The sequence below is a fragment of the Schistocerca americana genome, chromosome 2 (genome assembly GCF_021461395.2).
Source record: "Schistocerca americana isolate TAMUIC-IGC-003095 chromosome 2, iqSchAmer2.1, whole genome shotgun sequence".
In the NCBI taxonomy this organism is placed as follows: Eukaryota; Metazoa; Arthropoda; class Insecta; order Orthoptera; family Acrididae; genus Schistocerca; species Schistocerca americana.
In genome coordinates this window covers 35748411-35892589 of record NC_060120.1, presented here as the reverse complement: position 1 = coordinate 35892589, position 144179 = coordinate 35748411, and the positions used below count along the sequence as shown (strand labels likewise).

General features: G+C 40.0%; 2 protein-coding genes across 3 annotated transcripts; one reads left to right on the top strand and one right to left on the bottom strand.

The window, feature by feature from the left end:
• Positions 1-36740: 36740 nt before the first annotated feature.
• On the bottom strand, positions 36741-131109 carry LOC124595507 (casein kinase I). 2 transcript variants are annotated; one of them, XM_047134271.1, is made up of 10 exons: positions 130953-131109; positions 130742-130819; positions 130538-130648; positions 130100-130248; positions 110994-111222; positions 74902-75072; positions 57312-57460; positions 56965-57172; positions 39089-39230; positions 36741-38998 (listed from the first exon to the last, which is right to left on the bottom strand). In XM_047134271.1, the coding sequence occupies exons 2-10, from the start codon at positions 130815-130817 to the stop codon at positions 38902-38904; spliced, it is 1332 nt and encodes a 443-aa protein (XP_046990227.1). In that variant the 5' UTR covers positions 130818-130819; positions 130953-131109; the 3' UTR covers positions 36741-38901. The 2 variants fall into 2 exon arrangements, with proteins under 2 accessions (XP_046990227.1, XP_046990226.1); XM_047134270.1 differs by having other exon boundaries at positions 36741-38994.
• Positions 131110-131112: 3 nt separating this feature from the next.
• Positions 131113-136145, top strand: LOC124595509. Its single transcript, XM_047134272.1, has 3 exons — positions 131113-131401; positions 131492-131659; positions 135693-136145. The coding sequence occupies exons 1-3, from the start codon at positions 131288-131290 to the stop codon at positions 135774-135776; spliced, it is 366 nt and encodes a 121-aa protein (XP_046990228.1). The 5' UTR covers positions 131113-131287; the 3' UTR covers positions 135777-136145.
• Positions 136146-144179: the final 8034 nt, after the last annotated feature.

Genomic DNA, 144179 nt, shown 5'->3' with positions numbered 1-144179 from the left:
GCTGCTGCTGAATGACAGAACCACAAAGATAAAAAATAACGAACCTGAATGAAGTGAAGAGGAGAAAAAACATCTTAGCACTCCAGCCACAGATGAAGAACTGAGGAAAACTACTGTTCATCGGATGAGATCGAGCTTGTAGTAAGTCAAAACTGGTAGTGATACCATTTGTGTCGCCTGAGGCTGAAATATATAATTTAAAAAAATCTATACTGGTGCTTTTGTCATTTGCAAATAGATAAATAGTACATACAAGATGTGTGAGAAAAGTAGTGAGACTGACAACATTGTGGGTGATCTGGCAACACTGAGTTATTCTATGTGTGTAGACAGGTGCATTCATCCCTTTCAGATGCTCAGTCGAAATTTGACCTCCATACAATCATCACTGATTGTTGAGAGCACTATTAGTAAAGTTATGTTTTCGTTGTGTGTTATGAAAATTGAATAACAGAATTTAGAGCAATTTTATGCCATCAAGTTTTGTATTATACTTGGGGAATCCACAAGTGTGATATCTGAAAAGTTGAAACACACCTATGTGGAACATTCCTTATCAAGGGCACAAGTTTCTAACACACACAATTCATTTTGGGAGGTCAAAATCACATTGAAGATGAACCTCGCACAGGGGGACTATCAAGTTCAAAAACTGATGAAAATGTTGAATGTGTGCAACCTCTTGTGAGAGCAGACTGATGTTTAACAACAAGCATGACTGGTGACCTATTGAACTTAACAGTTTAACTGTACATCAAATTTTGATTGAAAGTTTGTACCTGTGAAAGGTTTGTGCCAAGATGGTGCGAAAAACCTCACAACTGAGCAGAAGGACAGTTGAAGAAATGTTCCCATTGATCTTCTTAATACAACTGCCAATGACCACAAATAGTTCTGTTGGGCGATCACAAGTGATGAATCCTGGATTTTTGAGTATGATCCCAAGACAAAGTGTCAAAGTGAGGACTGACACACAGACATCTTCACCAAAAAAAGCTCAAATCAAAGCTCAAAACAATGCTGATTTGCTTTTTTACATTAGGGGTATTGTGAATAAAGAATCTGTTCCTCCATGTCAAATTATAAACCAAATATTTTAAAATATTTTATAAAGATAAAAAAATCTACTAACCAAGTGGCAGCAGAATACACACATAAAAGAAGGTTATAATCAGGCAAGCTTTTGGAGCCAGCGGCTTGTTCTTCAGGCAGAAGTGTTGAAGGCAAAGGAAGAGGGGTGAAGGAAAAGGACTGGAGAGGTTTAGGAAAAGGGATAGTTTTTGGAAAAGCCACCCAGAGCCACAGATCAGGGGAGACTTATATCAGATGGCATGAGAAGGAAAGACTGATTGTTGGGGACTGCACAGGATGAGATTTGATAACCTGAGAACTTAAAGGTGAGAGAAACGGTAATATGCAAGACAGAGATTACTGCTAAAACATCATGTATGAGTTAATAAGAGTTGAAAGCTGAGTGCACTGTATGTAATAGAGGTGGGAGGGGGACAGCGAAAATACACAGATAAGAAAATGAAAAATGTAGAAAACTAAAACAGAGTGAAGAAAGGAGTAGTTACTGTGAAGAAGTGCTGAGATGGAAGAAATTAACATAAATTAAGGCCAGGTGGGTGGCGAGAAGCAAGGACATGTTGTAGCACTAGTTCCCACGTGCAGAGTTCTGAGAAACTGGTGCCTGGAGGAAGAATCCAGAAGGCATGTTTGGTGAAACAGGCAATGAGGTCACAATTGTCATGTTGTAGAGCATGCTCTGAAACACGATATTGTGTGTTGGCAGTATACACCCTCTGCCTCTGCCCATTGATCCTAACAGATAATTTGGTGGTAGGCACGCCAATGTAGAAGGCTGAACAGCATTTACATAACAGCTGGTATATGGCATGTCGTTTCACGAGCGGGTCTCCCTTTGATGGTGTATGTTTTGTCACTTACAGAGCTGGCATAGGTGGTGGTAGACAGGTACATAGAGCAAGTCTTGCAGTGAGGACGGTCACAGCCATAGGGCAGGGAGATGGGTGCTATAGGGCAGGGTGATTGGTGCAGAAGGAGCATATGGTCTGACAAGAATATTGCAGAGATTGGTAGGGTGATGAAAAGCTATTCTAGGTGTGGCATGCAAAATCTCAGACAGAAAAGATCCCATGTCAAGCCACGATTTTAGGAAGTCATGGACTTGTCAAAGTAGCTGATTAATACAGCCCTGGCCAGGATAATACTGAGTGACCAGTGGTGTGCTCCGAAGTCATTTTTTGGAGGGATCACCATGAAAAGGATTGGATGTGATGTCCGAGGAGATTTGCTTTTGAACTAGACTGTTGGGGTAATTATGTCCAGTAAAGGCTGATGTGAGGATAGTGGTACATTGCTGTAAAGGTTCTGCATCCAAACAAATACGTTTGCCTCAAATGCTAAGGCTGTATGGGAGAGAATGTTTGACATGGAAAGGATGGCAACTGTGAACATGTAAGTTCTGTTGTTTGTTAGTATGTTTAATATGGACAGAAATGTGTAGCTGGTCTGCAGAGAGGATGAGATCAACATAAAGAAAAGTGGCATGGGATTCAGAATATGGCCATCTGAAATTTAATTGGGAGAAGGTATTCAGAGATTCCACGAATTTTAACAGGTCAGCCTCGCCATGAGTCCATATGGTAAAGATTTCATCAATGTATCTAAACCAAACCAGTGGCTGAAGGCTTATGGACCCCAGGCAAGTCCCTTCCAAGTGACCTATGAACAGGTTGGCATAGGAAGCAGCCATCCTGCTTCCCACACCCATACCCCTGATCTGTTTGTATGTCTACCCTTCAAAGGTGAAGTAGTTTTTGGTAAGTATAAAGTTGATTAAGGTGAGTAGGAAGGATGTCATACACTTAGAATCAGGTGGGCATTGGCTGAGGAAATGTTCAGCAGCAGACAGTCCATGTATGTGGGGGATGTTGGTATAGAGGGAGGTGGCATCAATAATGACAAGCAAGGTGTGTGGTGGGAGTGGGATGGGCATAGATTTTAGACGATCTAATAAATGGTTGGTATCTCTGATATAGCAAGGAAGTCTTTGTACTATGGGTTGCATGTGCTGATCAACTAAGGCAGATATACATTCAGTGGGTGCTTTGAAGTCAGCAACTATAGGACAGGAGTCCATCCTTGAAACCTCAGGACCCTCACAAGGACTAACACCTCAATCCACTAAACTTGTCACCCCACCCAAACCATGCACCCTCACTTTTTACCTTCTTACTAAGTCCACAAAACCAATCCTCATGGTTGTCCTATAGTTTCTGGCTTCAGAGTGCCCACTGATCATATATCTGCCTTAGTTGGTTAGCACCTGCAAAACATAGTACAAAGACTTCCCTCCTGTATCAAAGATACCAGCCATATCCTAGATCGTCAGAAATCTGTGCCTGTCCCATTCCTGTCACACACCTTACTAGTGACCATTGATGCCACCTCCCACTATATCAACATCCACCATTAAAATGTCTGTCAGCTGTAGAACATTTCCTCAGCCAATGCCTATCTGATTCTGAATCTATGATATTCTTCCTATCCACCTTCATCAACTTTATACTTACCAAAAACTACTTCATCTTTGAGGGGCAGACATACAAACAGATCAGGAGTATGGCCATGGGAACCAGGATGGCTCCTTCCTATGCCAACCTTTTCATGGGGCATTTGGAGGGGGCTTTCTGGGACCCATAAGTCTTCAGCCCCTGTTTTGGTTTAGATCCATTGATAACATCTTTACCGTAAGGACTCACGGTAAGGCTGGTGTGTTAAAATTTCTGGTATCTCTGAATACCTTCTCCCAATTAAATTTCACAGTCTTATTCCAAATCCCGTGCCATTATCCTTGATGTTGATCTCATCCTCACTGAAGGCCAGTTACACACTTCTGTCCACATTAAACCTACTAAAAAAAAAAACAGTATTTACATTTTGACAGTTGCCATCCTTTCCATGTCAGAAATCCCCTCCCATACAGCCTTGATGCTCGAGGCAAATGCATTAGTTCAGACGCAGACTCTTTACAGTGATACACCACCATTTTGACCTCAGCCTTCACTGGACACAATTACTCCACCGGTCTAGTTCAAAAGCAGATTTCCTGGATCATCACATCCAATCATGGTACTCCTGATCCCTCCAAAAACAACTCCAGAGCACACGACTGATCACTCAGTATTATACTGGTCTGGAATGTACTAATCAGCTACTTCGGCAAGGCCATGACTTCCTAAAGTCATGGCCTGAAATGAGATCCATTCTGTCTGAGATTTGGCCTACCATGCCTAGAATAGCTTTTCATCACCCTCCCAATCTCTGTAACATTCTTATCAGACCCTATGCTCCTTCTGCACTCATCTCCGTACCCTATGGCTCCTACCCCTGTGAACATCCCCACTGCAAGACTTGCCCTATGCACCCTCCTACCATCACCTATGCCAGCTCTGTAAGTGGCAAAACATACACCATCAAAGGGAGAGCCACCCGTGAAACGACATGCCATATACCAGCTGTTATGTAAATGCTGTTCAGCCTTTTACGTTGCCCACCACCAAATTATCAGTTAGGATCAATGGGCAGAGGCAGAGAGTGTATACTGCCAACACACAATATCGTGTTTCAGAGCATGTTCTACAACAGGCAATTGGGACCTCACTGCCTGTGTCACCAAACATGCCTTCTGGATTCTTCCTCCAGGCACCAGTTTCTCAAAACTCTGCAGGTGTGAACTAGTGCTACAACATGTCCTTGGTTCTCGCCGCCCACCTGGCCTTAATTTATTCCATCTCAGCACTTCTTCACAGTAACTACTCCTTTCTTCGCTCTGTTTTAGTTTTCTACATTTTTCATTTTCTTATCTGTGTATTTTCGCACATACAGTGCACTCAGCTTTCAACTCTTATTAACTCGTACATGATGTTTTAGCAGTAATCTCTGTCTTGCATATTACCCTGTCTTCCACCTTTAAGTTCTCAGGCTTTCAAATCTTGTCCCATTCAGTCCCCCAACAATCAATCTTCCCTTCCCATGCTATCCGGCAAGTCTCCCCTGACCCACAGTTCTTGGGTGACTTTCCCACAATCTACCCCTTTTCTCAGACCTCTCCAGTCCTTTTCCTTCACCCCTCTTCCCCCCCTTTGAAACCTTCTGGCTGAAGGAGGAGCCGATGGCTCTGAAAGCTTGCCTAATTATAATCTTCAGTCATGTGTGTGTTCTGCCCTCGCTTGGTGAGTAGATTTCTTATCTATGCAATTACATTTATTCTCAAAAACTGATTGTTTTCATTGTTAAACATTTTATGAAGGTGGCCGTGAAAGGCTCAGGAAAAGGGTGAATCGGGTGAGTCCAGACATTGCACACAAGTGTGCAATGGTCAATTCCATCATGGAATATCTGACCTCAAAAGGCATGCCTGTTGGTCACAGCCCTCTTATCACCTGACCTGAGTCTCTGTGACTTTTTTTCTTTTCCCGAAATTGAAAAATGTCTTAAAAGGATGTCATTCTTGGATTCTGGAGAACATTCAAAAGACACCTTAGTGACCGAAATGTCAAAGGCCCTACCAGTTGAAGCCTTTCATTGCTGGTACCAAGACTGGGACTGGTTCCGTCAGTGTATAGCTGCTGAAGGGAACTACTTTGAAATGGACAAATTGTAGTATGAAAAAAATAAAAACTTTGGTAAATAAAAAGTCGGTCTCAATACTTTTCTCATACACCTTGTATGTATGCTATTCTCACAACCCAGACAATGTTATTTTGAATGATTTATAAACTGATTTAAGTAAAACAACATTTAAGTAAATTATGTGCCTCAACATTTTAGAAAAGAGATGTCAGTAAGAAATGTTGTTTACAATTATTTAGATTTCATCTGCCATTTTCTTAATGATGATACTTAAAAATAACTAATTTTAATCTGCCTGTAAAATATACCCCTGCTTCTGATAAAAATGTTCTGAAAAGGATAGTTGCTACTCACCACACAGTGAAGATGCTCAGTTGCAGATAACCACAACAAAAAGTTTGTCTGTGCTACTGATAAATCACTTACATTGGTCATTAAATTATTAAAACTTTTCATAAGTTTTTTTCAAAATTCCATCAACACCATGTGAGCTTTTGTTTTTTACAACTTTTCTAATTATTTCAGTTTCAATGAAGGATGTCAGTGATACATAGAGCTGCTTACATTCAAGGAATCATGTATTTTTACACAGTCTCATTTTCTTTCTCATTCCATGCATCATATCCATGACAATATGCCATAATGTGGAATGGAAACTTGGGTAGTGGTGGATGCAGCACATTAATGCACTGAAAGGCTATATGTTAAACTTGGGACAAGAGACTCTTGAAGAGATGGATGGATTTTGCTGTCTTGGAAGCAAAATAGATTAAGGAGAAGGAAACAAGAAGGACATACAAATGCACAAGGTTAAAGTGCTTTCTATGAATAGCATCTAAAATTATAAACTTGAGACCAGGTAAAGATACAAGAAGAGCTTTGTTGGAACTCTGCTCTTTACGGATGCAAAACTGGACAACACGGAAAGCAGAAATGAACATTTATAAGTCTTTCATATGTGGTGTTACATGGTCTGTTGAGTATCAGATGGGTAATTAAGTAAGGAATGAAGACATGTTGCAATTTATTTAATCGTATGGTGATTTTATACAATATACAGTTGATACAAGGCAAGTGGTTTTATACAATATACATATGATATAAGACAAGATTAAACCTTAAAGTCCATGTTTTTCAACCAATTAATTAAGCTGGGTGTGAGAGTTAACAAGTCGTCGGGGATTCCAGGGTATGAATGAAGTGGACAGCGTTGGAATAAATAAATGTTCAATTGTCTGCTCTTCTTGATTACATTCACACATTGGTGAACTGATCCAGCCCCATTTGTACCTGAAATAGCTACAACAACCGTGTCCAGTCCTTAAGCTGTTGAGGTGACACCAGAGGTTCCTTGGTCCGTCAAAACCTTTTGGCTTCTTTGTGGGATCAAGGTGATGGGCTCTTGTTCCCAATGTTTTTGTTGATCATTCATGCTTCCAGCTTTCATTTCGATCAAAACCATGTTGCAATGACTCAAAAAAAAAAAAAAAAAAAAAAAAAAAAAAAAAAAAAAAAAAAAAAATGCCCAATGAAAAATTAAATGGACTGAAGGGTAGCATGTTTGGCCATATGAATCGAGCTGAAAACTATAGACAAGGGGATGGTGGGAGGAATAAATCTGAGCGTCCATCCTAGACTTGAATATCCAAGCAGTGTGTAAATGATGTGTAAGGTTCAGTCAAGTGAAAATAAAACAGACAAAAAGGTGAGAAAAGTGTTTATTATTTCAATAGTTATCACCATGACTGTAAATACACTTATCCCACTATAAGACAAGATGGTCAATGCCTTTATGGAGAAATGTTGTTCTTTATGGCATGGATGTCTTCAGCTGAAACAAGTCGACAGCTACAAATGTCTTTCTTCAGGGCTCCAATAATATGGAAATCATGTGGAGAGAGAGAGATCACAACTCTATCGAGGGCACATAAGGGGGTTTGCAATGAAACTTCTGCAGTGTAGTCGAAATGACCCGCCAACAAAATGCCCACCCCCATGTTGCCAAGCTCGTTTCGACTGCACTGCAGAAGTTTCACTGGAAGCCATTACATAATTTGCTTGGATGAAGAAGTCCACGCCTGGGCACAATCTTGGTTCCAGGGGCAAGCTCAGACATTATTCTGACTGTCTTGTTGAAATGTTTCTGACCCTCTTATTGTGTGTTTGAAGCTGTGTCAGAAAAATCACATTTAATCTATTACCCGAAGTATCATATGTTAATTTACCTTTAATGTCACTCACTATTAATTATCTTCTTTACATGGAGGTCCTGCACACCAGTATCTCCATAGAACCAAGTGTAGCCCTGGAAAGACTTCAATTCTTCTCCTTTGCAGCTGTTATTGGTGGAAGCAAAAAAAACAATATGTACGCTATGAAATTACGTCAACATTTCTTCATTGACTGTCTTGTATTTGCTTCAATGAGTGTTCAGATCATAATGATTAATGGAAAATCTCATATGAGATGTGAAACAAATACTAACAAAGAGATAGAGGGGCTGGCCAGTACTTATCTCAGCTCAGTACAGCCGATAGATACACATAAAACACATAAAACAGAACCGAAAATTTACGTTCATAGCTTTCGGAACAAATGTTCCTTCATCGGGGAGGAGAGAGGGGAAAGAAAGGGAAGAAGGGAAAGGAGATTCAGTTACTCACAACCCAGGTTATGAAGCAACAGGGAAAGGAAAATAGGGAGGGTAGCAAGGATGGAGGCATGGTTGTCAGAGGGAAGCCAAAGATATTCTACTGTAACTACTGTGCCAGCTTCAAAACAAAGAGGATGCATACAGAAGTAAAGAAGTATATAGTATAACGATAAACACAGCTATGTAGGATGAAAAGATGCGTGAATGGCTAAAGAGGAAAGGGAAAGAGGAGAAGACTGAAGAGTAAATGGGATTGAGGTTGTTTAACGTAGGTTCAGTCCGGGGGATGGCGGGATGAAAGGATGTGTTGGAGTGCAAATTCCCATCTCCGCAGTTCAGAGGGACTGGTGTTGGGTGGGAGAAGCCAAATGGCACATACGGTGTAGCAGGTTCCTAGGTCCCTAGAATTATGCTGGAGGGCATGCTCCACTACTGGGTATTGGGCATCTCCTAGGCGGACAGTTCGTCTGTGTCCATTCATGCGCTCAGCCAGTTTAGTTGTTGTCATGCCGATGTAAAAGGCTGTGCAGTGCAGGCATGTCAGTTGATAAATGACATGTGTAGTTTCACACGTGGCCCTGCCTTGAATTGTGTATGTTTTACCAGTAGCGGGGCTGGAGTAGGTGGTTGTGGGGGGATGCATGGGGCAGGTTTTGCGGCGGGGTCGGTTACAGGGGTAGGAACCGCTGGGTGGAGAAGGTAGTCTGGGAATATTGTAGGGTTTAACAAGGATGCTACGGAGGTTAGGGGGGCGACGAAAGGCAACTCTGGGTGGTGTGGGGAGAATTTTGTCAAGGGATGATCTCATTTCAGGGGTTGACTTGAGAAAGTCATATCCCTGGCGGAGTAACTTGTTGATGTTTTCGAGGCCAGGATAGTATTGGGTGACAAGGGGGATGCTTCTGTGTGGTCTGGGGATAGGAACATTGTTGTTGGATGGGGAGGAATGTATTGCTCGGGAAATCTGTTTGTGGACAAGGTCTGAGGGATAGTTGCAGGAGAGGAAAGCATTGGTCAGGTTATTGGTGTAATTGTTGAGGGATTCGTCACTGGAGCAGATACGTTTGCCATGAATACCTAGGCTGTAGGGAAGGGAGCGTTTGATGTGGAAAGGATGGCAGCTATCAAAGTGAAGGTACTGTTGTTTGTTTGTGGGTTTGATATGGACAGAGGTGTGGATGTGAGCTTCAACAAGATGAAGGTCAACATCCAGGAAGGTGGCTTGGGTTTTGGAGAAGGACCAGGTGAAATTCAGATTCGAAAAGGAGTTGAGGTTATGGAGGAAATTAAGGAGTATTTCTTCACCATGGGTCCAGACCACAAAGATGTCATCTATAAACCTATACCAGGCCAGGGGAAGCAGCTGTTGGGTCTTCAGGAAAGCCTCCTCCATGCGGCCCATAAAGAGGTTGGCATAGGACGGAGCCATCCTGGTTCCCATGGCCGTTCCCCTGATTTGTTTGTAGGTCTGGCCTTCAAAAGTGAAGTAATTATGGGTGAGGATGAAGTTGGTAAGTGTGATAAGGAACAAGGTTTTTGGAAGATCTTCGGGTGGGCGTTGGGAGAGGTAGTGCTCAAGGGCAGAGAGACCATGGGTATGTGGGATGTTTGTGTAAAGGGATGTAGCATCTATGGTGACGAGAAAGGTTTCAGGTGAGAGAGGAGTGGGAATGGATTTGAGGCGTTCTAGGAAGTGGTTTGTGTCTTTGATGTAGGATGGGAGTCTGCGGGTAATAGGTTGGAGGTGCTGGTCTACCAGAGCTGAGATACGTTTGGTTGGGGCTTCGAAGCCTGCTACAATGGGATGGCCAGGATGGTTCTCTTTGTGGATTTTGGGTAATAGGTAGAAGGTAGGGGTACGTGGCTCAGGTGGAGTGAGTAAGTTTATGGAAGACATTGTGAGGCCTTGTGAGGGACCTTGGATTTTTAGGATTTTTTGCAGCTCAGTCTGGATGGAGGGAATGGGATCCTGGGTAACAGCTTTGTAGGTTGAGCGTGTCGGAGAGTTGACGCAGTCCTTCTGCCACATACTCCACACGGTCAAGTACGACAGTTGTGGAGCCTTTATCCGCTGGGAGGATGACAATAGAGCGGTCTATTTTCAGCTCCTTAATGGCACGGGATTCAGCTGGGGTGATGTTGGGGGTTGTCGGGATGTTCTTCAAGAAGGACTGGGAGGCAACACTGGATGTGAGGAATTCCTGAAATGTCTGCAAGGGATGGTTTTGGGGGAGGGGAGGAGGATCCCTTTGAGAAGGCAGTCGGAACTGTTCTAGACAGGGTTCAACACTGGGTCTAGTATTTGGGGGCTGTGTTTGGGTAGTGAAGTGATATTTCCAGTTGAGGTTCCGGGTGAATGAGAGGAGATCTTTAACCAGGGCAGTGTGGTTGAATTTAGGCGTGGGGCTAAAGGTTAAGCCTTTTGATAGAACAGACGTCTCTGGAGGAGAGAGGGATCTGGATGAGAGGTTTAGGACTGAATTGGGACTGGTGATATGTGGCATTTGACTGTGGTTATAGTTGAGATTTGGTCTGTGTGGGGTATGTGCTGGGATGGGGAGATTGAGTAGGGTGGCTAGGCTAGGTTTGTTGGCTATGAGGGGGGTTTGTTGAAGGTTCTGTTGTGGTTGGTGTTTTTGAGGGATAGGGAGAGGGACCTCACTTCTTAGGTGTTGCACTAGCACTGTGGATAGTTTTTTCTGGTGGTGTGTGGCATGGAACTCAAGTTTGCAGCTGGCTTCTAGGATGATGTTCCTGAGTGTGTTCTCCAAGCAAGGGTTTGAGAGGTGGAGGACTTTGAAGAGAGATAGGAGCTGTTGGGAGTGGTGGTTACATGAAGTAGTGTAGAGATTCAGGACAAGTTGGGTAAGGGCTAAGGATTGAAGGTTCTGGAAGTCCAGGAGAGACTGGTGGAAGGAGGAATTGCACCCGGACGTTAAACAACCTCAATCCCATTTACTCTTCAGTCTTCTCCTCTTTCCCTTTCCTCTTTAGCCATTCACGCATCTTTTCATCCTACATAGCTGTGTTTATCTTTATACTATATACCTCTTTACTTCTGTATGCATCCTCTTTGGTTTGAAGCTGGCACAGTAGTTACAGTAGAATATCTTTGGCTTCCCTCTGACAACCATGCCTCCATCCTTGCTACCCTCCCTATTTTCCTTTCCCTGTTGCTTCATAACCTGGGTTGTGAGTAACTGAATTTCCTTTCCCTTCTTCCCTTTCTTTCCCCTCTCTCCTCCCCGATGAAGGAACATTTGTTCCGAAAGCTAGGAACGTAAATTTTCGGTTCTGTTTTATGTGTATCTATCGGCTGTACTGAACTGAGGTAAGTACTGGCCAGCCGCTCTATCTCTCTGTTAGTATTTGTTCAGATCATAATTATTTCATAACTTGGGGCAGATACAATATAAATTAAGTATAACATGCACCTTGAAGGCTTGACTGGAAGTAAGACAGTGACATTTCATTTTTGAGCTTCCTTTGTTTGTTGCTGTTTACTTCTCAGAGAGGGTGTCTGCTCCTTGACAGTCAAGACATCGCCATGCCGCAACATCAAATAAAAGGCCCTGCCCACACCAGGTAAAGGCGTTTACTCACCGTTGTGGCTTGCCAATTACTTGGATTGGTCACCTTACCCCTCTGTTCAATTCTGCATGAAGGTAAAACAAAATGACTGCACACTGTTTGTGTTTTACGACTTGTTGCTTACCTAATACTACTGTAATATTTTGTCACAATCATCTTTCCTCATCATAAATAGGGAGTGGGGAATGTCATTTGCATAAACGGCGTGTAACACTACAGATTTCTCCACTTAAAGGAAAGATATCAGACAATCCTTTAATCTACTAGTTACAAATGAATTCTTATAACATAAAACTATAAAACAAATAACTACTTAATGCTAACTGACCTTTTGTTAAGGTGAAAATACTCCATATTTAATAACAAGGTACAAGTCTTGTATCGTCCCATCCATTTACAGTCCTGAACACTAGTTTCAGTATTGTCCTTTCAGTTTTAAATTTTTTTTAGAAAATGATAAGTCTTTTATTTAGTTTCAGGCAGATTCTGCTGTGCATGTTATTTTATGAGTATCCGTCTTATATACTTCACATTTTGTTTATCTAATGCAGTAAACTGTCATGTAATGACTAGCCTTTCTGCAAAGACAAATATATCATTTTAATATGTATATAGATCTTCTTGACAAGTTTTAAATAAAGACAATTTGTTAAAATGCTCTTGCATTTTCTGTATTTATGCTATTAGCTACTGTATTGTCTTTAATCTCTTACACCATTTACATTTCTTTCCATTTATTTATAACTTGAGAATTGTATTCTTATTTTATGTTAAATAAGTATGTGTAAGTATATGCATATGTAACATTGAACATACATTCAAACAGTTTCTTACATTGCTGTTATCTTAGGAGTTGCCTGTTGCATATATGTCTATTATACGATCTCTAGAGTCAAATCTCGGTACATGTTCTTGTCAACTTGTGTGGAGTATCTCTGCTCCAAACCATCCTTTGTCTGGGCTATAAGGTGAATGTATTCAATATTATAACGGTTGGAGAAAACTTCCATATCGTGACCATCAGTCACAATGCAACTTAATACTACTGCAGTAACTGTACTTACACTTGTTCTAAGGACAGACACGGTTCTCCCTTCATATACACAAAGAAATGTGGTACAGGTTATACCCCAGAGAGAGAGAGAGAGAGAGAGAGAGAGAGAGAGAGAGAGAGAGAGGGAGAGGGAGAGAGAGAGAGAGAGAGAGAGGGAGAGGGAGAGAGAGAGAGAGAGAGAGAGAGAGAGGGAGGGAGAGGGAGAGGGAGAGAGAGAGAGAGAGTGTGTGTGTGGGGGGGGGGGGGGGGGGCAGCGTTTTGAAGTTTATGTACACTCAACAGTGATGTTATCAGTGCCCTTACACTCATTAAAACAAACAAATGTGGGGATAATCTCCAAAACTGTTGGTCACACTCATGCACTGGAAATGACCACACAATCACTCTATCTTGCATGCGGTAAAACAACTTAGAAAGAGTAAAAGAAGATATACATGAAGTAAAAACACAAATAAAATGACAAAGGCCCTAAAAGTAAAGCACAAGGAAATGTCACAGACTGACCACTTACAAAAAAACGTGGGTGAGCCAGTCACCCTTCTAACACAATAAAACCATCTCCCTAAAATCTTGGGAAAAATGTCGGACAATTCACCAAACTTTAAAACTCGAATCACATTCATTTGAACATTACTTACAAGAGAGGACTGATCTAGCACCTAATCCACTGCAGCCCGCTGTTCGGAAAATAAAGCACAGTCCAATAAAATGTGGTGTACAGTGATCTGTATGCCACAAGTACCACACATTGAAGGATCCTCCTGCCGAAGCAAGAAGTCATGCATGATAGGGCTGTGACCTATGCAAATACAAGTAAGGAAGACCTTCTCCTGCCGATGTGACTGGAAGGAGGTACTACACGGAGCTTATAGTCTGTCACTTCGAGCCACTCATCCTCCCACCAAAACAGGACTCTGGATCTCAACAGCAAAGCCACAGCATGCAGGGGGATGGCACACTGAAATAACAAAAAGCCTCTTTGGCTGCTGGATCCACCTTTTCATTCACTGTAATACCAAATGCCCTGGTACCCAGCAGAAAAATGCCTTCTTCCCCAATCATTGTAATTGTACGAGGTAATCCTGGATATTCTGGACTACTTTCTCTGCTGAGTTCAAACATTGTAGAGAGTAATGGGCACTTAGAGAATTGGAACAGACAAGAAATTTAGCACTGGAAAATCTCTCATCTGCTCCAGTGCCCACAAGATCTCATATAAATCTGTGTCAAAGACAGTACAGTTTTGAGGCAGTCAGACCTTGAGGACATGATCCGGGAAAACAACAGAGCAACTAATGGAGTCCCCCTGTTTAAACCCATTCGTAAAGACAACTACATAGTTGCTGTGTTCATATAAAATGGCAGAAAATACCGCATTAAAAATGGAAGCAGGAGTGTAATCTCTCCTGCACTGCACTAAATCAAAAATCCTGAGCTTCTGCAGAAATCATGGTGGCAGATGGTTAAGACCCTGGATTTGTGGATGTACATGCTCCACATCAAGTGATCCAGCACACTCCACATGCAGATCCCAAACGACACTGTTGCTCGTGGGTGATTAGAGAAAAGGCATTCCAGAGGTGGATCAGCAACAGTATGGTATGCAGGTGAATTTGGAACCACAAGAAACTTATATGCCTTATGCACCATGGAGAGCTGCCACCAGATGGTGAGTGGCAGTTCCCCAGCCTCAGTACAGAGACTGGGGATGGGGCTGGTCCTGTAAGCACCTGTGGCTAGTCTGTTCTCCTCATGGTGGATACTGTCAATGATCTTCAGGTAAGATGGCCTTGCTGACCTGTACACTTTGCAGCCATGGTCTAGCTGAGAATGCACAAAAATGCTTTATAACACACCCTGTCTGCTCCCAGAGACCTATAGGTAAGGCACTCAATAAGATTTAGTGCCTTCTTTCAGGTCTCGCAGGTGCGGTAACCTTGACTGTTTGGAGTCAAAAATGAAGCCCAGAAACCTCACTCAGTCTTTAAAATACGTAAGCCAAGTAAATTAAAAGCTTGACGAGAACCATTAAAATGAAAAACACATATACTTATCTGCAAAAAACTAAAAACACATCTTTGCACCCCACTCCTCTACTCTGAAATGTAAGTTGCAACTGATGAGTCACTGTTGTAGTACTGGAGGAGGAACAGAAAACAGCAAAACTGTGCACAAATAAGGAGCACTGTACAAGACTCCTTACCGTAGGTGTGATACTGTTGATAGCTATGGCAAAGAGGGTAATACTTAAAACACTGCCCTGAGGAACACCATTCTCCTGCTCAAAGCAATCCAATACCACACTACCAACTTGAGACCTAAAAAAAGCGCTTAGACAGGATGGACCATACAAAAATGAAGAGATGGCCATGAAAGCACCATTCATGGAGATGCACAAGAATATTGTCTTTCCAAGTATAGTTGTATGCCTTACTGATTGTTGTTGTTGTGGTCTTCAGTCCTGAGACTGGTTTGATGCAGCTCTCCATGCTACCGTATCCTGTGCAAGCTTCTTCGTCTCCCAGTACCTACTGCAGCCTACATCCCTCTGAATCTGCTTAGTGTATTCATCTCTTGGTCTCCCTCTACGATTTTTACCCTCCACGCTGCCCTCCAACACTAATTGGTGATCCCTTGATGCCTCAGAACATGTCCTACCAACCGGTCCCTTCTTGTAGTCAAGTTGTGCCACAAACTCCTCCCCAATTCTATTCAATACCTCCTCATTAGTTATGTGATCTACCCATCTAATCTTCAGCACTCTTCTGTAGCACCACATTTCAAAAGCTTCTATTCTCTTCTTGTCCAAACTATTAATCGTCCAGGTTTCACTTCTATACATGGCTACACTCCATACAAATACTTTCAGAAACGACTTCCTGACACTTAAATCTATACTCGATGTTAACAAATTTCTCTTCTTCAGAAACGCTTTTCTTGCCATTGCCAGTCTACATTTTATATCCTCTCTACTTCAACCGTCATCAGTTATTTTGCTCCCCAAATAGCAAAACTCCTTTACTACTTTAAGTGTCTCATTTCCTAATCTAATTCCCTCACCATCACCCGACTTAATTCGACTACATTCCATTATCCTCATTTTGCTTTTGTTGATGTTCATCTTATACCCTCCTTTCAAGACACTGTCCATTCCGTTCAACTGCTCTCCCAAGTCCTTTGCTGTCTCTGACAGAATTACAATGTCATCGGTGAACCTCAAGCTTTTTATTTCTTCTCTATGGATTTTTATACCTACTCCGAACTTTTCTTATGTTTTCTTTACTGCTTGCTCAATATACAGATTGAATAGCATTGGGGAGAGGCTACAACCCTGTCTCACTCCCTTCCCAACCATTGCTTCCTTTCCATGTCCCTCGACTCATATAACTGCCATCTGCTCTCTGTACAAATTGTAAATAGCCTTTCGCTCCCTGTATTTTACTCCTGTCACCTTCAGAATTTGAGAGAGAGTATTTCAGTCAACATTGTCAAAAGCTTTCTCTAAGTGTACAAATGCTGGAAACGTAGGTTTGCCTTTCCTTAATCTATTTTCTAAGATAAGTTGTAGGGTTAGTATTGTGTTCCAACATTTCTATGGAATCCAAACTGATCTTCCCCGAGGTAGGCTTCTACCAGTTTTTCCATTCATTTGTAAAGAATTTGTGTTAATATTTTGCAGCCGTGGCTTATTAAACTCATAGTTTGGTAATTTTCACATCTGTCAACACCTGCTTTCTTTGGGACTGGAATTATTATATTATTCTTGAAGTCTGAGGAAATTTCGCCATCTGAGCTCTTGATATTCATACAAGTGGTTCTCTTTTCTCCAAAGGTCTCTTTAATTTTCCTGTAGGCAGTATCTATCTTACCCCTCGTGAGATAAGCCTCTACATCCTTACATTTGTCCTCTAGCCATCTCTGCTTAGCCATTTTGTACTTCCTGTCGATCTCATTTTTGAGACGTTTGTATTCCTTTTTGCCTGCTTCACTTCATGCATTTTCTCCTTTCATCAATTAAATTCAGTATCTCTTCTGTTACCCAAGGATTTCTACTAGCCCTGGTCTTTTTACCTACTTGATCCTCTGCTGCCTTCACTATTTCATTCCTCAAAGCTACCCATTCTTCTTCTACTGTATTTCTTTCCCCCTCTCCTGTCAATTGTTCCCTTATGCTCTCCCTGCAACTCTGTACAACCTCTGGTTCTTTCAGTTTATCCACGTCCCATCTTCTTAAATTCCCACCTTTTTGCAGTTTCTTCAGTTTTAATCTACAGTTCATAACCAATAGACTGTGGTCAGAGTCCACATCTGCCCCTAGAAATGTCTTGCAATTTAAAACCTGGTTCCTAAATCTCTGTCTTACCATTATATAATCTATCTGAAACCTTCTAGTATATCCAGGGTTCTTCCATGTATACAACCTTCTTTCATGATTCTTGAACCAAGTGTTAGCTATGATTAAGTTATGCTCTGTGCAAAATTCTACCAGGCAGCTTCCTCTTTCATTTCTTAGCCCCAATCCATATTCACCTACTATGTTTCCTTGTCTTTCTTTTCCTACTGTCGAATTCCAGTCACCCATGACTATTAAATTTTCGTCTCCCTTCACTACTTGAATAAGTTCTTTTATCTCATCATACATTTCATCAATTTCTTCATCATCTGCAGAGCTAGTTGGCATATAAACCTGCACTACTGTAGTAGGCGTGGGCTTTGTGTCTATCTTGGCCACAATAATGCGTTCACTATACTGTTTGTAGTAGCTTACCCGCACTCCTATTTTGTTATTCATTATTAAACCTACTCCTGCATTACCCCTATTTGATTTTGTATTTATAACCTTGTATTCACCTGACCAAAAGTCTTGTTCCTCCTGCGACCGAACTTCACTAATTCCCACTATATCTAACTTTAACCTGTCCATTTCCCTTTTTAAATTTTCTAACCTACCTGCCCGATTAAGGGATCTGACATTCCACGCTCCGATCCGTAGAATGGCAGTTTCCTTTCTCCTGATAATGACGTCCTCCTGAGTAGTCCCTGCCCGGAGATCCGGATGGGAGACTATTTTACCTCGGGAATATTTTACCCAAGAGGACGCCATCATCATTTAATCATACAGTAAAGCTGCATGTCCTCGGGAAAAGTTACGGCTGTAGTTTCCCCTTGCTTTCAGCTTCAGCTGAAAGCCTTACTGATATCGAAGAATATACCGAAACAGTGCTGTTTAGGTAGGAAAGCCTGCTGAACAGCTGCCTCTAGTAGGGTCAGGTTGTTGACAGTGGGCCAAAATTTCCAGAATTCGCAAGAGAACAGCAAAGGAGTTGCCTGGTCTCTAACAACCACACAAAGTGAGGTTAACCACACACTCCAGGGTATTTCCTACACAGCTCGTTAAGATGACACTCCAATAATTACTGGGACATGTGCAGTCCTTTCCTGGTTTGAGGAGAGATATCAGAACTGCCTCCTTCCATGATTCGGAGTAGTTCCCTGTCTGCCATATAAGATTAAAACAATCAAGGAGAGTTTCCTTTGATGTCGCTGGTAAATGTCGAAGCATGCAGTACGTGATTTGGTCATGACTGGTTGAAGTGTCACCAGTACCAGATAGTGCTAATTCCATCTCCCACATGGAGAAAGTGCAATTGTAAGACTCAGAATTATGGGATCTCTAGTACAAGTTGCATCTCCTGACAGACATAAGGTAGTGGCAAAATGCTGGATCCTGATCGGAATTAGCAGCAGTCTTTGCAAAATGCTCCGCCATCATCTGGGCATTGTTTGGAGACACCGGTTTCAGCACTGCTGCTATTGGTAAACAGCTATGTTAACCGGAAATCCCCCAGATGGCTCTGTACTTTCGTAGAACAAGTGGAATGGTAGATGGAGTCCCAGAATGCTTGCCACATTTTCTTGCTCTCTATTTAATTACACATCGAGCCTCGACTCTTGCGACATGAAATGCTGTGAGGTTCTCTTCTGTCGGGCGGCACTTAAATCACTGAAGAGCCACACGCCTGGCCCAGATAGCTGAGTGGCACTCACAAGTCCACCAAATTACAGGCTGCCTCCTAAGACGACCTGAGGACTTTGGAATGGACAGGTTAGTGGCATGATGGATAACTTGTGTAATGTTGTCCTCCCGTTCCTGGACAATGTTGTGGTGTTCAAATACAGCCAGCTAGACGAACAGCATCCAGTTAGCCCTACTGACCATCCATTTTGGTGGCTTTTCTTTAGGTAATGTTCCATCCAGTAGGTGAATGCTGAGTGGGAAGTGGTCACTAGAATGAAGGTTATCAATGACTTCCCACTAAACAGAGTCTACGAGGGCTGGAGAGCAGAGAGAGATGTCAATGGCTGAGAATGACCCAGTCGCAGCACAGAAACCAGTGTTTACGATGAGACATCACAAGGCTCTCTAGAACCCCACCCAGACGTCAAGTGGAGGTTGATCATCACAAGACATGAACATTGAAGTCTCCCAGGAGGCAAAATGAGTGGGGAGTTGTTCCATAAGATCTGTAAGAGCCCCGGAGTCTACTGCATCAGATGGAGGTCAATACAGTGTGCAAACTGTGATCCTTTGACATGTGCGAATTTCAACAGCAACTGCTAGCAGGTCAGTAACCTGGTGGAGAGCAGAGGAGTGGTCTGCATCTTTTACAAACACAGCAACCTGTCCCTTGTCCCGCCATACTTGCAATAGTGTGTACAGCCCCGTAATACAGGCCCATCAGATGCTTTAAAATGTTTCCTGCAAACATATGCCTACTGGGCATTCCTATTCTGGGGCTTTCAGTTCCTCCACACGTATCCTGAACCCATTAACATTCCATTGGAAGATTGGAGCCATTTATCACAAGGGTTGCCCTCTCAACATCTTTCCACCTGGGAGGATAGCCTACCATATGAGGCGGCTTGGCTTTGGGGCAAGACAATTGCCGCTGTCAAACATCAAGGTCCATTAGCTCTGATATAGAATCAAGAGATATGTCAGAGAGGATAAGTTCGACACTGTCGGACAGCTGACTTCCTGGCTCTGTCAGTGGTCGACATTTTGTTTTGGATTTCTTGTTCTGAATGGGCTTTGGGGCCGCAACCATAGGCTGAACCTTTGGAGGGGCAGGGAGCTCTGCAACAGCGGCAACCACAGCCTTGTCTGAAGTCCTGGGTGGAGGTATGTGCTGCGAAATAACTACAGCAGAACAAATGTACTGGCAGACACAGGTACTAGTGCTGACACTGACAACCTCCATTTCCGTAGCAGCATCGGTTTTAGGGAATGGCTTTTTGAAGAACAGGTGCAAAGGAGGTAGTGAATGTCAAGGCCTCTGTGGCCTTATAGATCCTTTTGGCCTCTCCGTAAGAGATACATTCAGTGGTCTTTATTTCGTCTACCTTTCCTTCTTCGAGAAAGACACTGCAGTCCCTACTCTAGACAGAGTGATCCTCAGACCGGTTGACACACTTCACTGGAGATGAACAACTCCTTCATGGGTGGCATTCCCACATTTGTCACAAGTGGCTTTTTCCTTATATTCGACAGTAGTGTGCCCAAAGTGCTGGTTCTTAAACAGCACACTGGATTCAGGAAATAAGGCCACACACTGAGGCGAAGGAAATATACCTTGACATGCTTTGGAAGTTTTGTGCTCTTGAACTAAGTATTGAAGAGTCTGATTTCACTAGATTGCCATCCGCTCTTTTCATTATATTTTATACTCAACAATACCTTCTTGGGCCCACTCATTTTTCAATTCTTCTCTGAGAATGTCAATGAGATCCTTGGAAGCCACAACACATTTGCCATAGTTAAAGGTGTTGTGCAGGTCTGTCTGTATTGCATACTCCCCAATATATCTAGCTTTTTGTAGATTAACTCCTTACTGGGAATTAGAAGCTTCCTCTAGCAATGTTCCATTTTGTCAAGTTGGCTGATTTTAAAGAGCCACAGATTCCTTCTAAGCCCTTTTGGATACAGAAGGGTGATACCTTTCCAAAACGACACTCTTTCCGCATGACTATGAAAAACAAATTCTGGCCAGCAGCATGTCTTCTGTTGCTATAAATACCACCACTCTGAATATGTCCACAATCAGGTGGACTGGATAAATGAGCCCTCTCATTTGATTGGGTGTTGATACTGTACCAGTGGCCCACACATTCCACTGGGAGGTGGAAGAGAGAACTTCGAAGGATCCATCTCGGTTCCCCAAGCAGCTAGGGAATAAAAGTCCACCTAGACAGATCCCAACGTGCCTAGGCAAGTCTTACACTACTGAGGCACAGCAGGTTTCCCAGAAACTGTCCGCTAATGACTGTTTCACCTCAACAGCCATGCAACTTATCAGCTGGCAGCACATTTTGAGATTGACGGTTTTTTAATAGAAGTTTTTACCATCCTCGTGATCTGAGCAGTGAAGCCAAGATCCCCTTTCCCTGTCACGCAATGTTCCACAGCCACGCCATACTGAGTTTGCTGTAGCTTGCCCAAAGCTTATGGTGACGGGACTGGTGGCACTTACCAGTCCCCCAACTCAGGAACCCCAGGGTCACCAAGTCTGTACTCAGCAAAAGAATGCCAAGACCATGAGGGCATTCACCACAGGATTCACCTGAACAAGATAGACCATCCCTCCCATCGGTTTGCCTGCCACTACACCTCTCTTATCTACATAAATTGGTAAACGTTGTTCCTTCCATCAATTCACCTGACCAAGGCAGAAGCCAGTTCTGATAAGTATCCACCTTTCCTTTTTTTCTCCTACACCGATTTGCAATTTTTGGGTATGTCCCAACTTAATTTCATTAGTAAACACAGCTACTAGCCCTTTTCTACAATCGTTATTCACTTTAAATGAAAAGTTTCTCCAATATCACGTTACACTTACTTTACCCGATTACTCTCTACCTCTGAATGTTAACTCCTATTTTTTTAACTTATGTTTTTTTACTTGTTACTCTAGTTTATAACGTATATAACAATACCATGTACACACAGTTCTCATTACTATGTAATCTACTTCTGCTTATTGATAAATACTTACTTATCTTTCACTCTCTTACATCTACCTGATTTAGAAAACACCTGACTGCTTGAGTGTATACAATGTGCTTCTTTTTAACATACTAAGAGAATGTTAGCATCTCATCGACTGTTTTATAAAATCCTTCATTATGAACATACATTATGTTCTGTCCGTCCCCGGTAGCTGAGTGCTGAGTGGTCAGCGCAACAGAATGTCAATCCTAAGGGCCCAGGTTCGATTCCCGGTTGGGTCGGAGAATTTCTCGGCTCAGGTACTGGGTGTTGTGTTGTCCTAATCATCATCATTTCATCCCCATTGACGCGCAAGTCACCAAAGTGGCGTCAAATCTAAAGACTTGCACCCGGCGAACCGTCTACCCAACGGGAGGCCCTAGTCACACGACACACATTACATTCTAACTCCTATCCTGCATAACATACTTCTTGTTGAAGATAAGTTACCATACCAATTTGTTAGCTTGTTGACTCTTTAGCATACTATCTCTTTTCTGTAATGCATGTTGGCATGTCATCAACTTTCCTCATCTGTGATCTCCATGGAGTCTTAGGGGAAGTCTATCAGGGATAGTGAGGTATCATCCCTATAGAGTATTGACAGACGAATAGATTGACTAACGATTATAGTCACAAAAGGAGGAGACAAATAAATTTTTCCCTCATTACAGGGGACCATTCAAAGTGCACAACATACATTTGAAAGCAGTATCCTTGGTAGAACTTGACATAGGACAGATACCATCACACCTTGTCGATTACTCGAACCGTGCACCTCTCCATTCGACTCTGCGCAAAGATAAAACAAAATGACCGTGCACACTGTGTGTTACGCGACTATTTCCTACCTAACAGTACTTTACTATTTTGTCACGATTATCTTTCCTTGTCATAAATAGGGAGTTGGAAATGGCATTCACCTAAATGACGTGCAACACTACATTATCTCTCAGTGGGATAAATGTATTAACAGTTATGGTAACTGCTTTTGAAATAATAAACAGTTTACTTATTTTTTCCCATGTCTCGTTACAATTGATTGCTCCTTATATTCAGAAATACTGATGGCAAGAAATTTACAAAACTTAAATTGAACTTTAAATACAGAGACTATGTAAACAAAAGCACACTTTTGAAGATCATGTCAGCAAGTGGCTGACTTCTTACTTTCTACGATGGATAACTATCAGAAATAGCAGAACAACACATTCTGATCAGTATTTAATTCCAACAGAATTTGGATGTACTATTTCTTATTTGAAAGAGTTTAAGTTACAAATGTTCTAACAAAATTATATTTACTCACGTGACCAGCACAGTATAGAAATAATATATGGCTTTCTACTGTTAATGAAATTTATAGAGATAAATCTTCAACACAAATACTACAACCTGTACTAAATAAAGTACCTACAATGTAAAAATGCCTAAAATCAATCATGATATAATTGTTCTGTTTGTGCTATCATGTTGCGCAGTAGACTAACTGCCGAGTGTCTCATTTCATTTCACAATATTCCACACGGCTTTAATTTCCCTGTCAACTTCATCAAATTTCTGTCATAATGTGTGTAATTCTATACCTTGCAGAAACTTTCCTTAATAAACTCCCCAAAAAAGTTTTGTCCCACACACAAGGACTGTGTCCAATATTTGGAAGAAAATATAGGTTACACTTGTATATAAGAAAGGTAGCAGAAATGATCCACAAAACTACCATATAATCTCCTTGATTCCATCTGTTGTACAATCTTATGATATATTTGAAGTTCAAATGTAATGAGGTATTTTGAACAGAATAACATCCTCCATACTGACTAGCATGGTCTGCAAAAACATTGGTCATGTTAAACCCAACCTGTGTTTTTTGCACAAAGCATCCTGAAAGCCAAGGGTCCAGGGCATCAGGCAGATGCAGTATTTATCGACTTCTGAAAATCATTTGACTCTGCACTACACCAACATTTATCACTGAAAGTATGGTTGTAAGGAGAATCACATTAAATTTGTGATTGGGTTAGGGATTTCATGGTAGAGAGGATGCAGGATGTTATCCTGGATTGACAGCTGTCAATAAACACGTAAATAACTTTTGATGTGCTCCAGGTAAGAGTACTGGGCCACTCAATGTTAATGTTTTTTATTAATGACCAGGAAGAGGAGACTGATGGCAACTTCAGACTTCTTACAGATGGTGCAGTTACCTGTAATTAATTATTACTTGGAAAAACCAGCATAAATCATCAATCAGATATTGATAAGTTTTCAAATTGGTGCAATGACTGGCAACTTGGTGTAAATGTTTAGAAATGTAAAATTATTTAGTTAATTAAAAAATGTAGTGCCCTTTGACTACATTATCAATGACAGTTTGTAAGGATATGAAATTGAATTACATAGGCTCAGTCCTATGTAAGGGAGATGGGAGTTTTCAGTTCATTGGTGGGATATCACGAAAATGGAAACTGTCTACAAAGAAGATTGCTTGTGATACACTCTCATAATCCATTCAAGAATATTTCTCAAGCCTATGGGACCCATGCCAAACGGGACTCTCAGAAGTTACTGAATGCATACAAAGAAGGGCAGCACAAATGGTCACTGGTTTCTCTAACCCATGGGAGAGTGTCATGGAAATTCTGGAAAAAATGAACTGGCAGGCACATAAAGACTGGCACAAAGTCTGCAGTGAAAATCTAATCAGAAATCAGAAAGTTTGGAGATCCAGCTTCTGTGAGAAATACATGACCCTCTAAAAATCACTCCCATACACATCACTGAGGCAGTGTGCAGTGTGATTAGGGGTGCTTAAGAAATCATTCTTCCCACACTAAATATGTGAGTGGTATAGGAAGCTGCTTTACTAACTGGTGCAATGGGTAACACACTTTGCCATGATCTTCACAGTGGTATGTTGTTGTGTCAGAGGACAATTCAGGCTGCAGCCCCAGAGGTTCACCAGAGAGGTGGGTCAACCATGACTTAGGTTGGTAAAATGTACAGATGTGACACCTCTCATTGCTAACAAACATAAGTTGAGGGCTGTGCAGTATCGGTACTAGCTGCTCCAAACTACTGTTCAGCTTCTGCGATTTGGATGATGGTTCAATCTTTCAAGATGATAATGCACATTCAGACTGTGTCCACCTGGTGAACACATCCATATGAGAGGGAGAAACCAACCAAATTCGAATGGCCTGCAATAACTGCTGACAGGAACGTGATTGAGCATGCTGGGGACCAGCTGAAACTCGCAGAGCTTTGACACAGGAATCCTCCTCTCACACTGGATGATCTCAGGAGGGCGAATGTAACAGTCGGTCAGGCTTGAGCAGTAATTTATTTATTCCTGACATTGTCAGCCAGGGGGACGATCTACAATGTACGGTAATCGAAGAAAAGCCAAGGTCATTAAAAAAGCTGTTTATTGGAGCAGTTTCGACAGAGCTATGCTGTAATCATCAGATCTTATGTTTTTGAATTTTTACAACATATGCATCAGTTTTACAAGACACTTCATATTGCATATGTACACCCAACTACCAAGATCACTACATCTAACATGCTGATGTGTAGCGATCATCATGTTAATGGGGGCCACATATGCGGTGTGTAGTGATGTGTAACTGTGATGGATAAGATGTCGTAAAAATTCAAAAGCACAAGATCCGACTACGACAGCATAGCTCTGTCGAAACCTGTCATCCAATAAAATGATTTTTTACTGATCTTGGCTTTTGAACTTTTCTTCAGTCACCACTGAGCAGTAATGTTCTGATCAATTTGAGGACAGTTTGTCAAGCAGGGATCCCAGAATGTTACAATACACGGGTTGGAACAACACAATAATGAACGTTATGGAATAGCAGATTTTTATCTTCACAACTGCCTTTATTTAAGCTACTGTTTTGTTTCATTTCACAGTGTTATTATTATTAGTAGGTTGAAGTATAATTTTGTAGTGTTTTTGTATTGTATGTTGGTATGGGCCTATTTATCGATTGCAGTTTTTTTTATTTGTAGTTCACTGTGGCTATTTGAGTTTCCATATTGTCATCTGGAGAGAGAGAGAGAGAGAGAGAGAGAGAGAGAGAGAGAGAGAGAGAGAGGAGCTGTGGATGCTAGAAAATGGTGTGCAAAGTGGAGAAGTCAGAACCTTTCTGATGTATTCTTATGTTTCTGTTCAGTAGAGGGGTGATAGCAGTGGAGGCACACACAAACATTCCTGCCGTGTTTCAGGATAGTGCCACTGGACAGAACACAACAAGAAAATGGTTTTCTCATTTTAAGAAGAATCCTTTTGATATTTGTGACCGTCAACATACAGGAAGACCTTCAGGATTTGATGAAGATCATTTAAACACATTAATCCACAATGATGCACATCAGTGTACTTGAGAACTGGCAAATGTAATGAACAGCGATCATTTCAGCATTGTGCGACATTTGCATGCAATGGGGAAGGTTCAAAAATTGGGTAAACAGGTGCTGCATGCTCTAAACCAAAATCACAAAAATCACCAGGTGGCGATATGTGCATCTCTACTTGCTCTTCATCAGTTGGCTCATGAAGAACACTGACCATTCCAATCCCGTACCATTACTGGTGACAACATAAGAAAAAGAACGGAATGGTTGACCTCAAACAAAGTAGCAATTCCCCGGTCCAAAGACCTGTGTGAATCCAAAAATGATGATGTTATGCATCTGGTGGAACAGCAACGATGCGGTGTACTGTGAACTGCTGCCCCGATGTGTAACCATCACTGCTGACATTTATTGTCAACAACAAATTGCACATGCAATTCAAGAACCACCACTAGCAAGACTGCTCGAAGTTATGCTACTCCACAATAATGCCTGCCCACATTCCGCTAGACTGACAAAAAACACTATACAGGAGTTGGATTGAGAAGTCATTCCACATACCCCAGATTATCATCTTTTCTACTCTCTATCAAACAACCTTTAAGGAACTTCCTTTCCGCATGAAAGTCCACTGTCTCCTCAAAACCACAAGATTTCTACTGTCAGGAACTGAGAAGTTAACCCCCCCCCCCCCCCTCCCCCGTGTTTGCAGACTGTTGTAAATTGTGAAGGAAAATATATTATTGATGATTAAAGTCTCAGTTGTAAGTTTTATTAAACTTACAGAAAAACGCTAAGAACTTATGAACCTACCATTATTATTATATTATCATTATTTATTAGTTTCACAAGGCTAATTCTTTCATTTACTGCTCCCCTTGAACCTAAGACCACACCACATTCACAGATATACATATGATGCAAAACTTTGTTGAGCAAATTCCTCTGGAGTAACTTTTGTATAATATTCTTTACATTGTGCAATAGTTTCCTGACACTTTAGTTATCCGCACTTTACTTTTATTTAAACTGAATCTCTGTTCAGATTTTTGAAAACAGCTTAGAAATATTGCCACAAATTTGTTATGAAATACACTGAATTTTGTAACATGTCTTCATATGAATCTTATTCATTATCACCTCTTTTTTTCTTACACTTTCTTATACAGATAGTAAAAGACACAAAGTTGAATCTTTCGAGACAAGAAATCAGTAGCTCATAAGGTACATTTTTATTTATATGAAACAATTTATGCCTCCTAGAAACAACTCCCAGTTCTGTGCAATTGTTTAATGTGGGGACTACCAATTGCAGCATAATTACAGTGCAAAAAATTTTCCTGTTAACACATATACATCCCCGGTGTCCAATGCAAAATTGAGACTGGCAGTTACAGTACTAAGGCATAAGCTCCTTATAAATTTCAGTTGTAGTTTCACACGTCAGCTTCTACATGTAGTCCCAGGAAAACAAATCCAGAATACTAAGATTCTGTGATGCTTGTAGGAACAGGACCTCCCTTTCCAAATCTATTAATAGGATATTTGGGTATCAGACACAAAAGTGGGCTAGTGCACTATTACGTTGAAACGAAATGCTGTTGCAGACAACATAAAGACAGTGCCCAACGACTCAGGAAACAATAACTAAGTAAACTGGACCATTTAAATGAGATAAGGAGTCAAGGTAATGACAGGAGATCATCTACAATTCAGCCCATGTGCTATCAGAAAAGAGTGTGTGTGTGTACTCAGCATATGGCATGCTTCAAAGTGCATTTTAAGGGTAGCTGACAGGTCTTACTTAGCCAACATCAGCTGAAATTCTGCACTCTGGACATATTTGGGTAAAAAACTCGTCATACATCTGTGGTACAAATGGCTCAATGTCTGTTTAGTTCCTATCTACAGTGACAAATATTTTCTAATTCAGATGACACAACTGCAAGGAGTAGCACACCAAACTAATTTACATTATTGTTTCCAATATAGTTGTAGAAATCTACCAACACTACATCAGTGCTGTTGTTGTGATAGAAATTGTCATTTATAAAACTTGGTAATTTTTTATTTTTTACTTTTCATTTCTAATGCCGAAGGCTGTAATCGCTGTTTATCCTGCAATATGTAATGAAGTATTTGTAAACTGATATAAATCTTTACATAACAACATCCTTTTTGATCAATGAATGTTCAGTAAGAACTGAATTTTAATATTCTTCTTTATTGATGTTTTAATTTTATTTTTATATGCAATTTTAACTATGAATTTCCACCTTGAATTAATTAAATGTGGTTCCAGGATTCACAACTGAAGTAACAAGTTTATCACAGGTACCTGGACTTTTGGAAAATAAGCAAAATATACAAAACCAGTAAAATACTTATATCAAGAAAGAATACACAAATGAGTGAAGAGCAAAGCCATTTTCAATATAATGTGGCACAGAGAAACTTTGTTTGTTGGGGCACTCAAGCAGTTGATGGTAAAATGACTTCCTGCTATATTCTTGTAAATTCCTTGTTTATTTATCTATTTACACAGACAATTCGTACCATATTATATAGATTATGAATATATATAAAAATTATTCATTAATCAACAAATGGAAAAACAAATTACAAAATTTAAATATACACTCATTCATATGAGCTATTCATTTCCTTACTTACAATCATTCTAGCATCATTTCATGTTCAAAAATGTACAAAAGTTTTAACAGTCATTTTAGCACATCAAAATCACACACACACACACACACACACACACACACACACACACACTCACTCACACTCACAATGTATAACACAACCCTCCACGAGAAACCTAATATGGCAATGTGGAAGATTAATGACTAATATTCCATACAGATTTCAAATGAAGAAAAGCCAGAGGGCGTAAAGGCTCCTTTGTTCATTTAATTTTAATTTTAGTACCTATAGGCCATAAAAGAAAGAAGGTATTACTGGAGTTGAAGGTTTACATGATCTGCTAAAAGATTCTGCATGTTTTATTAATGAAAAACAGCTCCTGGGAGAATTTAAAGAATAAGTAATGCGAAAAAACAACACAGCCACATATTGAAATGCAAAAACTTTACAAGAAACTGGAGCATTCAGTTATGATTAAATAATAATTTGAACAGTTCACTATTACAACCTATTTTTACGCAGCATCAGTTGCACATCGATATCTTAGACATATTACACGCAAGGAAGTATACCTATTCTTCACCAAACTCTAAGAGATGAGGCAGCATCAGATACTACAGGACAGCTTAACATCTTCGATCTAATGTAATTTAACAGCGTGATATCTCATACAAATTGGAAAAAAAGAAAAAAAATTAAAACTCAGAGTTAAAGTATAGCTGAAAAGTTTATACATTTCCTTTTAGAATTATTTTAAAACAGTGTATAATTATAAGAGGCTTTCGAAAATCATGACCTTTTTTAACATTTATTTGAAAGGATAGTGTAATTTATTACAACCAAAATAACTTCCATTTTCTGGATACAACATACTGATACAATGGTTGTGTTATTTGTGGCAGACGACAGACACTGCAGCTATATGAATGAAACTGCTTGTAATGGAATACTGAAGACTGTATTCTACTGAAAGTGCCTCATGCCTGTCTTATAAAGATATTTTTGGTACATTTAAAATAAAAATGTAAACACTTCTGAATAACTGCACCTTCCTTTCACACAATACTCTGTACTGCCAGACGTATCTTTTTTCTACTGATACCGACAGTATGAAGAACTTAATACTATCATTTCCTTCTTTTACTTAAGGTAAAACAACTTTTAGCCAATCTATACATACCATTTAGCTGGTAACAACTGTCTACAACTCACTTTTGTACCAATGACACATTCTTTTTGGTAATGATTATGAAGAAAAGGAAAATATGCAGATGCATAGTTCACATAATTTCTAGGGTATCTCTTTTACTGGACAGAAAATTTGTAAATTTTGTTAGGTGAACATTTACTAATTTGAGATTGTTTGCCAGCAACATACAAAGACAAATGACAGCAAACCTGCACTAAAATACAATTAGCTCTAACACAAAATGTAGGAGAATAACTACTGTATACACAATGCAACAAAAGTCTTTCTTATTCATGAAAAATGAATTAGTCAGTCTTGTTTTGTGAACATTCATGAATAGTCTCATGACAAGTATGACTACCAATGACGAATCTTTCCATAAAACCTATTTCTGTTAACCTTGAAACCAGCCACATGAAGGAAAAGTGAGAGTTTCATCAGCTCATAAAGTTACTCAGTAACATACATTAAAAATGCAATTTCAGACTTCATCATTAGCAATCCAATTACAATCTTCAGTATACTGTGCATAAAATAATAGTTTTTGATCACAAGCCCAAATGGTGAAGCTGAGTGGAAATTTATCAGTCATCTGTATTGGATTCTAAGACCCTTAACAAAATATTAACACTTGAGGTCATTAATGTGCAGTAGTATGATATGATTAACCTAAAAGCAGCTAGCCAATTTGAATCCTACACAAGACAAGGTATTCACACAAGAATTTGGCTGGCTGGAGAATGATATCTGCTCAAGCAAAATTCCCGACTGTTAGATGGTGCACCACTATCTAATGAGGATGTTAAGGTTGGCAGAAACCACGCCAATATTCAGTAAAAACTACCTTGTTCCAGTTCTAACACTTATCCTTTTTCACTTCCTCTCTCTTAACAACATGCACAAGCACATACCAAAATCATCCACAGTACCCACTTACAATGGAAATACTTTGTTTACAGGAAAATACACTGAGATACCACCAGTGAGTCTAACAATGCCACAATTGATTCTTGCTTAACAACAAGGAGAGGATGACTAAACGAAATCTTTGTTTTTTTTTTTTTTTTTTTTTTCCCCCTCCTTCAATTTTGTGAAAAGGTTTACTGTAGGCTACCCATCAAGTTATATAGTAACGGGTCCATTGGTTTTTCAGAGGTACTGAGAACAATTTTCTGCATGTGATTGTTGAGAAATGGTGCATCCTGGATTCAAAAGTATTTTAGTGTAAATTTTAGATACCCAAATGAACAATACTACAAGATCTCAATTACCACTTAAATAATCTTAGCCGAAACTACTTAAAATATTTCTGCAAATGGGGCACAACAATTAAGATTATGTTGTCATGTTTTATCCAACTAGTGGGTGATTTTCCAGTTTGCAAATGCACTTCCATACTGTAAAAATGTCTCCCATTTATTATATGTATTTCTAAATCAATAAGATATAAATGAAAACATGGTCACACAATGAAAATCCGGGATGGAATAGTGGCAATATTATGAAAAGAATAGATTGCTACTTATCATATAGCAGAGACGTTGAGTCAGGAAAGACAGGCACAACAGAATAATGTCAAACAAGTAAGCTTTCTGATAAAAAGGTCTCCTTTGGAACACACACACACACATACACACACACACACACACACACACACACTCACTCTCTCTCTCTCTCTCTCTCTCTCTCTCTCTGGCTAGCCTTGCATGACTGTGGTCATGCGTGTGTGAGTTGTGTTTGTGCATGCACACGTGTACGTGCATGGGTAGGTCCAATTCTCATGAAGGTCTTTTTGGCCGCAAGTTTACTTGTTTGACGGTCTTGTATTGTGCCTATCTGCAACTCAGCGCCTTTGACATATGTGAGTAGCAATCCATACTTTTCATAATATTAAAACATGGTCATTATTTTACAGACCAATCAGTGAAAGACCCAGCAAATGCATACATGGAGCAACTTTATAACTGAATCTCTCCCTCTCACGCACGCTTATAGTCATCTGCCATTTAAATGTGATAACATTTCACTGAAATGCGAAAACATGAAAGAATAATCAGAACTGCCCTGAGAGGCACTGCATATGATTGTACTTGGATATCAAAGTTCTATCTTATATCTCAGTCTATGTTCATAGAGTTTTCCATTAAAATCCCAAACCATGATATAGAAACTAAATTAACTATTCAACAGATTTCCTGTCAAGATATCTAGCCCGTCTACACAATAATGAAACAGTTTTATTTCCCTATGTATCTGGAGAGGGCTTTTTGTGAGCCTTAAATCTTACAACTTTAGTTTTTAATATGCTCTCTCACATGCACAAATGAAGGTTTTCGACCCTTTCACTGTTGTGGATATGTTTACACGTCCTGCTACGTTGTTCATCGAGGTGCTGTGGACATGTAAACACGTGTCACTTGGTATCCCTACAGCGCTATGGACATCTGTATGCGTCCCGAGTCACCAATTTCTCAGTGCTCTGGACGAGCTACTTCCTCAGTGAATAAAAAAGTTGCATGTATTTAACATACAACATACATGTCTCATTGCCTGCCATCATTTGCAAAAAGCCTCATTTCAATATCTTGAATCATTTACGAGGTATGAGAATTATGACAACATGATTCATGGTGCGGAAGGATGTCAATGGGCGTGTGGCACATGACTGTCTGTCAGATACAAAACCTAATAAGTCTAGAACAAAGTGAGATCATTCTGCTCTCAATTTTAAACAGAATTTCAATATCTTGTCTACATTTCATTCAGTGCAACTGTATGAGTAAAATCAACCATACACAATGTGTTTTTACCTCTGCAAGCTCTTTAAAATGTCATTCAATGTTTTACTTAATTTGATGCATTGCAGTAAGCATGACGTATAACGAAGAGCAACACAGATCTTTATCAAGTGAAGATATCAGACTGAAAGATGTGCAAAAATCAATTTTTTTTCACCTGATAGTCCTTGCAAAATCTGATGAGTATTTCATACTGGTTGGAAGGCCATCTCTCACCACAGGCACAGCATTTGGCGAACAGTACAGTCATAACAAAATTTGCCCTCAGCATGGAATGCAGAGGTGATATCTGTAGCAGTAAAAGTTTTTAGCTGAGAATGATGTCCAGCTTAGAAGCTACTCTTACCTTGCCCAGTAACTGAAAAGGATAGTAACATCAGCAAATTTGGGGTAATATTTTTGTTAAGAAGATGCTTAAGAACATATGAATCAATTTTCTCAAAAGCTTTGTCTTTTGTCTGACAGTCAGTTGTCAGTGCAAAAGTTTGTCTTTTTTCAGCTGAAGAACAGTTAATTAAATACTTTACTTAAAAATTATAAAACTCCCACACATTTGCTTGACATTCTCACATTAAGCTACATATGTACCTGAAACTGACTATGTTAATCAGCAGTCACACAGATATTTTATTCATGTTGGGTCATTATATTCCAACCTAAGATTGTATTTACGTTTTCATCAAAATCATTTTGATAGGCAAGGGCAATTTCCTTTTATGTGTGAGGAAATTCAGTACTTTAACTCATTCCAAACCACATTAATCAGGTGCAACTATTAAATCTCTCTTCTTCTTTATGGGGCCGTGACACTCAAACATCTCAGCACTTCCAGTTAATGTTCAGCATCAGTTTGTAAGATGATTGAATAAACTGTGACCAGACTGATCACTGACAACACGTTTCTCGTAAGTGGCAAAAAAAGTAAAATGTTTAGCTGTGGTTTCAAAAGCCTCTAGTTGAAATCAGAATAAGACATCTGGTGATGTTCTTGATGCTACATGTCACTTTAAAATTCTATGAATCAGTGACTAATGCTCTGGGATATATATACTACTGATGCACCAATTTTTAGGCAGCTCATTATTGCAATGAAGGCATTTATATATGAAGGCCAGTGATTACATTGAAGAGTTGTCATCTTTAATTCACTAATCTGAATACCTTAGAACGTGCACTGAATTTATGGCTAACAGCCATAGCATGGGAGATTATTTTTTATTCTCATTAAAGATGACCTCAGTAGGACAAATTTCCACCTCCAAAAAATTAATCTTACATGTGAAGAATATGAAGTTTGTACCTAGTTTTGATTTCAAATTGAACTGTAAACTGTTACCTAACATTCATCTGCCTGTATTTATCAGGTGATATTACTACAAAACGTACCACTGATACAGCAGTGCTGAAATTCCCATGTATGCATTTTAATACAATGATTTTTGAAACCCTTTTTTTAACATGAAATTATCCAAATAAAACTACTGTTGACAACATTTGTTGCAAACCAGTCCAGAATTGGAGTTATTGTACAGTACTACTAACATGGACAGAGGAAAATAATAATAGATTACTTCCACTGTGACAGTCTTTGCACAGTAATGTCTAACTCAGTGGTAGTCAACCTAGTCTCTACCATCCACTAGTGGGCGTTACAGCTTTCATGATGGGTGGTATGATTTTTAAAAACATTTTCATTAGGTTTTCTTAAAATTTTGGGATAAAATATTTGGTAAGTAATTATTATTACATGCTCTGCTTTATAAATCTTACAAAATAAAGTTACTTGTCTATTACATAAATCAACATTACTGTCGAAGTGGTGGGCAGCTAGAAAATTTTACAATCAATAGAGATACAGAAGTTGGCAGTAGGTAAACAAAGTTGACTACCCCTGATCTAAATAATGAATGTCAATATGAGTTAACAGGAAAAACACTTTTGGGTATCCAGTCAAGCTGATGATACAACTTTATATAAATCTGACTAGACACCCAAAAAACACGCTACCAAACCCCAAAAAATCAGACAATTACAGACATCCACTTTAACATTATGTTTAATCATCAATTAGGTGTTTTGAATATTAATGACTTGAGCAAATGAATATTTGATAACTAAGTGGGAATTTTAGGTGGAGTCTGCAGAAAGATGAAAATTGTTTGCTCACAATTTATGAAAATCATAATTTTAAAGCAATAAGTTGGAGATATTTCTCACTGAAGTGAGTGCACTTTATACTGACTAGCAGACTTTAAAAAAATCTCAAAGCGAAGTCAAAAAGCCCTATGTTTAGCTGTGAGTGTGTTCACTATCATTTCTTGCTTAAAGACCTATAACTCTCTTAAAAATGGTACATGTGATGAAATGCCACATGTGGGCTGCATGATCCATTCACTGTTGTAAACAGTGGCAGGTACACAGAATTATCTAATTGGGCAAAAAGATATTTTTCTACAATTATGTGCTGAACAAATAATCTGTGTGTCCGATTGCAGTCAAACAGCTGTCTCAATAGACATCACTAGTATCAACTGGATTTCAGTATTTTTACCACCAACATAACAGAAATAAGCAGTTTACAACAACTTGCAAAAATTTCAGGAAAAAGATCAATAGCCAACATTTTATTTTTTGGCATAGGAGGAGGAGGTCACAAGTAATTAGAAATTACATATTCAATACGTAAAATTAAGTTAACATACCAGATATTTCATTATATTAATGTAATTATCAACAATTTCAAGAACACTGCATCGTAAAAGATATGCAGAAGAAAGTATTGCAGTGAAGATGACTGAAAGAATTTTATTTATTCTTAAACGGCAGCTGAAAACAGACCAATAAACACCATACTGATAAAATCTGAGAAATAATTTCGATGGTAAAGAAGTATAGACCAAGAAATTAGTCATGAGAGAGAGTAATGTGATTTTAATTATAACTGTTGCAAGATTCTGCTGCAGTTGTAACTCCGAATACATTTAAGAGATTTTGATGGTGATGACTGGGTAGGCAGAATACATTCTAAGAAAATGCTGCAGTTCTTAAAAAGCTGCAAAATGAAACATCAAATAAGACTGAGGGATCTTTCTTCAACAGTCTGTGTAGTTTATTGCCTGTCTCATAAGTTCTCATTTTTCTGCCAAATTTTCTCTTTCATAATAGATACTGTCCTATTGAAGGAAAATTTAAATTCCTTTTATAACTAACAGAAGTGCATGAGGCATTTCAATCTTATTTCTTTATGAAAATGTAATGAGATGCTGACGTGTAACAACTTTTGACACTGGAAAACTAACAAGCAATTGCACAGATTTAGCTACGCAAATACACAATTTTTGACTCATTGCTTGCTTCAGTGTAACTTAAATATAAACATCTCTCTTAATGTGTGATGAAATGTCCGTATCAGTCACTTACAGACATGGGTATTCACTGAAATTTTTACAAGCAGACTCTAAAAATCAGCATTTCTTTTATAAATGAGGTGGTCAGTTTTGAGATATCATGCCATAAGAATCAAATTTTATAGGTGATACACAAACCTTATTCTATCCCAGAGAATTGGGTATCCACTCAATATATGAGTAAAAACTCTGTATCCCAGATTCGAGGAGGGAAGGGGGGAGTGCAAGTGCCCCTGTCGCGAGCACCTTTGCATACAGGTGATAATACAGCACATTCCACTTCCAAGGGCTCGAGCTTCCACAAAAAAAAAACCAGAAGTGTTAAACAGCCAGAGTAGTTTGTTCCCATACACAGAATGAGTCAATACACTTTATGAAATATGAGGGACTAGTTACCATTTTTGACAGTGTTAAACATAATGAAATTTTTACAAAACCACAGGCTCCACACAATACACATGTATGTAAATGAAGAGTGCCGTATTTTAAATTCTCTGTTCTCTAAGGAATGAAGTCTTTGGTCAGAATCTTAAGGTTATTGTGTAAATGTAAAGTCAGAATCACCAGGCTCCAGTTTGGAACCAAATTAATTTTAGTGCATAGTTCTAGTACTCCTTTTCTATTTGGAGGAAAAAGAAATATCTGCAGGCCACACCGAAAATGTTTTATAACAGAGTGCGCACAAATGTGCGCGCACACCCACACACACACACACACTCACACACACACACACACACACACACACACACACACACACACACACACACAGGACATTTAAATCTGAAACTGTTCTCACAACAGTTTTTAAATGATTGGTTGCAGAATTTATTTTGTAAATAAGGGAATAACCTAAGAAGTTCTTTTTGCAGAATTATTTTTCAACATCCAACAACCACACTGTCTAAATGATATAACTAGCATTTTCTATGTTCTCGAAGGCAATACATATAACATGAACAATTTACAAAGCACACAATACATACAAATTTTAATTTATATACACACCTATTCAAACAATTTTCCATTATTAAAACCAAATTTCTACAACAACACCACTGTATCAGGAATCAGTCTTACAATGTAGTTAGTGCAAAATTGTTATTGTTCCTTATAATAAGCAATTCTGAAAATAGCTTGGATAAATACATTTCATCTGTTACAGGCAATTGAACTGTAATTTTTGTAGCAATGGCAATAATACCTAAGAGCAAGGGGAAGGTTCACATCATTCATTACACGGATAACTATTCTAGTATACAAAATTTTCTCTGTAACTTAAAACACAGAACTGGTGCTAGGAAATGTTATGAACATTGCTTCTGCAATGCAAAAATACAAAATAATTGTGTAGAACATTAATTAAAATATATCACATACAAAATTTTTTATAAACAATTAAACAAGACACAATCTCTAGAATATAAATAAAAATTAGGAATTATATTTCAATATCGCTATGTCCATGTGTCTGACTCTAGGTAACTGGAAAAAAGATGGTTTCTTTGTTTTCTGGTGCTTCTGAACAACAAGAACTAGTGGAAATCACATTACAAAAATTCTGTTATTTAGATGTCAGCCACAGAAAACCACAGACAGCTTGGCTCATTAAATTTCTCTCTGCTGCACAGAAGTCAAATAACATGAAGGGAGTGAATGACTAGTTTAATTAAAGAATAAAATATCTCTATATAAAAACATTAAACCATATTTCATTTCTGTATGAGATATCAGCTGCTTCATATGTGTATGAAACAAAACATAAGACAACTTTGGACACACACACACACACACACACACACACACACACACACACACACACACCACTCTTTACACACGCAGGCACACAATCACTCATGAGAGAGAGAGAGAGAGAGAGAGAGAGAGAGAGAGAGAGAGAGAGAGATGTCCTGACAGCAGACTCATTCTCCTTACACAACAGCTCCATTCTCTCGCAGAAATTGCAATACACAATTGATTTTGCCAAAATTCACATTTAAAATTACAAAGGCATGTTTCTTATAAAATGCAAGGTGGGTAATTTTTTTTAAAGTCTTTTTAAACATATTTCTTGTAGACAACCTTCACCCAAAGTGGGTATTTTTCCAGTAATCTTTTTACTAATAATTCTGTTGATTTAATCAGTTTTTTTACCAACACAGTGCACATATTGATGTAATATTCCTCCAGATGATAGTTATCAAACTTCACAGACATCACATAGGCAACACAACTGAGAGCTGCTTGTACTCACAGGCTCAACTTCCAACACATCCGCCTCCAGCATATGCTCCCAAACCCCACGAGAGGAATTCATACCTTTCAGTTCAGACTGTCATACTGAATAATCAAAGCATTTATTGAGGGAGCAGACAACTGTTTGACTCAATACAATGGCTTTTTGATCACAGTTTTCGTATCAATAACACCAATCTTTCATTTCTTGGTATGTCGCACGATGCTATCCTTGGACAAGCTCCCTCTATGAGCAGAGCCTCCTCCCCCCCCTGCGGCCCCTCCTCCCCCGGGGCTCAGCCCCGTTGGCACTGGTGGAGCCATCTGAGCCACGTTGGCGCTTCCAAAACAAACACACACAAGAGCCACATTAGCGTGAAACAAACGATTTGAAGCCATTAGTGGCTGTATGCAGCACCAATTATGGTACTCACTTGGTCTGCTTAGACACATCAGGATTGCGTGTATTTGTCAGGTCTGATGTGGAAACATTTGGTGCTCCACCGGTGGCACTTCTATGTAACCGCATACTAACTCTTCTTTCCTGTACCTCACCAGCACGCCCTCGGGGAGATGCTAGAAACATAAGTAAAAAAAAGCAGTTCTAATATCTACTAGGTTTATTATGTATCAAATATGAACAATGCATCATATACATTATGAATGTCATAGTGTGCCAACATTAAACACGGGTCCAATTTTATGCATGTGCATGCACACCAATGCAGTCTTTTTCATTGTACATACCTATTGAGGATACAGTGAAAACCTGCACCTAACAATGATGCCTGGGTGTGGGCATAACAACATCAGATCCCTTTGTCAACATTCTGATAATACTGTTACCTGGCAAGCCTGGCCATGGTGGCAGCATTGTCATCTAAGGCTAGAGAAACAGATAGAAGGACTAAAACTGTACTCTTCTTACAAGTTGAGCACTGTTACAGATTAGATGTCTGTATGTCAATGTACTGTGTAGAAATGTGGGCCGACACTTATTTGACAATTTTTCTTGCTCACTACGACTGTGCCATCATCTATTCACAGCATAGTATGTATAAAACTGAATTTTGTCTAAATAAATCATACTGGCCACTTTTTCCCTTTCTTTAAAATCTAATGTAGTTACGAAACTATGTTTCCTCACGCAAACATTGTAACTCATTTAATTTGGCACCCTATGAAAACAAATTTCATGTAACAGTTTTTCTCACAAGGGGAGGACAGAGGCTGGGGAAGGGGAATGAAGAACAGACTGAATGGTGGTTTAGTTTAAGGTCCCAGCTATCTCATTTTAAAGACATTCAGCTTGGGAGGTCTTTATACAGGGGATATCATCCTCCAAAAGCAGACAAGATGAATTTACTTACCATCCGTTAAAATGGCACTGGTTTTAGTTTCCCCCTTAACTTTATTGAAAATGAAAGACTTTTGTGGCAAGGTATCCTTCATACAATGCTTATGGAACAAGAATAATTTATGCTACTAGAGTTTCTACAACGGCCATCACTGTAAAAGTAATAAATCTCCATATAATATATAAATTTGCATGTGGCTGCTACATATTAAATATGAAATCAATTGCTTTTCCTCACTCTGATGTCTATTTTGTAACCAACATAATGGTGGTTTCGAGCTGTTACCAAAAGTAAAAGTAGACCAAGAATAAAAAAGTTCCATCACACAGGGATCATACCCACGTCATTCAGCATAATAGCTTGGCACTTTACATACTTTACTATCAAACTGTTTCAAATATTGTGCCCATTTTAATCAATGTAAGGCAATTTTAACTGATAGTAAGTAAATGTATCATTTCAGGTTTCCAAAAACAATATATCCTGAACGGAGGCCCACCAGGATGAAAAGCTTTACAGTGAGATAGATGGCACCCAAACAACACCAATGTTTAGTCTGATTGTCGATACCCATCTCTTATCCGCTGCCCTCCCCTATCAGAGTTTCTTTGCTAATCACAAAGTCAAGCTCTGTGTAACACAGGCTGTTAAGTTCTTGAAAAGTTGGTATTTCCTTTTACTGTTCACAATACCACAGAAAATATTGCCTAACAACACATTTACCAAAAGTGCCAACGCCATATTTATTGTGCACTCTTTGTTACTTTTTCTTTGGAGTAAATACTTCAGTTCCATTTGACTCCAATCATGTTCTTCCTGGTGTAATTTACTCAACTTTAAAATTGCTTGCCCATTTTGTTACCTTTTCTGTCTGCACTGTCACTGATTTCTCATTTTTTCAACAATAAATTTAATTCCACTAATAGGAACGGCATTTTTTGTGACCACTTTCCATGCTTACAACTTAGAGTAATAACATGCACTACTTTCAACTACAGCATAGCTGTACCAATTCAACTGAACATGTTAGCTACCGCTATTGCCAGATCTTTAGTTCACTTTTTAGAGTATTACACATGTCAACAGCTAAACTGTGTTCATTTCTTTAGTGTACGTATAAACATCAGAAAGGGGAGTAAAAGCTTTCCTTTGTTACAGGAAACAAACATTTTTTTTAAAAAATATTATCTTAACTAGATAACATTCTGGAGGTTATATATACATACATACATACATAAAAATTACATTGTAAATTAAGTTGTGTTTACCATGTCCTATATTCCAACATTAAAGTTCTAATATTATGAAAAGGAAAGTTGCTATTCACCATATAGGGGAGATGCTGAGTCACAGACAGGCACAACAAAAAGACTCTCACAATTAGAGCTTGCAGCCATAGGACATAGGGTCTTCCTCAACAATAGAACACACACACACACACACACACACACACACACACACACACACACACCTGCAGTCTCAGAAAACTGAAACCACACTGTGAGCAGCAGCACCAGTGCATGATGAGACTGGCGACTGGGTGGGGGTAAGGAGGAGGTTGGGGCGGGGAGGGGGAGGGATAGTATGGTGGGTGTGTCAGACAGTCCCCCTTCCCACCTCAGCCTTCTCCTTACCTCCACCCAGTCACCACTCCCATCATACACTGGTGCTGCTGCTCGCAGTGTGGTTTCAGTTGCCTGCGAATGCAGTAGTGTGTGTGAGTTGCGTTTGTGCTCGTGTGTGTGTGTGTGTGTGTGTGTGTGTGTGTGGTTGATGAAGGCCTTATGGCTGAAAGCTTTAATTGTGTGAGTCTTTTTGTTGTACCAATCTGTGACTCAGCATCTCCTCTATATGGTGAGTAGCAACTTTCCTTTTCATAATATTGTTACATTCCATCCTGGATTTTCCAATGTTTAACCTAAAAGTTCCCCCATAACTGCCTGAAATAAGCTGAGGGCGTATGATGATCAACATTACAGTGGCTAGTCAAGTAATATAACTGTCCAAACCAATCTCCAGGTTTATGACTGGTAGCTAATTTTCAGAGTATTTCTGAGATCTAATCAATTTTTATTGACAGGTAACAACATTACGAAGTGACTGAATCCATTTTGTTTGTACGTAAAATTTCAACACGGTGTGTAGAAGGGGTATGTTTGACAGCAGGATGTGACTAATCTTTAGGTGGTGTTAAGAGAGTAGGTGGTAACTGTCATTCAGGAGAGGAACAGTGACAATTATTTTCTTATTGTGTAAGTTGTGGAGAAATAATGAGGCTATTTAGCATCTGCTTTTGGACTGAGAAAATGGAAGGTTTGAAGGGTAATACTGAACACTGTTCTATTAGGAAGCTAAGCAAGGAAGATTATAGCTTAAAGCTCCGTCGTCAATGAGGCCATCAGACAAAGACTGTATGCTTGGATTGATGAGCTATGGGGAAGGAAATTAGCCCTGTCCTTTCAAAGGATCATGCCGGCCTTTATCTTAAGTGATTTACGGGAATCACGGAAAACAGGTATCTGGGTGGCCAGGTGAGAATTGGAACTGGTGTCTTTCCAAAATTGATTCCAGTGTGGTAATCACTTTGCCATTTCATTCTGTGTGGTCTATTGTGAAAAAGGTGGTGTTGAGACTATGCTAAGTATTAATGGTAGTATGAATATTATGGGATGCTGAGGTTTTCAGAAATTACCAGAACCGGTCACCTTTTCAAAAAGATGTATTTCAATAATCCTTAACCGGTTTCAAGCTGCCTAGCAGCTCATCATCAGAAGGTTTCCTTTGTTTTCAGGGTTTTTTGTTGCTGTAGCTTTGTGAGGCTTTTTGCGTATCTGTGGCAAGATAGAAAGAAAATGACAGCAAATAAGCACTAAATGAGGTACAGTTTCATGAAATACCTACCATATAAGTTCCACTTAACGGTGTTACTTACGGTCAATAGATTCTGCAGATATATGTATGTTATGTGTAGCACTTCGGAAAACGTTATTCACGTTTCTGAATTGCTTTCACACGCTACAATTAACAGACTTTGCCACACACACTGACTTCCACATTTTATAAATTGTAAAAAAAGCAAAGATTAATGGCCTGTTGCCTGAGACTGCAGTCATGTGTGTTTCAGTTGTGTTTGCATGAGTGCATGTGCATGTGAGTTGTCTATTTTTTTCCAAAGGCCTTCCTGGCCAAAAGCTTTATTTGTGACAGTCTATTTGTTGTTCCCATCTGTGACTCAGTATTTCCGCTATATGATGAATAGCAACTTTCTTTTTCATAAAACTGATAAAAAAACCAAGAGAGGGATTAAACTATAGGCTCAAAGATTTCGTGTTGAACCAAAAATGTTATATGTTAACACCTTTATTTCAGAGAGTATACCATATTTATTGGAATTTAGTGCACATTTCTTTTTATCATACGAAGTACTCAAAACTGGAGTGTGCATAAGATTCAATGGAGCATTAGATTCGAGTAAAACTTGAACCATTAACTGGTATTTCTTACCCTATATGATCTGAAGTAGCAAAACATTTATTAAACTCTAGCAAGGAAATACAGGTATAGTATCTGTGAATTAAAGATAGGTAGACGCAAATCAGACGCTATCGAGTTAAAAAGAGCTGGTATATATTTCCAGTTCTGAATTCTGTTCACTGGTGTCGGAACAAAATCCATTACTGCCACAAGAGGAAACTTTCTTTAGTCTTCGGTTCAAATAAAACTTGTCCTTTTTTTCTCGTTTCATTGAAATTTAGGTACTGTCCCTCACATTACAACACATTGTTGTACTTTTCAACCTCATTTCATTATTGTTGGCCTACTACAGTACTTCACATCGTGTTTGCATCAGGCAGTCACGAAATGGAAGGCAAGCAGAGAAGAATATTTGAAGCTACTTTCAAACATGAAGTAATTCTTTATCCTGAAAAATATGCTAACAGATTGGCTGGAAGATAGTTCAATGTAGCGGAGAGTAATGTTCGCTTATGGAAGAAACAGAAACTGGGATTATTTGCAGCTACCACTACTAGAAAGAAATTCACTGGACCTCGCAAAGGAAGACATCCTGATGTTGAAGTAAATCTTTTGGAATTTGCCCAAGTAAGGAGGAAGAATGGGCAACCTGAGACCAGTGACACCATAATAAAAAAAGCAAAAGAGGTGGCTGCAGCTATTAATATACTGAAGCAAGAGTTTAAGGCTAGCCAGATGGGTTGATCGCTTTATGAGATGAGTGAATTTATCTCTGTGACGCCGTACAACAGTATGCCAAAAGCTTCAGAAGAAACTTCAAGAATTTAAGCGGTATGTTATCACACTTCGGAAATAGAAGAATTTTTCGATGGGCCAAACAGGCAATGCTAATGAGACTCCAATTTAGTTTGATATGCCACGCAATTTCACGACTGATGAGAAGGAAACAAAAGAAGTTACCATCAAAACATTTGGATGTGGAAACAGCGTGTAACAGTAATGCTGGCAATCAGCAGTCGGGAACAAACTTCCCCCTTTTTTATCTTCAAGTGAAAAACAAGCCCCAAGACACCAAAAAATGAAAAGCTATTCCCTAATGAGGTCATTGTTCAGAATCAAGAGAAGGGATGGACGGCTGAAAATTTAATACCTGACTGGCTCAGAAACGTGGGAACTCCTTCCTGGTGAGCTTTCCAAGCAAACAACAATGATTTGTCCAGAATGAGATTTTCACTCTGCAGCAGAGTGTGCGCTGATATGAAACTTCCTGGCAGATTAAAACTGCGTGCCGGAGCGAGACTTGAACTCGGGACCTTTGCCTTTCGCGGGCAAGTGCTCTGCCAACTGAGGTACCCAAGCAGGACTCATGCCACGTCCTCACAGCTTTACTTCGGCCAGTACCTCGTCTCCTACCTTCCAAACTTTACAGAAGCTCTCCTGCGAACCTTGCAGAACTAGCACTCCTGAAAGAAAGGATATTGCGGAGACATGGCTTAGCCACAGCCTGGGTGATGTTTCCAGAATGAGATTTTCACTCTGCAGCAGAGTGTGCGCTGATATGCATTTCGTGGTCATCTCACTGACGACATACAAAAGAAGCTCCACAGACTACCCAGTGACCTTGTTGTTATTCCTGCTGGAGGAATGACTTTTGTATTACAACCCCCGGACGTTAGTATAACTAAGCCTTTCAAAGGTTACGTTCAGGAACAGTATGAAAAATGGTTTTGTAAACTAAGCCATGAACTGACTCGGACAGGAACAATTAAATGTGCTGCACCCTACATTATTGCGCACTGGGTTTCGGCTGCCTGGAAATGCGCTGAAGCACCAATGACCGTAAAATCATTCAAGAAATGCTGTATTTCAAATACTCTGGATGGCAGTGAAGATGACGTGCTCTTGAACGACACAGAGGGTGGCAGGGGAGGAGGAAATGAATCTATTTCTGATGTAGACTCTTCCGATGATTCCAGTAACGATGACATTAGTGAATAATGATGAGTAACGCCAGTAATTTACAGTATGTTTCTTTTAATGTCATGTAAGTAATCGAGTTAGGTGTTCTTTTTCAATAATAAAAATGTAACATATATATTGTGCGTATGTATGTGCGGATGGAGATGTGTGTGTGTGCGCACGCGAGTGTTTACCTGTCCTTTTTTCCCCCCTAAGGTAAGTCTTTCCACTCCCGGGATTGGAATGACTCCTTACCCTCTCCCTTAAAACCCACATCCTTTCGTCCTTCCCTCTTTCCTGATGAGGCAACAGTTTGTTGCGAAAGCTTGAATTTTGTGTGTATGTTTGAGTTTGTTTGTGTGTCTATCGACGTGCCAGCGCTTTCGTTTGGTAAGTCACATCATCTTTGTTTTTAGATATATTTTTCTCAAAACAAAGATGAGGTGACTTACCGAACGAAAGCGCTGGCAGTTCGATAGACACACAAACAAACACAAACATACACACACAATTCAAGCTTTCGCAACAAACTGTTGCCTCATCAGGAAAGAGGGAAGGAGAGGGAAAGACGAAAGGAAGTGGGTTTTAAGGGTGAGGGTAAGGAGTGATTCTAATTCCGGGAGCGGAAAGACTTACCTTAGGGGGAAAAAGGACGGGTATACACTCGCACACACACACATATCCATCCACACATATACAGACACAAGCAGACATCTACTTACACCCTTCTCAGTCTACTTACTATATTCGTCTCTTGTGCCCCGTCTACAATTTTTACCATGCCCCCTCTCACGCTACATTTACATTTACATCCTTACTCCGCAATCCACCATATGGTGCGTGGTGGAGGGTACCTCGTACCACAACTAGCATCTTCTATTCCTGTTCCACTCCCAAACAGAATGAGGGAAAAATGACTGCCTATATGCATCTGTACGAGCCCTAATCTCTCATCTTATCTTTGTGGTCTTTCCGCAAAATGTAAGTTTGCGGAAGTAAAATTGTACTGCAGTCAGCCTCAAATGCTGGTTCTCTAAATTTCCTCAGTAGCGATTCACGAAAAGAACGCCTCCTTTCCTCCAGAGACTCCCACCCGAGTTCCTGAAGCATTTCCGTAACACTCGCTTGATGATCAAACCTACCAGTAACAAATCTAGCAGCCCGCCTCTGAATTGCTTCTATGTCCTCCCTCAATCCAACCTGATAGGGATCCCAAATGCTCGAGTAGTACTCAAGAATAGGTCGTATTAGTGTTTTATAAGTGGTCTCCTTTACAGATGAACCACATCTTCCCAAAACTCTACCAATGAACCGAAGACGACTATCCGCCTTCCCCACAACTGCCATTACATGCTTGTCCCACTTCATTTCGCTCTCCAATGTTACGCCCAAATATTTAACCGACGGGACTGTGTCAAGCGCTACACTACTAGTGGAGTATTCAAACATTACGGGATTCTTTTTCCTATTCATCTGCATTAATTTACATTTATCTATATTTAGAGTTAGCTGCCATTCTTTACACCAACCACAAATCCTGTCCAAGTCATCTTGTATCCTCCTACAGTCAATCAACGACGACTCCTTCCCGTACACCACAGCATCATCAGCAAACAGCCGCACATTACTATCCACCCTATCCATAAGATCATATATGTAGATAGAAAACCACATCGGACCTACCACACTTCTTTGGGGCACTCCAGATGATACCCTCACCTCCGATGAACACTCACCATCAAGGACAACATACTGGGTTCTATTACTTAAGAAGTCTTCGAGCCACTCACATATTTGGGAACCAATCCCATATGCTTGTACCTTAGTTAGGAGTCTGCAGTGGGGCACCGAGTTAAATGCTTTCCGGAGGTAAAGGAATAGGGCATCCGTCTGATACCCTTCATCCATGGTTCGCAAGATATCATGTGAAAAAAGGGCAAGTTGAGTTACGCAGGAGTGATGCTTTCTAAAGCAGTGCTGATGCATGGACAGCAACTTCTCTGTCTCAAGGAAATTCATTATATTCGAACTGAGAATATGTTCGAGAATCCTGCAACAAACCAATGTTAAGGATATTGGTCTGTAATTTTGATGATCCGTCCTTCTACCCTTCTTATATACAGGTGTCACCTGCGCTTTTTTCCAGTCGCTCGGAACTTTACGTTGGGCAACAGATTCGTGATAAATGCAAGCTAAGTAAGGAGCCAATGCAGTAGAGTACTCTCTGTAAAACCAAATTGGAATCTCATCAGGACCTGGCGATTTATTTATTTTCAACCCATTCAGCTGCTTCACAACCCCAGGGATGTCTATCATTATGTCCTCCATATGGGAATCTGTACGAGACTCAAATGGCGGTATGTTTGTACGATCCTCCTGCGTGAAAGATTTCTCAAATGCTAAATTTAAAATTTCAGCTTTTGTTTTGCAGTCTTCCGTTGTCAGGCCACGCAGATTAGTGAGTGACTGGATGGAAGCCTTCGACCCGCTTACCGATCTTACGTAAGACCAGAATTTCCTTGGGTTTTTAGCAAGATCTTTTGCTAAGGTATGACTGTGGTAGTGGTTGTATGCTTCGCGCATCGCTCTTTTTACAGCAGCACAAATCTTTACTAACTTTTGCCTGTCCTCATTCTCCTGATCTTTCTTGTACCGCGAATGCAACTGTCTTTGCTTCCTGAGCACTCTCCGAAGTGTGCTGTTAAACTACAGTGGGTCTTTTCCATCCATAACCCACTTTTTGGGCACATACTTCTCCAATGCGTGATTTACAATGTGTTTAAAATTTGCCCATAATTCTTCCATGTCCATCGTACCGGAAGTAAAAGAAGTCAATTCATTTACTAAGTGGGATGCTAACAACTGCTTATCTGCTCTTTCTAGTAAGAATACTCTCCTAGCCTTCTTGACCAACTTTTTAACTTTCGTAACCATAGTCATAATGACAACATCATGACCACTAATCCCTGTCTCAACACTGACACTGTCGATGAGGTCTGGTCTGTTCGTGGCTACCAGATCTAAAATATTTCCATTACGCGTTGGCTGTCGATTTAGCTGCTCAAGACAGTTTTTGGATGTGTTCAAAAGTAATTCACATGATGGCTTGTCTGTATCACCCGTAATGAATCCATAGACATCCCAGTCTATACTATGTAGGTTGAAGTCGCCTCTGACTAATATAGCATGATCCGGGTACTTCTGCGATACAAAGTGTAGACTCCATTTGAATGATTCTAGGACTGTCACGGTGGAACCTGGTGAACAGTAATAACACCCAACAATTAACTTTATTTCTCCTAGCCCTGTAAAACGTGTCCAGATAACTTCACAATCACACTCTACTTCGACCGCAGTGGACACAATATTTTTTGTCAACTGCAATGAAGACACCACTTCCTACGGTGTCTAATCTGTCTTTCCGATACACGTTTCAATCCTCACTAAATATTTCAGAACTTCCTATCTCAGGGTTCAGTCAGGTCTCAGTCCCGAGAATAATTTGCGCGCCAAACGCTTCCTGGAGGGCAGTAAATTCAGGAACTTTATTCTGAACACTCTGAAAATTTACTGCTTATATCTTGATAGCTGAAGTGTCTTTACACTGAGCACGTCCTGATTTCCCTGCCTGCACGTCGAGTGGTGAGTGTTCATCAGGACACCTCACACTACTGCCTAGCCTAAAAAACCCCCATGTGCACACCACAAGTACTCTGCTACCCGAGTAGCCGCTTCCTTTGTGAAGTGCACCCCTGACCTATCTAGGGGCGTCCTACAATTCCCCACCCAACAGCGCAAGTCTAGAAATCTGCAGCCAAGACCATCACAGAGTCGACGACGCCTCTGGGTGAGACCCTCCACTTAGCTCCAAACCAAAGGACCTTGATCCACTCTGGGAATGATGCTGCAAATAGAGAGCTCTGCTTGCACCCCGCGTGCAAGGCCAGCGGTCTTCACCAAATCCGCCAGCCGCCTGTACGAACTGAGGATCGCCTCAGAACCCAAGCGACAGGCATCATTGGTGCCGACGTGAGCAACTACTTGCAGACGACTGCACCCCATACGATCGATAGCCGCAGGGAAGGCCGCCTCCATATCTTGAATGAGGCCCCCGGCAGACAAACCGAGTGCATGTTGGAATTCTTTCCAGCCCTGTATGCTATTTCCCTAAGGGGCTCCATCACCCGCCTAACGTTGGAGCTCCCAATAACCAGTAAGCCTTTGTCCCCGTGTGTCTGGTCGGGCCCCGCAGAAGGAGCGGCCACCTGCCGACTGACAGGATGAACGGGCGAGGGCAGCCAGCCAGCCTCCACATTGACCCTCTGCCTTGAGCGACGCGAACGCATTGCAGTCCGCCACTCACCCTGAGGTGAGGGCGGCCCCAACGCGCCAGGTACACTAGAAAGTGCCTTGGCGGCTGTGTCAGCGAATGCAGTAAGCAACACCTGAGGTGACTCAAGCGACGCACCAGACGCTCCGCTGTCGCTGCACCCCAAGGCAGCAGCCAGAAGGCAGCTGACCGTGGCCAACAGCACGCTCAGCTGCTCGCGAACTGCGGCCAGTTCCTCCTACGCCCGCACACACCCTATCCATCCTACTGCTAATATCTGGACGTATAGAGTTGTGACAAATAAAATAGCAATATTCGACTGCACAGTTGCGTCACCAGCGCCAGATTGAGCTACGATATATGAACAATTACTTACGAACCAAGCAATCAAATGACCACGACTACGCCACTATACAGATATTACAATGCGAACCTACCCCTGTCTTAGTACAAATGACAACCAACTACGCGATGTTACACTCTATTGTTATTAAAATTTGATACTACCCCCCTTCTAATTCGAAAATACGCAAAGATCCAAAAAATTTCACCACGCAAGCACACAAACACACAAAGTAATTTGAATTAAACCTACGTAACTAATACAAAAAACTGAATATTCAACTAGTTTCTGCTACTGCTGCTCGCACACTTCACTCTGCAAGCACAGATGAAACTGCACTGGGCTCTGTCTGCTGCTAACTGATTCTACGAAATAAACAGAAAGCACCGACTGTCCAAAACAAACAACTGACTAACGACTCCGCGAATTTATACTTTACAGTTATCAATAAGCAATATAACTCCTCTCAAATACGAGAATACACAAGGATTTTGTGTAATTAAATATGCAAGCACACAAACACTCGGAAAGAAATTAAGAATCAAACTACAAAACAAATATGAAAGCTATAAATGTGACTTGCTACTGCACTGCTGCTGCACTTATACTTCACCAGCGGCTGCTCAAGGCTCACTGCCAATACTAAATTGGTGATCCCTTGATGTCTCAATGTGTGCAATCAACCAATCCCTTCTTCTAGTCAGGTTATGCCATAAATTTCTTTTCTCCTCAGTTCTATTCAGTACCTCCTCATTTGTTACATCTAACCATCTAAACTTAAGCATTTTTATGTAGCACCACATCTCAAAAGCTAATATTCTTTTATTGTCTAAACTGTTTATTGTCCATGTTTTTTTCCCATACAAACGCTTAAATCCATATTCAATGTTAACAATGTTCTCTTATTCAGAAACATTTTTCTGCCAAGACTAGTTTACATTTTACTTGGCTATTGGTTATTTTACTGCCCAAATAAAGCTCATCCCCTACTTTAAGTTTCTCATTCCCTCAGCATCACCTAATTTTATTTGACTACATTCCACCATCCTTGATTGGTCTTTGCTAATGTTCATCATATATCCTCCTTTCAAGAAACTGTCCAGTCTGTTCAACCACACCTCCAAGTCCTTTGCTTTCTGACAGACTTAGAATGTCATCAGCAAATCTCTAAAGTTTTTATTCCTTTTCCCTGGACTTGAATCCCTATTCCAAAATTTTCTTTGGTTTCTTTGATTGCTTGCTTGATGTACAGACTGAATAACATCAGGGGTACGCTACGAGGCTGTCTCACTCCATTCTCAACCACTGCTTTCCTCTCCGCCCTTCAACTCTTTAACTGCTGTCTGGTTTCTGTACAAGTTGTAAATAATCTCTAGCTCCCTGAATTTTATCACTGATACATTCAGGATTTCAGAGGAATGGTTTTCCATCTGAGCTCTTGATATTCATACTGCTGCTTCTCTTCTCTCCAAAAACCTCTCACTTTCCCGTATGTGGTATCTATTTTTCCGCTAGTGAAATACGCTTCTAAATCTTTACATTTGTCCTCTAGCCATTTCTGCTTAGCCATTTTGCACTCCCTATTAATCTCATTTCTTAGACATCTGTATTCTCTTTTGCCTGCTTCATCTTCTGCATTTTTGTATTTTCTCCTTCCATCAATTACATTCAATATTCATTGTTGTCCAAGGTTTTCTACCAAGCCTTGTCTTTTTATCTATTTGATCCTTTGCTGTCTTCACTATTTTATCTCTCAAAGCTACCCATTTGTCTTCTACTGTAGTTCTTTACCTTGTTCTAGTTGATTGTTGCCTAATCCTGTCTCTAAAATTCTCAACCACCTCAGATGCTTGCAACTTATCAAGGTCCCATCTCCTTAGTCTCCTACATTATTGCAAGTTCTTAGGTTTTAATCTGCAGTTCATAACCAATTAGTTGTGGTCAGAATCCACATCTGCTCCTGGAAATGTCTTACACTTTAAAATCTGGTTCCAGAATATCTGTCTTGCCATCTGCAACCTTCCAATGTCCCCAGGTCGCTTCCACATACACAAGCTCCTTTCATGACACACAAACCAAGTGTTAGCTATGATTATGTTATGCTCTGTGCAAATGTCTACCAGGCAGCTTCCTCTTTCACTCCTTTCCCCCAGTTCACTTGCACCTATAAATTTTTCCTTTTCTTCCTTTTCCTACTATTGAATTCCAATCCCCCCCTACAAAAATTTTCGTCTCCCTTAACCATCTGAATAATTTCTTTTTTCTCACCATATATTTCTTCAATATCTTAACTGAATCTGTAACTAATATTGTGACAGTGGTGGTCCAGTTTTCTTATGATGTTGCTTACAATAATACATTGTGACACGTGAAAATAGTTGGATTAAACACATATTTCAGTATTGTAATTTGGTGGCTGCATAAAAATTATAGTCTGGTTACCTTGCCGTTTGACACATACCGCTTATGGTACTGCTGTAGTTATGAAATTTAAATATAATAGGGCATCCACGTTATTTGTTACTTCAGGACAACTTTCAAATTGGAAAGAGTCCACTCAAAAAAGAGAGAGAGAGAGAGAGAGAGAGAGAGAGAGAGAGAGAGAGAGAGAGAGAAGAGCTTTCGAATGTTTTACTTTTGATGGACAATACTTGTAAATAACTCAGACTAGTTGAAAATGCAGATTAAAAAATGCAGACAACCATATACTGCATTAACAAACATTGGGCATGTTACACAGGTATGGCAATAATCAGTCTGCCTGTTTGCCTGCTTACCCGCCCACCCTACAATAACAAGATAAACATTGGCATTTATGGACCCTCATTAAACTTAAATGATAAAACTAGTATGCAGAATCCCATCATTAGATGATACTATTAAGTCAAACAAAAAGATGCTCATAAATCGTGCAATTATTCAGAAGAATTCTAATATGTCGCATCCCTTGTATAATCGATCTTTATAAGAACATCAGGAAAAAGTGCCTCTTCTACCCAACTGGTTTGCTTCAGCTCCCCAAATTTACATGAATAAATTTATACTCTGCAATACTATTTCTTTTCCCACAATGGCAGTGCAGCCGAATTCAAACTCATCACATGCGAAATTAACCCTGTCGCAGCTGCTATCCAATTAAGTAACCTTTATAAAATCATTATAACATTGTGCCATTACAGTGGTTGCAGTTTATGATAACCTTGAAAGAGAACTCCAAAACCAATCCAACCTTTCTGTTATAGGTTTATTGTGGGCTGAGAAAAAATTAATTTAGAAAAATGATATGAACTTTTTCATTTGTGACAGGAAAATTCTGTAACTTGAGATTTGTACTACCAATATGTGAGCCTATAACCTATTAAAATCTTAACAACGTAGGAAATGTTATATTGCTACTTACTGTAAAGAAGACACATTAAGTTGCTGACAGGAACAAGTAAATGACACTTACACATCAAGCTTTTGGCCACAGCCTTCATCAGAAAAAGAGAAACACACACCATTCATACACACATGACTTCAATTTCCAGCATCTCGGGATTGGTGGTCACATGTGCACAAGGTATGCTTGCTTGTGTGTATGAATAGTGTTTGTTTCTCTTTTGCTGATGAAGCCTGTGGCCAAAAGATTTATGTACGTGTCTTAGTTGTGCCTGTCTGCAGCTTAACGTGTCTTTTAAAACTGTAAGTAGCAATCTATCTTTTCTTACACTGTTGATATTCCTACCTGGAATTTCCATTGTTCTATTAAAATTGTATTAACACTGGACAAATACATTTCAAGATATGTAGTTTTGAAGTGAACAGTTCCTAGTGAAGATGGTCAGATCTCTGATAGTTTCTGTTCCAGATGACAGTGAGTATTGCTGAGAAACTGCAAGTATTTCGCTGCATTGTTTGCATTTAGCAACACCTGATACGGAAGTTCTGTAGGATAATTCATGCCCTTTCACATTATTTATGTTTTCACCATGTTTACTTTGTAGACAGAAAATCAAACTACATTTGCTTGACAGTCTGTGTCATTTTCTGTTCAGTGTGGCTGCGACTGATGCTGAGAAACTTCACGGGGCTGCACTGTTAGCTTCTTGTGACATCTCATACTTCAGTTCATTGCGATAATTCATCCCCTTCAGATTATACAGGACGAGTCAGGAGGAAAAGTACATGCTTTGAGGAGTCATGCTAGTGGTGATTCTAAACAGAAAAACTCCTAATAAACATATGCCTTTTTCTGAACCATTTCTGGGTAAATCAATGAAAACAACTAGGAACAGGAAACATGTAGTGTCATCCTTACTAACTGTGTCAGTATGCACTTCACTTGCACATGGTGCAGTTGGTTACCTCAAGTCTCAGTCCAACAGTGCTTATTGTAGTGAAAATGCCACGGATCTTCTCACATGAAGAGTATGCAGACGCGGTGTTTGTCTATGGTATTTCCAATGGGAATTCCAGAGCTGCTGTGCAAGAATACCAACAACGATTTCTGAATCGCAGAGTGCCAGATAGCAAGGTGTTTCACGGATTGCGTAAGCATGGTATAATTCCCAGTGTAAATGTCTTTGAAAATCCTGTACAACAAACTCTTAATGAAGTTGAGAACATTCGTCAAGCAGTGGACTGTAACTCTACTACTAGCTCTAGAAGAATTGCTGCCCAACTTGGTATTCCAAAAACATGAGTGTACATCTGCAAGAAGGAGATGCTGCCACCCAGCAAGAATTCTGTCAATACATTACTGCCAATGAGCGATTAATTCCACGTACTCTTTTCACTGACGAATCAACATTTACCTGCAACGTAATCAACAACATGCACAACTCTCATGTATGGGCAAGTGAAAATGTGCACACTACTGTGGAAACGAATTTTCAACGACGTTTCTCAGTCAACGTATGGTGCGGTATTATTGAAGACCAACTCATCAGTCCAGTCGTTTTAGATAACCATCTTACTGGGACACTGTATCTTGAGTTTCTTCAAAATGTGTTACCAAAATACGTGGAGGATATCCCTTTGGCAACATGAGCTCATATGTACTTTCAGCATGACGGAGCTCCTACACATTCTGTACAGCCAGTGACACAGTATCTCAACACAACGTATCCTGGTTGTTGGTTCGGTCTCCGTGGAGTCTGCTTGGCCACCGAGGTCACCCGATTTTACCCCACTGGATTACTGTTTGTGGGGGTGTCTGAAGAACAACGTCTACCAGTGCAGAATGGACACAAGAGAGGAACTTCTCACTCATATGTTATATGCTTGGCCTAGGTAAAGGAATGCAAAACTGAGCTCTGATCGGCAACACAACACCTGTCTACAAGAGCGGCAACATGCATTGAAGATGACAGTGGACTGTTTGAACATCATCTGTGAGGAAGCGTACATAATTAAACAAACCATAACATAACAGTTTGTTTAATTATGTACGTTTCCTCACAGATGATGTTCAAATAGTCCACCGTCATAACATAACAGTCCTACCCCCATGAACCATGGACCTTGCCGTTGGTGGGTAGGCTTGCGTGCCTCAGCGATACAGATGCCCGTACCGTAGGTGCAACCACATCAGAGGGGTATCTGTTGAGAGGCCAGACAAACGTGTGGTTCCTGAAGGAGGCAGCAGCCTTTTCAGTAATTGCAGGGGCAACAGTCTGGATGATTGACTGATCTGGCCTTGCAACACTAACCAAAACGGCCTTGCTGTGCTGGTATTGCGAACGGCTGAAAGCAAGGGAAACTACAGCCGTAATTTTTCCCGAGGGCATGCAGCTTTACTGTATGGTTAAATGATGATAGCGTCCTCTTGGGTAAAATATTCCGGAGGTAAAATAGTCCCCCATTCGGATCTTCGGGCAGGGACTACTCAAGAGGATGTCGTTATCAGGAGAAAGAAAACTGGCGTTCTACGGATCGGAGCATGGAATGTCAGATCCCTTAATCAGGCAGGTAGGTTAGAAAATTTAAAAAGGGAAATGGATAGGTTGAAGTTAGTGGGAATTAGTGAAGTTCGGTGGCAGGAGGAACAAGACTTCTGGTCAGGTGAATACAGGGTTATAAATACAGAATCAAATACGGGTAATGCAGAAGTAGGTTTAATAATGAATAAAAAAATAGGAGTGTGGGTAAGCTATTACAAAGAGCATAGTGAACGCATTATTGTGGCCAAGATAGACACGAAGCCCATGCCCACTACAGTAGTACAAGTTTATATGCCAACTAGCTCTGCAGATGAAGAAATTGATGAATTGTATGATGAGATAAAAGAAATTATTCAGGTAGTGAAGGGAGACGAAAATTTAATAGTCATGGGGGACTGGAATTCGAGAGTAGGAAAAGGGAGAGAAGGAAACATAGTGGGTGAATATGGATTGGAGGAGAGAAATGAAAGAGGAAGCCGTCTGGTAGAATTTTGCACAGAGCATAACTTAATCATAGCTAACACTTGGTTCAAGAATCATAAAAGAAGGTTGTATACACGGAAGAATCCTGGAGATACTAGAAGGTATCAGATAGATTATATAATGGTACGACAGAGATTTTTGCTTGTGATTGTTGTAATAATGTACTATCTGTCACATATAAAATTCTTATGGAAATAAAGTAATGATAAAAGAAAGGTGTCACAAATCCTTGAATCTACAGAAATAAAGCCAAAAGTAACACTCAAAGGCTGATATATGTGGTATTTAGAATCGACATTCACTATCACAAAGGCACAGAAGAGCCTGAACAAAAAATGCCTTATCACTCAAAGTACTGAGAAACTTTCAGAATTGTAGTAAGAGAAAATATATTAGATTTTCACAAATGAATTACTTAGTGGCAGTAGATGACGCTCACCAGTTGTAGGATTTGCTGTGGTAACTGGAGGAGCATTGCCTGGGGGAGTATTGACTGTATCGAATGGTGTCTGAGTGCGACGGCTAGTAGCACCAACTCCTGCTGCAGCCCCTGTACATACAGCAGGACCTGTAGCACCTTGAGCTGTTCTCGATGTAAAACGTCGCTCACGTTGCTGTTCTTCTGGTCCTCCATGTCTAGATCCTCCCTACACAAAAGCAATATTTGACATGTATCAAAAGTACTTTCCTAACACAACTAAGTAGCATAACTTATTTTACTTTTAACTGAAGAAACTAATTAAGTTCTTTAAGAACCAACTCTCTAGGTTTCCTTTAGGTACTCACAAATTTCAGCATGTTCCAGTCAAATACATAGTCGTACGTGAAGCCCTGACGATGAAAGAGTGTCCGAAATAGCTGACGAAGGTAAGAATAGTCAGGCCGCTCTTCAAACCGTAATGAGCGACAGTAGTTTAGGTAGGCATGGAATTCGGCTAGGAACAAGTTATTTCAATTAAAAATTGAAACTTCCTTCTACAGTAATATCAACAAAATGCAAATTAAAATATTAACAAGTTACTTAATGAGCATGACCAATATTTGCAGCTTAATGAGCATGACCAATATTTGCAGCTTAATGAGCATGACCAATATTTGCACAGCTATAAATACACAAATTGAAAATGACACAAATACCTTTTAAAGTTAACAGATAAGTCATTTAACTAGTAAAATAACTAATTTTGTTCATATCTCTCTCTCTCTCTCTCTCTCTCTCTCTCTCTCTCACACACACACACACACACACACACACACACACACACACACACACACACACACACACAAAAACTGGATTATGTGTTACAGAAACATAGTGAGAATTGCCAGAACAGCATCTGTCTTTGAAAATCAAACTTGGTCCTTTGTCTCATGTGTGGTGATTTTGTTGAGAAATAATAGGTCAATAATATAAGTCTAGTCTGCAATTCTGCCTCCTTCCAATTATGTTACTAAACTGTAATTCTGACACTTCTCTTTTATGTTTGTGTGTGTGTGTGTGTGTGTGTGTGTGTGTGTGTGTGTGTGTGGCAAAATACTACATTAGTGCAGAGCTATATCAGGAATCATTATTCCACAATGCAGAAAACACCCTAACTCAATTTTGGTGTTAAAGCAAGTTGTACAGCTTAGCCAAACTAACTTGCGAAGAAAATACATTTCCTGTTATTCTTTAGGCCTTCCTGTCAATCTGTTGAAATCTTGAAGTGTTGGGTATTCTGCCATATATCAGCAAATTTTGTGCACAATATCTGGAAATGTGACTCACTATCTTCAGCAGGTGCTACCTCCGACAGACTGCTCATTGAGTGGAACGAGTCCAGTACTTGACCCATTTCACTCAACAAGCAGTCTCAGGTAGCACTTAATAAAGATGATGAAAGACATTGTAGAAATATTGTGCATGTATGATGCTGATATCTGGCAGAATACCCGATCTCAAGATGTTAATGTTTCCTCCTAATAAATGTTTCACATAATATGATACTAAAATTAATTTGAGTATTTGAAAAATCCTTCCTCTTGTGATGTTTTGGCAAGACAAACTGTCAATAATTTAGGCTGAACAGAATTACACCTATGTATGGCTGAATATAAATGTAAAGTTGCTGAAATTTGAAATCTCTACATATAAAAGGCAATGTCCTGACTGAATGACTCACTGACTCATCATCACCAAGCCCAAACTGCTAAGGATACAGGCTTGAAATTTGGAGAAGGTGTGGCTCTTACACTGTAGCCATCATATAAGAAGGGATTTTTTTAAGGGGGTGAAATAGGGGATGACTTTTTCGTTTCTTGAAATATGTCGCTATTAAAGCAATTTTGAAGCTAGACCCCCCCCCCCCACCCCCCACACACACAAGCAGACATATATGTCTGCTTGTGTGTGTACGAGAAAACAAAAACTCTGGACTTCAGCTACCACAGTCGCCTTTTGGTCAGAAGTATATTTAGGAAAGACCAAGATTATATGGCCTTAACTAGTGTGAAAACCTTAGAAGGTGTTGCAAATTGTGAACAACATACAAATTCGATTAAATAAAAACAAAAGAAATCTCTGCAGACCACACGGTCTACACGAGTGAAGCAACAGGCACTAAGCTAGTATTTTATAAAATTCACATACATGATGAGGTTGGCGATTATGGTATGGGAATGTTCTCATATTAGTGATGCTTGCCCTTTCATTTTGTGCCCCATTTCATCAATACTCAAAGAACTAGACAAAGTGAAAAATACCTGGTGGCAGAAAAAAAAATTATAGTGAAAATGTATACTCTGGTAAGTAATTGTGACACCATGAAGCTGTTATTTGAAGGGTCCTGTTTCAGCAAACATAATTCATTCTGTTCTTCACCACCGAAAATGATTGGTAGATTCACTGGAATCACTGTCTTTTCACATGTAACCACCTATTCACTATTATTGGGTGTGACAGATCCCCATTTACAGACTTGGTTTAATGAAGAGTACCAAAATTAACTGATGGTGATTCTACATTACATTGTTCCCATTTGTATTTACAACTTTCAACATCAAATTTAGGAGATAGCTAATCTTGTGGATGTTAATCAGAGGACAGTTTGTAACCCATACCGCACATCTTGTAGGCTGTGAAAATTATTTTCAATAACTTGATTATAATACCTATGTATTTCACTGATGACAATGGCTTTTAGTCACTAACACTTCCAGCAGTCTTGTCATCACACAGTATCTTTCCTGTTGGATCTTTTCAGCATTAACAGCCATCAAGCTGTTTGATTTTGAACACTGTCAATTATGGCTTTTCTTCTTTAACACCACCACCATATATGTAGAGGTATGTATAACAAAAACTATTGGCATCTGCATGACCCTTATCCACATCTAGAAGTTCCATACTTGCATCTGCAGATATCTGATAGTTCCCATGATCAACAAACTCATCGATCGTGTCAGCGAAGTCATTCTATCTTCTGAGGTTGCAAGTGAAACTGGACTTCTCGACAAGGTGCTGCTCCTTCTTGATGTGGAGGGCCAGTAAGATGCAGCGAGTGTCATGGATGATGATGATGATGATGATTGGTTTGTGGGGTGCTCAACTGCATGGTAATCAGCACCCGTACAAAGTACAATTTTTTGCACAGTACCATTTTTTGCACAGTTCACTTTTTACACAATCCAATTTAGTCACCATCACAAACGATGATGATGATGATGATGATGATGATGATGATGAGGAGGAGGAGGAGGAGGAGGAGGACAACACAAACACCCAGTCCCCAGGCAGAGAAAATCCCCAACCCGGCCAGGAATCTAACCCGGGACCCTGTGATCCAGAGGCAGCAATGCTAGCCACTAGACCACGAGCTGCGGATGAGTGTCATGGAGCAGGCGCTATCTGAAGTGCTTACTGCAGAAACTCTAAGACAGTGTGGTGTGGACACTACGAGAAGGTAGTCGGCAATCATGTAAGGCAAGACAGACAGTTCACAAGGCTTCTCTGTGGGGGCCCCATTTGATTCTTCACAGCAAACGACAGTGCTCCATGGTGTACCTGCTCATTTCACTGTTTGCAGTGTGTGACAAGTCTCCAAAATCTGGAACAGCCTGTTCCACAATGCTGGCCATCCAAAATGCAACAACAAGAAAGGCTGGAGATATCAGAGCCAAACTGATTTGGGAGATAACATGTTGCACAAAGATCGCATGACTGAAAATACAACCCCATGTAAAGTGAAGAAGTTGATGAAATCAGTACTGATTGTTGCCAACATTGCTGGCTATAGCTGCTGCTACAAGCCTTGTCATTGAATCGAAGCCAGATTGGATTGCCAAAGCTGATGTGGTGTAGCAGCAGGTGGTGTAGCAGCAGGTGGTGTATCTCGGGCCAGTTATCCCGCAATCATTGACGAGAAGTTTTTGATACATGAGAGATTGGGAGAACAGGAAAGCTGAAACAGCAATGCAATCCAACGGGCAACAAAGAAGTCTTGACTATTGCATGTCACATGTGTGCATGCATTATCCTTCTGCAATGTGGCTGTTGGCAAGCTCCATACGTTTAGGAGGACAAAAGGCTCTAACACTTCAGAGACGTAATGCTGACTGGTTAGTGCACCAGCAATGCCTACTAGTGGGATGCTGGAGTGCAAGCCAATACCACCCCAAACCATAATACCGGGTGCAGGACCAGTACGGTGATGTATAAGGCAACAGTTCAACAATCGCTCACCACACTGTCTTCAGACTCTAATCTGACCACTGTGCTGCTGCAGGCTAAATCAGGGTTCGTCTGTAACAACGATGTCATTCCATTTGGTGGTCCATGTCTGACTTTCATCGCATTGTTTCCAGCACAGATGCCTGTGGCATTGACTCAGTGGTAAATGAGGCAATGGATGCGTTGCCAACAGTCCACTCTGCTGCAAACTGTGTTGAATGGTATACGCTGACACTGGTTGTTGTTCACACTGAATTTGTTGTGATATGGTTCGCAATGTGGCATCATTGCCGTGCGCACAATATGTCACCACGTGTAGTGGTGCAATGAAGAGGTTGCAATCAGTCCCATCAGCCCGTCGCTGCCTCCTGCCTCCAGTGATTACACAGTTACTGGATTCCATTCGACACACAATCACAGATTTCTCTGAAGGACAATCCGCAATCCCTACAGGCAACTACTCTCCCTCAGTCGAACTCCGAAATGTACACTAAAGATGCTCACTATCATCTTCAAAGTATAGTGAAGTTGCTTATGCAAAACAACTGCATGAAAGAACAATTCCAGTGCATCCACATGGCTGTCTATTCCCTCTTCATAGAGTAATGAATTAAGGGTGGGTCCACCTTTTTGTAAGTACACAACCCATTGATTTATCACCTTAACATGTTTCACCACAGTTGTGGCATCCTCAGCGGGTTTTTATTATTTTCCTGAAATTCCTACACACATTATTTTTAGGCTAAGACACATGATAAATCAAATTTTATTGCCATTTAAACTGTATTTGCACTTTACTTTTTATTTTACATTGTGTCATCCTGTGGCTGCCAATCAAAATCAGCCAAAATTAGCACACCATCTCATCTGCAAATATGGAAAATCATCTGCATTGAATTTTTTGTTTATTATACCACCTTTAAAATGTTCGTTCTCATAAAATTTCAGGCAGATGTCCGTTTTTGGCCTTACCATAGTAGTAGCTGTGACAAGTTTGCTGTTATGTATCAAACATGTTTTTGTGTAGGTGAGCTGAACCTGTGGCCACTGATAAAAGCTTAGGTAGCACTACTGGTGCCCGTGATGGGCATCTGCATTGAATTGCTAATCATGTGCATCTCTCATTGCTGCAAATTTCACCAGATTTGGATGCTTCCTTCAGGATGTTACATTTTGGGTGGCCAGCAGTGTAACATAATAGACTATTACTGTTGTGCACGGTAAATGTTTAGCTAGGCACTTAACAGATCATCATTGTTTAGTTTCATAATATTTCACAAATCTTATTTTGTGTCTTAATTGTGGCTGTCTGCAACATGATGTGTCTTCTTTGCAGTAAGTAGCAATCTGTCTTTTGCCTATATTGTCGATATTCCTACCTGTTAATTTTGAAGTTAAATGTTCTTGTTGGGAATAGCAAAAATACCACAAATATCTTGGGGGGGGGGGGGGGGGGCATTTTTAAGTGGTGTCAAAAAGCTTACTGCATCGTAGAACATTTTTTTGTCAACAAAGTCAATTATACTGTCTTGATTTATCTTGGATAAAACTGCTTGAACTTCGAATGAGTGTGAGTTAATTGACTCAAACGTATCTAGTTTGCTGTCCCTGTGTGTGTGTGTGTGTGTGTGTGTGTGTGTGTGTGTGTGTGTGTGCGCGCGCGCAAGCCCCTACATCTCGTTACAACATAATCTCTTTTTAAAAAAATGGTTGTGACAGCCCGACAAGAAATTTGCTCTATGCTTCTCTTATCATCACTGGTATCTCCTAGAATTATGTGCTCCAGTACAATATTGAGGATGTGTGCCATGCACTAGAGCCTCTCATACTGAAAGTGCTGTTGGACTGTCTGGACCTCTGTCAGCAAGAAACGTGACATATTGCACAGTGTGAAATAGGTAAAACGACCATAATATCTTTATCAGTTCATGCTGTTCATGTTCTATATTTTCTCCCATTTTTTCCCTTATCATTAATGTAATGTGCAGTCCTCCCATGACTTTATTTTACTTTATTAATTACCCCACTTGTAGAGTGTTAGTACCCCTCCAATGCATAGTCGCTTTGGGGGGAAATAGCCTCTCTTGGAAGAGTGCTGCCACTGGCCTACAGGGGCACCCAAAATCAGTTACCCATTACCTGTCTAGTGGTGTAGATTGGTGTGCAGTGATATATGTCATTTCTGTTCTTGGGATCTCAGTTTCCAGTGTCAGTCAGTGAAGTTGTATACTCACTGATATACTTCGGTATCTGCAAGTGATGGATAATCGCCCTGCATTGCGAGAAAATGTGCGGAATACTAATAAGAGGAGGTATTCGTGGAGTAACAAGCATTCGATTGTCTCTGATGTTATTACAGTGTGTGTTAAGGAGGCAACACAAAAAGAACTGTTTGGTAATATTACCAGTCCCAATCAAAGGGCTGCAATTTAAGCAAACATCAGCCTCGCCACAATAGGACGCATAAGGAAAGAAAGCGAAAATAAGCCACATGGTTTACTGGAATCGCCACAAAGGAAAACTAATAATTTTGGATGGAAACCCATTGTTACAGACAGTTTCACAAAATCAATCATTTGACAAATGATGGAGGACTTTTACATAAACCAAAACATAGTGCCGACAGTATGGAAATTACTTACTGCCGTGAAACAGAAAATATATTTTGCTTGGCAGAAAGACGTTTTACACCAGATACTGCATGAAACGGCATTTACCCGCAAAAGATCTGTAAGTAAACGAAAGATTCTGGTAGAGAGAACAGATATAATTGACTGGCCATGTACGCACCTGATCCAAGTGAGGAAATTAACGGAGCTACGCAGAAAATTCTTTTACAATGCTGAAAGTTGGGCAGACAACATTACTTACAGAAAATATTGACAGGGCCCTGGCATACTGTATTTACTCGAATCTAAGCCGCACTTTTTTTCCGGTTTTTGTAATCAAAAAAACTGCCTGCTGCTTAGAATCGAGTGCAAAGTAAGCAGAAGTTCTGTAAAATGTTGGTAGGTGCCGCCACAAGTAACTTTTGCCGTCGAATATATGTAGCGCTACACAGGCATGCTTTGCAGGCACAAAGATAAATACTGGCGCCAAAACCTCTGCGCCAATAAATAACTTAAAAAAAGAAAAAAGGTGGAAGACGAGCTTTTTTCCACGCCCCGAGTTTCAACCACTGCATTTTCATACATTATCCAACAAAGTAAATACAAATTCCGTATTGTTCATCTTCGAATGTAGCAGCCTTTCAATGTACTACGAAAATCCGACTGGCAAGACTGTTTGGGATGTTTGTCAATATGGCTAACTCTACGTTCTGAATTTTTTCCTACCTGTGACAAGATATGGTTGCTAATAGGAACTTTTATGAGTTGTGAATCACATGCAGTATTCTCTTCATCATAAGAATAATACGAATATAAACATTTTGCCATGTATTCTTTTGTGTTTGGTGCTACTTCATTTAAATCCTGTCTGCCTAATAAACTACGAAACTAGAGTGAGACAACAGCAATCGCGGAAGAATGTACATATCATGCCATGTTTATATTAGTATTATTCTTACGCCGATTAGAGATACAGTCAGAAATGATGCACGACAATTGACTAGATTTTTAAATCTAAGATGACTCTAATTTCTGTGCAGAAGGTAATGTACTAAAGAGGCATCTGCAAAGATATTCAAACGGAGAAAAATTTTCGCTAAACTCTCCTTCACAACATCTTCTATCACACGCAGTCTATTATTTGGTTCTTGTTGATCATTATCAAAGAAAGCAGCAGTGTAAGTAACAACAAATTGCAGTCTCTTGCCATTGTTTCGCTTATGAGACAATTTTATTTATTTATTTATTTTTCAATTGGAAGCGGCAGTAGTGCGTACAAAAGCAAGCCATGCCGCAAGCGGCGACAGGTCGTAAACACTCATTATCAGAATGCGACAAACAATGCGTGACACAGTACAATAAAGCATTTTCAGCTTAGAGTGACGAAACACCTATAACAAAGTAACGGCACTTATCAGATCAAAGAAAAATAAGCAATCAATTCAACCCAGACGAAGCAAGTGAAAAAGGAAGGGTACCCGTATAAATACGGACAGAGCGCCTGACGCACAGCAATGGCTACTTGGTAAAGCTTAACTGCTAAGCTTACGCCTCGAACCAAACTACTGTAGTTGAATCGTCATTCATTCGACCTAAATTGTGGCTCATATTATAATGGACCAATTTTGTTTCGATTTGGACGTGCGGCCTAAAACTTTTCTCTCCCCTTGAATTTCGAATCTCAAATTTCAGGTGCGGCTTAGATTCGGGAAAATTTTTTTTCCTTGATTTCGAGTCTCATTTTTCAGGTGCGGCTTACATTCGAGTGTGGCTTAGATTCGAGTAAATACGGTAGATGTCATTATGGACAGTGTTAGCGGAAGCAATAGGATTATAGTGGTCAATATTGGATCAAAAGATGTGTTCAACACACAGCTGATTTATAAAGTGGGGTGTGCAACAGGAGACTACCATGGGCAAAGGAACTATGAAAATTTTTCAAATTGGATAGCGACTAAATTCCGAATCTGAACAGTGTTTTTGCTACGGACAACGCTTCATATCACAACAAGGAGCGTAACAAAGCTCCAACTAGGTGCTTGAATAATAGGGAAATGATTGAGTGTGTTGTGTACATAGTTCCGCGTAGTCAGCGCGTACACAACTTTCCTACTAGAGCGCGCCCCGCTAAGCACAACAGCGCAGGTGCAGCGCTCATCCGTCTCTGCACTACGAGATGGCACTGTCTTAGAGATGGACCAAATTCTGCTTCCGCCGATCCGCGTATTAATATGTCACACATCAAGTGAGATTGCTGCTAACGTAGAACCTTTTCTCCTCGCGGATCACACTCGCGCAGTGATACCTGAACGCTCGAGGTATTATAACGAGTGTACAGACCTCCAATTAGTTAGTCTGCCTTAGTCTGCATTAGTCTGTAGTCAAGTTTCAGTCTGCGGCTAATAAGATTATCATATTCCTGTACATAGCCATGAAGAGAAATGTATAGACACTTTGTCAAGTATCAGAGATATGTGAGAATAAGATTAACGTACCAAGACCAAAGGAACTTCAGATTTTCAATTGTAAACAGATCCAGAATCAAGTTACGTAATGTCTATGATTATCATCATTTTAATAAATGTGTGTGAAAATTAATCAAGTTCTGCTTAAAGTTGGTCACCGTCAATCTGCTACTCTAAGCGTGCAAGTGGCATTTCTATCGTCTGACCTAATGGCAGAAGATAAACACGATACGATAAGACCACGAGACATATTGCTGACACTCGCCTACTTCGTTAGAGCAACAAGTCAAATAATCTGATGGTGTGTGTACCACAGAGTGGTTATTAAAAAAGAAGGTGGAAGCTGATTTGTCAATGAGAAAGAAAAAATTATTTGATTTAATTAAACAATGAAAGCCGGAAGACAAAGTATTTGAAATTAATAAAATAATTGAATCTCATGGCCACACTGTGCTATGACTTCCACCATACAACTGTGACTTAAATCCAATTGAAATGGCTTGGGCAAACCTCGAAAATTTTGTCTACGGAAGAAATACTCTTCTAAACATTTGCATGATGAAGCTGCTGCATATATAAAGATAGTAACTGTTCTTGAAAGAACAGATACCATTGATGACTGTGCAGCTTCTCTAGAATAAATGATAATTAGTTGAAACCCTCAGCTGCCAACAGGTGGTTTTGATATACCTCGATGGGGACAGCTGAAAATGTGTGCCCCGACCGGGACTCGAACCCGGGATCTCCTGCTTACATAGCAGACGCTCTATCCATATGAGCCACAGAGGACACAGACGCATAGCACGGCTGCAGGGACTTATCCCTTGCACACTTCCCGTGAGACACACATTCCCAACTGTCCACAATCTACATACGTAATGTACCTAATACATATTTGCCCATCCACTCATTACTCGTGCACACTAAGGTGACGATTCCCATAAGAGATGGATAGAGCGTCTGCCATGTAAGCAGGAGATCCCGGGTTCGAGTCCCGGTCGGGGCACACATTTTCAGCTGTCCCCATCAAGGTATATCAACAACTGTCAGCAGCTGATGGTTTCATCTAATTATCATTTATGAAGTTGCTGCAGTTGGTGAAAGAAGGTATGTAGCCCTTTTCTGAGCTTCTATTGAAGACATACTAGATGCCATAGTTATTGATTTAGAAAGTGACAATGATGATAATGACAGTGACACTGTCGATGATTACCTCTAAAATACAATGTATGTAATCAGGAAATGAATAATTTCTTAAAAAATACACTGTGTGTCCTCTCAAGCCTGACTCTGCTCATACACTATAAAGTTTCTTTTGATAGAAATGTACTACATGGTATTAAAAGTGTTAAATAGTTTCCAAGATAAATGCAGTTAAATGTGGTCCAAAGCAATAAATACCTTTATCACTAGTTGTTCAAAATCAATAATAACTTAAGAACTTCATGGTAAAATTAATTAACTTTTCGCTAGTAGAAACTGATTCAATAACGTAAAACCTTTGATGCTTGTGGAACAGCAGCATTTGAATGTATCCTCTCTCTAAATCTCTATCTCTGTTACTATTCACCTGATTCGAAGACATATTGCTTAAAACATGTGCACAATAGCTATTCTAAACACTGTTGAAATTTCCTTCAAAACATTTACATTGTTTCTGGAGTAAAAAGATTGACATATGAGGTGCATTCACATATTAATTTTCATTTTTTGGTAAGAATTTTATTAGTTAATCTAAGCAATGTTATTCTCTTCAAAATATTCCCCCCATTACAGACTATACACTTACACCAGTGATTTTTTCCAATTCCCAAAACACTTTAGGAACTGTTTGCTCGGGATAGTTTATAGGTTTCTTAACGTGCGTTTTTAATCTCATCCATGCTTGTAAAACCACTGTCCTTCAAGGCCTGCTTTGAAATATTTATACCACTTGTATGCCCTTGGTTTACTCATAACAGATTCACCAAAAGCAATGTTTAACATTTCTAAAATTTTGATACACTTTAGTCCATTCTTATAACAAAATTTAATATAGATTCTCTAATCTAATTTTATACAAAACAAATAATAGTTGATGCTACCAAAACACATGAGTAAATACCCAACATGTATAACATTGTACAGACACTTTTCAGACACGTTTACGAAGACAGTGACAACAAAATAGTGCAAATATGACTAATACAACACACAAAATTATAAATTTCTGGTTACTTTTTAAACACTCTTCATGATGCAAGAATTGTTAAGTTTCAATGCAACCCTTCAAAGAAAACTTCTACCTTTTAGTAGAAACATAAAGTAAGAACAAGCCTTAAATTCTACAAATTGATTGCACTATATGGGGTTCGTTTTTATGAATAGCAATAGGGGCACATACATTCACATGAACAGGCATTCGGTTCAATGTTTGTAGTAGAATCCTGACTTCTGTTCTTATGTTGGTATCATTTACTCTATAATGTTTTGTTTACGAAAAAGCTATCATCTTTTGTATTCCTTACAGTCTCAATGCATTTGTCTGAAAATAAATGCAGCCAGAATGTGTCTGTCCACAGTGTTGCCACAGATTTAAAGTGCGCACCACAGTAGGGCTGGTACTATGTTGTCAAACAGCCTGTAGTAGCGCCTTGTGACGTAGGTGAATAGGCAGAGTGGGGACTCTACCGCTCTTCAGTTTACCGACAGACTATACTTGAAAACATTCCTCACCTCTCAAGAAAGAGCTTCGTTTAGATGACTGGTAGTTTCCTTTAAATTTCTTGAAATGATTGTTCGATGAGACAGCAGTTCTGTAGCACTCGATGTACTGTACTTGGACCCCACATCAATAAGGAACTGTGCTGTTTTGAGAAATCCATTTCCACATGAGACTTCAAAAGGCAAAATTTTTTGCTGACAAGGTTGATGAGTTGGTGTTACTTCAAAAAACTTTTACAACTCTCTCAGTAGTTAAAGTAATTTTACTACTCTTTCAGTCTCATATACATGTTTTAAGAAATTTGAAGTTCCAGTGTTGTGTTCAGTGTACGAATACACTTTTTTACGTGCATAAAAGCCATTATACCATTGATTTTCTCACTGCAATCAAATATATAAGTAAATTTATTGCAAAATCGATGATTTCAATTTGGCTACCTGCAATAATCATCTTGTTTTATCTTACATAGAATTTTGTCCAGACACTATTTTTATTTTACTTTGTTTTTTTTTTTTTGCATTCATTTTAGTGCAGAAAGTATTTGAAGCTGTCGAGTCATTATCACCACCGTCATGAACACGATATAACTCTTACATAAACCTGTCATTCAGTCTGGCAGTGGCCATTCATCCTGGTGGACAGCTGGTTGGTAGTCATACCAATAAAAAAAAGCTGTGCAGTGACTGCAGGAGAATTGGTAAATGAAATGGCTGCTTTCACAGGTGGCTCGGTCCCTGATGGGAGTAGGATAAACCAGTGACAGGACTGGAATAGGAAGTGCAAAACCTGCCCACTCCATCTGCCCACCCAGCATGTAGAGCACATTCTCCATTCCTGTAATTATCCTGGTCACAACCTATGGTAACATACTGTCCCCATACCCTCCACCCCACAGTTTCCACCCCCCCCCCCCCCTCCCCAGTCCTCCCCATCCCCATCTCGCACCCAGTTTATTTGCAGCCCTCTGCCAATGCATCCTCCGTCTTTCCTTGCTCCTATAATTTTTTGTTCCTTTTTCCCTACCTCTCTACCAACAGCCTCCTGACACTGCGCCTGTTTGAGTCTAGTCCCTGCACACTCCACCTGACAGAGTTTGTCTCTCCCCCCACCCGTACACTACTACCCCTCCAGATTCCTGCTTGTATCCCATGTGATGTTGTATTCCAGCCCGAGATCCTAGAGTTGGCAGCCGCGTGTGTGTGATGCGTGCTTGCTTCTGTGTGTGAATGTTTGGTTTGTATGTGTGTACGTGTGTGCGTGTGCGTACTGACGAAGACTGGCCGAAAGCTACATGTGAGTGTCTTAATCGTGCCTGTCTGCAAATTGACGTGTCTTCTTTATGGTAAGTACCAATCTATCTTTTTCTACATTATTGATAATCCTACCTGGAGTTTCCATTGTTTGATTTAATCCCCTAATTGTGAGAAAAGAAGAGATACAGAAATTTAACTACAACATGATAGCATTGACGATTCTGAGCCTTATCTATTCATTTAAGAAGGAAAAGTCTTCACATTAACTTTGTGACAAAGCAAGCTGGGATAATTCTAATTCCCCTCTTGTTTTGCCATCTGCTGTGAATATAATCTGCATTTTCATAATAGAGAAAGGTTGACCCTCAGTTTTAAAGATTATAAGAACAGATCTAATTTTGGGCTTAGCTTTATGTATGTAATTGATTTTCTAATTCATTTTGAGTATTCCTAGTTAATATTTTTTATTATAGGGTGAAACATGCAATTGTCTTGCAACGTAAATTCTACTGTTGACTTATAAACAAATATAAATTCTGTAATAACTGTAATTTTTTTAGAGGATGAAATGCTAGTATTCTTAAAATATCTATTTGGCTCCATTCGAAAATATGTTAGCACAACCAGCCCTGAATTAATTCCCAAGTAATTAACAGTTTTGTCAAAATGATTGTTTGCAAAACTATATATATTAATTTCATCATTTAAACAAATAATGCGGCTCAACTCTTGTAGTAGAAGAAACTGTTGAAAAAAGACGGAAGTTTTCGATGTATTCAGTTAATTTAATGAGTTAAGTTTTAATTGTAATTTCTGTAAATCGGTCTTCGAACACTGTGTAGTTTCAGCACCGATTATTGTGACGATATTGCAATAATCACAGGGAGAGATGTCCAGACTGTATGGAGGGGGGCAAGAACCTCCCATTTGAATTTCTGCAGGAGTGCTGCGACTGTGTCGGCCGTCTGAAGCTTTGCATTGTCGTGAAGTAGAATGAACCGCGACAGTTGAGATTGCCTGGTCATTTTAATTTGATCACTTGGTGAAGGGTGGTTAAAGTTTGTGAGTAACACTGGGCATTCATTGTTGTCCCGCGCTGCAGGAATTGAATCAGAAGGGGGCCATTTTGATCAAAGAAGAACGTCAGAATAACCTTTCCTACACTCAGGGGAATGGCCTTAGCTTTTTTTGGTGGTGGTGACCCTGGATGCTTCCACTCAAGACTTTGCATTTTGATTCTGGTTCAAAGTGATGACACCATGACTCATCTCCAGCCGCCACTCGTGCCAGGAACACATTTCCCTCTCGAGCATAGTGTTGCAGATGAGCAAGACAGTAGGCCATTCGACAAGCTTCCTGGTGGGATTGAAGACTGTGGGGCACTCACTCATTGGACACACACTTTGCACTTGTGCAGTCGTTCCTTCAACATGGTGTGAACACTTCCGATGCTCAATCTAACCACGGCGGCTATGGCATTCATTGTCACTCACCAGTCCTGGGTAATGAGTGCATCCACCAACTGGATGATGACATCGGTAACGCAGTGTGGTGCTCTGGACCACGTATCATCGGCTAACGACACCCGTCCTTCCCTGAAGCACTTGTGCCACACCTTGACCCTTGCAAGGGACATGCAGTGTTTGCCGTACACTTGTGACATTTGTTGATGAATGCCTGTTCCTCCTCCTCCTACCGCTGTCAGAAAACAAACAACACCTCTCTGCTCTCCTATTGACACTTCCATGTCACTGTATGCAATGCGACTAGCAGTGTTGGATGATTGATTCATGCTGCTGCTAGCTCTGTATAGTCACGTGATGTGCACGTGTTCTCTCTAGCGACGGGCTGTGAATTTCCATGCTCTGGTCAGACCACCACCTCGTTACACACACCACGATATTATCCTCCTGTCACTGGTTTGCGCATTCCAGACTCCAGCTTGTTTCTTTTTGAACGCCCCTTATATAAGCCTGTGACGTGACATGTCCAGATGAAATTCAACATGCAGTACTGTCTGTCTGGATCTGGTGTGTAGCGTTTATCAGCGCTCAATGTCAACAATTACGAGCGTCTGATATGACAGTCATAACAACAAATATGTGAACCACACCTGCATTATGAGTTTGCTTGCATCTTCTGTGTTAGAGCACACATTTGTGGGACCCCTTTTGCTGGAGGTGGAACAGTGATTCGGGGAGCTAATGTCTTGTTACTACTACTTGATTGAGTACCACACCTTGTGTGACTAAAGTCCTCTTGAAAGATTATTTCCAATGCCACAGGGAAAGGAACACAGAACTGGATAGTACTATTTAAAAAATAAAGATGGAACCATAATTCAGTATACCTATAATTTTTAAAAATTTAAAAATTACTTTCGCATGTCAAAAAAAATCAACACAATGTCCGTTACAGCTTAGTAAAAATCACCTAGTGATATATTGACTAGTTCTGGATATATTTTGGGTGGTCCATCTCAGCTGCCTCACTCTACATACACACTCTGCACACTTTGAAACAAAGTAAATGTTGGCAGTTGGTATAAATACAAAATAAAGGGAGACATCAGAAAAGGAATTCAAAAGTTTCAACAACTGTGGCACTACACTCCATTAAAAACTCAGTAGTGCAGTTTACCTTTGATCACTTTTACATGTGAGTACATGGACTCAACAAAAGATAACACAGCAGTGCACATGTATAAAATTTAAGTGGAAACAAGTACCCAAATTTCTTTGAATTAGATTCTGTAATTTAATGATTACCAACTTCAGCACAATTTACAGACTGAAGTAAGATGTTCAGAGCTTTTACTCTCATTTACCAGGGTTTTTCTTTCTTTCTTTCTTCTTTTTTTTATACAAATTATTCCTGAGGTATTCTTTTACTGACGATAGGAGTATGTAGCACAAACGCATCTCTTCATTTAGCAGTGAGTAACTTCTAGCCATGCATCTTTGAAGAATCACAAATAAAAACAATTCTCAACACTTAATCGACCAAGAGGATTGTAAGGAACCACCTTGAAGCACTTCCATTAACAATTTCATGTCTGTTGTATCCATGGCATTGATTTATATTTCACAGTAAACTGCTTTGGAGAGCACTGAATACTTAACTGTTGCTCCTGACTGATGATTAATGACCAACAGGAAGTAGAACAACTGTGGAGTTATTTTTTTGCAAAAAGTGGTACCTATAAGCTTGCTCACTACATGATTTCCTGTTATTCCCGCCCATCACAGTACAACAACCAATTGTATATACCTGCGCCAAGGCTCACCATAGCAACAGGGGCAAACGTTCGTGCATTTTGGTGTCTGTGGCCTTTTCTTTATTTTACAAATTATCTAATTACTTGCACTACGAGAAACCTGATCCCTACAACTACTATGGTAAACCTTTCTTTATAGTTTCACTCCTATAGTTTTTAGTGTTCTGGAATATTTTTCTGAATAAATGCATGGAAGATACACAAACACAAAAAAATCAAATGGCGAGGGCCTGAGAAACTTTGATCAATAAAATGAAATGAAATTGGCTCATCACACAGATTTCTATCTGCTCTGGTCCAGTTATTCTAGCTTCAGTAATTTACAAGTAGATGGTCCAGGTAAGAGTAGAATGAAGCAGTCAAAGTCACATAGACAACTCTCTACTCAAATACCGTCTTGAGCTGTGTAAAGCCTTTGAAAGTGTTTCAGTTTCCTTTAAACAGGATATGAATGTTTGGAAGTTGCTGAAGACTTTGGACCAAGGAATAAATTTCATCATGATTAAGACAATGGCAAAAGCATTGTTTCCTATCAAACATGGAAGCCCTGAAGTCATTTCATACACACGTTTTCCAGAAAGTAAATTTCAGTACATACACGACAATACACTAACTCGAGTAAAAAAACCACACATGATGAAGAGATTCTCAAAATCAAGCAATGTTACATAGCAGGCTTCTATAACAGTAAACTATGCATAACATTTTAATAACAGTTACAAACTGGAAATACTGTTATGAAATGTTGATAAATTTATCATCTATTCAATATTGTTCCAGAAATACCTATGCTTATTAAAGAAACATCATGCAGAATTCCCATTATAGTATTTATGAAAAGTTCATAATGCTGAGATATGACTATTTGGGAATTAAGAGCAATAAACAATAAGATCAACTTATTAGCTGTAAAACACAACATGCATCAAGAACAACTTAACTGATGTGACACACACACACACACACACACACACACACACACACACACACAGATATATCTAAAAACACAGATGATGTGACTTACCGAACGAAAGTGCTGGCAGGTCGATAGACACACAAACACAAACATACACATGAAATTCAAGCTTTCGCAACAAACTGTTGCCTCATCAGGAAAGAAGGAAGGAGAGGGAAAGACGAAAGGATGTGGGTTTTAAGGGAGAGGGTAAGGGGTCATTCCAATACCGGGAGCGGAAAGACTTACCTTAGGGGGAAATAAGGGGTATACACTCACGCGCGCGCGCACACACACACACACACACACACACACACACACACACACACACACACACACACATCCATCCGCACATACAAAGACACAAGCAGACCTTTGTAAAAGCCAATATATACATGCACACACCTGGATAACCTTTGCAGAGCTCATCAATGGAAGTTGACATTTTCTTTTCACTGATTCGCTCATATTTCTGTCGTTTATTAGCAGCTTTCAGCCCCTGCCAAGGCAGCGACCCCCTGTTGAAGTACATGAGAACATACCCCAGTGATTCTAAATCGTCTCTACGGCTTTGTTCTGAAATAGAAGAACATTTCTGTTACAAAAAAAGAGATTAGTTGCAAACACATTTTTAACAAAAAAATGGAATCAATGAGAAAGTCATTACTGAAAAGTTGTTTCCTACAATGATGTCATCCAATTGCACTTCAAAACAAAACTTATAAAACATTTAAATACTAACTATGTGTACTGTTTAAGAATTCCTCAAAGTAACACACTCTGCTGAGAAACTCTTTAGTAATATAGGATAGTTTTCCCATGCAATGTTTTCTGGTACCTTCAGGTGATGATGCTGACAGTAAATAGAAAACCCCAACGGTCAATATCATCCACTGAAAGTCACCAGCAAGTATTGCATTAAAATTTTGTGGACTTTCAGTAATACCACATGAAGTAGCACCCAAGATTTCCAGCAAGATGAATAACTGACTCATTTTTTATTTACCTCATTGATGTAGAATGACAAGTGTTGCCTAATGAAATAGGAACCACTGTGTGTCAATGGACACTGAACATCCAAATTACAGGCAATGTATAAAATTACTGTAAATGACCCATCAAGCAGTAAAATATTAAAGCTAAATAATGCACCTGCTCATGTTGTAAGCAAACAGAACCTCTAATGTCAACATCTGTACGTTTTCGTCTTCCTATTTCCCCATCAACACAGCTTCAGCCTGGAAAATGACGACTATGCTGCATGAAATTTGACATAGTGCTTTTCATAAGGACTTGTAAACTCCTTGTTCTTACAAAGGTCCGAAAGATAGTGTAGAATGATTGGATTTGCATTTGGAAAAAGTAATAATCAAGCACCCTCCCTCACAGAAATGTCAGGACAGTTTCAGAAATTTTCCTGACCAATTCTTGTCCAAATGTGTTTGTGCCCTATCTCCAATTATGTCTATGGGACATACCTACCTTCCCTCTGTCCTTGCCTTATAGTTTACATTCCCCCTCCCCTGTGGCTCCATTTTAAAGAGACGTGTCATTGTTAGCAACAACCATGGCTAAGAAGTCCACGACCAAAATACAGCTACAACAACAATTAGGGGCCATACAAATATGTGGATCAAACTGGATAACTTAAACAAACAATACATTCATAATATTTTGACTACCACAATTATAGTACGTCGAATTCCTATGAAAGGGAACTTCCTTTTAAATATACAGTTTGTAGAGGGGGAAAAAAAACACATCCTGGCAAATAGTTTTTAATGATCAGGTTCTCACTATCAGTTTGGTGTACTGTTGCCCACCAAGACCCAAGTGAAACCCAACAACAAAATTGGTTATACTGAAGGAAGATCAGAGTCCAACATTCTATCAAAAATGAGGTCACCAGAGATGAAGTACAAGCTCTGATTAGGAAAGGTTGGGGAAGGAAATTGGCTGTGTCCTTTGAAAGGAACCAACACACTAATTGACTTATGCAATCTAGGGGAACTGCAGAAAACCTAAATGTGAATGGTTAGATGGGGATTTGAACCCTTGTCCTCCTGAATGTGTCCAGTATACTAACCACTGTGCCACCTTGCTTGGTAGTTCTACTCAAATGTTATTTGTTTAGAAGCAAATCTTGTTTCTATGACATCATCAAGTTGCTGTGGTTTCTTCTTTGCACTAAGTATTCTAATCAAAGAGGTGTTTGATGTGTTTCTGCTCATGGAGTTTCTTATATGTCTGGCTGCTTAGTAAATTCTATAATTCTTTGGTATGGACTACATGGCAACACTAGTTAATCAATTTCCAAATGAAAGAATCCCACACATTGTGAATGTTAATGTATCAGTTAAAGTATGAAATGATACATATTGCGCTCTAAGAAAGTCTCCTGTAATTATTTTCATATTTGAAAATAGACCAAGAATAACTGTAATGAGGATGCAATATTTTCCTTGGGGCCTACATAAACACAGAAATTTTAATTCAGCATGTCTAATAATTGCAAAAACCTTAATTTTACACAATGTCAAGGCATGTAGCATCACTGCACATTCCATTTGTCCAATACAATACTCAAAATAAATCATAAACACAAAAAAGCAGCTACTTCATAAGTGGTAACCACTTTCACAAGTTAATCAAGCTTTTCCAACAATGTGACTTGTAATCATTTGGAACTGGAGTCAATGATTCCCCATGATTGAATCCCAGTATGCATTCTGAAGCATTACATTATTATCACAGATAATAACTGTACAATCACAGTTAATAATTTAAAATGCAGGTGTGTCACACAGAAACTGCTATTCTTGTACTCTAAGAAATCTTCTCGTGAGCTGGGTGATAGAAGTAAATGAACTGATAGAAATCTAACAATGCTGACTCGCACTTTCGGCTTTCTAGTCACGATCAACTTTAGCCAGCAGCCACCAATGCATTTAATGTGTCAAACATGTTAATACACAATAAAAATTGAATCCAATATACATAACATTACATTTCAGATACTGTAAACTTAGTATGCCATTTCCACTTTCACAGATGCAGATGCACTAAACACAGTGTTGTCAACTAGCTATAGTTGCAGAACTAGAAAGATATAGACACTGGTCATTACACTTCGTCAAATTCTACCATTTCCAAGAACCATCTCACTAAACTCTACAAGTTTGAACAACCATCTCACTTACTCTGAGACTTCTTCGAGTGCACATACAGTACGAACAGAGTTAGTTGTAAGTTACATGAGTCACTGCTATCAACACTCCTAGTATGACCTTCCATAAGAGCAAGCGGGCATGGCTAGAGGACAAATGTAAGGATGTAGAGGCTTATCTCACTAGGGGTAAGATAGATACTGCCTACAGGAAAATTAAAGAGACCTTTGGAGAAAAGAGAACCACTTGTATGAATATCAAGAGCTCAGATGGAAACCCAGCTCTAACCAAAGAAGGGAAAGCAGAAAGATGGAAGGAGTATATAGAGGGTCTATACAAGGGTGATGTACTTGAGGACAATATTATAAAAATGGAAGAGAATGTAGATGAAGATGAAATGGGAGTTACGATACTGTGTGAAGAGTTTGACAGAGCACTGAAAGACCTGAGCCGAAACAAGGCCCCGGGAGTAGACAACATTCCATTAGAACTACTGACAGCCTTGGGAGAGCCAGTCCTGACAAAACTCTACCATCTGGTAAACAAGATGTATGAGACTGGTGAAATTCCCTCAGACTTCAAGAAGAATATAATAATTCCAATTCCAAAGAAAGCAGGTGTTGACAGACGTGAAAATTACCGAACTACCAGTTTAATAAGTCACAGCTGCAAAATACTAACACGAATTCTTTACAGACAAATGGAAAAACTGGTACAAGCCAACATCGGGGAAGATCAGTTTGGATTCCGTAGAAATATTGGAATGCGTGAGGCAATACTGACCTTACGACTTAGAAGAAAGATTAAGGAAAGGCAAACCTACAATTCTAGCATTTGTCAACTTAGAGAAAGCTTTTGACAATGTTGACTGGAATACTCTCTTCCAAATTCTAAAAGTGGCAGGGGTAAAATACAGGGAGCGAAAGGCTATTTACAATTTGTACAGAAACCAGATGGCAGTTATAAGAGTCGAGGGACATGAAAGGGAAGCAGTGGTTGGGAAGGGAGTGAGACAGGGTTGTAGCCTCTCCCCAATGTTATTCAATCTGTATATTGAGCAAACAGTAAAGGAAACAAAAGAAAAATTCGGAGTAGGTATTAAAATCCATGGAGAAGAAATAAAAACTTTGAGGTTCACCGATGACATTGTAATTCTGTCAGAGACAGCAAAGGACTTGAAAGAGCAGTTGAACGGAATGGACATTGTCTTGAAAGGAGGATATAAGATGAACATCAACAAAAGCAAAACGAGGATAATGGAATGTAGTCGAATTAAGTCGGGTGATGCTGAGGAAATTAGATTAGGAAATGAGACACTTTAAGTAGTAAAGGAGTTTTGCTATTTGGGGAGCAAAATAACTCATGATGGTTTAAGTAGAGAAGATATAAAATGTAGACTGGCAATGGCAAGGAAAGCGTTTCTGAAGAAGAGAAATTTGTTAACATCGAGTACAGATTTAAGTGTCAGGAAGTCGTTTCTGAAAGTATTTGTATGGAGTGTAACCATGTATGGAAGTGAAACATGGACGATAAATAGTTTGGACAGGAAGAGAATAGAAGCTTTCGAAATGTGGTGCTACAGAAGAATGCTGAAGATTAGATGGGTAGATCACATAACTAATGAGGAGGTATTGAATAGAATTGGGGAGAAGAGGAGTTTGTGGCACAACTTGACGAGAAGGGGGGACCGGTTGGTAGGACATGTTCTGAGGCATCAAGAGATCACAAATTTAGCATTGGAGGGCAGCATGGAGGGTAAAAATCGTAGAGGGAGACCAAGAGATGAATACACTAAACAGATTCAGAAGGATGTAGGTTGCAGTAGGTACTGGGAGATGAAGAAACTTGCACAGGATAGGGTAGCATGGAGAGCTGCATCAAACCAGTCTCAGGACTGAAGACCACCACAACAACAACAACAACAACAACAAGAGCAACATACAACAAACTAGTTAGATTGTTCAACTCCCGCAACTACCCTCCCGACCTGGTACAGAAGCAAATAACCAGTCACTTCCTCATCCCCTCAAACCCAGAACCTCCCACAGAAGAACCCTAAAAGTGCCCCACTTGTGACAGGATACTTTCCGGGACTGGACCAGACTCTGAATGTGGCTCTCCAGCAGGGATACGACTTCCTCAAATCCTGCCCTGAAATGAGATCCATCCTTCATGAAGTCCTCCCCACTCCACTAAGAGTGTCTTTCCGCCATCCACCTAACCTACGTAACCTCTTAGTTCATCCCTATGAAATCCCCAAACCACCTTCCCTACCCTCTGGCTCCTACCCTTGTAATCGCCCCCGGTGTAAAACCTGTCCCACGCACCCTCCCACCACCACCTACTCCAGTCCTGTAACCCGGAAGGTGTACACGATCAAAGGCAGAGCCACATGTGAATGCACCCACGTGATTTACCAACTGACCTGTCTACACTGCGAAGCTTTCTATGTGGGAATGACCAGCAACAAACTGTCCATTCGCATGAATGGACACAGGCAGACAGTGTTTGTTGGTAATGAGGATCACCCTGTGGCTAAACATGCCTTGGTGCGCAGCCAGCACATTTTGGCACAGTGTTACACCATCCGGGTTATCTGGATACTTCCCACTAACACCAACCTGTCAGAACTCCGGAGATGGGAACTTGCCCTTCAGTATATCCTCTCTTCTCGTTATTCGCCAGGCCTCAACCTCCGCTAATTTCTAGTTGCCGCTGCTCATATCTCACCTGCCTTTCAACAACATCTTTGCCTCTGTACTTCCGCCTCAACTGACATCTCTGCCCAAACTCTTTGCCTTTACAAATGTCTGCTTGTGTCTGTGTATGTGCGGATGGATGTGTGTGTGTGTGTGTGTGTGTGTGTGTGTGTGTGTGTGTGTATACCTGCCCTTTTTTCCCCCTAAGGTAAGTCTTTCCGCTCCCGGGATTGGAATGACTCCTTACCCTCTCCCTTAAAACCCACATCCTTTCACCTTTCCCTCTTTCCTGATGAAGCAACCTTTGGTTGCGGAAGCTTGAATTTTGTGTGTATGTTTGTGTGTCTATCAACCTGCCAGCGCATTCGTTTGGTAAGTCACATCATCTTTGTTTTTAGATATATAAGAATATTAACAGATATATATATATATATATATGTATTCACTGCCCTTTACATTTTCCAGTCATGTCTCCTGCCATCCCATCAAGTAGCATGGGCGGGAAGGGGCAATCGGAGGGGGATGTCAGTGCAAGGGGGAGGGGGGGGGGAGGTGTTTTATATATGTCCCTGTTAATGGGGGGAGGGGGGTTGCTAGCCAACAAAGGAAGGCGAGTGACCATTCATGTTGTGCGTGTGTGGTTGGGAGGGGGTGGGAGAGTGTTCACGTCACTTACCAACCGGAGAGGGGTCACATTCATGTCACAAGTCAACAGATGACAGGAGGGGAGGGGTGGCGCGTGGCAGGCCGGGGGGGGGGGGGGGGGGGGGGGGGGTGGCCTTCACATCAAATGATTTGGATAGCTGTGGGCTAGGGACCATTTGTATACCCAAGAGTAGTATTATCTTTGTGTCACTATCTTACAGTACAAGGTCAAAATATGAATGTTACACATTTCATCCCACTTAGGCAAATGGAGAAAATTGGTTAGTTCATTTTGCATTTGATGTGATGTATGGTGGGCTTGATGGGACTTACAGAGGCACCATTAATTCATGGGTGGTTCCTCGGAAGCCCCAACCCAAAATCCAGCCTGATAATCCTAAACACAGGTTCTGGCTGAAATTTTTATGACGTATTCCTACGACCCCAATTTTTAATACCCTTTAAAATTTTCTTGATATCTTTATCCCCTTTCCAGATACAGTGGTTCAAAATTATCCCGCTGGTACACATGTATTATGAACATAAAAATTAAATAGAGTGATTTATGGTGGGTATATCTGTAGTAAGCCCATGATTAAATTGACATGTGTGTCTATGAATGCATGAATTAATGATTGAATAAATGTATGAAAAAATTGCATAAATTCATGGAGGTTTCCTGACTAAACAAAAAAGGCATATTTCACCATATTTTCACCATCAGTAGCAGACCAAACCCCAGTCGCAGATTGCAAAACCGTTATGCACAGCAAATGGCTGTAATTTTTACGATATATATTCCTTAAATTCTGATCTCTAACAACAATGAAAATTTTCTAGAATCTTTATCAGAGCCAAGATACAGAAGTTCCAAAGTTACCCTACTTGTGCACGTAAAATGCAGTGCGAGGCGAAAACATAGCTCATAAAGTAAAACGTCTCTGTTATCAACAGAAGGGTTCTGAGAACTCCAAACTGTAGTCCCGAAACAGAAGAAAAATTTTTGTGCACACGAGGTGTAAAATTAATTTTGGGTTATTTCAATTTCACATAAGTAAACTATAAAAATTTTACTGACCCATCAAGTTCTTTTTGTACGAGTTGACATGCCCTTCTGTGGCATAGAAAAGTAGGGAACCAGCAGAAAAATGCTCCTATTGAACATGAAAAAGGCGAATATGCTCCTCTTTGCTCAAAGACTGACTGAAATCGGGGTATCAGCTGCCTCATTATATCTTCCTCAGCACCTTGACATGCGACCATATTTGCACTTGTTTATGCTGAGGGAGAAGGATACAGTAGTAGTGGGAAAGGGATGGAGACGTAATAAATAATGGAAGATAGTAAACAGAGGTTGTGGTACAGAAAGAGCAAAGGAGACCACAGCAGTATGAGAGGAAGCTAGGAACATGGTGGCAGTGCAACGTAGTAGACAATAAGGGAACAGTGCTAGGAAAAGAGTGAAGAAGAATAAAGAGAAGGAGAAAGTGGAAATGGGTGAGAGCCAGCGATAATGACACACACAGTCTCTGACAATGACAATGAGGGAGGCAGGGGGAGAGGGGGGGGGGGGGGGAGGGAGGGGGAAAGAGAGAGAGAGAGAGAGAGAGAGAGAGAGAGAGAGAGCGCAATTGTAGGAAAGAATGACTGAGATATTGGCAGCAAGAAAGAACAAGAGGGAGAGAGTGACACTCAGAGGAGACAGTAGCAGGAGGACAGAATGAATGCAACTGCGGCTGTGAGACGGGGGACAATGACAGTTGGAGAGCCACAAAGGGATAATTACAATGACTTGGGCCGAATGAGAGTGAGAATGTGTAATTTGGAGTGGAGCGGAATGAGACTAATGGACATGAGTGAACTACAGTCAGGGTAGCTTGTGAGAGTGAGAAGTGAGCTGAAGTTTAAAAAGAGTGTGAATATGTTCTCGTGCCAATACTTCTACAAAAATTTTTGAAATTGCTGAGCAAGGTACAAGGAGGCAGCTGGTACCCCACTTATCAGTCAGAGTCTTAATACAGAGGAGTATATTCACATTTTTTGCTCTCCGATAGAAGGATTTTTCTGTTGGTTTCTTTATTTTAAAAGTGCAACCGGTTTCATAATATTAGTTACATCATCAGGTGAAGTCAATTACTAAATGATACTGGAGTTCAACTGATATTAAACTTATCCCCTGATCCCTAGATTTTCACTCTATTCTAAAAATTATGTCACAGCCCTTGGTAAACTAATGTAGAAGAGGTGGGTCAATAACCAGAACCATGTTCTAGTGGATACAATGGGTGGAGTACAGGGCAGCGCTGCACCTGACTGGCCACCTGATCTTAGTAAGTGTGGCTTTTGGCTGTGGGGTTATCTGTAAGACACTGCGTTCTGTACTCAATTACAAACATAGAATGGAAGGTATGCATTATGCGATGCATTCTGAAAGTAACCCCTCAGACACTCCAATCTGTTGCGGAACCCATTGTTTCTCGATTTCAACTTGTGGTGGAAAATGATCTGCATCATATTGAATATGTCTTGCACCAGTCTCATGACAACTTAAAAACTGATCTTATTGTTGCTTTTTATGTGGTTTTTGTCTCAGGACAGTTAAACTGATTTTTATCAACCTATGTGGTACAACCTTGCTGTGGTTGAAGGGTTTACTTAAGGGTATACGGAATGAGTTTTTCGATGAAAAAAAAAAAAAAAAAAAAAAAAAAAAAAATCGATTTTTGGGTAAACGCATTTTCAAAAAATTTAGACACTCTCGTTTAATACCATGTATAAAATATTTGGATGAAGTGAATAGAACTATTTTAAATAATTTTTCAAAATAATTTTGACACACGATGTTCCGCACCTTGTATATGAGAGGCGAAATATACCTGATATAGGCAGCCTTGCCAGAGATATAATTGAGCAGAAGAGAGTTAGCTTTTCTGTTGGCTACACTGCTAGACAGTTGACAATAGATTCTGCACCATTTGTATTGTTTCCTTTGTGAGTACATCCATGTCGTCGTCGTGAAAGTCGTATGTGGAGAAGTCATTGAGTTTTCTTTCCTTCAACATGCCAAGACCTAGTCTGAAGGTATTTAGAAAGCGTGTACATTGGCGCAAGAAAGTAAAGTGCACTAAAAATTCGTCTGATTCATCTTCATCAGTATCTGATGTCCCAGTGGCGACTAACCTCAACACTGGTAGTGATACATTGAGTGATGCTGCTGCCCCTACACCGGAAAGTGCTTCAAGAAGAAAACTAGCTGGAATTGAAGAAGAATACAAGAAACTAAATGCTGGGACTACAAAATATGAGGTAATTAATGTCTCTTTATTATCAGACGTTTTGGAGAACAATGTGTGCTGCAAACAATGTGGAAAATGTGGTGTTGCATTGAAAACAAACTTACATGTAGGACTTGCTTGTGAATTAGAGTTGATGTGCAGTTATTGCAAATACAGTGTTACTTTCTTCAATTCCTCACATGTTACTGCAGATACAGGTAAACTATATGATATAAACATTAGACTGGTTTATGGATTACGGTGTATAGGAAAGGGTAGGGCTGCAGCTGCTATGTTGTGTTGTGTGATGAACCTTCCTCCTCCACCTTCAAAATTTAACAAACACATAATTGCAATAGGCTCTGCTGTAGAAGATGTGGCACAGGAAAACATGAAAGATGCTGTTGAGGAAGCAGTTATTGAAACTAATAATAGCAGAGACTTGTCCATAGCTTTTGATGGAAGCTGGCAGAAGAGAGGCCACACATCTCTGAATGGTGTAGTAACAGCTACAAGTGTGGACACTGGTAAAGTAGTTGATGTGGCAATACTTTCCAAGCATTGCAGATGCAAGGAGAAAATGAAAACTAAACATGAAGAGGAGTGCATGGGAAATTACTATGGGTCAAGTGGTGGTATGGAAGTTTCTGGTGTAAGAAGTATTTATCAACGCTCAGTAAAATGGTACAACGTTAGGTACATAAATTATCTTGGAGATGGTGACTCAAAGGCTTTCAAAGAAATTGAGGAACTGAGACCCTATGGTAACGATGTGAAAATTTCCAAACTGGAGTGTGTTGGCCATGTTCAGCGAAGGATGAGATCAAGACTTCGACGGCTCAAGGCTAGCTTGAAAGACAAGAAATTGAGCGATGGAAAAACTTTAGATGGGAAAAATAGACTGACAGATGCTACAATAGATCATATTCAGAAGTGCTATGGTCTAGCGATAAGACAGAATACAGAAGAAGCAGAATTAATGAGAAGAGCAGTCTGAGCTCTGTTTTTTCATACAGCTTCAAACAATGAGAATCCCCAACATGGGCTATGTCCAAAAGGAGACGATAGTTGGTGCAAGTACAACAGAGGCAAGGTAACTAAGAAACAATACAATCACCCTCATCACCTGCCACCAGCCATAATGGATGAAATAAAACCAATATTCTGAGACCTCGCAGATATTAGTCTACTAGAGAAATGTCTTCATGGCCGGACTCAAAATCCAAATGAGTGTGTGAACCATGTGATGTGGAATAGATTACCTAAAACAGTGTTTGTGGGTATAAACACACTTCACTTTGGCGTATATGATGCTGTTTCATCATTCATTCAGGGCAATATAACAAAGTGCAAAGTTCTGCAGAAGTTGGGGCTCTGTGTAGGACTACGAACTGCCGCAGCTATGCTTTGTTTGGACAAGAAACGGCTCAGGTCTTCAGATAATGCCAAAAAAGTATATTCAAAGATGGCTAGACAGCATAGCAGAGCCATCAAGAGGAAGCTGTTGGACGATTCTGATGATACAAGCTATGGAGCAGGCTTGTACTGAAGTAAAAACTTTGAAGCTAATTTCCCGTAACTTTAGTTTTTTTGTGTATAAGGTACATTTTCTCAGGGCGTATTTATAGTAGAAAGATGAAATTTTCTGTAGTTGTTCCTTAAGGCCTTCTAATATATCTGAATTAAAAGATATGTGGAATTATTTTATATTAATGGATGTAAATTTTAAAATACTTGTTAAAATTTATAACTTTTTTTTAACATTTACAAAAAATAAAATATCGAAAACCTATACATTATTTTTTCCAAATTAATAATTCAGTACAAAAGCAGAACATATCTCTGCGTTCTGTGAAAAAATCAAGAGTATCATCCAAATAACAAATGAGAAAATGTTCCTAACTTTTAGCTCAATTTAACATTGTAAGCATAGGGCGTTCTGTATACCCTTAACCAACAGCACCACAACTGTTTAACGTCAAATTTGTGGCCATGCACATTGCCCAGTATGGTTTGCTTAATGTGCAACTCCAACTCCTACTACAGCTGTTACTTGTAGCTAAACACTTAAGTTATGAGGCTTAGTGCGCCATCTACTGGGAAAATTTTTGTTAATCTTTTTGTTTCGAAAACACTTAATCCTTCTTTGATAATATTCTGTTCAAATTTGGTGTCATTCTGAGCAATGCCTTTTTTTTTTACACAGTGTTTTGAAACAAACTTCAATTGTAATGACCTCATATTTACAAAACATTTCAGGTGTTAGCAGCAGCTCAGAATGTATTTTTGGACCATTAGAAACTGCTCATCTCTCTGTTATGCACCAATGAGTTAAGTTGCTTGTACACAAACTATCTGTCAAACTTTGCTGTTTGGTGGAAAGTATTTGACCGTGTGCAGCACTCTCTGATGTGTGCGCCAAACAAAGACTGTATTTCAGAGAAATTGTTTACGTTGATGTTTTACCATGCACATTTATTGAAAAAGACTGTATTGCACATTTCCACGATTATGGAAGCTATGATCTGGTATAAAAACAAAACAGCACTGGCAATTACTGTAATGGTACAGATTCTGTCTTTCCCAGCCATATATTACGCAAGACGAGGTTAATAAAATGAATATTCTATGTGCAACTTTAAAGTTGCAGCACAATAAAATAAAGAGCTAAGCTATCTAATTCTTCCGTGGATGAATCTTAATTTCAAACTCAAAAATAGATGTTTGCCCTGGAATCAGGACTAAGCATCACAAAAACATTTCAGCAATATCCTAAAATCAGCAACAAGTGCTACTAAGATATGTGACAGAAATCCCAAAGGTGTATTTATTCACGTTGGAACGAACTGTCTACAAAGCAGCAGTGAAGAAGAAATCAACAACAACACAAGAAACCTAATAAGAACTGCCAGATACGTCTACAACACCTCGAGAATTATAATCAGTAGCATTGTGTACAGAAGTGACAAGATACACACACAGAATAAATGACAATATTAAAGAGGAATGTAATAAACTAGGTGTAATATTCCTTGACCCAAACAAATTTCTTAATGACAAGTGTCTTGGTAAAGATGGATCGCATCTTAACAGACTAGGTTCTAGAATATTTAGTAAGATGTTCATAGATGCTTGTCAGATTATAATGAACAAGGGAAACTTACAGGCAGTAATAGGGTTGGAAATACACACATGCAAATATAATCCAGAGAAATGTTGAATTCCCATTGTAAAACATCTCCCTGAAAAGAAAATCCCAAAAATACTAGAAATGATGTATCAGATGAAATAAAGACCTCCGCCTCGCAGCCAGGACGGGGACACAAAATAAAAACTCACAGGTAAAACACAAAAATATGAACTTTGTTCTTTTTCACCAAAATGTGCAATCACTAACTAGTAAAACAAGTGAAATCCAAATTCTATCGGAAAAGAATGAAAAAGTACCTCATTATTGTGTCACAGAACATTGGCTTGATGAGGATAAGTTACATATTGTGTCCCTACCTAACTTTGTGCTAGGTGGTTATTTCTGTAGAAAAATTCTTAAACATGGTTGTAGGGAAGCAGCCTACTCACACCATATAGAATTCATATGCTTTCCATTGTGTGCCAGCGTAGTCCGCTGTAACTAGCTATGACGTCACGAATGTTGTGCAATACCTTAAAAATAAAGTAAATAATCTGAAAAGTTGATAGCATGTCAGGAGTGATGCTAAAATAATAATGTGTTAAGTTTCAGTTTGGTAACAGTTTTCGAAATTTGGACGTTTTACGTAAAAATCATTGGCGCAACAGGAAGGGGCTAGAAACTTCAAAATTTATATTCAGATTCCTTTTTCATTGTAATTTAATGGAAACAGCATACTGGATCTCACGAAGTAATATTTTGGTTGAAATTCATGATTTTCTGTTTTTGTGTCCTAAAAGTTTGGAAGCAAGATAGATTAAGTAAGTGTTCAGAGAAAGCTAGGATGTTTACATTTAGGTAGAATGGAGATACACAATAATAACAAAGATGTGAGAAGTTTCAAAAAGGTAGCTATAAAACTATAGCTGTAGCGTCTCTCCAAAGGGCAAGTTCAGAGCTCATCTATTGCGTGTAGTACAACTAAAATAATTCTCTCGCCAAAAGTATTTAACCTAGTCACATTAAAATTTTATTATAGATACTTACCTGTGTGCTGATTGGACAATTAACTCGAGAGCTTCATTGGCGAATGAAGCAATTAATTATTTAGTAACTTGAAGTGGTGTTCTCTAGCCCCAGCGGCTAGTCAGTAAGGCAAATGTTATCGGCTGCGCCTTCGGCGGTCTGCACCGCGGCTGTATAAATAAGAGCGTGCGAGCTAGAGTAAGGCCCCAGTTCTCTTCTAGATTCATATAAGAGCGCACTCCATGTCGCGTCGTGTTTGTGCAGTTGCAAGGAACAGCCTTGGATGCCGTACTAAGTAACTCGATATGCACTTCACAATGAGTTCGCATTGGGGTGAAGTGTTGATTACAGAACGACTCCAGTGATTTAGTCTCAGTTTGCGTATGTCGTATTTTCACGTGTCACTGCAGGACAAACTTTCTACCATTACTAGCGTGGCATTTGATGAGTAGTATTAACGTCAAATTTTGGTGAGCATTCACGTTGAACATATACATTGATAACAATTATTGAACAGTTTCGTTATCTAGGTATAATAGGATCCACGCAATAGACTCTGAACAGCTCTGATAGTACAATAACTGATATGGGTAATCATCTGTCTGGAATTTTATGTTTTATTGTTTTCAGAATATAGTGAAAATTGTTATAGTAAACTGCATTTTCTATGAATCCCAGGCATCATTCTAAATCCTCAGAGTAATGAACTTCAATAATCAATAACTTTTTCTTCATCAGAGTGGGCACAGTGAACTCTAATTACAGGCATCACGTTTCTGCTAATCACTTTCTGGTTGCCAGCATTGTAGTTAGAGAGCCTGAGAATGGCAACAAATAACAGAAATATAATAACTTTATTTTCCACCTGCCGCCCCACATGGTGGCAGTTGTATATTCATAAGAAATAATACAAACTTCGTCAATATAAAATTTCCTGTTGAAATAATGAAGGAAAAAGATGTAGAGCTATCGGGAGTTGAGATAGTACACAAAGTTTGGAATATTCACTTAACAGACTAACGCAGAGAAACAGAAGAGTTATTTTATGTGGTCATTTTAATACTGACTTTGCAAATGACACCAAAGAAAAGAATGAATTACTGAATCTCTTGCTAACTTTTAACATGAAATCCACCATAGAAACAGCAACTCATATCACAAAGACCTCACGTACCACGATTGACCAGTTTTTGTAAATGTAGTAATGAACAATACAATAGAAACACTAAACACAGGCTTTGGGGATCACACAGCTCAAAAACTCTCTCTGGGTATGGAAACCGAGCTACAGCTTAAACACTGCCTAACAACCACCAATAGAAACTACAGTAATGAAAATATAAATCATTTTCTCCATTACTTGAGCAAAGAAAGCTGGGAAGAGATTTATAACTGCATACACACAGATGGAAAGTATAATAACTTTATTAACAATTTTTTCCTACTATTTTGAACTGTGCTTCTCTCCAACCCACAGGAAAACATACACAAGGAAAACAAAAAAATATATGGATTACTCCTGGGATTCTAGTATCTTCAAACAAAAAAAGAGATTACTGCACAGATTGTACAAACAACTCACATCACCAGAATTTGACTCTTATTACAAAACCTATAAAAAGATATTCAAAAATGTTGTCAGACAAGCAAAAATAATGGCAAATGACACATAAACAAAAAATTCCACCAATAAGATGAAAGCCATATGAAATATTGCCAGGAAAGAAACTGCAGCAGAACAGATAGACTTCCATAACATTAACTGCCTACTGGAGAACTCAACTGCGATAACTGAACCTACAAATATTGCAAATAAATTTAATTCCTACTTTACAGAGATAGCTGAACATCTTATAAATCAAAATTTAAAGTGTACTCCTATAAATCAATACAGATGTACTATAAATAACAAATCTATTTTTCTATACCCCACCAATGAAAAGGAAATACTTAATATAATCAAAGAACTGATGCCCAAATTCTCTGGTGGTACTGACAATATCCCTGACTATATCTTGAAAAAATGTGCTCCCCTCATAGCCAGGCCACTTGTCAACATCTGTAACTGGTCTCTAGCAGAAGGGGTGATCCCAGAAAAACTGAAGATAGCGAAAGCAAAATCCCTGTTCAAGAAAGGGATAAAAACATAAGTATCAAACTACAGGCCAATCTCACTATTATCTTGTTTTTCCAAAATAATTGAAAAAATCTATTATAAAGGACTAATCAGTTCCACAGAAAAACATTATTATTTCTCAAATACTCAACATGGATCCTGAAAATCTAAATCTACTGAGACAGCTATCTTTGCATTCCTAAATGAAACCTTAAATGCAATAGAGAATAAAGAACATATCTCAGTCATATTTCTAGACCTCTCTAAAGCATTCAATGTCATCAATCACATCTTGCTTCAGAAACTTGAATCTGTAGGTATTAGGGGCCCAGCCTATGAATGGATAAAATCATATCTTCAAAACAGAGAGCAATTAGTTGAGCTTACTATCCAAGAAGGGAACAAGATAAGTCCTACTGCTCAGAAAAGCACAGCACGGATTATTGTGTACCACAAGGCTCCAGTTCTGTTTCCACTCTTTGTAAATGACTTGGAACCGACTAGCCCATGCCATAATTACATAAAATTTGCAGATGACACAAATATGATAATAAAAAGAAGGACCAAAGAAAAATTACTACATGGGATTAAAAACTGTACCACCCACATTACAGACTGGTTTTCTGGAAACAACTTAGTAATAAACACAGAAAAAAACAGTTAAAATACATATACACACAGTGCAAAATAAATGTCCACTAGCACCAGACAAAGTTGTTTTTCAGAACCCTCGAAAATGTAAGCTCTACAAAATTTCTTGGGATATGGATCCAAGGTCTAAGATGGGTCCAGCATACAAAATACATTACAAATAAATTAAATACCATTTGCTATACTATCAAAATTCTTTCTGATTGCACATCGAAAGAGACACTAAAAGACGTATACTTCACCCAGGCAGAATCCTTACTGCAATACGGCATAATCTTTTGGTGAAACGCATCTGCTAGCAAAAGTTGTTTTATATGCCAAAAGGGAATTGTAAGAGCCATAGAAAATGCTGCATCAAGAAGCTCATGCAAGCCCTTATTCAAGAAACAACATATCTTTCCACTACCACGTCTGTACATTTTACAAGTAATCATATTTGTACGGAAAATCTTAGAAAATAGCAACAATCTTGTGTCAACTAACCAGAGCATCCACTTGTGTAACACAAGGAGAAAGCAGGGCATAAATGTTCAACATGCACACTCAACACTAAAACAGGATGGACCACTGAAAACAGGAAACAGACTACACAATAAGCTACCTACAAACATTAAAAGACATTTCAAAATTTAAAACTGCTGTCCATAAATATGTATTGCAAAAATGTTTTTATAGTATAGATGAATATCTTGAAACATAAAATTTCTGGCAAATACTAAAAAAAATTTGAATTACTTGGGTTAAATATAATTTAAGGAATCTGAACCTTCAGCTGTGATAATATTAAGCCTAAATCAATGTAAATATTCTTGTATGGTTTAAAAACATGTATTGTAAATCACAATGACTTGTCCAATATCATATTGTGTACCTTGTACAACAAATGATCAAAAGGACCAATAAAAATGCAATGTAATATATTCCCACATTGTAGTATTTTAATGAACTGTGGTTTGAGGACCAAGAAGAAGAAAATAAGTTTTCACATACAAGTGTCTTCTTTTCCACTGTGATGGCAAAATCATATTGTTATTTAAAGTCAGGCTGTCCATTCAGAGAAAGTTGATGTAACCGTCACGTTCTGAGTGTAATACTGTATTTCATTTAACTGACTTTTCATGGGTATATTTCTCTCTCAATTTGTCTTGTTATCTTTTTTCTTTAGATACAATGACAAAGTCAATGCAAGAATGGTTTGTCTGCATTGGCAGCCATTCCCCCAAGTATCAAATCACTTTGCAACACAAACAGCATATGCTTAAAAAATGTGGTTAAATTCACAAATGATGTTGGCAGGTGTACGAGTTTGTCCAACAAACCTTTGGACAGAAAAGAGGAAATTTGATATCTAGCTTGAATGTGTGTGGAGACCTTTAGTCCCCTGAACGACGACAGGGTGAGAGGGCTGCACAAGGTAACGTTTACAGCTCCCAAGCAAACTTAAGTGAATTTAGTAAACAGGCCTAGCCGGGTTCTGATGTACATAACATTCCTTACCGAAAAACTTTCCCCCCCTGATGCTAAAGCCTTGTCGAGAATGTTTGATGTGCCAAGATCGTTGCCAGTGCACACTTTTTTGACACATGCTATGCCTATGGCAACCAAGGTCACTTGGCAAGTGTGACAAGGCAGGAAAACACTGTGGGCCAATGCACCAATTCGGTAATACACTGCGGGCAGCAAAACATGACCAAGTGTTAGTGTTAGTCCAGCCTCAGGAAAATCTAGCCAAGAGTCTAATAAACTCATGATTGAGTTGGATACCAATGATATTGTGATCCAGTTCTAGATGGATAAGGGGGAAGTAGTTTATCCAATTAACAAGGAAAACTATCACCTATCAATGTTTGGGCTCCCCCAGTATGCAGTTGCTGCAGTGGGCAGCATTTCATACAGCTGGCAAAAGATCTTTTTGGAGGCACAAATTACTGTACGAGCAAAATACAAGGGAGCACTGAACGGCAAATCACTTTGCCTGTCATAAGTTCTCCATTGGCTGTAAATATTTTTGGTTTAGGAGTGTTTGCCACTTTTCATTTCCAAGTATGGGATGATGTAAATCTGGTGTCCAGTTTTGTATCATTCCAGGACTTCTAATCATTATTACAGAGTTATTCAAATAACCTTCTGGTAGGGCCAATGAGTCTGAAGTGCACATTCACTACAGTAATCCGTTATTCCTAAATTTTGTTGTGCACGGCCATTCCATTTACAACGCAAGACGCAGTAAAGACTGAGTTGAGACAGGTTCGTACGAATTAAGAGTAGTTATGCAAATCTCAGCTAATCAGTGGGCAACTCCCATGGTCTTCGTAAAGAAAGCAAAAAGGTCCTCAGACTTTGTGATAATTTTGAGGCCACAATTAACATGTACAGTGAATCAACATTTACCGAATCCCTTGGTCAGAGTAACTTTTTTAACAAAGATGGAAGGGGAGCAGTGTTTTTCAAAGATTAATTTGAAGGATGTATACTTGCAGTTACCGCCAGACAGTGACACACTGAAAAGACTGGCAATAAATATGCCTTTTGAAAGGTTTCAATACAAAAGGTTGCCTTTTGGGGTCATTTCAGCACCAGGAATCTTCCAAAGATAGGCAGTGCAACTAACTCACTATATCTCAAAGTGCATAAACTATTTGGATGATGGGTGCTACTATGGGAGAGCACATTCAAAACTTACAAACACTGTTTCAGCAGCTTTGAAGCACAGGCTCCGTTGTAACCTGGACAAATGACAGTTTTATGCACCATCCGTGGTGTTATGTCACACATCAAGCAGCAAAACGATCGCGAGAATGGCAGTGCACATTGATGTAACTGACAAGCCACCAAACAGAATAAACGTAAAAGGAATTGCAGTCTTTTGTGGGGAAAAATCAACTACTATGTGAAGTTCATCCCCCGGCAGATACCACACGAATCCATTGAACCATCAGATGATGAAATGTATTCTGCTCGTTTGGTCTCCTGAGTGTTACAAAGCATTTTTGCAACTGAACCCCATGCTTAGCAACTTTCACAAGAGATAAGCCATGACCCTTGCAACCGACATGTCACACTACAGGACTGGAGTTGTCCTCTTGCATATGGATGCTGCTGGTATACAGCAAACAATAACTTTTGCACTGAAGACATTCATAGGCACAGCGAAATTATTCACAACTAGAGGAGACATTGGCCATTGTCTATGGTGTTAGAAAACTCCGTGATTTCCTTTATGGGAATAAATTACAGTTATTTCCTGAATACAAACTCTTAGTTCTTTTTGCTCCACATTCTCAACTTCCAGACAAAATAGCACAGTGTTTCAACATAGGGCTATGTTCTTGGACAATTATTATTGGCAATTACCACTATGATATTCATTTTCAGCTCACTACACAGCACGCAAACCCTAGTCTGTTAGCATGTCTCCTCAATGGCTCTAATTAGGGGTGGCGGTTATTGCTGGGACAACAGGTCTTTTTTTTGTTATATCTTTTTTTTCAATTCCAGTTTAAAAACCTGACTGTTAAAACCACTCAAAATAATTGGTTTCTGAAATAACTGGTTCTTTGTTTTTTATTCCTATTATTTCCCGTAATAGGCATAGAAACCAAACAAACACTTAAAAATTTTGACTCCTTCAGTTTCAATACACATAGTGTTGTAGATAGAGGAGGCCGAAATGCAAGCTATCTAATGCAGACGGGCGTGAATTCTGGAACAGGATAAGTAGTGAATGCTAATAAGAAAAGTATGCAGCTCCTCGAATACTTAACTTTATTCCATCCGTGTGGTACATCGCTCTTGATAATACAAATAAGACTATCTTCAGATACGGTTAATGGCGCCTTGCTAGGTCGTAGCCATGAACTTAGCTGAAGGCTATTCTAACTGTCTCTCGGCAATTGAGAGAAAGGCTTCGTCAGTGTAGTCGCTAGCAAAGTCGTCGTACAACTGGGGCGAGTGCTATATCGTATCTCGAGACCTGCCTTGTGGTGGCGCTCGGTCTGCGATCACACAGTGGCGACACACGGGTCCGACATGTACTAAATGGACCGCGGCCGATTTAAGCTACCACCTAACAAGTGTGGTGTCTGGCGGTGACACCACACATAGAATCAAAATAGCAAATTAAATAAGAAAATAAAACATGGTTGTCCACCATTCACTACTTTTTTGAAAAGTGATAAATGATTGAACACTAAAAAAAACACCAGTATTCTCCCCTCGATTCTAATGTTTTCTAACTTTGTTCAACACTCATGTTGTAATCGAGGATCATACAACTATTTGGGCATTACTAACAGTTAGTGCTAAAGAATGAAAACTGAGGTTGGAGTAGAATATTTTTTGTGTCAATTTGTCTGTTTTCAAGGGCAACAAGCAGATAAAGGTCTATTACAAAGACACGCGCAGTAGTTAAGCCACTTTCTGTTTTTATTTTGAACTATATGATGTCGCAAGTTCGTAGTGGCTCCTCCTGTTCTTAATCTTTTACTGCAAACGGAGGATTGTACTTCAGTCATACTGCAATTCATAAAATACTTCCCCACTAGGGATGGGACCATTCTGTAATATAGCTGATGTCCACCGACAACAGCACAAAGCTACTATACAGACAAGATAGAGCAAGTCTTGCACAATGCATCTGCGTAAGTACCACCTAATAGGCCATACCACATGGTAAGTGGTACATTGCTGTCTCAACGAAACTATACCATTTCTTACGTGATGCATTAGTTGCTCATGTCTGTCACCACTGTTACTAAAATAGCCCTGATATCTTCCCATTTTCTGTAATAACGCAACATTCAAATCAATGGAAATCTTAAAGAATAAAAAAATATTAGTTTTTTAAAACAAGTTTATTTAAACAGTAAAAATTTTGCCACTGCTGCTATGGCTAATTGATATTTCCATCTTAACTGGGTGGTTGTTGTGGTCTTCAGTCCTGAGACTGGTTTGATGCAGCTCTCCAGGCTACTCTATCCTGTGCAAGCTTCATCATCTCCCAGTACCTACTGCAACCTACATCCTTCTGAATCTGCTTGGTTTATTCATCTCTTGGTCTCCCTCTACGATTTTTACCCTCCACGCTGCCCTCCAATACTAAATTGGTGATTCCTTGATACCTCAGAACATGTCCTACCAATCAATCCCTTCTTCTAGTCAAGTTGTGCCACAAACTTCTCTTCTCCGCAATCCTATTCAACACCTCCTCATTAGTTATGTGATCTACCCATCTAATCTTCAGCATTCCTTTTTTTTTTACTTAACTGGGTATTAGTAAACAACAAAAAAATGTAAGTTTTTCCATACCTAGCCCCAAAGTGAAGTTTGACTGTATGGAAGCAGACTATGCACCACACCCTGGAACATTTTCTAATCATTGTTCACAAAATGGCACTGTAAACTGGGCAGAACCCTCCAGTGTAGAGTTGTATCAGTATGTAAAGTGGTTGGCCAGAGTGTCTCCTAAAAGGGTCAGAGCCAATGTTGCAAAATTATTTTGCTATGGAACATAGGCTTCAGGCTGTTTAGAGAGTAGTGTTGTCTACAGACCATGCTGAATGTCACGTAGTCCCACCACCACATCTGTTGCTACATATATACAACTGGGAGGTGGAGATGTCTAAGATGAAAGCCTTAGTTCAGCACCACATTTATTGTACAGGAATGGACAGCACAACGAGCATGCAGTGAGTATTGTCAGGTTGTGCTCACAATGAAGCCTCTACAGCAAAAAATTTTTCTCCATAATCACAGCCTGAGCACCCTTGGTTGGGTGTGCTTATCAACTTTGCTGGCCCTTTTACGAGGTGCATTCAAATTCTAAGGCCTCCGATTTTTTTTCGCCGGACTGGAAAGAGATAGAAACATGCGCATTGTTTTAAAATAAGGCCGCGTTCATTGTCAATACGTCCTAGAGATGGCAGCACCGTACAGCAGATCGAATTTTACCACCAGCGGCGAGAATGAGAACTGTTTTAAATACTTAAAATGGCGACGTTTTCCTTACTTCAACACCATGCAATCATTCGTTTTCTGAATTTGCGTGATGCGAAACCAATTGAAATTCATCGACAGTTGAAGGAGACATGTGGTGATGGAGTTATGGATGTGTCGAAAGTGTGTTCGTGGGTGCGACAGTTTAATGAAGGCAGAACATCGTGTGACAACAAAACGAAACAACCTCGGGCTCGCACAAGCCGGTCTGATGACATGATCGAGAAAGTGGAGAGAATTGTTTTGGGGGATCGCTGAATGACTGTTGAACAGATCGCCTCCAGAGTTGGCATTTCTGTGGGTTCTGTGCACACAATCCTGCATGACGACCTGAAAATGAGAAAAGTGTCATCCAGGTGGGTGCCACGAATGCTGACGGATGACCACATGGCTGCCCGTGTGGCATGTTGCCAAGCAATGTTGACGCGCAACGACAGCATGAATGGGACTTTCTTTTCGTCGGTTGTGACAATGGATGAGACGTGGATGCCATTTTTCAATCCAGAAACAAAGCGCCAGTCAGCTCAATGGAAGCACACAGATTCACCGCCACCAAAAAAATTTCGGGTAACCGCCAGTGCTGAAAAAATGATGGTGTCCATGTTCTGGGACAGTGAGGGCGTAATCCTTACCCACTGCGTTCGAAAGGGCACTACGGTAACAGGTGCATCCTACGAAAATGTTTTGAAGAACAAATTCCTTCCTGCACTGCAACAAAAACATCCGGGAAGGGCTGCGCGTGTGCTGTTTCACCAAGACAACGCACCCGCACATCGAGCTGACGTTACGCAACAGTTTCTTCGTGATAACAACTTTGAAGTGGTTCCTCATGCTCCCTACTCACCTGGCCTGGCTCCTAGTGGCTTTTGGCTTTTTCCAACAATGAAAGACACTCTCCGTGGCCGCACATTCACCAGCCGTGCTGCTATTGCCTCAGCGATTTTCCAGTGGTCAAAACAGACTCTTAAAGAAGCCTTCGCCGCTGCCATGGAATCATGGTGTCAGCGTTGTGAAAAATGTGTACGTCTGCAGGGCGATTACGTCGAGAAGTAATGTCAGTTTCATCGATTTCGGGTGAGTACCGTATTTACTCGAATCTAAGCCGCACTCGAATCTAAGCCGCACCTGAAAAATGAGACTCGAAATCAAGGAAAAAAAATTTTCCCGAATCTAAGCCGCACCTGAAATTTGAGATTCGAAATTCAAGGGGAGAGAAAAGTTTTATGCCGCACGTCCAAATCGAAACAAAATTGGTCCATTATAATATGAGCCACAATTTAGGTCGAATGAATGACGATTCAGCTACAGTAGTTTGGTTCGAGCCCTAAGCTTAGCAGTTAAGCATTACCAGGTAGCCATTGCTATGCGTCAGGCGCTCCGTCCATATTTATACGGGTACCCTTCCTTTTTCACGTGCTTCGTGTGGGTTGAATTGATTGCTTATTTTTCTTTGATCTGATAAGTGCCGTTACTTTGTTATAGGTGTTTCGTCACTAAGTTGAAAATGCATTATTGTACTGTGTCACGCATTGTTTGTCCCATTCTGAAAATGAGTGTTTATGACCTGTCGCCGCTCGCGGCATGGCTTGCTTTTATACGCTCTACCGCCGCTTCCAATTGGAAATAAATAAATAAAATCGTCTCATTAGCGAAACAATGGCAAGAGACTGCAATTTGTTGTTACTTACACTGCTGCTTTCTTTGATAATGATCAACAAGAACCAAATAATGGACTGCGTGTGATAGAAGATGTTGTGAAGGAGAGTTTAGCGAAAATTTTTCTCCGTTTGAATATCTTTGCAGATGCCTCTTTAGTACATTACCTTCTGCACAGAAATTAGAGTCATCTTAGATTTAAAAATCTAGTCAATTGTCGTGCATCATTTCTGACTGTATCTCTAATCGGCGTAAGAATAATACTAATATAAACATGGCATGATATGTACACTCTTCCGCGACTGCTGTTGTCTCACTCTAGTTTCGTAGTTTATTAGGCAGGCAGGATTTAAATGAAGTAGCAGCAAACACAAAAGAATACATGGCAAAATGTTTATATTCGTATTATTCTTATGATGAAGAGAATACTGCATGTGATTCACAACTCATAAAAGTTCCTATTAGCAACCATGTCTTGTCACAGGTAGGAAAAAATTCAGAACGTAGAGTTAGCCATATTGACAAACATCCCAAACAGTCTTGCCAGTCGGATTTTCGTAGTACATTGAAAGGCTGCTACATTCGAAGATGAACAATACGGAATTTGTATTTACTTCGTTGGATAATGTATGAAAATGCAGTGGTCGAAACTCGGGGCGTGGAAAAAAGCTCGTCTTCCACCTTTTTTCTTTTTTTAATTTATTTACTGACGCAGAGGTTTTAGCGCCAGTATTTATCTTTGTGCCTGCAAAGCATGCCTGTGTAGCACTACATATATTCGACGGCAAAAGTTACTTGTGGCGGCACCTACCAACATTTTACAGAACTTCCGCTTACTTTGCACTCGATTCTAAGCCGCAGGCGGTTTTTTGGATTACAAAAACCGGAAAAAAAGCGTGGCTTAGATTCGAGTAAATACGGTAGTTAATTAGAAAAAAAATCGGAGGCCTTAGAACTTGAATGCACCTCGTAATGGTGCAATGTGGTTGCTGCTGATGGATGCATTCCCTAACTTTCATTATGTGGTGTCAGTTTTCTACAGCTGCACACACTACAGTTTTTGCCATAAAGTTAGCGACCCCCCGCATACAAAACTTAGTACCCAACAAGAGATCTCAGTTTGTTTTAGTAAAATTTGATGCCATCTGTTAACACCATGGAATACAGCATCTGACCATCGCTGCTTTCCACTTGGTGTTGAAATCTGGAGCAGAGTGGATGGCCAGTATTTTTAAAGCAGAAATGAGCAAGACACTGACATTGATGCTCACTGATGAAGCCTTAACAGCATTTCTTGCCACCTGCTGGTCCACCCCATCAATGAGCGAAACCTGGTTGATATGCTGCATAGCACACTCTCTGTAGCATATCAGGCGTAACAGTTTGGATAGCTGCTGTTATTTCTCGTTTCAAATCATCAATGGTGGCTGGGAGAGGTGGCCGAAACACCATATCCTTAACATACCCCCACAAGAAAAAAATCACAGGGGGTAAGATCAGGGCTTCTTGGAGGTCAGTGATGAAGTGCTCTGTCACGGGCTGCCTGGCGGCCGATCCATCGCCTCGGGTAGTCTCTCCATACAGTCGACTCTCCATACAGTTGATTGTGGAATTTGCAGCTCTCTGCTAGCTCTGCGAGTCGATTTTCCTGGGCTGCGAACAAATGCTTGCTGGATGCGTGCTACATTTTCATTAGTCGTTCTCGGCCGTCCAGAACTTTTCCCTTTGCACAAACACCCATTCTCTGTAAACTGTTTATACCAACGTTTAATACACCATCTATCAGGAGGTTTAACACCATACTTCGTTCGAAATGGACACTGAACAACTGCCGTCGATTCACTTCTGCCGTACTCAATAACACAAAAAGCTTTCTGTTGAGCGGTCGCCATCTTAGCATCAACTGACACTGACGCCTAGTCAACAGCGCCTCAAGCGAACAAATGTATAACTAAATGAAACTTTATAGCTCCCTTAATTCGCCGACAGATAGTGCTTAGCTCTGCCTTTTGTCGTTGCAGAGTTTTAAATTCCTAAAGTTGTGGTATTCTTTTTGAATCACCCTGTATAATAATTCCAATCCCAAAGAAAGTAGGTGTTGACAGATGTGAAAATTACCGAACTATCAGTTTAATAAGTCACGGATGCAAAATACTAACGCGTATTCTCTACAGACGAATGGAAAAACTGGTAGAAGCTGACCTCGGGGGAAGATCAGTTTGGATTCCGTAGAAATGTTGGAACACGTGAGGCAATACTGACCCTACGACTTATCTTAGAAGCTAGATTAAGGAAAGGCAAACCTACGTTTCAAGCATTTGTAGACTTAGAGAAAGCTTATGACAATGTTGACTGGAATACTCTCTTTCAAATTCTGAACGTGGCAGGGGTAAAGTACAGGGAGCGAAAGGCTATTTACAATTTGTACAGAAACCAGATGGCAGTTATAAGAGTCGAGGGACATGAAAGGGAAGCAGTGGTTGGGAAGGGAGTGAAACAGGGTTGTAGCCTCTCCCAGATGTTATTCAATCTGTATATTGAGCAAGCAGTAAAGGAAACAAAAGAAAAATTAGACTGGCAATGGCAAGGAAAGCGTTTCTGAAAAAGAGAAATTTGTTAACATCGAGTATTGATTTAAGTGTCAGGAAGCCGTTTCTGAAAGTATTTGTATGGAGCGTAGCCATGCATGGAAGTGAAACATGGACGATAACTAGCTTGGACAAGAAGAGAATAGAAGCTTTCGAAATGTGGTGCTACAGGAGAATGCTGAAGATTAGATGGGTAGATCATATAACTAATGAGGAGGTACTGAATAGGATTGGGGAGAAGAAAAATTTGTGGCACAACTTAACTAGAAGAAGGGATCGGTTGGTAGGATATGTTCTGAGGCATCAAGGGATCACCAATTTAGTATTGGAGGGCAGCATGGAGGGTAAAAATCGTAGAGGGAGACCAAGAGATGAATACACTAAACAGATTCAGAAGGATGTAGGTTGCAGTAGGTACTGGGAGATGAAGAAGCTTGCACAGGATAGAGTAGCATGGAGAGCTGCATCAAACCAGTCTCAGGACTGAAGACCACAACAACAACAACAACAACAACAACAAAAAGACAGATACACATTTAGCTTCTGGCCAAAGCATTCTACAGAAAAGGAAACACACATTCATTCATTCATTCACACAAGCAAGCACACACCATGCACATGACTGCCATCCTGGCATCTTGTATCGTAGTGCAACTCTCACGTTGAACAAAAGCAGCAATCTGGAGAGGGGCTAGGAAGGGATAGAGGAGTATGTGTGGGGGAGAGATGGGTGCTGTTTGGTGGAGTGGATAGAGACTAGACTGCCAACAGTGTCAGGAGGCTATGGGCAGGGGGGTGAGGGTGAATGGGAAGTGAAAAATGAGAGGAGCAGGGAACGGGAAAGGTGGATGGGTGCATTGGCAGAGGGCAGCAAATAAAGACGGTGAGGGGACGATAAGAGGGAGGTGGTGGTAGGACAGCAGGTTATCATAGACTGAAGCCAGGATAATTTCAGGAACAGAGAACGTGTTGTAAGAATAACTCCCATCTGTGCAGTTTGGAAAATCTGGTGGTGGAGGGGAGGATACAGATGGCCTGAGTTGTGAAGCACCCATTGAATTCGAGTATGTTATGTTCAGCTGCAAGTTGTACCACTGGGTGGTCTACTTTGCTCTTGGCAACAGTGGTCGTTCATCCTGGTGGACAGCTGGTTGGTAGTTGTACCAATGTAAAAAGCTGTGCAATGGGTACAGCAGAGCTGGTAAATGACATGGCTGCTTTCACAGGTAGCCTGGGCCTGGATAGTGTAGCATAAACCTGTGACATGACTGGAATAGGAAGTGCTGGATGGGTGCACTGCACAGGTCTTGCACCCGAGTCTTTCACATGAACATCACTTTAGGATGGTCGGGAAGGATACTGTGTCCCTCATTTCAGAGTATGACGATAGGTAATCTAAGCCCCGACAAAGGATGTGGTTCTATTGTTCCAGTCCAGGGTGGTATTGGGCAACAAAGGTGGCAGTTCTTCGTAACTGGTTCTTGGGGTGGTGGGAGGATTGGGGCTGTGTGGGGGAAATGGCAAGGGAGATCTGTTTGTGGAAGAGGTCTGGGGGATAACACCTATCCGTGAAGGCCTTGGTGAGACCCTCAGCATACTGGGTAAGGAAGTTTTTGTTGCAGCAGACATGCCATCCCCCAGAGGCCAAGCTGTATGGGAGGGATTTTTTGGTGTGGAAGGGATGACGGCTGTTGAAATGCAGTTACTGTGGTGGTTGGTGGGTTTAATGTGGACTGAGGTGTGAATGGAGCCACCTGAGAGGAAGATGGTGTGATTGGTTGAGGAGAACCAGGTGAAGCAGATGGGAAAGAATGTATAAAAGTTTTGAAGGAATGAGGACAGGGTGTCTCAGTCCCAAGTCCAGATCACAATGTTTATAGATTGTTTTTATGTGACAAAATCCATGTGAGCTAGTGATGAAGAAAATATTGCAGTGAATGACCGAACATTGTGGCATGAAAGATTGGGGCATGGCAATACACAGACACTTCACAAATGTGAGCCAAGGGGATCGTTTAAGAGCTTAATGTAATAACAGAAGATTTTTTTTCTTTTTGTAAACCCTGTTGGAGTCATCAGGAGCATCAACTTAAGTTCAACGATGAAGAGATAATTTATTCCATAAACTCAGGGGAATTGATTCATTTAGATGTCTACAGTCTGATGTTGGCTGACTGAATCTGTCAACACAAAATAACATTTAAAGATGATGCAACTGGTTACAGGACTGCTTACTTTCTCAGGCACAAATAGGTATCGTTGACTGATTTCATGAACACTTTCTTGTTGAACCAGTTTTGTCAAAGAATCATCATTTTGCAGCAGCACAATGGTACTGAGTGTATTAAACAAGACATAAAACAGCTTCTCAGAAACCTTCGAGTCCAGTTGGAAACAACTACTGCATACACACCATAGAAGAATCGCTCATTTAAGGGGGGAAACAAACTGTTCAACCACACACATGATGTTGACAGCAGACTGCCAAAGTTTTTATGGGCAGAAGCAGTTAACATTGATATGGGATTCAATGCCGCATGAGTTGCACAATGGATGAAAACCCTATGTTGCATAGTTTCATATCTTTGGATCTGATGCTTTTGGTCAAATGCCAAACCAATTTCAAGGCAAACTTGATGCCAAAACTGTGAATCAGAACGATTTTGTATCCCGAGATGTGACATTCAAGCAGACTCCTTAATGCCTGAGCAAGAAGTTTTTAGATTTTCTTTTGTAGTTTAATTTTCAAGCAAATGATGCAGATCCATATTTATTCCGTGTCACAATCATTCTACATCTACATCTATTCTCCACAAGCCACCTTAAAGGGCACATATGCAGACAAGGAAAAAAAAATCCTGCACTTCCCAGTTAAAAAAAAGGACATGATTTGGGAAGATTTTTCTGTGCAGCAACATGTACACGAAGTCCATCGAACACAGCACGTTAGTTTCCAAAGCACTCAAATTGAGACAGCAATGCATTCTTATCAGCCAACACAGGTCACATCACGTGATCTCGTCAGCCAATGGCAGCTGATATTCAGAGCATAGGACATTTGATGTAGTCAGCCCACAACAACATCACTTAAGCATTGCGAAAACATGAATAGGAAAAATTAACAGTTTAAAGATATATACAGAATATAGCTAGAAGAAAAGCTAAGCTTTCACATATAATATTGGCCTTTTTTTGCTCATGTTATCCTCTAAGATATATCAAACACAAGTGTGCCAGTTACTTTTAAATAATGACATAAATGTCTGGTTTTATGGGTGCAAAAATTCTGGTAAGTGGCTGCTCCTCAAAGTGTTAAGTTTGGAATGAGAGTCACACGCTCTGTGATTTAAGAAATTCATCGTACATTCTCATATGTCTCACAATTCATCTTAATTAGAAGGAAATTTACTTTGAATGTAACACTTCTCAAACCATCATTCGCAATATTTTCTCGCGACCTGTTAGAAATGTAAACAGCTGTGACATCACACTCATCGAATGCAGTTTTTTCTTTGTTATGGAGTATTGCATAGTCTTCGTCCTAAAGCCGTGGACACATTTTGTTGTCAGCAGACATTTGTTTGTGCACTGTGTTTTGTTGTTGTGAATGGAACACTGGAGAATTTTCTTTGCAACTGAAGATCTGCTTTGGTGTTTTTCTCTCATTTATGTTTTATTGTTGCATATTATTCTGCAGTAGTCAACTAAAGTAAATTTTTTTGGTAGATTATCAGTCCTCACCAGACCAAATTACAAAAATTCAACTGTATCACTGGTGCAGAATGCTACCTGAGCTTGGCCAGAAGAGGACCTGTGAAGCTGTGCTCAGACTGTGGCGTGACACAAAGTGAATTGTCATGCGTCAGTCACTATGACGCAGCAAAACTGTCATGTTCTCGCACCACAGAATGGGCAGAAATGGACAGAAGGGAGAGACACTGAGAAGCAGCTTTTGACACCACTGCCCATTAGGAATGTGGAACAGAAGTGTGATGAACATCACCTGTCCACCTCTGTACATCAAGTGCAGTAGAGGTCACGGACAGATGTATGATGATAAAGCCAACCGCTGCAGGGAAGAAGTTGACGCACAGTGCCTTGACTCAAGAAGCCATTTTCCAGGTGCAGGCAGCAAGCACGGCCGACCAGTGCGCACCGAAGAGCGCTGGAGCTGTCCAAATTCATTGATCAACCTACTGCAGAGAAGATGACCGCGCTGAAACAGTGTGAGAAATTATCCAAGGCTCTGATCAGGGGGCTGCCTTGGATCTACAATGAGAATACAGTCCAAGAGGGGCTTTTACGTGACTGATTCTGGGGTGCAAATGCTAAGATGCACAATCGGACGAATAAGAAGAGACTGCCGCTGTAAATAGTTTCAGTGGAAATTGTGACGTATGGCAGCGAAATATTCAGGATAAAGAAGCTCTTAGACTTTCCTGTGACCACCAAAGCTCTCCCCCTATGGACCCTGTGGCTAAATACTACCACAACTCACCGCAGTGCGGCAGTGCGCATGGCACAGACGAGACAAGGCACCAACTTGTGCTTGCTGTGGTGAGCCACATGTGGCAAACTGGCATGGTAGCCCAGCCTTTGCCAGTGATGGCTGTGCTGGAAACAAGGCGCAAACCAAGAAGAAATGACGACGGCGCCATAAGCACTGCTGAACAAAGACGCAACCGAGCGGTGAGAAGACAGCTCCCAATACTACAGGTGGCCAGAATACCACAGCAGTGAGAGTGGAGCTGGGGACCGACTGCCAGCAGCAGTACAGCAGGTGCCGCAAGTGCAACAGATACGCACCATGTTGTCGGCCGCAGCGGAGGAGGCGATTGCGACCTTCAAGGCCACCATGGACGCAGATAGGACAGCTTTTAAGGCCACCCTGTCTGCAGAGACAGAGGAGGCATGCAACCGACTGTGACAATTGTGCACACAGCTGACGCACAACATCTGTGCGGATGCCACGGGTGAAGGGACAATACCCGCCACCGCTCCCCTTACAGAGTAGCCGGCGGAAAAGTACACACTGAAGAACAACACGGGTGCTGCTGCAAGAACACCGAAGCCCTTCGGCTCTAAGCAGCTCTGCTCCAATGAGTGGGCTACCACGGCAGTCACGACACTCAAGGGTATTGGCTATGCCGTCCACTACACAGGGGAGACTCGACCGCAGCCCTCACTGAGCCTGTCTAGCGCAGTCAACGAAGGACGAGTGGTGCCACTACGCTATCGTACACCTCAGAGAGTTTGGCTATGATGCTCAGCTACCAGACACTGATGGGCGACCTGGGCCTTCCCCCGCACCCAGTCACCAGTGATGCAGCCCGGCAGGGAGCTCTCACATGGCCTGTAACAGTCAGCAAGAGTCCGCTACTGCTCTTACTAGCCAACCTAACTATCATAGAAGTTTTTTTCCTTGTGCTCGCCTTGGCACTTTTTTTCCTCTACCCTTCAAACCACTACCCTTCATTCAATTTTCGAACCAATCTATCTACAGATGAGTGCGTATTAATGGTTAACCAGATGTGCACAAACATCGCAGTACCCACATCCTGCGAGACCTCACTTTAGTGAAAACTAACCCTTACACAGAGATGGCAGTAGACTTTTGTTTGGCAATCATGCCGGTGTAGGCGTGGAGGGGCTCCATAAGGATCCCATTTTGATGAGCAATATTCAAATATTGACCGAATGAATTTCTTTGTTGATGGACTACATTTCCTGAGCATTCTTCCAATGAAGCTAAGTCTGAGAAGTTGTCTTTCCTCCGATTAGTTTTGTGTGGTCATTCCACTTTAAACTGCCCCATGTGTGTACCCCTAGATATTTTAAGAAAGCAACTGCTTCCAGTGATTGTTCTCGAATCATGTAGTCATTTATTAAAAGATCTTTCTGTCAGTGTACTTGCAATGTGTTAAATTTGTTTATGTTCAGGATCAACTGCCACTCCCTGTACGAAGCATCATTCCTCTGCAGGTTGTCTTGAATTTTGCTACAATTTTCTAGCGAAGCAACTTCTCTGCATACAACAGCACCATCTACAGAAAAGCTATTAGAACTTCTGACATAATCTATTATGCCATTTATGCATACAGTGGAACTTTGATTTTAAGTTCTCCGATTTTACGTTTTTCGTGGTTCTAAGCGATAAATTCATAGTCCCTTTGAGAAACCCATAAGATCAATGCTAAAAATTCCCTGATTTTACATTTCTTCCCAGTAAAGTTTATTTCAGTTCTAAGTTCTTACTCAACGTCTTGCTTGACTTCGTCCCGTTTTCTTTCTGTTGACATTTGATGTGACTGAATGAGTTATAAGTGGTACAAAAGACAGATGGTTCACATCATGGGTGGTGACAGAATTGAGGGAATATTTTAGGCCATTTTGGAGAGGGAAGATGTGAGAAAGGAACTGCTGATGTAATCAACAATCAGTATTGCCATCACAACTTGAACATTTAGTTTCAACATGCATTTATGATACAACTACTGGTAGGTTGCAGCAGTAATGGAAAAACAAGACAGTCAACTCAAGGTGTTCTGGACCAACCCAATACATGACAAAGGGGCCTAGCTACCATCTTTTCTAGTGCCACTTGTAACTCAGTCTCACCTTTTGGATGTAATTCTGATGTAATGTATTCATTGACAGTATCAATCATCAACCTTTTAAATTCAAACACTGATTCTTGAGGAACACACTTGGTCATAATCGAAGAAATGCTGCCCATTTTCGGCTAGTGAACTCTTATGGATTGGTAAATTTTTAAATCACCCAATAGTCAGCACAGCAACCACACCGCACTAACACACGTAAAATGAGCTCACCTACTGGATGTGTGGAGAGGGATAGTGGCCCTTCAACAATGGGAGTACAGGCAGGGGTGAAAGCTTTTTGTAAAGTGCTGAAAATATACTTTTTGTGCAGATGATGCGCTATGACATACTTTGCACGACACACACCACGCACTATAGATCATTAAGATTGGCAACAGTAAGAGAGCATGAAGCGAAACTATAGCATCTGAACTTGCTTTCAAATTTACATTTTACATAGTGTACTGAAATTCACAGAGGTGACTTCTAATAAGCTTGTAACATCAACTAGGAAAGTAAACTCATTTATTCATATGTCTGCTTCTCTCATCAAGCCTAAAATAACACTTTAACAGTGGTGAGCATATGAAGTGCAGCCCCACTAATAAGTCATTAGGTCCCGACACCTTGGTGGATTTATACTTCTTAACAGCAGCTTTTAATTCTTCCAAAGTAAACTTAGCAGACAGCACATTTTTTTCTGGATGTTGCCGGATTATTCCTAATTTTTCTGTTCTCGTTCAGTTTTCCCATTCAGCATCACCTGGTGGGCATCTTCATTTGCGGTAATGTTGGGTCTTACTTTGGGTAGAGTTGAATCATTAATGGATCATTTGAGCAGTTGCTGAGCTTTCCTGCTACCCTTAGATATGTCGATGATACTGTTTCAAACCATCAATTTTGTTTGGCTTTCGCCAATTCCTGGGATAGCATCGGTTCTGATTTTACTGCATCCGTGTTGAACGTGGATCTTCATAAAACAGTCTGTGGTATTCTTGCAGTTTTTGTAGATTGGTAGATGGAGAACTTACTGCAGCAAAGTTGAGCAAAATGAACCCTGAAGTTGTCACATCACAAGAAAAATCTTTTCATATTAGAACTGGAGACAGTCATTGTTTTGTGAGAGTAAAAATTGAATGAGATCTTGCAAGGAATAAATGTTAACACATCAGCATGCCTTCAAGAGACTAACAAACTTCTGGAATGGGTGACGAAAAATTATCTCAAGTTGAGAAAATACAATACTGTGAAGTGGTCAGATCGCTTATGTTCTTGTCTGTTACCCAGTGTCCACGTTCATTTTTTTCATTTTTGCAATGAGCAGGTATTTGATCAGTCATATAATAATGCGCATACACAAGCTGTTAATAGAATTTTCCAATACTTGATGTAAACGGAAAGTTGGGGTATAGAGTACTCTCAAGTGTAACTAATACATTGTTCTGATGTACTCTGAAATATAACTAATAGATTGTTCTGATGCCAATTACAAAGGTAATATTATATCTTGAAAATTTATTTGCATTCAAAACTTAACGCTGTAGAATGACAAATGCAATCGATAAAACAAGAGAAGAGCTGAGAAAGATTTGTGCCCTTCATGTAGTTTCAACTCTCTCATGAGAAAGTTCATAGTTTTCAGAGTTGTAAATGCATTTACCCCTTGTTGTTCATCATTATGTGCAACCTTAGTCTTAAATCAACCATGGTAAAAGAAGCTACTTCAGTCAAATAAATGACATTTAGTTGACAGAAAAACTTTATTCCTCTCTACAAATCTTTAAATATCTCATCAGGTTTAATATGGTTGCTGGAACAATATTAAAACTATGCTCAATGAAATTCAGTTGGGGACACAAGAAAGCTACTGTGAATCGTGTAAAAGGACTACATTTTGAATCCTGGCAACATGTATTCAGATAAGAACACCACATACTCTCTAACACAGCAGCAAATGATGACAAAATCTGCAACTGTACAATTTATGTAGATCTCTCTGGAAGGAGTTAGTAACTATCTTCAATAGAAAGGAAGAATGTTTCTGGAAAGAAGTTTAATGTACAACTGTATTGACTTCATACATATTATTCACTTTCTATAACATCTAATATGGTGATTGCAAATGAACAGTTTAGAAAGGGGTGGGAGATTAGGATTTAACATCCCACTGACAACATTTATTAGAAACTGAGCGCATGCTCAGATTGGGGTAGGGTAAAGAATGAAATCAGCCTATTCAAAGGAAACAACCCAGAATTTGAAGTGATATTAGGAAATTTAAATCTGACAGGCTAGATGAGGATATGCACCCTGCTCCTACCAAAAGTGAGTCCAGATTCCCAAGCACTGTGCTGCCCTGTTTGGTATAAAACATAATTAGTCTACCAAGATTATTTTGCTCTACAATTTTAACAGAAGTCCTAAAACTAAATGATGTTATAGCCAAATTCTCTGTGTTTTAAATTACAGAAATTATTATGAACAAAAATGTAGGCTACACAATCAAGGTTCAACAAGTTTGAAAATGGAACAGCACAAATCCTGAGAGGTGGAGACTGCATGTAATAATCTTCTGCTTGCCACAGCTTAGTTCACTGTAAAGATCTGATTATCTGAATTGATGTCAAAAGTATTCTTCTTTTTTAAGATGACTATACTATAATTACACTGAAGCTGTGGATAATTTCACACAAATTACTTGCTCTTTTCAGCATACATTGTACAGCTCAATTGTTTTCTAGATACCATGCACTGAAGCGAATATTTTTTTTAAATATAAAGACAACATTTCTATTATCTTTGTGATGCAATCTGCAGCTCAATAGCAATGAAAAAATCTTTAAGGTACAGCTCATTACCATGCTTTCAAGGAAACAACAATATTAACTGAAGTTGCAAAAAATGTGTTCTCCTGCAGTAAGGAGACTCAATGAAATGAAAACACAAACCTATGCCAAGATGAGTGTTGATGCTGGCATATCGTGCAGTACCAGTCAAATTCTTGTTCTCTCGATACGGGATATGTTGATGAGAGCGTCCATCACGATATTTCTTGGCTAAACCAAAGTCAATTATATAAACTAGATTTCCTTTCTTGCCCAACCCCATGAGGAAATTGTCAGGTTTTATGTCTCGATGTATGAAGTTCCGACTGTGAATGTAGTCTATTCGAGAAACCTGTGAAAACAATATGTTAACAAACTAATTATCACAAGAACAACATACATTGTCAAATTATGTAGTAGCCATCAGCAAACAAAGAAATGTAATGTTTCAACCTACATTAGAACTGCTCTCATTCCAATATCAAGTTGAAACTGATCTCATTCTTTAAGAGAAAGAATTTTTCACTCTTAGTAAACATATTTTCTTGCAGGATTATTGAGAGGTCACCAAATGTAATGTATACCAGAAGTAGTCACTTTCAGTTTCAATTTAGTGACCAGAAGTCTAAGTATGACTATTTTTTAACTGGTCAGGGTAATTTACGCATCCAACTAGTTTATTATTATTGTTATTATTAGCAGTAGTAGTAGTAGTAGTAGTAGTAGTAGTAGTAGTGGTGGTGGTGGTGCAATCTAACAGCTTAGAGAAGTGCGTACAGTCAACTTATCCCACTCTGAAAATATCCAAGATGTAATTAACACGGATATCAAGGCAATGTTACTCATATCTGCATAGTGCCTTTGTAAGAAAAGTCCTGCTAGAATCCAGGGAACCTGCAGTGCAACAGACAACACGAACAATCATACAAACTTTTAGTTTTCATATATACAATATAGAGTAGCCTGCATAAGTTAAGTGCCTCAAAACTTTTACGTGGAAATAAGGATAAAGGTCCACATTATTTCTATTTTTAATCTAATACTTGGCTATTGAAGTGCAAGCCACAATGAATAGACTGTGGAAGATGGTTAATTGCAACTATTATTGCAAGTAAGTATTATTTGAACTGAGAAAATGAGGAAACCTAAAGCAATCTTTTGTTGTACAGTATTATGCAATGTAAAAACTAAACTGGGGAAAAGGAACTGCATGTCGTATGACAACAAATATGAGGTGCATCTTCAAAATCAGTACACACTTATGGTCCATACGAGGTTCCAATCAAAACCCACTCAAACTATTTTGCTGTCAAATACTTGTGTCGTAAATGGCTTGTCTCTTTTGAGTTTGTTCACAGTACAGTAAAATATCTTCAAAATTAATATAATTTCCCAAATTTAATGAAGACAATTCCAATCAAAACTGTCCTGATACGAAGAGTCAAAATTAGCAAGCATTAGTAGGTTATAGTTGAAAGAATTTACACCAAATAAATATTTTAGATCTTAAGTACAAATGATTTTATATAAATATTTACTCAGATCAAATAGTCAAAAGGTAGAATAATAACAAAATTTTAGCTAACCCACCTCAGTATAAAAATTTAAATGAACACTTTCATTGCTTTAGATCAACTCTATTATCAGAGTACTCTAGCAGTTTTCAGTAGAGCCACTCCATGTGAATTAATGAGAACATAAAACAAAGTCTCACCATAAAACAAGATCTCACGTACTGTCAAAGATTTTAAATTCTGGGATTATTTATTCTCTCTACACAGGTTAGTAACCACATCAAACTTTCCTCTCCCACTTTATGTCATACACACATTTACAAATTTTTACAGTTTTGAAATTATAAAGATACAAAATGACACTCACTAAAATTTGGAATACAATTTGTATTTTTTAAATAATTTTATCTACGTGAAATTGGTTGGTTATATACCCTAAAGCAAAAGGATTGTTAAGAAAAAAAATGTAACTCAAATTACAAAGACAGCATTTTGGCATTAAATTATGTAGGAAACATGCTTCAGTATTACACTGAATATCACTTAAATGGAAAGTAACCATCACCAAATATTATTTTCAAAATAATCATCAAAGCGTGGGATGTGATACAATGAATTAATTATTGGTTTTTGTTTCTTGATCATTTAATTTCTGCATCATTTAAAATAATTTTTTTGCTCAGTTGTTTCACAAAAATTCACTACTGCTGAAATTTTTGTAAAAACAATTTACAGATTTTTGATTTTTTTCAGTGTTACTCTTTATTTACATTGAAGAGAGAGGGGAAGAAAGAAAAGGAAAGGGAAGGAACTAATGATATCAGCTACATCAGGACTTTGTGTGGAATCAGTGGTGACAATGCAGTTGACATCATTAGTTCCTTCCCTTCCCTTCCTCCCTCACCCTCTACCATTAATTTTGCATATTTATCACAGCTGTGGATCCCATGTGGTGTCTGTTATATAATCTAAAGCAAAAGGATTGTTAAAAAACCAAAACAGAACCAACACATTCATATGAGAGACGAGTTACTATTTTTAATGAAAAATGTTTTGTGCAAAGCCTACAGAAGTAGTGGCAACAGGTTTGGTTCATGTTTGAACTGGCATGAAAACTTCTATAGAATTGCTTGTGCAGACATACAACAAATTTGCGATTATCCGGGTTAATGCAGATGTGAGATCCCAGGTATAGACGCATGCACATGTAGCACTGATAATCCAAAACATATTTTTACCAGAAACTGCTACTTACTGTATTTCCAAAGCATGCTACAAGCTACATTTGAATGTGCACTGCATTATTCACCAAAACCGGCCATGTATTGAGAAAATTACACTTAAAATACGCTGTATTTTCTATTAGAATAACTGGAAGTTTTGGATGGAACAATACATAAAATAAGGGAAATGTAACCTCTCCCCCGTAGCACATCGATGCGTAGAGCACAGTAACACATTAACAGAAAACAGCATTCACACTAGCTTTTGAGCATTAGCTCTTTTTCCTAGCAATAGTACACACATTCACACACACAACCACACAGACAACTAACCTCACAATTTGTGTATGTGTGTGTGTGTGTGTGTGTGTGTGTGTGTGTGTGTGTGTGTGTGTGTGTGTGTGTGAACTGATTGGTTGGTTGGATTAAGAAAGGAGGAAAGGGACTAAACTACAAGGTCATCAGTTCCTGGTTCTGAATAAAACAATGCCCCACGAGTGAGGACAGACAGCTTGTTGGTTGTCGTGCCTATATAGAATGCAGCACAGTGGTTGCAGCTTAGCTTGTAAATCACATGACTGGTTTCACAGGTAGCCCTGCCTTTGCTGGGATAGGTGATGTTAGTGACCAGACTGGAGTAGGTGTCGGTAGGAGGATGTATGGGACAGGTCTTGCATCTAGGTCTATTACAGGGGTATGAGCCATGAGGTAAGGGATTGGGAGCAGGGGTTGTGTAAGGATGGACGATTATATTGTGTAGGTTCGGTGGACGGCAGAATACCAGGGTAGGAGGGGTGGGAAGGATAGTGGGTAGAGCATTTCTCATTTCAGGGTATGATGAGAGATAATCGAAACCCTGGCGGAGAATGTAATTCAGTTGCTCCAGTCCCGGATGGTACTGAGTTACGAGGGGAATGCTCCTCTGTGGCTGGACTGTGGGACTTTGGGAGGTGGTGGGAGACTGGAAAGATAAGGCACGGGAGATTTGTTTTTGTGCAAGGCTGCATCAAAATTCCACAATGTTTCAGTAAGTGTTACTCTCACCACCACCAACACCACCACCACCACCACCTAGTGGAGTGTCGAGATTGCACAGGCATACCCCATATATACATCTTATTGGTAGCTGTCTCTCCTCACCCCTATCACCAGGCATAATATCCGGCAATGTGTCGTGGTGGTTGCACAGTTTACTGCCGCTTGACACTTGGTGCATTCAGTCTTGCTCAGAATCGTGAAACACCAACTGCCAGTTGTGTTCTTGGGGTGAAACTGCTAGTGCAGGGTTCTATAGTGAACTTAGTGTCGAAGAGACTGTCATGGAGCCCTATCTCAATAGGTTCTTTGACGATACTCTTCCAAAAGCCACTAGCTTGGCACAATATTTTTGTTTTCTCAAATTGAAAAGTATGTACCTCGTTGATGCTGTGTTCTACCACTGCTAACTTATCTTTATGCCCTATACGTACCCATCAAATGTGTTCCATGCAGCATTACGGTGACATTTTAATGCTATCTGATGGCACAATAGAAGCGAGTAATGTCATGCATTCACAATTCTATAGTGTGCATCCAAACTTTAATTTCACTAATGGAAAGAGAAAAAAAAAAAAATCGATATTTTTCATAAACCAACGACGGCAGACATAATCATCCACGACCAATCATGCCAACTGAGAGCACGAAAGTTTGCATACTTTCATTCTATGATACACAGAGTGATCAACTTATCACTGAAAAAAGAAAAAAACTGGGAAAGACCTAGACCTTCACCAAAACATGGCTGCAAGTAACTGTTATCCTAAAAACTTAGTGGACACATTACTCAAAAAGAAAACCAATCAAACACATGCCATCCCATAGCTGAAATAATTTTAACTGGACACACAAATGAACCACAGAGAAACAAATTTCTTGGTTGGCCATATCTAGGCATTGTTTCCCAAAAAATTACTTCATGTTTCAACAATAAATAAATATACATTAGCTACAGAAGCACTAACAGTCTACAATGATTACTGAGAGACATGCCACGGGAATCAGAGACATTTTCACAATCAGAAATCTAGAATATTAACTGTGAGGTATGCTCAAAACTTTATATTGGGCAAACAGGAAGGGAAGTTAGCATACAATTCAAAGAACACACAACAATAACCCATCCACCTTTGCTGTACACTGAAAAGACACACCCACAAAATAACTCACATAAGTTACGAAAGGAAAAATAATGGATACGATGGAGGAAATTAAAATTTACATCCATCTGAAAGACCAGTCAGACAGAGTAAATGTACCTTCACAACAAAAACCAACTCCAACAAACAGAAACATCAACTGTTGTAAGTTTGGCAAATTTGCAACTGTTTTGAGTTTGGCAAACTTACAACTGTAGAAAAACGTTGACAACACTGCAAACTCTTGTAAACACATGTTCAGTGTTTTTATTTTTTGTTACAGAAAAGCAATGGAAATGGATTCTGACAGTGAAGATTTGCCATTTGTTATGGTGGGAGATGATGCTTTTGCTCTTTCTGAGTACATGATGAAACGATTTGCAGGATGGCAAGAGAGAGGCAGCCAGGAAAGAATGTTTAATTACCAAATATCTCACACTAGAAGAATTGTGGAGAAACTTTTTGGAGTGCTGCATGCAGTTTTTCAGTGTCTCAGAACAACTAAGCACTTAAGTCCTGTAAAAGCAACATTAGTGACTTCTACAACTGTGCCTTTGCACAGTTTTCTTACAAGAAATAAGTTTACTTACCACCTGGCAGTTTTGATGTGGGAGATGCAGAAACAGGCAGGGTTTCGGATGGCAGTTGGAGGATGTCTCCGCAGAATAAATGTCTTCAGAGAAAGGGAGGCAACGCAGGAAGAACCGCAAAGAATATAAGGGATGAATTTGCGATCTACTTTGTATTGGATGTTGGTAAAGTGAAATGGCATGAGAAATATGAATAAATAAATATCAATTGAAAAGACAAATGTAATTAAAAACGTCTGAACAAAATCCTTATACACTCCTGGAAATTGAAATAAGAACACCGTGAATTCATTGTCCCAGGAAGGGGAAACTTTATTAACACATTCCTGGGGTCAGATACATCACATGATCACACTGACAGAACCACAGGCACATAGACACAGGCAACAGAGCATGCACAATGTCGGCACTAGTACAGTGTATATCCACCTTTCGCAGCAATGCAGGCTGCTATTCTCCCATGGAGACGATTGTAGAGATGCTGGATGTAGTCCTGTGGAACGGCTTGCCATGCCATTTCCACCTGGCGCCTCAGTTGGACCAGCATTCGTGCTGGACGTGCAGACCGCGTGAGACGACGCTTCATCCAGTCCCAAACATGCTCAATGGGGGACAGATCCGGAGATCTTGCTGGCCAGGGTAGTTGACTTACACCTTCTAGAGCACGTTGGGTGGCACGGGATACATGCGGACGTGCATTGTCCTGTTGGAACAGCAAGTTCTCTTGCCGGTCTAGGAATGGTAGAACGATGGGTTCGATGACGGTTTGGATGTACCATGCACTATTCAGTGTCCCCTCGACGATCACCAGTGGTGTACGGCCAGTGTAGGAGATCGCTCCCCACAACATGATGCCGGGTGTTGGCCCTGTGTGCCTCGGTCGTATGCAGTCCTGATTGTGGCGCTCACCTGCACGGCGCCAAACACGCATACGACCATCATTGGCACCAAGGCAGAAGCGACTCTCATCGCCGAAGACGACACGTCTCCATTCGTCCCTCCATTCACGCCTGTCGCGACACCACTGGAGGCGGGCTGCACGATGTTGGGGCGTGAGCGGAAGACGGCCTAACGGTGTGCGGGACCGTAGCCCAGCTTCATGGAGACGGTTGCGAATGGTCCTCGCCGATACCCCAGGAGCAACAGTGTCCCTAATTTGCTGGGAAGTGGCGGTGCGGTCCCCTACGGCACTGCGTAGGATCCTACGGTCTTGGCGTGCATCCGTGCGTCGCTGCGGTCCGGTCCCAGGTCGACGGGCACGTGCACCTTCCGCAGACCACTGGCGACAACATCGATGTACTGTGGAGACCTCACGCCCCACGTGTTGAGCAATTCGGCGGTACGTCCACCCGGCCTCCCGCATGCCCACTATACGCCCTCGCTCAAAGTCCGTCAACTGCACATACGGTTCACGTCCACGCTGTCGCGGCATGCTACCAGTGTTAAAGACTGCGATGGAGCTCCGTATGCCACGGCAAACTGGCTGACACTGACGGCGGCGGTGCACAAATGCTGCGCAGCTAGCGCCATTCGACGGCCAACACCGCGGTTCCTGGTGTGTCCGCTGTGCCGTGCGTGTGATCATTGCTTGTACAGCCCTCTCGCAGTGTCCGGAGCAAGTATGGTGGGTCTGACACACCGGTGTCAATGTGTTCTTTTTTCCATTTCCAGGAGTGTAGCTTTAGTTATTAACAATGTAAGCCATTAATTTGCGAATATGACAAGAGAAATAGATTTCCAGTGAAAATACAGTTGTAATTACAAAATTTCGACCAAAAGTCTTACAGCTTCAGTTCCGCTAGTGAGTGACATTTTACTTATGATTGAAAATATTTTTCTTCCTGGCTTGTTCATGCCTTCCTAACACTTCATATGCTTATAAAATATCCATTTCGGAACGTAGATCTCATTTGTCCCAGACCCACTTTTAGTTTTGACCATTTTACAACGCTCACTATCGTACTGTGTTTTCATATTTGTCCATTTCCTTTCACATTCCACAAGCGGTACACCAATTCATTCAAAACTTTTTTCAACAAATCTTTCCTTTTATATCTGTCTTTATATGCAGAATCAGAAGGATCCTACAGACGTTTCCTCATTTCAATTTCCAACAAAAATTGAACTGTTGGATCTGTTGGTTCGTGAGTTGCCATTGTGGCAAGAAACACACCAGACGAAGAAAGAAGCACAGCAGACAACACTGCAAATGCGCATGTGCAAGTCACACAACTAGTTGTCCAGACTCGCGACTTCAAACAGCTGTTGACAACAGTTGAAAATTAAGTCAAACTTCGAGTTGAAAACAGTTGTCAACTGAGTTTATTGAAGTTGGTTTTCAGTGTGAAGGTACCTTAACAAGCAAAAAGATATGTGAAATTGTAAATTCCTTGACAACTTTTTACCAGTTCTATGATGAAGCATTAAAGTACCATAGAATGTAAAATAATCACTGCACTCATTATAATAAATGTGACAAACGTGAAAGATCACGCAACCTTAAAGCAGTTTTTATTCGATTCTCATAGTTTTCAGTACTGTTTCATATGAGTACTGTGATCAACTTTATATACGAGATCTTCATATTTACACCGATCATGAACAATAATTAAATATAATTGAGAATAAAGGCATATGTAGGTTAATTAACAAATTTCTGTAAAATAATTATAGTCCTCCTAGTGCAGGGCCGGCCAGAAATTCTGCACGCGTGCGGTGCTCCTAAACGTGTGCAACTTCCGGGTCACAGCGTGCACGCCACAGCCGTCAGCGTTCATGTAGTGCATGTTTCTACGCACAGATGTCGCTTTATCCACTTGCTGAGATACTATGTACCGGCGCATTATAGTGCTCTTTCCACAGCTTGCAAGCCAACCACGGGAAGGTATTTCGCGTATTAAACATTTAAAATACTGTTACAGTCTACTCATTGAGACATTTACTTTTATGTTAACAGTTTAACCCAGTAATACATGTAATACAGTTAACAACCGTGGGTTTTTATTAATGCAGCTTGACTGACGGCACGTAAATACGCGTAATGTTTTTGAGCTAGTATTTAAGAAAGAGAGCACTTAGCGACTTCTAACGAACCTTATTCACGATTTCAAATTAACATTAAACTAATGCAAGGTGTTCTATAACTAATTCTCGGTGCTCTCAGTTACACTCACATAATTTCTGTCTCACTGACCTCTGAACAGAACGATAACCGCAGACCTCTCGATGATCGCCTGTTATTTCAATACCATTATTGCTATATCTTTCATCAGTTCCGTCTGAAATCTGCATAATAACCGACAGTTAGATGAATGTTATGTTTTATCGACTTCAGCTGAGCGTACCCCTTCACTCATTTAAAAAAAAAAAAGAAAAAAACAAACCAACCCTAAATGTAAGTATACATTGAAACAATCTGTTTAATGACCAATTTTCCTCTTGCTTGTACCACATAAACAGGGAAGTGGAGTCGTCGCCGTTCATTTAGGACACATGTCGAATAACAGATGTCGCTGTCGCTCCCTGTTGCTCCCTGTCGCACACGTGCGCACATGTGCAGCACTTCCGCACGTCTGCACACTGTGCAGCGTTTGGCCAGCTCTGTCCGAGTGTAAAGTAGTTAAAACACTGGCCTTTTATAGAAGAGTTTTGCAACAAGTGCTTGAAAGTAACGTGCTCGTAAAATACTGAAGAACATTTCTAATTTATTTTATGATCATTACATGCAGTCAGCAAAATAAGGAAGTACATGGCATAACATATGACTAAAGAATCATTCATAAAATAAAATATAACACAGCTAGTATATCTACAGATATGACTTGTTCCTATGACAAAATCATAGGCGTCACCAATGTGGCCAATGCATAATGCTTCTGTTTTACAAGTCTCAAGAGGGCCTAAGGTCGAAATTGTACAATTGCACATGAAATAAAGAGAATGGCAGCTGACAGCATCACAAAATGATTTTAAAAAAATTGCATTACATCTAGTTCTCCCATAAAGAGGAACAGCCCTATATATTATCTGCATTTCTTGTAATTTAACTCTGTTTTTGAGTTTGCTAACAACTATAATGAACCACAAAACATTTTAGGAAACTAGAAATTTACACCACAGGTTTTTGTGTTGCCTTAATAGAAATCTCATTCTGACTATTTACTTCAATTCTTACAGGGAATTAGCAGCTTTTAGCTCAAACAGAATAAGAGATAATCAGCAGAGCTTAATTTTAAGTTATTTGTTCACTGCCCTGTAGTACATCACACCAGCTATAATGCAGCCCCACTGCAAATGCTGTTCTGGAACATGGGACGAGTTGGTTGACATTCGTAAACAGCTGGAAATCGCCCTGAATCCTGTCAAACGATTGGCAGCCGCTGCAAATCTGTGTCTTGTAGGAGCTCCAGAGAGTCGTGCACCTGTGATACTGGTACCTGAAGTACCTCAAGTATTATCCTCTCCAGTGTATCCTGTTTCCTCCGCAGAAAGCACAGTATCTGTCTAATGCCTGATCTCAGTGCCCCATATAGGGTGGACTGGGGCCAAGTAGGGTGGACGGGGGCCAAGGAGTTTGAGGTGCTGTCTTCCACTGAACTGAAAATGAGCCAATGGGACTCACTCCACCTGTTTTAGGGAAACCTGTTCTGTCTGGTGTCAAGAGAAAGCAAACGCAAAAATGTAGGGTCTATTAATCGTTGGCAGATCAAACATATGGCGAATGATGGTAGTCCTTCTGGAATGGCAGCAAGGGACTGGAAAGGACACCAGTTGCACTCAGTATGAATGCCTGGGAGGGCTCTTTCACCAAGTTGAAGAGTCTACCCCAGCAGCCACTGATGGAACAGGTGCAATCAACTGCAGACTGTGGTACACGTTGGAACAAATGAAGCCTGTCATCTAAGAGCCAAGGTCATACTTGGGTCAGTCTAGTGACTGGCAGAGAATACTGAGAAGACCGCCTTGTGCCTGGAGTTCCAACGAAGCTCACAATTTGCAGCACTGTCCCAGAACTGATCATGACCGTTTGGTTCTGAGTCAAGTGGAAGGACTTAACCAGGGACTGAAGCTTTTGTGGCAAGCTAGACTGCAACTTCCTCAGTTGCGCCACAGGGTTGAGAACATTAGGTTCCCCCTGAATGGGTCAGGTGGGCTCTACACATCAGAGGCTGCTACTCAGGTAGCCAACTCTGTGGGAAGCACACGAGGGTGGTGTTTTTTAAAATTAGGTGACTCTCCATCCAATTGAGGTGATAGCTGTAGGAAACCCAGAAGTATCACTGTAAGATTGAAAGAAATGCCTCCCACAGGTGACGGGATTAAAATCTTTATGGTAAACTGCCGAAACGTTCACAACAAAGGGCCAGCACAATACTAGGTACAGAAAGTTGGTTGAAATCTGAAACTGATTGCAGTGAGATTTTGGAGGAAATTTGAGTGTATATCGAAAGGATAGGCAAACGGGACATGGAGATGCTGTATTTGTCGCAGTAGACAAGGAACTCAAATCCACCGAAATTAGAGAAAACCTTAGTTCCACTTGTGTGTAAGTTCAACAATCACATTGTTATCATCGGCAGAGACTTTAATTATCCGACAATTAACTGGGAAAATTACAATTTTGTTATTGGTGTGAATGATAAGACATCCTGTGGTTCAAATGGCTCTGAGCACTATGGGACTTAACATCTTAGGTCATCAGTCCCCTAGAACTTAGAACTACTTAAACCTAACTAACCTAAGGACATCACACAACACCCAGCCATCACGAGGCAGAGAAAATCCCTGACCCCGCCGGGAATCGAACCTGGGAACCCGGGCGTGGGAAGCGAGAACGCTACCGCACGACCCCGAGATGCGGGCCAAGACATCCTGTGAAACATTACTAAATGCCTTCTCTGAAAACTACCTACAACAAATAATTTGGAACCCAACTCAAAATGAAAATATATTGGATCTTGCGGCAAGAAACAGAGCTAACCTCTTTGAGGATGTCCACACTGAAACTGGTATCAGTGACCATGACAAAAATCAGCAGTGTCATACTTCAATGAGGAACATGAAACTTTCAGCACAGGGCCCAAGTATTAAGAGGAACTAGGGCTCAAGTTCAAAAGAATAGTTGACCATGCATTGGATAGCTATGTACCCAGTAGAACAGTTCATAATGATAGGGACCTTCCATGGTGTACAGTCGCTATAAAGAAACTTCTAAAGAACACAAATTACTGCATAATAAGTGTAAAACAAAGTGTAGGGCTATAATAGAGAGATGCTGAATACAATGCATTTGGTTGTCAACAGAACAATGCCTCCAGCGACTACTGTAGCAAAATATTGTCCAAGAATATTTCACAAAATCCAAATAAATTCTGGGCATGTGTAAAGGCTGTTAGTGGCATCAAAATTAATGTTCAGTCCCTAGCAAATGAGACAGGAACTGGAATTGGAGGTTAGCAAAGCAAAAGCTGGCATTCATCTTCATATTTTCCTTTACAAAGGAAACTGCTAAAATTTAGTTCTCATGCCACTGAAAAGATGAATCAAATAAATATTTGTGTCAGTGGTGCTGAGGAAAAGTAAAAAATCGTTAAAACTGAACAAAGATCTAGGGCCCAATGGAATCACTATCAGATTCTGTACTGAATTTGTTGCTTCAGTTAGACCCTCTTCTAACTATAATCTAAGAACATCCCTTGAACAAAACAAAATTGTGCCCATTTCCTGGAAAAAAAGTTCTTGTCACACATGTCTACAAAAAGGGTAGTAGAAGTGATTGAGAAAATTACTGTCCAATATCTTTTATATCAATTTGTTGCAGAATTTTAGAACATATTCTCAGCTCAAACACAATGAGGTATCTTGAACAGAATGACCTCATTTCCAACCAGCATGCATTCTGAAAACATCAATCATGTGAAACCCAACTCGCACTTTTCTCACATGACATACTGAAAGCATTGGATCAAGGTAGTTAGGGAGATGCAGTATTTCTTGATTTCCAAAAAGCATTTGACTCAGTACCACACCTACACTTATTGTCAAAAATACGATCATATGGGGTATCAAGTGAAATTTGTGACTGAAATGAGGACTTTTTGGTTGGGAGAACGCAGGATGGAGGGTCATTGTCACAAGTAGAAGTAACTTCAGGTGAGCCCCAGGTAAGTGTGTTGGGACCCTTGCTGTTCATGTTCTATATTATATTTTAGATAATTTAATAGTAACCTCAGACTTTTGCAGACAATGCTGCTATCTATGATGAAGTAATGTCTGAAAGAAGCTGCGTAAGTATTCAGCCAGATCTTGATAAGATTTCAAGTTGGTGCAAATGTTGGCAACTTGCTTTAAATGTTCAGAAACTTAAAACTGTGCAGGTCACAAAATGAAAAAAAGTAGTATCTTATCACTATAATATCAACGAGTCACTGTTGGAATCGGTCAACTCATACAAATTTGCAGTGATATGAAATGGAATGATCAAAAATGTGTGTGTAAATTTCTAAGGGACCAAACTGATGAGGTCATCGGTCCCTAGTCTTACACACTAGTTAAACTAACTTATGCTATGAACAACACACATCCATGTGCAAGGGAGGACTCAAAACCTCCAGCAGGAGGGGCCGCGCAGTCTGTGACATGGCGCCTCAAACCACTCAGCCACTCCGCCAAGCATGGAATGGTCACATACGCTCAGTTTTGGGTAAAGCAGGCAGTACACTTCAGTTTATTGGTAGAATACTCGATAAATGCAATCAGCCTACAAAGGAGATTGCTTACAAATCACCTGTGGGACCAAATCCAGAATATTGCTCAAGAGTGTGGGACCTGCACCAAATAGAACTAACAGGGCATACTGAAAGTATACAGAGAAGGGCAGCATGAATGGTCACAGGTTTGTTTGATCCATGGGAGAACGTCACAGTGATACTGAAGGAAATGAAATGGAAGATTCTTGAAGATAGACGTAAACTATCCCGAGAAATTCTGTTGACAAAGTTTCAAGAACTGGATATAAATGATAACTCTAGGAATATACTAACATACATATATATATATATACATACCAATCACATAGAGATTGTGAGGATGACGTAAAGATAATTACTGCACACACAGAGGCCTTCAACCAATCATTCCTCCTGTGCTCCATACGTGAACGGAATGGGAAGAAATCCTAATATACAATGCGACGCACCCTCTGCCATGCACCTTACAGTGGTTTGCAAAGTACAGATCTAGATGTGGATGTAGATTTCATACCCCTACAAAATGTTACGTCTATGTATATGTATTAGCTGACCTATTCCAACTGTAACCCATTGATATTTGTAGTTATAGTGCACTGGGTCTTTTCGTTTCATGAGTGCATAATTTTATGTTTCTGAACATCTGAAGCAAGTTGCCAATCTTTGCACTACTTTGAATTCTTATCAAGGCCCAAGAGTACACTGATTTGAAGTTCTAGATAGACAAGACGGTTTTCTCACACAGCTACTTAGATCTGAAGATGGTCCTGAGTGATTGAAACATGTCACCGAATTAATAATGCGCACCAGAGACTGAAAAATAAATGAGAATTATTTTAAATACCTCATTAGAGTTGAGCTCAGAATATGTTGTAAGATTCTAAAACAAATGGATGCCAAAGACATTGTATGATTGTTTTATGGGTCACTTCTGCTAAAGTCTGTTCACAAGAAGAAGAGCAAATTCTGAGGGGGGTTGTGGGGAGTGGAGTAAGCAAGCTCCATCCATTGACTCGCAGTACACAGGCTGCTTAGGGGGGAGAGGCAGTGGGGGGAGGGGGATAAGCCGCAGTAACATCAGGCCGTGCCAGCAACACACTTGCGTTCACATACAAATTGTGTTTCAAGCAGTGCCAACAGTATCAACTATTAACTACCACCGTAATAGTTGTCAATTGCAACGTGTTGTGTGTTTATAAAAGTAAAAACGGAGGCCAGAGTACGTTAAAAGTTTAGAGGATTCATGAATCAAAATTGATAGTTTCATTTTGAATGATGGTGCCTGCTACTAATACCTCTATCAACTCTCATCGACAATTCGAAATCGAAAAGAACAAGTAGTAAAACTTACATTTTGGCAATAAAAAGGAGAATGAGAAAAGTTTTGAACATGTATTCACATAGGTAAAGCTGAACTGTATGTGCACTTAAATCACTCAGAATCAGTCTCATTATGTTCCTCATATGTGCATAATGTATTATTGTTGCTACTGCCCGATTCAGCAGTATTAATGATTTAGTTTACTGCAAGTTCGATGACACAGACACATCTCCAGTAATCTTCTCCCAGTTGTTGAAATTTCTTGCAGTAGCCTTCTCTGTCATCAGCAGTTACCGAAATGAGGGATACACTTGCAATCTTAAACAGATTGTCTTTGGCTGTGTCCCTCGAATTGTCCCCGTAATTGCTGCGCTCCCTAAACAAAAATTTTACTTTTGCCCATGCATGTTCAGCTGCACTGCTTCCAAATATATGTGAAAATGCTTAAGTTTTTTAAATAAAACAAATGTTAACATTCCACATCTAAATTTTTTACGTCTACATATTTATTTCTCAATATAGTCAACCTGGTGACAAACATTTCTCGCAACAGGAGACCAATTTGTTGATATCGTCACTATGGAATGTTTGACTGTCAACGTATCTACAACCTCACCTCCACTTGCAGTGCTTCATCAGTACCAAAGTGGAGTAACTGAAGGAGTCCTTTAAGTTTTGGAAACAGAAAAAAATCAAATGGAGCCAAGGTGTGAAACTGTACGGAGGATGATCTGCAGATGTCACAGTGCTCACGTGTGTCGGGCAATGTCGCTGAAAGAGAGGATACTCCAGGTGTGAGTAAATTCATCGAATTCCAAACTTTTTTACACCACACCGCTTCTCATGCACTGACACAGTTACATTACATGCCGCCATGTTACATGTTATAATACGGAGCCCTCTGGTGGCACAGAGCTGCAAGTAAGTAGACTCAAAAAATAGAGGCAGAATGTTAATAACATTTGTCTCATTTAAAAAGCTTTAGGACTTCTCATATAAAATATTCACAGGTATTACTTTTCAGTACTTCGTATATCACTAATCTCTACAGCACAGCGAGATGCAACTCTTGGGGAGACAACAATCAGGAAGTTGACATATTTTGCATATTTTCATTCCATAATATGTAATGATGTTCTGGGATAACTCATATTTAAGAGAGAAAGTCTTCATTGCTCACAAACTTGCTTTAAGAATAATATGTGGTGCTCATCCAAAATCAACTTTTAGACATTTGTTTACGGAGTTATGCGTTGTGACTACTGGTTCACAGTATATTTATTCCCTCATGAAATTTGTAGTAAATAACCCACTACAGTCCAAAAGGAGCAATTGTTTGCACATTACAATACCAGAAAGAAAAAGACAGTCATTACTCCACATTAATGTTGTCTTTAGCATAACAGTGGGTATACAATGTGACAAACAATTTTTTTTTATTTTTTTTTTCATTTACATAACAATATAAAATGACTGACAGGCAGCAAAGTAAAACTTGAAAACAAACAGAAAACGATCTCAACTCCTATCCTGTAGAAGCACTTACATTTTTGTTACATGGGCACAAAACTAACGATCATCCTAAACAATTAAGTCTAAGATCTAATATCTATCAGAGTAGTATTTGTGCTGCATAAAGCCAGGAATTTAAGGAGATGGGACCTGGATAAACTGACAGAACCACAGGCTGTAGATGGTTTCAGAGAGAGCATTAGGGAACGAATGACAAGAACACGGGAAAGGAATACAGTAGAAGAAGAGTGGGTAGCTATGGGATGAAACAATGAAGGCAGCAGAGGATCAAAGAGGTAAAAGGGCAAGACTAGCAGAAATCTTTGGGTAACACAAGAGACACCGAATTTAATTGATGAAAGGAGAATATGTGAAAATGCAATAAATAAAGCAGGAGAAAGAGAATACGAATCTCTAAAAAATGAGATCAACGGCAAGTGCAAAATGGCTACGCAAGAATGGCTAGTAGACAAATGTAAGGATGCTGAAGTATATATCACTAGGGGTAGGATAGATACTGCCTACAGGTAAATTAAAGAGACCTTTGGAGAAAAGAGAACCGCCTGTATGAATATCAAGACCTCAGATGGAAAACCAGTCCTAAGCAAAGAAGGGAAAGCAGGAAGGTGGAAGGACTATATACAGGGTATATACAAGGGAAAGGTACTAGAGGGCAATAATATTATGGAAATGGAAGTAGAGAAGGGATATTTGATACTGCGTGAAGAATTTGACAAAGCACCGAAAGACTTGAGTCGAAACAAGGCACCGGGTATAGCCAACATTCCATTAGAGCTACTGATAGCCCTGGGAGACATGACAAAGCTCTTCCATCTGGTGAGCAAGATGTACGAGACAGGCGAAATATCCTCAGACTTCAAGAAGAATATAATAATCCCAATTACAAAGAAATCAGGTGCTGACATGTGAAAATTACCGAACTATCAGCTTAACAAGTCATGGCTGGAAAATACTAACACAAATCCTTTACAGAAGAATGGAGAAACTGGTAGAAGCCAACCTCGGGGAAGATCAGATTGGATTCAGGAGAAGTGTAGGAACATGCGAAGCGATACTGACCCTACGACTGCTCACAGATGATAGGTTAAGGAAAGGCAAACCTACATTTACAGCATTTGTAAGCTTAGAGAAAGCTTTTGAAAATGTTGACTGGAATACTCTCTTTCAAATTCTAAAGATGGCAGGGGTAAAATACAAGAAGACAAAGGGTATTTACAAATTGTACAGAAAACAGGCGGCAATTACAAGAGTCAAAGGGCATCAAAGGGAAGCAGTGGTTGAGTAGGGAGTGAGACAGGGTTGTAGCCCATCCCCGATATTATTTAATCTGTATAGTGAGCGAGGAGTAAAGGAAACAAAAGAAAAAAAACTCTGAGGTTTGCCGATGACAGCAAAGGACTTGGAAGAACAGCTGAATGGAATGGACAGTCTTGAAAGGAGGATATAAGATGCACATGAACAAAAGCAAAAAGGAGGATAATGGAATGTAGTCAAACTAAATTATGTGATGGGGAGGGAATTACGTTAGGAAACAGGACACTTCTTTGTTATTTGGGAAGCAAAATAACTGATGATTGTCGAAGCACGAAGGATACAAAATGTGGATTGGCAATGGCAAGGAAAGCACTTCTGAAGAAGAGAAATTTCTTAACATCAAGTGTAGATTTAAGTGTAAGGAAGTTGTTTCTGAAAGTATTTGTATGGAGTGTAGCCATGTATGGAAGTGAAACATGGACGATAAATAGTTTGGACAAGAAGAGAATAGAAGCTTTTGAAATGTGATGCTACACAATAATGCTGAAGATTAGATGTGTAGATCATGTAATTAATAAGGAGGTACTGAATAAAATTTGGGGAGGACAGAAATTTACGCCACACCCTGACTAAAAGAAGGGATCGGTTAGTAAGACACATTCTGAGGTATCAAAGGATCACCAATTTGCTACTGGAGGGAAGTGTGGAGGGGTGTAAAAATTGTTGAGGGAAACCTAGGGAGGAATACAGTAAGGAGATTCAAAAGGATGTAGGTTGCAGTAGTTACTCCGAGATGAACAGATTGCACAGGATAGAGTAGTGGGACAGCGGCATCAAACCAGTCTGTGGACTGTGAACCACAACAACCATATATGTACTGTTCGAAGGGAACACTACTGCTGAATGTTGATGCAAGTGGCAAAAATTGTCAATATTGCAACTGCTTTAATTTGATATTTTTTAAATACTAGAGACTTAGTTTGTTTAAAATTAAAATTCTATAGAAAGCACATGGTTCCCAGCCTTTGAAATTTCAATAGTTTGCTTACAGTGATACAGATGCTTCTTTAAATTGTTTTTATTAATTAAATGTTATGCTTTGTGGATTATTTTCAAAACAAATTTGGCATCTCTTTCTTTTCCTTTATGCGCTACTAAATGCAAAGCTGAGCCATGTTTCCAAAATAAAATACGGTCCTGTAACAACACATTTCCTTTATTGCTACAGTTGTTTTACCTAAAGGTCAGTTGTTTATTTTACTCTCAAAATACTGATTCCTACTCATACATAACTATCAAACTGCAAAGAGATTAGATGATAAAATAATTTATTTCAAAATAATACAAGTAATTATTAATCATCACAATTTTAAAAATTATGAAGGGGGGAAGGGGAGAAGAGAGGGGGGGGGGAGGGGGAGGGAAAGAGCTAAAATTTCATATGAGAGCAAACTTGGCTAGATGCCATAGGGAATTCAATTCAAACATTACATTCATGCATCACACTAATTAAACTTGATAACTTTTCCGAACACAAAATTACCCAAATCTGACATTAATCCTAGTACTGCATGCAGTGTTTTCCCCTTTAGTAAGAAAACTATTGCTACTGGAGGGAAGTGTGGAGGGGTGTAAAAATTGTTGAGGGAAACCTAGGGAGGAATACAGTAAGGAGATTCAGAAGGATGTAGGTTGCAGTAGTTACTCCGAGATGAACAGATTGCACAGGATAGAGTAGTGGGACAGCGGCATCAAACCAGTCTTGCCATTTGACAGGAGCAAAGTGAAAAAACATTGTCAACAGCCAGTTTGGATGCAAATCATAAGCCTGAAAGAACACAGGAGAAATTTTTATAAAGAGTGACTTACCAGTTGATCAGCCAGTAAGAGAACAGTCTTCAGCGAAAATCGACGTGAACAAAAATTAAAGAGATCTTCTAAAGATGGACCCAAGAGCTCCATCACCATAACATTATAATCTCCTTCTGAACCGCACCATTTGATGGATGGTATGCCAACTGAAATATTGTATAGGAAAGTAAGAATCAAACAAAACGGTCTAAGCACAAGCATCAGATATTTTTACCCGCACTGGAAGCGGTTTCAAGACGATTATAAAATATACTGCCATTACATCAGGAACCACTGACACTAAGTCTGGTATTTTAACGTGGGTTCATTACTCATAAGGTTCGAAACAAAATTTTATATGGGGATGCACTGGGGACACAATGTTGCGAAATAAACGTACCTTGACGATTCCTTTAATGTTTAATTCCTGCATTTAATGATACTCCGGCTACTTACCTCCACCTTGCATCAACTTGTAGAACTTCGACTCAATATGTAACTGCGGGTGTCTAGTCCTAATACTTTCTAATTTAATTGCAACTTCCTCACCAGTTGATATATTCGTCCCTGTAATAGCCAACAGAATTAATTAATTTTATCTGGGAGATTAAGTTGTAAAAGTGAAGTCGTAATACTAGGAACTTGGAACGAATCGAGTACCTAAATATATATCTCCAAACGATCCGCTGCCTATTTTACGGCCTAGTCTGTATTTGTTCCCCACACGGAGCTCCATTTCTGAAATCGTAAACCGACATTACAAGACAATGGAAACATAAACAGCTTCCACAGAGGCAGCCATCTTTTTACGCTTTCACCCAACATAGTATTCACGCTATTACCGTGACGGAACTTCACTGTGCATACCTACCCGAATTTGTGGGGCGCAATGCCTAATACAGACAGTGAGGCCGTTTATTTTGTATTACATGGGTCCATCAAGAGACTGATGTACGACACCAAAACCGAGATTTATTTGGGTTTCTCATATTTCAGAATATATCCACTAACATATGACCAACCCCTGTCAGTACTTCATTTTACTGCCGCACGAAGCAACAGCAGCAGCACTAGTTCCGAATGAACATATGACAAGTGAGATTCTAGTGGGAAATTCGAATTACTGCGGCGCCAAACATTGGATTCATCGTCAATGTTGGATAAAGAGTTGTTTGCAGTTTCATAAAACGAAACAAAGTTGAGAAAATGAGCCGATTTTCTCAGAATACGCGCACAGCATATTGTCGTCAGCCAGTGCAACATGTGCTGCTTGATATTGGCTATCCCATGACTCCTTTACATATAAAAACTACAATAACTGTACGTCCACGCATATGTTCAGCCAGAATATAATAATTGTATTCTACAACATGTATATTCTTCAAAAACGTATGTTTTCTTTTATTTAAGGCTCTACAGAATGTATTAACGTTGGCATGCTCGCTGAGAGGAGGAATTCGAATTCCAGGTTTCGGCGTTTCTGTTATAAATAAAACATTCGAACTTATTTACTGGACAGATGTATTGAGAGGAAATTTTTCGAAGGTATTACCTGCCCTAAATTCAGTAGAAAGCTATGTAAGTACATTATATGAATCTGATAACATATTCCTTCAAGAATGTAAGACGATTATACGTAGAGATGAAAAATGTTTGTGCGTACTACACATTTATGCTTTAGACTCTAATAATTACAAGAAAGAAACCCCTGAGACACTTAGGCCCTGTTGCTGTATACTTTATTGTGTTTACATATATTAAAGAAATTATTATTTCATATTGGCCAATTGACCAGTCGTATTGCAGATTATAATCAGCCACGCAGTTTTGTAAACAATGACAGATCACTGAACTTTTGCTCATGATCATGGTGACTTGAGTTCTGTTGCTACATTATCACTTGAACTGGTTAGAAGACTCAGTCAACCCACAGTTATCATGTATTCGAACCGATGGCTACACTGTATGATTTTCGGTCAAGTCTCGTTGAATGATATAGAGATAACTTCAAGGGTGTCGTTGTGAATTCTTGCTGTTGAAATCTGAAGGTAGAAATTGAAGCTGCATGTGAGATTGTTTGGGCGAGACTCAATATCAGAGGTGGGCATAAAGTTGTAATTGTATCCCTCTGGCGATCGCCAGACTCCCCTCCTTATGTTACTGAAATCTTCAGAGGAAACCTCTGTTTGCTTGTGTGTAAGTTTCCCAGTCATACTGTAGTTATTGGTGGAGACTTTAATTGTCCAACAATCAATTGGGAAAATAACAGTTTTGTTACTGGTGGGCATCACAAAACATCCTGTGAAATGTTACTAAATGCTGCCTCTTAAAACTACCTAGAACAGGTGGTTCAGAAGCCCACTCATAATGGAAATATATTACATTTAGTGGCAACAAATGGACCTGACCTCTTTGAGGATGTTCACAATGAAACTGATATCAGTGATCATGACGTGTTTACAGCAAGAGTGATTACCAATATACCAAGGGCAACTAAAACAAGTAGAAAGAGTTAAATGTTCAGTAAATTAGAAGAAAAAGCAGTGGTGTCATAACTGAATAAGAAACTTGGAACTTTTAGCACAGGGCAATATCATGTAGAGGAGCCAAGGCTCAAGCTGAAATGAATAGTTGACCATACAATGTATGGATGTGTACTCAATAGAACAGTTTGTAGTGGTTGAGAACCTCCACGGGATATGTTCACAGGAAAGGAACTTCTAAAGAAATGGAGACAACTGCATAATAGGTGCAAAACAAAGTGTAGTACTATGGGCAAAGTGTAGTACTATGGGCAGAGGCATTCTGAATGAAACACATTTGGCTGTCAAGAGAGGAATGTGTGAAACCTTCAGTTACTACTGTACTAGAATTTTGTCTAATGATCTTATCACAAAACCCAAAGAAATTCTGAGTGTGTGTAAAGGTTGTTCGTGGCACCCCAGTTAGTGTCCGCCACTCATGGATGAGACAGGAACCAAAATTGAGGGTAGCAAATCAAAAGCAAAAATGCTTAACTGTTTTCAAATGCTTCTTTATGAAGGAAAACTCAGGAGAACTACCCCAATTTAATCGTCGCACCACTGTAAAGTTGAATAAACTTGATGTTAGTGTCAGTGGCATTGAGAAGCGCCTAAAACAGTTAATATTGAACGAAGCTGCAGGTCCCTATGGAATCAGATTCATTCAGACTCTATATAGAATTTGCAGCTGAGTTAGCCCCTCTTTTAATTATTGTTTGTCATTGGTTGCTCCAATAAAAAAACTGTGCCCAATAATTGGTAGAAAGTATAGGTCATACATGTTTGCAAGAAGGGTGGTAGAAGTGAACCACAAAACTACCGTCCAATATCCTTGACATTGCTTTGTTATCCTTGGCATTGATTTGTTAGAACTGTAGAACATATTCCGAGGTCAGACATAATGAAATATCTCCATGCCACCCAGCGTGGATTCCAAACACATTGGTCATGTGAAACCCAACTAATTGCTTTCTGAAACCTTTGAATGATGGCGGATGCAGTATTTCTAGATTTTTGAAAAGAATTTGATTCAGTACCATATGTACACTTATTACCAAAAGTAAAATTTGTGGCTGGATTGAGGATTTTTTAGTAGAGAGGATCCAGCAAGTTGCCTTGGATGGAGCTGTCCATGGATGGGGCACAGTGGAAGTTATTTTGTCATGTGACGATCTGACTCTAATCAGATCATCACATGACAAAATAACTTCCACTTTGCCCCAGGGAAGTGTGCTGGGACACTTACTGTTCATGTTCTGTATTAATGACCTTGCAGACTATTTGCAGATGATGCATTTATCTGTAATGATGTACTATCTGAAAGAAGCTGCATAAATAAACCTTCAGTTCAGATTGTATGGGATTTCAAAGTGGTACAAAGAGTAGCAACTTCCTTTAATTGTTCAGAAGTGTAAAATTGTGCACTGCACAAGACCAGAAAACATAGCATCCTATGACTATAGGAAAAGTGAGTCACGGTTGATATCTGTCAACTCTTACAAATACCTGGGTCTAACACTTTGTAAGATATGAAATGGAATGATCACATAGGCTCAGTTGTGGGTGGAGCAGGTGGTACACTTCTGATTACTGGTAGAATACTGGGGAAATGCAGGCAGTCTATGAAAGAGGTTGCTTTTGAATCGATCATGTTACGCACCCTAGAATATTGCTCAAGTGTGTGGAACCCATACCAAGTAGGACTAACCGAAGGTACTGAATGTGTATGAAGAAGGGTAGCACAAATGGCCACAGGTTTGTTTTTTATCCATGGGAGAGAGTCACAGAGATCCCAAAGAAACTCTCATCTTGAAGATGGACATAAACTATCCCAAGAAAGCTTACTTATAAAATTTCAAGAACCAGCTTTAAATGATGACATTAGGAATACTCTACAACCCGCTATGTACCGCTCCCATAGCGATCGTGAGGACAACATTAGATTAACTGCACACCTACAGATATTTAAACAGTCATTCTTCCTGTAGTCCATATATGAATATAATGAGGGGGAAAACTCTAGTAACTGGTACAGTGGTATGTACCGTCTGTCATGCATTTCAAAGTAGTTTGCTGAGTATAGATGTAGATGCTGATGCTGTTTATTCGTGACTTGGCAGACAATATTAACCCTCTGCTTGCCAGAAAATCTGTAGAATGTTACCTACCAGTCAGGCCCTTCAGACCTGTATTGTATCCACTATGAACAGACAAATCTAAGTATGGTGCAGAAAGGAGTCCATTTCAGTGGCTGTAAGATTTTTAATGCCCTCCCTTCAAGAATTAAGTGTTTGGTAGATGATGATCTCCTGTTTAAAAAACCTTAAGGCAGTTCCTATTGCAAGGATCATTTTATACATTAGGAGAGTTCCTGAACTACAGTGTTTAACATCTCTTGTGTTGTAAATTGCAAATGTATGCCCAAATTTGTATTTGTAATGCCGAATATTTTTATTGTAAACATATATTTTGCAATATTTATTTCTCTGTAACACTTATTATTTTGTAATCTTTATCTCTCTCTAAAATGTATTTTTGTAGTGGGACCTAAGTTACTGTTTACTGTTTTTTGTTTTGTAATCTCTATCTATTTCTAAAATGTATTTTTTTTGTAGTGGGACCTAAGTTACTGTTTTTGTTTTGTTTTATGTATTACCATAAATTCTGGCCAAAAGCTTGTAAAATTGACACGTTCCATATCCTGTGATACTGTCACAACATGGATCACCGGAACAAGAGATAAATAAATAAATAAATTAATTAAATTGACACTATTTTGACTACTTTATGACGTGAAGTGCCTTTAAGGCATGCATACTTTTAAAATTATTTATTATGTTAAGTTTAGTCCCTACATTTAAACAACACAGTTTTTATACTTTTATTAGTGGCTTTTTAAGCACATCCAGTTTATTCTCATTCTGCACAAAGTGTTTTTGTAATGTAATTCTTATTGCAGATAGGTGCAGTTTACATAGACAGTAGCAGAATGTTCTGAGCATACAGTTCGGTGCACTTATAACAAGTAATTTGACTTTTTCTATCTTTCTTCTCTACACAATATGCATATCTTCTCCCTTTCTTCACAGGAGGTTTCAGTGCCCTTCTTGGATCCAAGACTGCTAATGAATTCATTGGCTTATTTACACCTGCTAGATGCTTTCCCAGATTGATGATGAAAGTCCGATGACTCGTCTGTTTATTGGTAGCTTGCATCATCCAAATTATGTGTGCGTTTGTTACATTTACATCCATTGTATTGAAGAAAATTACCAGTGGCCAGCACCATGTTTTCCTGTTCAGACTATAACAAACACTTCTTTTGATACAGGGTGTCAGTGCCACCTTTTGTGCCACTGTTCATTATTATAACTTCAGTCTTTTTTTGCATGTGGTGGTGATACTGTTGGTTGGTCATGAAAAGGGCTAAGGATTGTAGCAACTTGGTTGTTTTCAGGAACATTTGAGGCTATCATCACATCTGCTCGAAAACCAAATATTGTAGAGTGTACTTCACTTCCCACTTTCTTTAGGTGTAATGAAGTCAATGGGCATTTTACCTTCATGTTTTTTTTCTCCCCCCCCCCCCCTTTCAAGAGATGTAAAAAAATTATCACAGGTGCTATTAGGCTATGACCAGACTTTTCAAGTTGAATCACCAGGGTTTTCGTGACATCTCTATAAGTTGTATGCCTCCGATTTCTTCCTCCTTACCCAAATACACTCTCATCTTCCACCAGTAGCTTGTTGCACTGTCTCAAATTGCCCAGAACTTGTGACGAAGCAAGCTGGGATATTTTTATACTTCCCATCTGCCTCCTTAAATTTGTTTTTTCGCTTTTAAAAAGTTGTCATTAACATACGTGAGTGTAATCTGCATTTTCATGAAAGAGAGAGGTTGGCTCTCAGTTTTAAAGAATGTAACACCAGATCTAATTTTGTGCTTAGTTTTATGTACTTAATTGATTTTGTAATTATTTTGACTGTTCCTAGTTAGTATCTTTTGTTATAGGGTGAAATAAATAATTGTTTCATAACTTAAATTATATTGTTGAATTATAAACAACTGTAAATTCTGTACTAATTATAAACATTTGGAAGACAAAATACTAATAATGTTAAAGTATCTATTAGGCTCTCTTCGAAAACATGTTAGCAAAACCAGCCCTTCATTAATTCCGAAGTAATTTTCAGTTTTTTCAAAGTATTGTTTGCATACTTATATTTGTTAATTTCGTGGTTTAAACAAATAATTTGGTCTAACTCTTGTAGTAGAAGAAACTGTTAAAAAGACAGAATATTTCGATGTATTCACTTAATCGAATAAGTTAAGTTTTAATTATAATTTCTGTAAATTAACCTGTTATTGTGAGGATATATAAGGGCCTGATTTTTGGTTCCGAGGCAGTCAGTCCACGGCCGAGTTTCAGACGAGAAATTTGTGTTGGTTAGAACAACAACAGTACACCAACATAACTCTGAAATAAATGTAACACAGTTAGGCCTTGTGTTAAAACAATGACATTATATTTAGGCCATGTGTTTAAACAATGACATTACAATTAGGCCATGTGTTAAAAAAATGACTCTGTGTGTTCCATATGTACCTGATTATTCTGAAAGAACTGTGAATTATGTGGTTATGTTTTTACTGCTCATAGATATTCAACAGTAAACTATTGTGGCAGTATATGGATGTTCACCTGAAAACTATTAATGAGGCTTATGGAAAATTAAAACAATAGTGCACTGGCCATATAACTGTGTGTTATTGGGGGAGGGGGGGGGGGGGGGGTGAACCATGAAAGTAAACTATATTGTGAAACACAACTGGGAATCTGTTGGCTACATTATTTACAGTAGTCAGTGTCCAAATTACAAACCCTATTTTTCAGCCAGTGTAGCAATGCAGTACCTCGACACTGAGGACAATCAACGAAGAAATAAAGAAGGCAAACTGTTACAAACTTTATTCTGCATCTACCAGGTTTTGTGATATGAATTGTCAAAACAGACAGCAATCTCAAAATGTGACCAGCTGGTTATTCAGATGATGCACCATCCTGGAATGTAGGTATCCGTCAGGATAGTTTCATATATCTCAAAAACTTCTTCGATTGGTCCCAGTTTGTCATTTGAGCTATGTTCACATCTGGCTGCTTCGTTGTCGAAGTGCAACATCCTCAGAATAGCATGCATACAGTTTTGAGACAGTTTCATTGAACAGTGGTTGGCCATCCTCGAAATGGCAAAGCTGACTGATATTTTCATTTCTTGAGTTGTAAACATCGGTCAGGATGCGAACACAAAAAAACTTTTTCATTTCTTGCAAATCTGTATCCACTCAATCCTTGCAAATGATTCCACCTTCCTTGTTGGTACGTATACATACTTTCTTAATGAAGGGTGCACGAAAGAACAACATAAACCAAGACTCCTCAATTTCACAATTCCTAATCAAATACGTTACTGGTCCGTGGTCTTTCAATACATTCCGTTTTGTTCTGCCTACCAGAAATGCCCAACCTGAGGGGCTGTATCCCACATTTCATTCCCATTACAAGAAAACAATATGTCACACTCAACAGAATTTGCACTAAATTGTTCTTCTGCTCCTTCACAAAGAGATTCTTCATTATCATCATCATTGTGTTGTTCTGAGTTTTCAGCAATATCTACCGCATTATCATCGTCAGTAGAAAATTCAGTTTCACTAGGTGGGATTTCAGAATTAGAAGACTATTCCAACAATTCCCTTATCTCATCATTTGACATTCCTCATCTCTGGAAAAAATAACATCGAGAGTAAACAATAGCAAATGATGTAACAGGTGCTGCCCAGATATGCATCTAGTTGTTAAAAATTGCTTCTAACTGCATGAACCTGCGAGGCCCGTACAGGGGAGACATGAACCAACACTTTAACACAATGCCGTAGGTAAATTTTTATAATTATACTCCAAAATTATGACTGACAAGACAAATTAGGAAAAGTCCAAAAACTTCTTTAAAATTAAGTATATAGTTATTAATAGAGAAGATGATGAAAATCACAGAAGGGCTTCTGAGACCTGATGGTAATAGGTTAATAATGACCGACCGATCATCCTACCTACCTACCCACCTACTTTTAGTATCTATTTCAATTCTTTTTTTAAATATACATCACAGTATTATGCTCCCAAGCAACACAATCAAAATTCTTTCATGCCGAAGTATTATTTTGTTTTAACATTTCTTCATGTATTTTCTGTGAAAATAATTTCTTTTTTTAATTTAATCTGTGCTTACTTCACAATTTAAGGCTGAAAACATCCTGTGACACTTTAGAAAACACATCCTACTATATGCACATAAGTGGCAAAATTAAGACATAAGATTGTTTTTACAAAATCCTGTATATTTCATAATGTAATCATTCTCACAGCTTTTGCAAAGTTTAGCCTTTTTTTTCTCTTGATCTATTTTTACTGAAAACAGTTTATGAACTGACTTAAAATGGCAATAGTGAAAGATCCACTAGTGTCCAAAGTTAAACATGATCAGGAAATTAGGTCCTACTGTCTGAACAGGATGTAAGACAAAATTACAATTAATCATTAGAAGTATGGCATACAATAGTGTTCAAAACCTGTAATACAAAAAGTTCGGAAACTATATAACGTTGAAGCAAAGTAAGAAAATCCCACTCACAGTGACATAATGGTTAACAGGGGATATAATTACTCCTAGCTGCCACATGTGCTCGGCAGGAGTAGCAAATGTTCAATGCCAAAGTCATCCAAAGTTCTGTTAGCAGCCACCAAGCAATGTGGGATGCTAGAAATGCATTCGCCAGGTGCAAATACAGGGTGTCTCAAAAGAAAGTTTGTATGAGATGTGTTCAAAAAGAAACTGAACTCTTGAAACAGCGCACCAACCAGCAGCTGCGGCTATTGAACACACCTAGTGGCAGGTTTAGACAACAAACTGCAATTTGCCTCATGTCACTCGGACAATTAGCAAGTGAACCACAGCCACTGAAGTAAGCACATGTACAGCCTGCTCATCGGATTAGTGCAATGAAGGAGCTTGGAGAACTGTGTGTGTGTGTGTGTGTGTGTGTGTGTGTGTGTGTGTGTGTGTGTGTGTGTGTGTGAGAGAGAGAGAGAGAGAGAGATTCTGCTACAAATTTGACAAAACTTTCACAGAGAAATTTCAGACGCTTAGCCAAGCATATGGGGAGGACTGTATGAGTCACATGCAGTGCTACGATTGGTTAAAACATTTTCAGTAGGGCAGAACGTCATTCAGTGACGATTCTTTTGTTTCGCCTCATTGTCACTGTAGGCTTGTACCATGAGAAGTAAGGAGAGGATGTTATTGGTGACCAGTATCCTCTTTCTATAACACAACTGCACGTATGTATTAACAGGGTTCTTTATTAACATAAACAGGAAGCTCCTTAACTTAAGATAGCCAGATGTTGTGGTACAAACTCTCTGTAGTAGTTGATGTTAGCCTCGCTACTGGTGAAGCACAAGTCCACTGTGTAAGCTACTCTGGTTGCTAGATGATTGACTCTCAGCTAGAAGCTGAGCTAACTGCAACTGCGACTTCCACTGAGCTCCTGCTGATGACTTGACTTGTTGACTCACTGGATGACTGACTGGGCCCTGCGGTCTGTGGCGTCGATCTTAATACTAGCAGTCAACAGGGTGCTGGTGGCGCATTGCTTGTGAGTCTCTATTTGGTCTATCTCCTGATAGGCAAGTTGATTGTGCCCCTGTCGATCTTCTCGCAGCCTGTTTGCTGTCCGGAGTGCTGGTACCAGCTTACGCCAGCACAGATTCCAAATCTGGATGTTCTTCCACATCAACAGATGATGGCCTTGTGGATAGCGTTCATGCTGTGATTCGTGGAAATCACCATTTAACTGTTTGGGAAGTTGCTGAAGAGGTGGGCATCAGCACTGGATCATGCCATCAAATTTTGAGTGAAAAACTTGAGATGTGTCGTGTCACTGCAAAATTCATACCGCATTTGTTGGCTGAGGATCAGAAACAGACTTGTGTTGAAATGTGCGAGGAACTGCTTGCTGCTGTTAATGATGATGAAAATTTTCTTAAGAACATCATAACAGGCAATAAGACATGGGTGTATGGCTATGATGCTGAAACGAAGATGCAGTCACTGCAGAGGGTGGGCAAAGGGTCAAATCGTCCAAAAAAAGCACGCATGGGTCCATCAAAGATCAAGGTGATGCTGGCTGTGTTTTTTGACTACAAAGGCATTATCCATCATTGCCACGTGGTCAGATGGTAAACAAGGAAGTCTTCCAGGGACTCCTACTGCACTTGAAGCATGCCGTGTGCTGGAAGAGGTCTGAATTGTGGGGAAACCAGAGTTGGATGTTGCACCATGACAATGCACCAGCTCACGCGTCACTCCTTGCTTGCAGCTATCTAGCAAAACACCACATTCCCGTTGTGCCCCATCCACCATATTCTCCAGACCTAGGCCCAGCAGACTTTTTCCTGTTTTCCAAATTGAAAAACACAGCCTACATCCCAAAGTCCACGATAAACTCTGAAAATGTATGCCTGTATGTTGATGACACTAGGAATTGGTGTACCAGATTAAGAACAAAATCCTCACAACAAAAACCCAAAAGATACGTTCAACAACTAGAAAGCTAGAGGGCTTGATGGTGAATTAGCTCCAACCCAATCAAAATGCCAACAGTCCTCTTCAAGTACAGGAACCTCATCAAAAAGGGCCAACATGAGAATAGAGACATTTGTCTAACACTCTCGAACATCCCCCCAGGGCTACAGAACACAGCAAAGTTCTTTAGGGTACTCTCTCATAAGTATCTCAACTGGTGCACGACCTACTCCATATTCTTAAGAAAGCCTGTTTGTGGCAGAATTTAATACAATAGACGGAGGGACACTTCCATGGATGTTCAAAGCAGACACACATACAAAGCATTCATTCACGAGATCTCTTGAGTAAGCCAACGGCACACTGGGCAGCATACCGAAAAACGGCAGAAAAACTGTGCAGAAGTAACTCTCCCTCTCTGCAGCTTCCCATGACTATGCCCACAAATGAGGAAAAATTTTATACCAGATTGTTAGAGTACAACCATGTTAATTATGACTAGTGCAGTATTGAGTGAGATATGGATGGTTTCTGCTGCAAAATCAGGGGACATGGAACTCATCATAACATAGAAAACAGCACAACAAAGACACTCTAACCATAAATACATATATCATGGACACTGCAGCACAAAACATGACACACATGTATCCTGACATGGAAATACCGCTCGTACCACTAACACATCATGAATAATTGTAATAACTTCAAGTTGAACAAATATATTTCAAGGAAGACGCAATACATGAAAGTCACAGATCAAGTAAACAGAGTAAGTCGTGTGTACACTTTAACAGTCAAATCGTAACTGAGTCCAAGTCTAGCAGCCGCTGGCTGGCTGGCCGCTTAGGTGGCACTGCTGCGGCATGGCTGGCAGACAGCGCCGCATGTAGAGGATACGCGTAACTGCGCGACGGCACTTTGAAAGATCGGCAAGTCACAACACTTTTCCCCCCTTCGAATTTTTTCCACAGGTCTTGATGGAGGTGGCTGTAGATTGCTAACGTCCATAGGTGTTGTTTGACTGGCCGTAAAGTCTCGAGGAGGAGGCTTCCCGTACGGACGGAAATGTCCCCGATGATAACGGGTCGAGATGACAGGAGACGTGTGGGTTGAATCTACTGGGGGCCCCGTGCACCAGTCTGCCCATTGCGGCAAGTCCAGTTGTTATAACAGGAGACATGGGCGATGTGTCCGCGTCCGTAGGAGAAGGAGGCGAGTAGAGTTGCTCCGACAGATGATGGTCATCTGGTTCCTGCACGTCTCCTGGTGGCGTCAGTTCTTGTGCTGGCACCGATATGATGGTGAGAGGACTGTGTTGTGAGTAATGAGAGATTCCAGTATCCCGAGCGTCAGGTAGAGCCGAAGGTGGTGTAGCGGCATCCGGAACAGGTGTTGCCGGCACACGAGGCCAAGCTGGTCCGAATGATGCACTGCAACACCCATGTCTGTCTGGATTTCATACAGGTGTTGGCCACAGTGTTGTAAGATGTGGCCAGGACTCCAATTTGGCTGCCTGCCATGTCGCCGTACCCATACAAGGTCATCGGCGGTGAACCGGCCAAGCGAAGGCACCCACGGCCGTGAGGTGGAAGGCCGCAGAAGATGAAGTAGCATGCGGGGCTGTCAGCCACGTAAGAGTTCAGCCGGGCTGTGGTCGCCCATGGGGGTGAAACGGTAAGAAGCCAGAAATTGGAGAAGCGCATCATCAGCAGCAGAAGAAGTCAGGAGTTTCCTCATCTGAGCCTTAAATGTGCAGACCAGTCGTTCAGCCACACCGTTTGACTGTGGATGGAACGGCAGGGCCATGACATGCATGACGCCGTGACGGGCACAAAAATCCGCAAAATCGGAAGAGGCAAATTGCGGACCATTATTAGTAACAAGACTAGAGGGAAGGCCTTCCAAAGAGAAAATGCGAGCTAGAGCATTGGTGGTTGCCGCGGTGGTAGGCGACGCGCAACAGACAATGAAAGGAAAGTTAGAGTAGGCGTCAGTAACGAGAAGCCAATAAGTACTTAAAAAAGGTCCCGCGAAGTCAGCATGAATACGCTCCCAGGGCTTCTCAGGCGAAGGCCACAGTGACAAAGATGACTTCGGGGCGGCGGCCTGTGACGCACAAGGGCCGCAAGCAGTGACCATGTGTGTGATTTCAGAGTCGATGCTGGGCCAGTACACATGACAGTGAGCCAGAGATTTTGTGCGAGAGACACCCCAGTGCCCTTGGTGAAGGAGGCGCAAGACCGAAGCACGCAAAGACACAGGTACCACAATACGCGGCGAAGCATTTTCGGTGGAAAGGGGATATCACCATCCCTAGCCGTGAGGCGCTAACGCAAAGCGTAGTAGTTCCGCAACGGATCAGAAGTCTTAGCGGGCGGACAATCTGGCCAACCCTTCTGAATACAGCGTAAACCCCGGGAGAGGGTTGGGTCAGAACCCATAGCATCCGCCAGCCAGTCCCCGGTGATAGGGAACCCGTCCACAACCTGCTGCTCGGCAACATCCAGGTGGAAACACAAAAGTTCGTCCCTATCGAATGCCAGATCAGGACCTATGGGAAGGCGAGACAGTGCATCAGCATTCACATGTTGAACCGTCGGCCGAAAATGAATCTCATAATTGAAATGAGACAAGTAAAGAGCCCAATGCTGGAGGCGGTGTGCAGCCTTTTCGGGAAGTGACGTTGACGAATGAAACAAGGAAATAAATGGTTTGTGATCCATAACAAGATGAAATTTGGATCCATAGAGAAAAACACCAAACTTGTGAAGAGCATAAATAATGACCAAAGCTTCTTTTTCAATTTGAGAATATTTTTGTTGGGCATCCGTGAGCATTTTGGAGGCATAAGCAATGGGTTGTTCAGAACCATCAGAAAAACGGTGCACACGGACTGCACCGACCTCGTATTGAGAGGCGTCCGTGAC

Coding starts and splice junctions, on each gene's coding strand:
- LOC124595509 (XM_047134272.1), top strand. CDS start 131,288: ATGAGCCGATTTTCTCAGAATACGCGCACAGCATATTGTCGTCAGCCA. Junction 131,402..131,491: donor ATATAAAAACTACAATAACT/GTACGTCCACGC, acceptor CTTTTATTTAAG/GCTCTACAGAATGTATTAAC. Junction 131,660..135,692: donor TAAATTCAGTAGAAAGCTAT/GTAAGTACATTA, acceptor CTTTCTTCACAG/GAGGTTTCAGTGCCCTTCTT.
- LOC124595507 (XM_047134270.1), bottom strand. CDS start 130,817: ATGGAGCTCCGTGTGGGGAACAAATACAGACTAGGCCGTAAAATAGGC. Junction 130,649..130,741: donor GTTTGGAGATATATATTTAG/GTACTCGATTCG, acceptor TGGCTATTACAG/GGACGAATATATCAACTGGT. Junction 130,249..130,537: donor CAAGTTGATGCAAGGTGGAG/GTAAGTAGCCGG, acceptor ACAATATTTCAG/TTGGCATACCATCCATCAAA.